The 144,179-nt window shown below is 41.8% G+C and overlaps 5 protein-coding genes across 8 annotated transcripts in view; all 5 read right to left on the reverse strand.

Moving 5' to 3' along the window:
- Positions 1–9,891: 9,891 nt before the first annotated feature.
- Positions 9,892–24,978, reverse strand: LOC137256089 (sushi, von Willebrand factor type A, EGF and pentraxin domain-containing protein 1-like). The gene is made up of 14 exons (XM_067793789.1): positions 24,898–24,978; positions 24,240–24,359; positions 22,706–22,900; positions 21,848–22,021; positions 21,470–21,652; positions 19,350–19,523; positions 18,825–19,004; positions 17,908–18,087; positions 17,114–17,371; positions 16,143–16,301; positions 15,527–15,685; positions 14,571–14,726; positions 13,903–14,070; positions 9,892–10,774 (listed from the first exon to the last, which is right to left on the reverse strand). Exons 3-14 carry the CDS (start codon positions 22,737–22,739, stop codon positions 10,599–10,601), a joined length of 2,001 nt encoding a protein of 666 aa, XP_067649890.1. The 5' UTR covers positions 22,740–22,900; positions 24,240–24,359; positions 24,898–24,978; the 3' UTR covers positions 9,892–10,598.
- A 2,146-nt stretch (positions 24,979–27,124) lies between these two features.
- Positions 27,125–43,609, reverse strand: LOC137255230 (signal peptide, CUB and EGF-like domain-containing protein 2). Of its 3 annotated transcripts, none has more exons than XM_067792664.1 (13): positions 43,482–43,609; positions 43,275–43,379; positions 41,167–41,358; positions 39,283–39,456; positions 38,907–39,089; positions 38,100–38,279; positions 31,304–31,483; positions 30,725–30,982; positions 30,379–30,537; positions 29,788–29,946; positions 29,214–29,369; positions 28,441–28,608; positions 27,125–27,416 (listed from the first exon to the last, which is right to left on the reverse strand). In XM_067792664.1, the coding sequence occupies exons 3-13, from the start codon at positions 41,279–41,281 to the stop codon at positions 27,241–27,243; spliced, it is 1,908 nt and encodes a 635-aa protein (XP_067648765.1). In that variant the 5' UTR covers positions 41,282–41,358; positions 43,275–43,379; positions 43,482–43,609; the 3' UTR covers positions 27,125–27,240. The 3 variants fall into 3 exon arrangements, with proteins under 3 accessions (XP_067648765.1, XP_067648764.1, XP_067648766.1); XM_067792663.1 differs by having other exon boundaries at positions 43,295–43,379; positions 43,482–43,605; XM_067792665.1 differs by lacking the exon at positions 30,725–30,982 and having other exon boundaries at positions 43,295–43,379; positions 43,482–43,585.
- A 2,465-nt stretch (positions 43,610–46,074) lies between these two features.
- On the reverse strand, positions 46,075–50,600 carry LOC137256496 (uncharacterized). The gene is made up of 4 exons (XM_067794332.1): positions 50,558–50,600; positions 49,789–49,936; positions 47,607–47,848; positions 46,075–46,286 (listed from the first exon to the last, which is right to left on the reverse strand). Exons 1-4 carry the CDS (start codon positions 50,598–50,600, stop codon positions 46,075–46,077), a joined length of 645 nt encoding a protein of 214 aa, XP_067650433.1.
- Positions 50,601–55,796: 5,196 nt separating this feature from the next.
- Positions 55,797–109,138, reverse strand: LOC137256312 (NACHT and WD repeat domain-containing protein 2-like). 2 transcript variants are annotated; one of them, XM_067794071.1, is made up of 9 exons: positions 108,587–109,138; positions 97,619–97,707; positions 73,691–73,807; positions 67,655–67,858; positions 66,780–66,924; positions 65,709–66,103; positions 64,330–64,491; positions 61,773–62,956; positions 55,797–60,113 (listed from the first exon to the last, which is right to left on the reverse strand). In XM_067794071.1, the coding sequence occupies exons 1-9, from the start codon at positions 108,741–108,743 to the stop codon at positions 57,527–57,529; spliced, it is 5,040 nt and encodes a 1,679-aa protein (XP_067650172.1). In that variant the 5' UTR covers positions 108,744–109,138; the 3' UTR covers positions 55,797–57,526. The 2 variants fall into 2 exon arrangements, with proteins under 2 accessions (XP_067650172.1, XP_067650173.1); XM_067794072.1 differs by lacking the exons at positions 73,691–73,807; positions 97,619–97,707; positions 108,587–109,138 and having other exon boundaries at positions 67,550–67,663.
- A 31,576-nt stretch (positions 109,139–140,714) lies between these two features.
- The window catches only part of LOC137256498 (RING finger protein nhl-1-like), a 6,985-nt gene continuing 3,520 nt past the window's right edge, over positions 140,715–144,179 (reverse strand). The window contains exon 3 of the mRNA XM_067794334.1: positions 140,715–143,409. Within this exon, the coding sequence (XP_067650435.1) occupies positions 140,788–143,409 (2,622 nt within the window). The 3' untranslated portion in view covers positions 140,715–140,787. The remainder of the gene's footprint in view (positions 143,410–144,179) is intronic.

A 144,179-nucleotide genomic window follows, 5' to 3' on the forward strand; every position in this document is an offset into this window, starting at 1 on the left:
GCCGCAAGACATAATCAGGAACAGACAGGAGATGTAAAGCAACTGGACATTTTCAGGGGTAGATAGGAGACGTGAAACAACAGGACATCATCAGGGGTAGACAGGAGACGTGAAACAACAGGACATCATCATGAGTAGACAGGAGACGTGAAACAACAGGACATCATCGGGGTTAGATGGGAATCGTGAATCATCTAGCCATCATCATGAGTACACAGGAGACGTGAATCATCTGGACATCATCAGGGATAGATAGATATAAGGCGTGAAACAGCATGACGCTGTCAGGTTTAATTTAGATAGGACACGCGACTCAGAGCAACATCAGGCATACAGGGTGTGGGAAGCAACATAACACCGTGAGGTATGAACGGTGAGGCAACAGAATAAGGTAAGAGGTGAAAAAGAGACGGAAGAGAACATAAGACAGTTCGATGTATACACGGGGAACAGCAAGACCAGGAGACGTGACATTACAGAATGTATTTCATGAATAGATAATAGATCAACAAAACAACAATATGTGAAAGAAGTATGCGCCTAATGTCGTAAATATTCAAATGCTCACTTAACCTGTCAGTTGTTTCCCTTAACAGCGACTGGATCCAGGTATAGATGCTCAGAAGCCTAGATTCTCTCTGACTATGCCTCGTGGTCATAATTATTATGATATTCCAAGGATTTTATTCTTGGCGAATGAAAAAAATCGGCAGACGTCTTGGACCAAGCTAACAAACCCTGGAATGACTTGAATACTATTCAAAGCGATACCTTTGTTGTGACGGTCCTGTGCATAGAGCTTAGGTCACAAACAGTTGAAGTTAAGCAACATTTGGCGCCGAGTCTTGGACAGGTGACCGTGTTTGGCAGCGTGACTCCTGGGACTTTAGTCCTGTCCCATAACGGAGCATGTATTATATATATGCTTTCAGCTTAAGCAAGCGAGTTTGTTCAGAATTGTCCCTATTAATCCAGCAGAAAATTGGTAACCAGCGGGATAATTCAAGTGACTAATAGCCTACCATCTCTCAGGCAGGATGGGTTATTCGGGGCAATGTAGTTTAGCGCATCATAAATATTTATTACTCTGAAAGATTGTCCTTACCTAGCATCCATCCAAGGAAGAGAAGCACCGGCTTGACATCCATCTCCGAGAACTCGGCAACATAAGTCTACCGATGAAGCTGTGTGCACCACTGAACGAACCTGAAACTATTTCAGCTAACAGTCTTGATCAGGAGATTACTTGCGAGGCTCCAGCACAGATAAATGTCGGATTCATCTTATGACAGAACCGAGTCAAGGTAGCATCTAGACTGCCTTTCATAAATGTATATTTATTAACGGCGCACTCATAACCATTGCGGGTTTTTTTCTCCATGCCGTAATGCGGTTGTAAATAACAAAAGTCAAAACGATCGGGTGTAAACGATCGGGTGCGTAATAAGACTAACGGTTGTGGAATTATCAAGTTGTCAATAACTGCATAATGTAGAACATGGCATCACAAAGTAATCCATCAACTGTGTGACAAACATAAACGTTGCCTTAAACGGTGGATGAAAATAGGTGAGTGAGTGGGTTTAGTTTTACGCCGCACTCAGCAATATTCCAGCTACATGACGGCGGTCTGTAAATAATCGAGCCTGGACCAGACAATCCAGTGACCAACAACATGAGCATCGATTTGCAACTGGGATCCGATGACATGTGTAAACCAAGTCAGCGAGCCTGACCACCCGATCCTGTTAGTCGCCTCTTACGACAGGCAGAGTCGCCTTTTATGGCAAGTATTGGTTGCTGAAGGTGTATTCTACCCCGGGACCTTCACGGGTCTGAATGATAGTAGGGATGACTAGACACGCTACGCAGTCCTACCTTTTATAGAACTGTGCGTCTGTAATATTTCACAAGAACTCGATAAATCTGGACGAATTTGTTGACATCATGCGTTGAGCTTTTAAAACATTATATCACGTTGTAGACGTAACTCACCCAAGTAAGTCTCGTTGAGCGTTGACGCTGTGGGCGTGAGTCGGCGAGAGGATCCGTTCCGTGTGTAGACCAAGGTAGCAGCAGAGGCGTTTTATTAATTTTGTGCAGCAAAAATAGACTTTCCCCACGAGATGTCTGCAAGGGCGGGGGATGTGGATGTGGAGGAGGGCAACAGATGCGTGCTGGAGAGAAACGTTCGTAGGTGAAATAGAATCTTTTTAGAATCCGTTCGTATGATCATTTTTCATGACCCGGTATTAACTCGTCGACTGTCAGCAGCTTTGACTGAATAGATCAAAGTAACGATCAGTTTTCGAGCTAAGATCGCATTGGAAAAAGGGGCCCGTCAGTAATAGATTGGAACAGCACCGTTGGGTATTAGAATTTGCTTGACTGCGTGAAATGGGTTTGTCAGTAATAGCTTGTTAATAGCATCATTGGGTTGTGGAATTTGCTTGAGATTTTGGAAAATAATGAGACACAGATTACAAGCCAAGTTCATTACACCGGGTTAAATGTTCTCGTCACTATATGCCTGAGATATTGCCGATGTGACGTTAAATATTAACTCACTCACTCATTCACTCATTACAGCGGATGGCATATGGTAATATGTGGTCATTTATGTGAATAAAAAATATTTGATTTGCGATTGCATATGATAACGTGTACCCATATTACATGATGTTTAAGTCTCACCTTTGCATAGTCTAGCAGACGATTCAATTGCAAGTTGTATTGGATTTCACAAATAACATATTGATGATCACTGATCGTATTTTCATGAAACCACTAATGAAACAATTCTGAAACGTTGCCGATCAACCTTGAATCGGTTGGGATGTTTGCGAAAACGCCAACTCGGACGCCGAAGTGAGTCTTCCGCCTTGTTGAATAACGTTTACAAAATTACGTTTCGCGAATGCCGGTATTGAGACACCTGTTACGTCAAGTATATTTCATAGTGAACTGCGACACATGCATCCCTGAATTCTCCATTCAGTTTAAAATCAAATAACAAGTGGCCTTTGTCACCAATACCAATCGTCTGGATGAAATAAAACGAAAGATGTTGGATGTGTAAACGAACGCTGTGTTCGAAAGACTGTACTTGTGTCAAATGTAAACAAAGAGACATTCCGAGTTTACACTGTGTAGAATTTACTGTAATTTTCCGACATCCAGCCGTCTATTCGTTGTTTTGAATGGCTAAATATAGAACATGAATGGAAAAAGTGTTGCAACAAGATGCAAGAAATTAGAAATAGATATAATGCGTTGATTTGATCATTCAAAAGAAATTGTCAAAGTTTCCCCGCAGCGTGACGCCATGACAGACCAAAGTCACGTAGAACGACAACTGTAACAATCATCATTTCTGACTCCCCTTGCCCTACTTACAATGAAAACGGTAAAACCATATAACAATACACATATAGTCAGATTCTTTCTGATTACGTACGTCTCATATTTATGTACAAACGATCCTTGAATCAAGGGAAGAGTCCTGGCAAAATCCCGTTTACCTTTGTCAGCGAAGCCGCCATTGTGTGAGATATCGGTTATAGGTAGTGACGTCGTACGTTACCATTGACGTACATATTAGGCAATTTCTTTGAGGTGAAGGTCGGCTGAACAATAGTAAACACAATCGCCCTATCCTTCCGATTACACGTCTGCTATTATTTCACCATTCTGATGTCTATTTTGCGTATCCCTCATATAGATTTTCATGCAACTAATTTCCGTATCTACATTTACCCTTATCATATGTAGATATTGGACATGCGTTTTCATTCTTTGAAAGATTTGATAGTTTGAATACATTTACCTAGAACATTGACACATTTAGTACAGTATATACTCACTCTTCGTCTTCAAATACAAAAAGGAAGGTCGCCATTTTCGTTTCTCTAATATTTACACTTTGCAAGTGTTTTGATTAATTATGTTATTGCTTTTGAAAACAAATCCACAACTGAAAAGAATCAAATTTTCATTACGACTTGTTTCTGTCTTAATTTGTTTATTTTCTTGTGATTAAGCGCCGTGTAGGAAATACATTGCCTCTACGCAGCGTACGTTCTCATGGAGTGAAGCGGTTGACATTCCAACCACCAATATGATGTATTAATCCGCGTTACATGGTTCTATATGGGAAAGCAAAATACTGCTCTATTTTAACGATATTTTCACTTTTTAGAACGCGGGTAATAAATAGGATACAAAACTACAGCTAAAGCTCGTGACAAAACTCGCTAAAGATCGTGACAAACCAAAATTATTTCACTCGGGACATAAGTTATTTCACAAGGGACATAAACTTGATATAAAGGGGGAACGAGTTTTGTATCGTATTTATTAGGTATCCCTCGTGAAATAATTTATAAAATTATTTCACTCGGACATAAACTTGATATGAAAGGGGAAGCTCGTTTGATATCTTATAATTATTATTTGCCCGTTAAAGATACTGCAGTGTAATATTTTACGGCAATATTGCTCTAGTGTAATACGACAGGACGTATGACGTCAAAATGGTTCAAAGTTGTGACGTCAAAATGCTAATGCCGAAGTCGCAATTTTACTAGCCCTTGCTTGACTCGCGGAAAGCTGAGAGTGATCACACTGTAGGGAATTTCACGGCAGTTTCTGTTAATTTATGTTGGCGAATAATAAACAGAGTACTAAACTCGCTTCCGTGAAATATCATTTTTATTAAACTCTTTAAAGATTTAGTATCGGACTTCCGGTTGCGCATGAAAACGAGTCGGACGTGCGGGTGAACCGCTCTCCCTACCCACGGATGAAATTATCTCTAATATGACAATTTAACACCAGAAATGCCTGAAACTACACGGGAAAAAGAATACAGTGGGTGTGCAGTGCAACCACGTGTTCCTTGCTTTAATATTTTTTGGAATAATTCAATCCCTTCTGAAAACCTCTTCAAGACGAAATAGCGGACTCCACGAGAACAACACGTGCAACAACAAACTTTGAACAAATTGTTCCAAGTTCAGAGAAAAGATTGGCAGCTTTAATCACGGCGAAAACTTCAAACCTACAAGCATCTATTGACTCATTAATGTCCGAATTAACGCAATTGAAAGAAACTGTTACTGGTGTGGAACACGTGGTCGCAAAACACGAGGAGGAGGTGACGCTCCGCAGCGAAAATGCTGAACTAAAAGCGTCAAACTCGCGTCTGGAAAAAATGTTTATTCGCAAGGACATCCATGACCGTAAGACAAATTTATTGTTTTATGGAATCCCCGAGCAACCCAAAGACAATACAGAGCGAGTCCTCAGGAACTATTTTGTTGACATCCTGAAGGTCAGCTGGGACTAAGTAGACTACATCTATTTCAAGACCGTCCACAGGCTTCATAAGTCAGAGTATCAGAGACAACGTTCCATCATCGCTACTTTCATCCACATGGTGGACAGGGACGCTGTTTACGAGGCGCGAACAGAGCTGAAAGGGACCCATGCAAGTATACAAACAGACCTACCCGAAATGATGAAGAAGAAACGCGCTATTCTGGGGCGTCGGGGAACAGCAATCCGCAATGAGCAGAAGCTGTGGACCCGGGTGAGAGTGAACAGAAGTTGTTCTGGAAACCAGGGATCCAAGTATCCCCTCATCGTCCTGGAAGAAGTATGATGAAGAAGTATGATGAAGCAGTACAGACTTCATCAACGAACTGATCGTGTTATTGTTTGTAATGTGCATACATAATATCTACCATACGATAGAGCTCACCCCCATATGACTTGTCAAGCAAGACATTCTTCTTATGTTCTTCTCGTCTTGTTTCTGTGAATATCTTCTATGTTTTCCTTTGCAGTGAACTGAATTATTTTACAATATATTTCACCTGTATTGTTTTGTGCGCCAGCAAAATTGACACCACCAAGACTACTAGTTCTCAGACAACAAGCACGTGAAACCAAGTGCACGTGCTTCACGCACGCACGAGACTCACAGTAGACAGACGTGGTCACGGCAACTCATTCAGTTACTGCGTTGTGTATCAGCTCCGTGTGGTTTCGGGATGCTCAGTTTGTGTTATTTGTGTATTTTCCGTTCTATATGGATTCCTTTGAATTTATTGGAGTTTACGATCTACAGGAACACTAAGAAAGTGAGTAGATAGGTATTTCTTTACCTATCTACTCTAGGACAATCATCTAATCATCCGAGTGTACTCTGGGGTAAGAGTACGTCAGGCCATGACCAGTATGTTTTTATTCTTATCTTATTATTTCAACAATGTACTTCCAAAAAAAACTGTAACATGGTGGTGTAACGTACATTTTTCACCATCGTACATTTTCACGTACCTCACTACGCCATGTTTACGATCTCAAAATGTTTTCTCTCTCTCCCTGATTTACTGAGAAATACCTCTTGTCTTCCAACCGGATGTCAGTATATGTTTAAACCGCAGACAGCTTTTTATATCTGTGTATCTATGTATAACTCTGTTCACTTTTCATTTTCTCATATTTACCAGATATCGACTAGTTTTCTACGGCATGTTGCCCATAAACGACAACTCAAATGACAGCAAATCCCAAAGTGGTATCACAAAATTGAAGAGGACTACAAAACATGATTAAGAGAAAGGAGGTATTTAGTTTTCTTCGTAAAAGAATAAAGAATAAAGTTAATGCTTATTGTTTACAGGATGTTCATTTTACGGTTCAACAAGAACAGGTGATAAAACAAGAATGGGGTTATAATGAGTGTTACTTCAGTTCCTACGAAGGAAATGCACGTGGGTCAGTAGTCTTGTTCAATAATAACTTTGACTTCAAAGTGGTTGGCGAATGTTATGATACAGAAGGAAATTACGTAGCTTTAAAAGTGATGTCGGGTGAAACATCTCACACAATAATGAGCATTTATGCTCCAAATAAAGATGGCCCAGTATTTTTTGAAAATATAGATATCGTGATGAAATTTGATAGTGATGAAATATGTTTATTTGGGGATTGGAACCTAGTTCTCAACCATTACACTAGATACGTATAACTATAAGCATGTAAATCATCCGAAATCAAAAGAAAAGATTATGGAACTAATTGATACTTTCGATCTTAAGGTTCCATGGCGAGAACTGAACTTTGAAGAAAAACGATACACATGGCGACAGCCTACACCACTCAAACAAGCCCGACTGCATTTTTTTTTCATATCTCATAATCTTCTGCCATCTGTCGAAACTTGTGATATTCGACCAAGTATCAACTCTGGCCATTCAGTAATTGAATTAAATCTTAAACTGTCCTCTTTAGCTCCTGGTAAAGGCTTTTGGAAGTTTAACAATTCTTTATTAACAGATCGAAAATACATAAAGCTTGAAAAGGTAACCTTTCACTCTACTTTAGATCAATATGGAACAGATTGTCAGGATGGCATCAGTACCTATTCCATTGACGATCAGTTGTTGTGGGAAACTCTGTTGCTAATGATAAGAGGTAAAACTATTTATTATTCTCTACGCTCAAAAAATGAAGAACAAAATCTACAAAGTAAACTTGAATCCCTTAAAGTAGAATTAGACGATAGCGATGATATTAATGAAAAACAATCAATTCTTAATTCAATCAATGAGACCAAAAGGGAATTAGATGATATATATGATCTGAAAGTTCAAAGCATGATGATTCGATCGCGTGCAAGATGGACTGAAGAAGGAGAAAAGCCAACTAAATATTTTCTGAAACTAGAATCCAGAATTTTTTCTAATAAAGCCATTACAGAATTGGAAAAATGATGGTTCTTTAGTACATACAACATCAGAAATCCTAAACGAGACAAAACGATTCTATGAAAGCTTTATACCAAACAAGATGTTGTTCCATTGATCAAAGTGATCAGTTTAAATATGCTGAAACAACGATACTATCTGATGAAGAAAAATCATCTCTGGAAGGGGATTTAACCAAAAATAGAAATATCCATAGCTTTAAAAAATATGAAAAATGAAAAAAGTCCCGGTCCGGACGGCTTTACAACTGAATTTCTTAAATTCTTCTTGAAAGACTTGGGTGATTTTTTATTAAACTCCTTAAACTCTGGATATCGCAAGGGAAAACTTTCAACAACACAAATTCAAGGCTTGATAACATGTATTCCAAAAGGAAACAAACCAAAGAAATATTTGAAAAATTGGCGTCCTATTTCTCTTTTGAATACATCATACAAAGTAGGAGCTGCTGCCATTGCCAACCGTTTAAAGAGTATTGCCAAATATAATCAATGAAGATCAAAAAGGATTTCTATCAAGCCGCTATATTGGAGAGGTAACAAGACTTATATATGACTTAATGGAACACACTGAAACAATTCAAGTCCCTGGCTTATTGTTGATGATTGATTTCGAAAAGGCATTCGATTCAGTAGATATAAAACATCTTTTGGAGGTTCTACATTTTCTTAAATTTTGGACCAAGTATATCACATTGGATTGAAACTCTTTACAATTATATAGAATCTCGTGAGGTCGTTTATGGCTTTGTATCAGACTCCTTTAAGATTGATCGGGGTTGCCGCCAAGGAGATCCAATAGCCCCTTACTTATTTATAATTTGTGTTGAGGTTCTAGGTATTATGATTAGAAATAACAAAGCTATAAAAGGGATTCGATTGGGCAACATCGAATATCTTCTTGCACAATTCGCAGACGACACAACCTTAACTTTAGATGGAAATGAGAAAAGTTTGTATGCCACTCTTAATACTCTTCAACTCTTTCAAAATACTTTATTGAAATTACTCCTACTTCCAAAATTAAATCATCTATTTTCATCATTGCCAGATCCACCTAAGGTCCAACTCGAAAGCCTTCAGAAAAAATGTTTCAACTTTATATGGAGAGGTAAACCAGATAAGGTAAAAAGATATGACTTGGTTCTTAACCCGGAACATGGAGGCATAAAAGCCCTCAGTATAAGAGAAATAATAATGTCCCAAAAACTGAGATGGATAGGCCGATTGCATAGTGGAAATCTTACGTGGAATATGTTGTTCATCAACAGACTGAGAAATGAAAAATTATTTTGATTAGCAGATAGCAGCTACATAGAAAAAGAAATTATTCCTAATATGACAAATGTTTTTGGAGGGATGTACTTCTGTCATATTCTCAGTTTCTAAGAACCTGTGAAAAGTTAGATATGCAAGAATCCGAACTGCTCAGTCAGTCGATTTGGAATAATGACGAAATTAAAATTGACAATCGACCATTTTTCTACAATACATGGTATAAAGAGGGAATTGTATTTGTAAACGACCTGTTTAGTGAAGAAGGAAGAGCTCTAAGATTTGATGAATTTCAGATGACGTTTAAAGTCAAAATAAATTTTTTGACTTTCGAAAGCGTAAAAAGAGCAGTGTCAGCCTATATAAACAAACTAGAACATAATGAAAAAGAAATAAACGTTCTTTTCTGTCCAATTTACCCTTTCAATTTTTATCATATTGTTAAAAAGTGAAAAATAAACACGTCTATGCAATATTGGTTGATTCAGTTGTCTTGCTACAAAAAATGGGAAATGAACTTTAGGCCTACAATTTTCAGTCTTCAATACCATTGCACAAACATCTATTCGTAGTATTGATCTAAAATGGTTCCAATATAGAATAATTCATCGTATTCTTCCGATTAACAGTTTTAAATTTAAGATAAAGTTATCAGATTCGCCTTTTTGTCGTCTTTGCAATGCAGAAGTAGAGACCATAGAACACCTATTTTGGTACTGCAAAGAAACTGTGGAAATTTGGAAACATCCAGAAATGTGGTTAAAATCAGTTCAAGTAAGTGTAATATTTACGATTTCAAAGATAATGTTTGGTTTAAAAGGAAAACAAGACAATCCTATATGTGCGATAATTGTGTTAGTCAAAAACCTTATTTACAAATTCTCTATTAAAAAGCGAAAACCTGATATTGCTTACATCAAGAACCAGATTAACCAGTTCTATGATTCCACAAAATATTCATACCGGTTATCAGGTGAAGAAGACATGTTTGTTAAATTCTGGTCCTCTCTACATGATTTATTGAGCGCATGATGTCTGTTATTGTTATCAATTATGTCTACTGTACATCAGAAGCTAGTCTTTATAACTTATTGAGAATACATGTATTCGTTTTGTGTGTCTGAATATTGTGAATCATGTCTGTATGTTGAAAATATGAAAATATAAACAAAATAAAAAAAGATTTAGTATCAAAATCGCTTTCGCTCGTTTGATACCAGATCATTAACTCGTTTAATAAAAATGGTATTACACGGAAGGTCGTTTAGTATCATGTCTATACGACACTGGTTGTTTTTCATCATTTTGATAATGAAGTGACATATTTTGAAACTGTTCCCGTATATTTATTACATATTTCCTACACATAGCTATAATAAGGCTTCTTTATGTCTAAATAACAATGACAAACACCAGATAATGTAAATATAGAGAATCTGTGTTCCATTAAATTACGAGTCATGTGTAGCATCCGGATAGCCTTCAACGCGGGTACCGTTAATGACCAACGCCACATTGTATACAAATGATTCTGCATTCCATGTTGTATTCAGACACCAGACGCTGTGCAGTCTGTCGACCCGAGAGCACCCGTGGCGTTGGTAGTGTGACCTTTAGGGCAAAGGTCACAGTTTGTTTGTCCGGTCGAACTCTGATACGATCCTCTCGGACATGGAGTACACGGTTGAAGACCGTCAGATGAAGAAGTTCCGGGCTGACACGGAGCTGTAATAGCAGTGGCATGGACTCAGTTTTGATTCTAAATGGACGGATTCTGAACAAAAGGGATACTGGCCACGTCATGTCAAGTTCCTAAAACAGAGCGACCAGGCTGCCGTTCCACTAGACGACCTTAGCCCTACGGAAAGCGGAAACCGTAATATCACAATATTAGCTTGACGTTACGATCGACATACCGACATACCCAATCGTCAAGTTAAAATCCAAAGTGTAAGCTGCTCATGACTAACTTAGGATCACTAAAGTCAAATGCAGAGAAACCAAATTGTGGCTTTTATATTCTATGTGAAAAAGGAGAGCGAATATTTCACTAGGAGGTTTTTTTCCTCTACGTTTGCAATGAGTCCTTTGGGCCAAATCTACTTCGAATTTCTGTATCACTCGCACGAAGCAGTTTCAATCTAAGCTTTAATTGTATCATAAGATGGAGATCGACTACTACGATCTGTGAGCTTGGATTGTATCACAAGAAGGGGATCGACTACTACGATCTGTGAGCTTGAATTGTATTATAAGATGGAGATCGACTACTACGATCTGTGAGCTTGGATTGTATCACAAGATGGGGATCGACTACTACGATCTGTGCGCTTGAATTGTATTATAAGATGAAGATCGACTACTACGATCTGTGAGCTTGGATTGTATCACAAGATGGGGATCGATTACTACGATCTGTAAACTTGAATTGTATTATAAGATGGAGATGGACTACTACGATCTGTGAGCTTGGATTGTATCATAAGATGGGGATCGATTACTACGATCTGTAAACTTGAATTGTATTATAAGATGGAGATGGACTACTACGATCTGTGAGCTTGGATTGTATCATAAGATGGGGATCGACTACTACGATCTGTGCGCTTGAATTGTATTATAAGATGAAGATCGACTACTACGATCTGTGAGCTTGGATTGTATCACAAGATGGGGATCGATTACTACGATCTGTGAGCTTGGATTGTTTCATAAGATGGGGATCGACTACTACGATCTGTGAGCTTGGACTGTATCATAAGATGGGGATCGACTACTACGATCTGTGAGCTTGGGTTGTATTATAAGCTGGAGATCGACTACTACGATCTGTGAGCTTGGATTGTATCACAAGATGGGGATCGATTACTACGATCTGTAAACTTGAATTGTATTATAAGATGAAGATCGACTACTACGATCTGTGAGCTTGGATTGTATCACAAGATGGGGATCGATTACTACGATCTGTAAACTTGAATTGTATTATAAGATGGAGATGGACTACTACGATCTGTGAGCTTGGATTGTATCATAAGATGGGGATCGACTACTACGATCTGTGAGCTTGGATTGTTTCATAAGATGGGGATCGACTACTACGATCTGTGAGCTTGGATTGTATCATAAGATGGGGATCGACTACTACGATCTGTGAGCTTGGATTGGTTCATAAGATGGGGATCGACTACTACGATCTGTGAGCTTGGATTGTTTCATAAGATGGGGATCGACTACTACGATCTGTGAGCTTGGATTGTTTCATAAGATGGGGATCGACTACTACGATCTGTGAGCTTGGACTGTATCATAAGATGGGGATCGACTACTACGATCTGTGAGCTTGGGTTGTATTATAAGCTGGAGATCGACTACTACGATCTGTGAGCTTGGATTGTATCATAAGATGGGGATCGACTACTACGATCTGTGAGCTTGAATTGTATTATAAGATGGGGATCGACTACTACGATCTGTGAGCTTGGATTGTTTCATAAGATGGGGATCGACTACTACGATCTGTGAGCTTGGATTGTTTCATAAGATGGGGATCGACTACTACGATCTGTGAGCTTGAATTGTATCATAAGATGGGGATCGACTACTACGATTTGTGAGCCTGAATTGTATCATAAGATGGGGATCGACTACTACGATCTGTGAGCTTGAATTGTATCATAAGATGGGGATCGACTACTACGATCTGTGAGCCTGAATTGTATCATAAGATGGGGATCGACTACTACGATCTGTGAGCTTGGATTGTATCATAAGATGGGGATCGACTACTACGATCTGTGAGCTTGGATTGTTTCACAAGATGGGGATCGACTACTACGATATGTGAGCTTGGATTGTTTCATAAGATGGAGATCGACTACTACGATCTGTGAGCTTGGATTGTATCATAAGATGGAGATCGACTACTACGATCTGTGAGCTTGGATTGTATCATAAGATGGGGATCGACTACTACGATCTGTGAGCTTGGATTGTTTCACAAGATGGGGATCGACTACTACGATATGTGAGCTTGGATTGTTTCATAAGATGGAGATCGACTACTACGATCTGTGAGCTTGGATTGTATCACAAGATGGGGATCGACTACTACGATCTGTGAGCTTGAATTGTATTATAAGATGGAGATGGACTTCTACGACCTGTGAGCTTGGATTGTATCATAAGATGGGGATCGACTACTACGATCTGTGAGTGGAACGGGTGTGTCTTTTAGTTATGACGATTATAAAAGTAGCGTAACTTGCTGAGACTGATCACAGGTAGGATCGTATAGTGGAAAGACACCCACGATGCTGTTCAACTAACCGATCTTAGCCCTGTGCCAATCGTAAACACCCAAAATCACAATCGCAGCTTGACGTTACGATCGACATACCGGCCCACTAACCGATCTTACCCAAGTTAAGATCCAAAGCCTAAATTGCTATTGACCATATTAGGATTGCATTAAATCGATCAAAGAGAGACGAAAATGGCGGCTATGTGAAGACGAAGAAAAAGCATAACTGGTAATTATTTAGGAGAACAATTGCTCTTTCGCACTCGAGGTTTCTTCTCCACGTTTTTTCTTGGTTCCAAAACAAATACTGTGCTACACTGTGTAGTGGGAGATTTTCCCAGTTCTGGCACGGTAGAGTCTCCCTATTATCGAGGATCGAATCGTAAAGATCGGAAGCGGCTACGATCCGCCGGTTTATGTAACGGGGGTAACATTTATTAAAGACGATTCTAAAATCGTAAACTGATGATAAATGTCAGAAAATCCTCCATGTTATCGATTTGCATAAAACAATAAAACTATATTTATGATAATGCCGTATATGCCCCACCTTTGCAGTCCGTCTTGGAGCCAGAACCATCTGTAGATGTGGAGAGACCCCATGGACAATACACACACTTATTACTGTCTTCTTGATCTTGGTAGGTTCCTTTAGGACAAGCCACACATTTCGTCAGGAGCAAGACGTCCATCAGGTAATATCCTCTGGGGCATATGCCTGGAAATATACCCATAGCCCTAAGTGACAGAGCAAGGAAAAGCTTGTATAATGCAACACACAGCTTGTGTCTAAACAACTCCTATAACAAAGCTGTGATTTATGTTTTGAGCAGCGTCCTCTGTTTTGAGAGACGATGGCATGCTTTCAGCAGTAAGATGCATAAATGGGTCAATGAGGTTCATCTCACCAAGACCTTGAAGATCCGTGTTAGAATTGGTGTTCAGCAAACCATGCTTGTTGTAAGAGGCGATTGAGGGGATCGGACGATCAGACTCACTGACTTGGTTAATACATGTCATCATATCCCAGTTATGAGCATCGATCCTTATGTTGATAATTTCTGGATTATCTGGTCCAGAATTTACAAACCTACCCCATACAGGAGTGCGACTTTAAACAGCAAGGAAATCAAATCGTCTCTCAAAACGATTAAGGCAGTCACCCATACCAACCAGACAAATTGTAATGAGAATATTGGCACAGTTTATAGAGCGTACAGTCTCCAAGCCTCTTGCCCCCGGGCATCTTCGTCCCCTTTCCCCCAGGACAGGAGTCACACTGTTTGGATCCTGACTGAGTCTGGTATGTTCCTATGGGACACAGGGAGCAGGGTTCAAGGCCATCCGAGGAGAAGCTGCCAGGACCACAGGGACCTGTTGGAGAGCAACAGTTGGCATTTTAAGTGTTAGAAGGTCTCCAGCCTACCTGTAGTGTTGTAGAGCAATGTGTGGCTGTTGTGTGTTGGAAGTTCTCCAGGTTAACTGTACTGCTCTACAAGCAGATTGTCTAATGTAGCATTCTATATGAACCACTAAATCAGTGAACATGTACACATTGTACACGTCTCCAAGTCCACCATGTGCTCGGGCAGTTGCTGCCATAGTTAACCCTCTGGAAACCGACGACATGTTACACATCATTAGTCAGGACAGAGGAACAGGCGGTTTTACGTTGCTTATGATACACAAACTAGTCTTTTTTTCTTATAAAGCGTATTCATCAAAAGCATATCCATAATAAACACCAAATTAACTAATACTATTAGGAACGATATCCTTATGAAATACGGGCAATTGCAAACAGGAGAGCTTGCATACACTATAATTATGATAAACATATCACTTCTTACGTCTACTTATGCTTCCGAACTGGTGATCTGAACATGCAGTCACCACAGTGAGAGAGTGTGTTTAGTTTTACGCCGCTCTCAGCAATATTCCAGCCATATGGGGGCAGTCTGTAACTAATCGAGTCTGGACCAAACAATCCATTGATCAACAGCATGAGCATAAATCTGCACAATTGGGATATGAAGGCATGAGTCAACCAAGTCAGCCAGTCTGACCACCCGATCCCGTTAGTCGCCTCTTACGAAAATCTTGGGTTACGCAAGTCCAATATTCTAACCCGGATCTTCATGGGTCTTTTACTTTAAGATAAATGAAATATGTACCACTGCAGCTGGAAGAGGAGTTGGATCCCTCCGAGACGGTCGTGAACCCGTGTAGACATGATACACATTGTAGACTTCCTTCATGCTCTTGGTATGTTCCCGTAGGACACAGAACACATTTCATCTTTGGCACATCAAGATAGGAGCCTTTTGGACAACCTGTTAAATGCACCGTCCCATACAAACATCAAGATCCTGAATAACTGTGGTGCACACACAAATGCACACCAGTGATTGACAAAGGTTGGATTTAGATGAGCATTGTGAATCTTCATGAGAAATCTCAATAAAACTGAGATCGACTGTAGTATTTGTTCACGAAAAGGTGAGCCACATGCAAAGGGAAGTTAATTATTCAATGAATAAATATTCAGGTATATTGTGGTACAAGTCAAATTATGGACTGGAGCATATCCGTTTCTCTCTATTTATAAAGAGTTTCGAAAACTTTGATTTTTGAAATTCGAAACGTTGAAGATAATTTTGGGACGCTGCATTTGTATCTATGGATGTTACCTGAACACATCCACTTCAAGACAAAACATATAGCCAATTAGACGTCAAGAGATAAAGGACTCCAGACTGTTCATCAATATAAATAAATGACAATGTTTACCTTTACATTTGGATGAGGAATCTGACCCCTCTGACGATGTCGTGAAGCCGATTAGACACGGAACACATGCCACATGCCCTTTATATTCCTGGTATGTTCCAGTAGGACACGGAACACATTTGTCCTTTGACACATCAAGGTAGGAGCCTGGCGGACAAGCTGTAGAATAGCAAATACACTCTTGAATTCTTATTAAGATATTTTCACTTGCCTATCTTGTGATTCCCGGCGGAATCTGTTTCCGAAGATATTCGTTACGAACTGGTCTTGAATTTGCTTAATACCATTCTATCAACATTTGCTATAATACTGTTTTGTTTAAAGCTTTTGCAATATTGACTTTTAATGTAAACATGACGCTACAAAGCAATTGCGATTATCGATTAAGATCTACTGAAAGACATTACTGTCTATGGTAATAGATACATCACGCTCAACAGGTTTTTCCATGTTGTTATTATACTGTTATTATCACAGAACGTTTCTTGAATTTGTGCATGCCTTTGCAAGCATTCTTTATCTCCACTTCACTTTGTTGTGGTTTGGAAATACCAAGTAAATATTAATTCGCTGATGGTTGGGGAAAGAAACGTAACTTGTTGCTACAAAATTGCAAATGTGTCATTTTTCAGTAGAAAAATGTCTAAGATCAGTAGTTCTGTATTACACAGATATTACCATTTAAGACAGTGTTACAGCAATTCGTTTAAGCATCCCGAATATAGTCGTATACTTGGGGCGGTAAATTGGCACCAATCAAAGATACATTTCGCTTTTTGATGTAATATTGTTAAATTATAAAATAGTTAATGGAAAATCTAGCTTTAGATATAGCTACCTTAGGAAGCCAATAATTCCTACAATTAACTGGGCATTTCATTATCTGTTGATGTTTAGACCTTTCGATATCTACGAATCTATCCCAGTACATATTGTCGTCTACAGGACCAATCAGCTCAATACTCTCGTACTCCATATTGACACTGTGAAGGAGCAGGGATGAGCCTTGTTTCCTGACTTATCCATGGTCTCGTAATGTATTGTGTAGTTTCCTGCTGGATAACCACTTCCGGGTTGCAGGAACGAAGTCAAGGTCACATTCAGGAAGTCGCCGTTTGGAGAGTCTATGGCCTTGACCTCTGGCCACGTGATGTTGATGCTTGTTTGGTTTGGTTTCAGGATGTGAGACTGGCTAGAGGGACAATTAATGAAGACCGGAGGAGATGTGTCTGGAATGGAAAACCGGGAAAGTTAAAAACTTACGTTCTTCCTCTGCCCGTTCTTTGTCAGGTAAGTCAGTGGTGCAGCAAGACAGGAGTGACAGAAGGCCACATTTTGGAAACGTAACCTGTTATCATGATATCATGATACAACATAATGAAGGTCCATCGATTTTTCATTCAATACTGACCTTAACAGATTATATTAGCTTGCACAGATTACATTGACCTACACTGATTACATCGATAGGCCGAAATTACACAGACCTAAAGGGGATACAGATCTACACACAATGCTCAGACATATACGGGACACACTGAGCTACACATGTTGCATTTACGTACACAGATTTCAATGCATGCATTACATCGGCATACACAGATTACATTGATCTAAACGGGTTACACTGATCTGCGCGGATTACATTTTCCATCATGAATTACAGTGACATACACGGGTTACACTAACCTACAAATTAACCTACACAGATTACATTGACCTACACGGATGACACTGACCTAGAAGGGTTACAGTTTATACTGACCAACACATGTGACTGATTCCGACCACGTCTCATCCGACCGACAGAGCCTTTCTCGGACCCCAAAGCTGGGCCCGAACCCGGACTCACAAGTCAAGTTACAGGAAGTGCCCGTCTTGACTGAGGGTGTGCTACAGTTGAGGTGCCCATTGTCCACATGTTGGGGGACGTGACACTTCTTTTCTGTGGAATATATTGTTCACTGGTCATGGGGGGGCATGAGTTGATTAACCGTCTATGTTTGTTTATGTTCCCTGAGCCCGAGCACGACACAAACAAAAATAAAGGGTACATCAACTCATGCCCGCCCCCAGCATGACCAGTGAACAAAGCATTTATCTTACGGAACACTTCAATGTTCATTTTGAACTGTTTTATGCACGGATATCGAACATTTCAGCCAACCTGTTTGAATCAAATGATTCGAATTCTTGCATCTTGCTTTTTTTTCTCCGCAGATATTAGTAAAATCACCGTGGTGTAAGCCAATATTTAATATTCACGGGGACTACATTTAACGTTTTGTCAAAATTTATCTATTTATTGGAATGCGAGGCAAATTGTTTTGTAACCACCGCCAGACGACACAAGAAAAAGACTTATCTCCCTTCCATCGATTTGCATTCGCAAAACATAGGTAATTATACTTGATTCAGTGTTATTCGAGATAAAGAAGAGTTACCACGAAGTATTGAATGAGTTGCAGTTGGCAGCGGGGTTACATTGAAAATAAAAGAAGAGGGATTAGCTACTGGCAGTCAGAAAACGACATTTGTTTGTGAGGTAAGATAAAACAGCATAGACGATCCTTTTTCCATGTCCCCTTCAACTTAATTCATTTTAAAATGCGTTGTACTAGAACCAAATGATGTCTCAAAAACACGTAATGTATCGATGTGTATAATATTAAAGTCCCCCACCTATGCACGATCCCGGTGCAGTCCACGTTTCACCATCCAGGCACGTCATCGCCGTCACCCCAGTCGAGGGTTTGTATCCACTGTCACATTGGAGACCACAGACGGTGTCAATATTCATGGTGGCACCAGTGCAGTTGTACCGACCATTGGACACAGCTGGAGGAGGGGGACACACCTGTTCTATACCCAAATAGAAATTAAAACATTTAATTATGAATCATAATTTCACACATAAGTTTCATTTTCCCCAGTTGCCCCCATTAAGTACTACTACTACTACTACCACAACCACAACCACTACCACCACCACCGCCGCCACCACCACCACCACCACTACTACTACCACCACCACCACCACTACTACTACTACCACCACCACCGCCGCCAACGCCATCGTCATCGTCATCGTCATCGCCATCGCCAACGCTAACTCCACTGTGACGACGATGGTGATGACCACTCACTACTGGGATGGAAGAGTAGGCAGGGATCTACAATGTGATTTAAATAAGTTCCTGGACCTACCTACACAGCTGGCATCGGAGCTCCAGATACCACCAGACTGGCAGTTTAGCTTGTGACTGTATCTAGGTCGGAACCCGTAGTTGCAGGTCAGGTTGCAGGAGGCGCCAATGGGAATGTATGCAGGACAGTCAAGCTTTCCATTGAGTGCAGTGGGTGTAGTTGTACAATTGACAGCTAGATCGGCACAATTAAGGACAAACTCTATGGATGAACAATTTCTTATTCAGCGGATGCAACTTTTTTTAATACAGATTCTTGTATCTTTGTAATGTAGGTCAACAATACAAGCATGTGTATCGAAGCGTCGCGTCACCTGAATAAAGAAGTTGTACATCCGTACGTTTTGTCATTATTGGATTCTGTGACAAGTTACAGCGACACAAGGCAAATGTCTGTACACAGACAGACCAGACTTAATGTCCTTTTGACAGTTTCTGAAAACTAAATCTGAAAACTAAAAACTGAAAACTATAAAGTTTCATCCTACCTATCATACGTCGCACTGTATAGATTGATATGACTAATATTTTAAGAATTAAGATTACTTCACAGCTGGATAGCGACCAGGTATCGCCGCGTACCAGTTGTCGCCAAAACCTAGCTGTAGCGCTTGAGAAAAGAGCTTGATTTGTACCTTTATTGTATTTCTTACATTTACACGTCACTAAAGCGACAGAGTACGAGAGTTAAATTGAAACCAAGCTGTCTCCGCAAGAGCTACAGCTAGGTGTTGGCGATAACTGGTCACTGTCCAGTAACGTGTGACAGGCACAAACATACATCTTCCTTCAGAAAGTAACATGTCGCCAGATTAAGTAAGTAATTAGCTGGTAAGCAGTGTTTGTAAGAGTATTTGTCACATTTTGTCACATGTCAACAAAGATGTGTCTGCTACTCAGTTGACTGTGTGTTTCTCTTGAAGGTCACTATATCAAGCAACAGTACATTCAACAATGTTTCATTTGTATCCCAAGTCGTATGTGTGTCGCTTGATGGTGACGTTATCCTGCGTAATTTCCGCGTTATTTGTGCGTATGTCCATTAGTTGTTCTGTGCACTAGATCCATCCCGTGAATGTCACTGTATGGTTTTGAATTTCATGTAGTTTACTTTTAGAAAAAATTCCTTCGATTCAGTTAATTTCATAAGGTGTACCTCGTTTCCGTTGTAGCTCTCCAAGGGATTTAATTCTGTTTGCTTCCATTCAACATGCTGACTCTGACTTCGACATTCAAACATATAAACAGTATGTTATTACTTACAGAGACATTAGATTATCATATTACACATGTCCAGTAATATAAACCTATAGTCATATGCTAGATGTTTAATTGTCTAATTGTTAACGTTTATTTTGCATGTTAGACGTGCAGGACTAGAATGCAACATTGACTGCTGTTAGTGAAATTTAGTTTCCGTCTTATTATTTTTTATGCAGTCAATCTACTAGAATCTAAGACTGTGAACGCGAATGTATAGGTAAATTTTGAAGTTTGAAACCAAGAACCCATCCGTCACATTGCCATAATTAGTTCAAGTCCCAAGCAGTCTGCCATGATCTCTGTCCATGTCAACAAACTTCAATCCTGTCATGTGAAGGTCACGATATCAAGCAACAGTGCAACAGGTTTTCATCTGCATCCAAAGTCGTACGGGCTATGTGTGTCGTTTGATGGCCACATTGTCTTGCATAATTTCCACGTTATTTGAGCGTATCGTATCTCCGTTAGTCGGTCTGTGCACTAGATCTGTATCATGAATGTTACTGCAGAAAATTGAATTTAATCTTTTAGCAAAAAATTCCTTCAGTTCAGTTAATTCCACAAGCTTTTAAGAGGTATGATTTCTCTGTTATAGCTCTCCAAGGGAGTTCATTCTGTTTGCTTCGATACGACATGTTGACCATGACTTCGACACTCAAACATATAAACAGTATGTCATTATTTACAGAGACATAACATTATCATATTACACATGTCCACAAATATAAGCTATATATTCATCTGCTAGATATTTCATTGTCTAACTGTTTAAAAGTATTTTCCATGTTAGACGTGTAGAACTAGAATGCAACATTGACTGACTCAATCAAACACTCATTCACCAAGTCACTAACTCACCAACACAATTTGCAGTAGACCAAGTATCGTCGTCCAAACATTTGATCTCAGAAGAAGAATTCAATTTGTAGCCTGGGTTGCACGTGACATGGCACGTATCATCCAGTTTATAATTATGCAGTATGCTGCTCCCACACCTGAGGAAGCCATTGTTCACAGGAGGTGGTGCAGGACATTTCACTTCTGGAAGATAAAATTGTTCATTTCCATTAATAGGGTAAACGTACAAACTTATTTAAGTGAACAATCTTTGTGAATGAGTTTGTCATGTAAATTCACTAGTGTTTCTCCGTTTCCTCTTACAAATCAAACGGAGCAACATCTCCGGAAGAGATGGCAAGGATCTCCAATGTGATGTAAATAAATACCTGGACCTACCTACACAGCTGGCATCGGAGCTCCATATACCTCCGTGCTGGCAGTTCAGTTTGTCACTGTATCTAGGTCGGAACCCGTAGTTGCAGGTCAGGTTGCAGGAGGCGCCAATGGGAATGTATGCAGGACAGTCAAGCTTTCCATTGAGTGCAGTGGGCGCGGACGTACAATTGGCAACTAGATCGACACAAATAAGGACAAACTTTATTCGTATACAGGCGAGGGGACGTTTTGATACAGATTCTTGTATCGTTGTAATGTAGGCCAACAATACAAGCATCTGTACCGAAACGTCGCATCACCTGAACAAAGAAGTCCATAAATCTTAGCATTATTTTAGAGGAACACAACGCAAACATCTGTACACAGACGGGCCAGATTTCATGTTCATATGTCACTTTTTGAAACGTAACTAATGTAAGTAAGCTTCATCTTATTTTGTGAACGCAGAAGTAATAAGCATGCATCTAACTGCCTAAACTGAAGTAATATAAAATTCACACACGCACACACACACACACACACACACACACACACACACACACACACACACACACCCAAACTCATATATATAATTAAAGAGCAGCACTGACTGCGGTTAATACAGTTTAGCTTCTTTTATTTTATGAACTCGGGTGTATAGGAAGATTCTGAAGTTTGAAGCCAAGAACCCATCAGTCATAATGCCGTGATTATTCCTACAAAAGGTGAATCCGACTCTCATACAGTCTGCCATATTGACTTTTCATTGGTGTCTCATTGGAAACTTCAAACCCCTCATGTGAAAGACGATGGTTCTGTTTACTAATACACACAGGCAAACAGACAGGCACTCAAGGACACAATATATGTTGTATGAACCTTCGCAACCAAATTTGCCGGACCATATTGACATGGAATATCCGTAAGTGCCTTCCCAGCATGTGACGTCGGAGTGTAAAGCTTGGTATCCGGGGTCACAGGACACGTAGCACACGGTGCCAGGCTTGTAGGTCGTTGAAGAACATGTATACGAACCGTGTGTCACTCTATACGGTGGAGGATAGCAGGAATAATCTGTGTCATCAAAAATAATGTACAACTTCATGAATACGAAACGTTCAACTCCAGCCTTTACATCTGTTAAATGATTCATTTATATATTTAAAGAAGTGGGGCAAAAGAAATGACGAGTTCACCTAAATGTATTAAAATGAATCAATGACAAGTCTTTCTGTTTTGAACATCAGTCTGATGTGGTTAGTGAGAATACGTCTTGGGAGAATCTTCTTGACGTTTAAAGAAGTCTGTCACAAAATTACGTTAAGCACTAAACACTGAGTGCAGGGTTTTTGCCTAGCGTGAGTGAGTGAGTTGAGTTTTACACCGCACTCAGAAATATTCAAGTTATATGGCTGCGGACTGTAAATAATCGAGGTCTGGACCAGAGATTCCAGTGATCAACAAATTGATCATCGATCTTCGCAATTGGGAATCGATGACATGAATCCACCAAGTCAGCGATCCTGACCACCCGATCCCATTAGTCGCCACTTAGGACAAGCTGAGTCGGTTTTTATGGCAAGCATGGGTTGCTGAAGGCCTATTCTACCTCGGACCATCACGGCTCTTTTGCCTAGCAATATGTGAGTGGCTATCTAAATTTGAAAAGGTAATTATATGCAATTCCATGCCTTCCGGAATATTTCAGTTCTCCTCTTCACATCAATATCAGAGAGTGTTGATATGTCTCTTTTTGAAGTTTTTGGTCATGGAATGTAAAGATACATTTAATCCAACTGGAGTTAATCTCCAGAACATCTTTGACTACAGACATACTCACACCGACGTCTCCGCAAACCTGTGGGGAAAAAGCAAAGCAACCCGTTTCCACTGACTTCATTTAAACAGTAAGGAGCAGATACGTCAGTCAATAATGTAGCTGAAAACAATCCTTCTGACAAGAGGAACTAGACAAATACTTGTCAAGTAACAAGGGATCTTTCGGTGTTTTACTACAGAGATGAATGATATGTCATCCCATCTACACTGAACTGATAAAAACAACAAAGCAGAACACTCCAGCTATAACTGCTGATTAATGTTATTAGTCACGAACCTTTTGTTCTACCTCATAGCCAATTGGCTTCCTCCATTTGTCACTGCATTATTACCATAATCAACTGAGGTTGTTGCTGTTGTTGTAGTTGTTGTTGTTAAACCCTTTAAGCATACCTGTATGCTGTTTTCACGTAATGGCTGTGGGTGTGTGTAAGTCTCTTCTGTACTTCACACTTGCTTGACAACGGTTAGGAATTTACACTGAATTGTCGCATCATACTTAATAACGAAGTTATATTCCGCACACTTTCTGATTACTCACCAACGGGTATAATAGCAATCAAACAGATAATACAACGATAGTGCCCTACTTACTGCCGCGGTGTGACGATCCTTCAGTGTACACAAACAGTCCGAATGAAAGGACGAGGCTCGCAAGTCTTATCAACATGTTCGACGGTAGTCACGTTGTCAGCTGAAAAGAATCAATCAAGCTGACATAAAAACTTAAGTCAAGTCATACTAAAATATAGGTGACTCACCAACACACAACGCTTTACTGACCTGTAAACTCACAATACTTCGTTGACCTGTAAACACACAATACTTCACTGATCTGTACACACACAATAATTACGTGACCCGTAAACACACAACACTTCACTGTCACTGAATTCTATGCACACAGTAAGTCACAGACCTGCAAACAGACAACGTTTCACTGGCCTGTTAAGACACAATACTTCACTAATCTGTAAACACGTGATACTTCAGTGGCCCCCTAAACACACAATACTTCACTGACATGTAAACACGCAATACTTCACTGACATGCAAACACAAAAAAATTCACTGACCTGTAAACGGACAGTACTTCACTAACCTGTAAACACACAATACTTCACTGACCTGCAAGCGCACAAAACCTCAATGACCTTCACACACACAATACTACATCGACCTTTAAAAACACAATACTTCACTGACCTGCAAACACAAAATATATCACTGACCTGCAAACACGCTATTTCAATTGTCACTTCACTTCCCAACACATATGGCACCACACTAGGGATTGTAAACCGTTCAGCCTCGAGAGGTGATTAAGTGTCACATGTTGTTTCTCATCATCTTACAATGAGTACAGATTGTCTTCAAATGATAAACTCCAACTGAATTCACGTGGCATTATATAGTTGTTCACATCGATGCTGTTTTGTGCAACAACAACTAATGTATCCTGAATACATGCGGTTTGAAATCAACAATCGGTTATGCAACAACTTTCCACTATATGCCGGGTCCAGCAACAAGCATATTGTTAAATGTTTACATTTGCTGGCTGGAATATACGAACTTAACAAACATGGCGATCGGAGATGAACTCACAAAGAGCTTTTCGGAAAAGACTGTTCAACACCCAGTCTTCTGCAGTACTCAGATGGGCTTTGTTTCTAACACCGAACTCGGTACTCCGATGTTACTTGTGACTTTGGGATGTACACATCCAAAGCGCCAACAACAATGTCGAACAACTTAGGTACATAGGAAGGAGGCGTGGCGTGTCGTAAGCTTTCTTGAAAATTCGCCAAGGTTATGTCTGCAGGCTCGTATACATCTGAGACTGTATTCACGTGTGAAACAAAAAATATGATCATTATTTTCATTCAAGCCCTTACCGAATTTTGTGTCGTACAATGAATGGAACTGTGGGTCTGAACCACAAGCATAGCGAAAACAGTAAAAAGTGGGATGAGGTGTCTTATTGTTCGCTCGGACTATTGTTTTACAAAGCGTTCTTAGCTCATCGACTGTTAGTGACTTTGAACAGAACGAAGTTACGATCCCTTTCGAGCTAGGATCACTTTCTGAAATGGGCCCGTCAGTGAAAGATTTGATCAGCACCATTGGATACTTGAATTCGCTTGAATGCGTGAAAAAGTTCTGTCAGTAATAGACTGTCAACATTAGAGTTGGGTAGTGGAATTTGCTTGTGGTTTTGAAATATGCGACTTTGTTATGAGAATCCTTCCTTCCCAGGGGAAATTCTGGGAGTTCAATGCTAGCAGGTACATGACGAGCAAATGCCTAAAACTTGTTTTAATTCAATTCAGATTATAGGCCAACGGCCCATGATGCATCGTTATATACTGGCAGCTTTCAGGCTGCAGAAACGACGATTGTTAGCATAGAATGTCTTAAAACCAGAGAAGCATCGTTACACATAAGTCGGTAAAATGTAGACAAGGTTGAGTGAATGAGTGAAAAACATTGACAGGGATAAAGCGTTTACGTAGATCACCATTACCAGTATACGTAAATATGAAAGAGTCATATTCTACATAGTTACAGAGTTTCAGTTTCACCACGGAGTTGGACACAATTTTTCAGTTTCAGAATGGTGTGAGAGACAATGTTTCAGTTTCATCATGGTGTGAGAGACAATGTTTCAGTTTCACCACGGAGTTGGACACAATTTTTCAGTATCAGAATGGTGTGAGAGACAATGTTTCAGTTTCACCACGGAGTTGGACACAATTTTTCAGTTTCAGAATGGTGCTTCAGAAAATTCTTCTGTTCAGCTACGGTGAACATGTTGTAGACAACGTTTCAGTTTCATCATGGTGTGAGAGACAATGTTTCAGTTTCACCACGGAGTTGGACACAATTTTTCAGTTTCAGAATGGTGCTTCAGAAAATTCTTCTGTTCAGCTACGGTGAACATGTTGTAGACAACGTTTCAGTTTCATCATGGTGTGAGAGACAATGTTTCAGTTTCACCACGGAGTTGGACACAATTTTTCAGTTTCAGAATGGTGCTTCAGAAAATTCTTCTGTTCAGCTACGGTGAACATGTTGTAGACAACGTTTCAGTTTCATCATGGTGTGAGAGACAATGTTTCAGTTTCACCTTCACCATTCAAACAGTTTGAAAATCTACGCTTTGAATGACACGAATCCGTGGACACAAATCAGCCTTTTCAGCTGTCTTTAGATATGATAATTATACAATGTACGCGGCATTATTGTCCATATTTACAGCATATTGCTCGTACAGGAAAATAAATAAGGTCATCACACAGCCAAGTGTTTCATACATCCTATACGGAATACATGTCTGAAATTGTGTATTGCCCAAACAAGACCCACTTGAGAGTAATTATTTCTTTATCATCTATTTTGTTCATGTACTTTTGTGGTTTCTTTTGTGGTGTCCAAATGAAAATGACAAACACCACATTGTATGAATATAGTTAATCTGTATTTCATTAAACATAAGACATACATGTACACCCAGAAAGTAGTAATGATCAACGCCACATTGTATACAAATGATTCTGCATTCCATGTTGTATTCAGACACCAGACGCTGAGCAGTCTGTCGACCCGAGAGCACCCGTGGCGTTGGTAGTGTGACCTTTAGGGCAAAGGTCACAGTTTGTTTGTCCGCTCGAACTCTGATACGATCCTCTCGGACATGGAGTACACGGTTGAAGACCGTCAGATGAAGAAGTTCCGGGCTGACACGGAGCTGTAATAGCAGCGGCATGGACTCAGTTTTGATTCTAAATGGACGGATTCTGAACAAAAGGGATACTGGTCACGCTCTGTTAAGGTCGTAAAACAGAGCTAACAGGGTGCCATTCGACTGACCGGTCAATCGTAGCAAGTTACGCGAACTTTACAATCGTGTTACATAAAAGTTACATCTGTTCTATTAACCGACCTTACGCCTACCGTAGCCGGTTCCAATCTTACGATCCGACCCAAGCTTAAATCGAGACTCTTTCGAGCGAGAGATAAAGACGTCGAGGCACGAGTAATCGCCCTTGTCTAGTCTAGCAGACGATGGAAGTAGTTTTGGAACCAAGCGTATACGTGGGGAAAAAAGCTTCTGGCACATGAAACAGTCTCGATAGGGTCGTAAGATCAAAACCGCCTACGATCGGCATAAGATCGGTTAGTGAAACTTGCGCAACTATAAAGAGTAATGTGAGACACGAGGTATCGCCCTTATCTCCTGCATAGTCTAGCAAATGATGCCAGAATTTTTGGAACCAAGAGTAAACATGGGTACTTTCGATCTTTGCCTAGATCGGATCGTAAAACTGCAACCGACTACGATCGACTAAAGATCGGTTAGTGAAACTGGCGTACGTTTTAGCAAATGCGATTACTTGAAGTTGGCGTAACTTGTGGTCCTAGATATATGGGTTGGTGGAACGACTCCGTAAAACCAAAACTCTAGCAAAGTCATAATTGTTGAGAAGAAATCTCTGATGAGAATTTTGCCAAATTAGAAAAACGGTTCTGTAAATAGTTCCCGTGAAACTCACTTCCTTCGGTGTGTACATTGCTGTGTACATTAGAAGGAAACGTGTACAGATACATACAAACATTGACAAAGGTAACGTGCATGTGTAAAATGAGGATAACTTCTGAAAATCCTCCACGTTATCGATTTGCATAAAACTATACTTATGATAATGTCTAACGTCATCATATCCCGATTTGCATAAAACTACATATTTATGATATTGCCGTATATGCCCCACCTTTGCAGTCCGTCTTGGAGCCAGAACCATCTGTAGATGTGGAGAGACCCCACGGACAATACACGCACTTGTTACTGTCTTCTTGATCTTGGTAGGTTCCTTTAGGACAAGCCACACATTTCGTCAGGAGCAAGACGTCCATCAGGTAATATCCTCTGGGGCATATGCCTGGAAATATACCCATCGCCCTAAGTGACAGAGCAAGGAAAAGCTTGTATAACGCCACGCCCGGCTTGTGTATAACCTACTCCTACAATAACGCTGTTTGGAGCAGCGACCTCTGTAGTTGGGACACGATGGCATGCTTTCATCTCAACCTTGTCATCGAGCCTAACCACACATTCCCTTTCGTCCCCAAGTTCCAAGGTTATTTGGGATTTCCATAAAGTATTAAGTATGAAATCAATTTGCAAACGGGAGCTTGAAGATAAAATCACACCTTTCAACATACGGCATATTAGATGACGCCACTGACACAGCATTACTAGTTATATATACCGATTCAATCGTAGTAAGATGTATAAGTGTGTCTGGGAGGTTTATCCCACCAAGACCCGTGAAGATCCGTTTTTTAGACCTGGTCTTAACGTATACCGTCATCATATCCCAGCTGCGTACATGGATCCTCATGCTGGATCATATGGTCCACACTTTACTGAGAAGTGCGACTTTAAACAACAAAGAAATCAAATCGACTCATCAAAACGATTAAGAGCAATCAACCATACACGTTGCAATGAGAATATGGGCACAGTTTATATAGCAAAGCGTACAGTCTCCAAGCCTCTTGCCCCCGGGCATCTTCGTCCCCTTTCCTCCTGGACAGGCGTCACACTGTTTGGATCCTGACTGAGTCTGGTATGTTCCTATGGGACACAGGGAGCAGGGTTCAAGACCATCCGAGGAGAAGCTGCCAGGACCACAGGGACCTGTTGTAGACAACAGTTGGGATTTTAATTAAGTGTTGGAATTTCTCCATCGTACCTATAATGATGTAAAGCAATGTGAGATTGGCGTTGGAAGGTCTGCAGTGTTGTAGAATAATATTTGGCAGTTGTACTTGTTGGGTGTTTACAAATTAAATATAGTGTTATATAGGAATGTGTGACTGTTCTTTGTGTAGGAAGGCCTGTAGTGTTGTAGTGCTGTAGTGTGTAAAAAATCGAGTCTGGACCTAACAGTCCAGTGATCAGCAGCATGAGCATAGATCTTCACTATTGGGATATCATGACATGTGCCAACCATGTCAGCGAGCCTGACCACCCGATCCCGTTAGTCGCCTCTTACGACAAGCTTTGGTTTGGCAAGGTCAATATTTTTATACTTTAAGACAAATGAAATATGTACCACTGCAGCTGGAGGAGGAGTTGGATCCCTCCGAGACGGTCGTGAAGCCATGTAGACATGGGACACATTGCAGACTTCCTTCATGCTCCTGGTATGTTCCAGTAGGACACGGAACACATTTCATCTTTGACATATCAAGATAGGAACCTTTTGGGCAACCTGTTGAATGCATCGTCCCATAAAAAGCATCAAGATGTTAAATAGCTGCGGTGCACACAGAGATGCACATCTGTGATTGGGTTAAGATGAGCATAACAACTTCAATTAAACTAAGATCGACTGTAGGATTCCCAAAGTATTTCTTCACATGCAAACTGAAATTAATTATTCAATGAATAACCATACAGAAAAGTGTGTGGTACAGGTCAAATTAAGGACAGGAGCATGTCTGTTTCTATCTATTTATAAAGAGTGTCGAAAAATTCGATTTTTTTAAATTCGAAATGTTGACGATAATTTTGGGACGCTGCGTTTGTATATGTGGATGTTACCTGAACACGTCCACTTCAAGACAAAACATATAGCCAATTAGACGTCAAGAGATAAAGGACTCCAGACTGTTCATCAACATAAATAAATGACAATGTTTACCTTTACATTTGGATGAGGAATCTGACCCCTCTGACGATGTCGTGAAGCCGATTAGACACGGAACACATGCCACATGCCCTTTATGTTCCTGGTATGTTCCAGTAGGACACAGAACACATTTGTCCTTTGACACATCAAGGTAGGAGCCTGGCGGACAAGCTGTAGAATAGCACATACATTATTGCATTCTTATTAAGATATTTTCTATTAATGCCTATTTTGTATCTTCTGTTTCTGAAGATATTCGGTGCGAACTGTTAATAATTCCTACAATTAAGTGGGCATCTCATTATCTGTCGATATGTAGACCTTAATATAGATATCTATCTGCTCAATACTCTCGTACTCCATATTGACACTGTGAAGGAGCAGGGATGAGCCTTGTTTCCTGACTTATCCATGGTCTCGTAATGTACTGTGTAGTTCCCTGCTGGATAAGCACTTCCAGGTTGCAGGAACGAGGTCAAGGTCACGTTCAGGAAGTCGCCGTTTGGAGAGTCTATGGCCTTGACCTCTGGCCACGTGATGTTGATGCTTGTTTGGTTTGGTCTCAAGATGTAAGACTGGCTAGAGGGGCAATTAATGAAGACCGGAGGCGATATGTCTGGAACGGAAACCGGCGAAGTTAAAAAGTTATGTCCTTCCTTTGCCCATCCTTTGTCAGGTAAGTCAGTGGTGCAGCAAGACAGGAGTGACAGGAGGCCATATTTTGGAAGCGTAACCTGATATCACGATATCGTGATACAACATGAGGAAAGTCCAGCAATGCTTCATTCAATACTGACCTACACAGATTACATTGTCCTTTACAGATTAAACTGATCGACACAGACTACACAGACCAAACCGGGATATACTGACATAGAAGGGTTACATTGACCTACACGGATACCACTGACCTAGAAGGGTTACAGTTTATACTGACCAACACATGTGACTGATTCCGACCACGTCTCATCCGACTGACAGAGTCTTTCTCGAACACCAAAGCTGGGCCAGAAACCGGACTCACAAGTCAGGTTACAGGAAGTACCCGTCTTGACTGAGGGTGTGCTACAGTTGAGGTGCCCATTGTCCACATGTTGGGGCACGTGACACTTCTTTTCTGTGGAGTATAATGAGGATATTATATGAGTGTCCATGTGATACTATGTTTACCAGTGTTTGCCACTAAACAGTGCCAACACCAGTGCCTAAACGTTGCAATGGTATTTCCCGAGAGAGAGTGATATACCAATATTAAGGCACGAGTGTCGAAATCATAGTATGGCATGGGCACAAACATAATATATTGTTTATTGCCGAAGTCGTCAAATTGAGGAAAATGAACCCAAATCTACTTTGTAATAGACTGGCTACCCGCCGTCTCTGCATGTAGAACGCAACCTCACGGAAGAAACGTGACGTCATAGCATGGTTCATGATGTCACGTCAGCACGACAAAGTGATATTTTGGCCTAGGGCATCAAATGAAAAAGGCACCCGTGGCGAGCCACCTCCTCGTGGTGGGTGCTGGGTAACGCCAAGAGCTCGCCAACACCCCCGTAGTGGACCCGGGGGCATATTTGGTCCACCAACCCGTTTGCCGTGGGTTGCGGCCCTGTGTCGGTGGAGGAGGGGATCCTGGTGGTTGAGGGCATGGGAGCAGGACCAGTGTTCCTAATGCTCAACACACCACTTCGGCCCTGACTTCACCTAGACGGGTGGTAGAATTGCAGTTATTGTACATGTTTGTACATTTTTGACACTGAATATTTGTGTTTGAAATTCTATCGTATATGTCTGCCTAGAGTCCTATGCCAGAAGGCGGTGGCTCATGGGCCAATCTGGAGATGATGACCTCCAAATAATGCATGTCTTTAATTTCTTGGCTTGGGCCGAACCAGTCGGTCATGAAATTTGTAGGCAAATGCAGCTGTTTGTGTCGTTTTCTCTGGAGTATAACATCCCTGTATCCCTAGTGTTGGCATCTTGGATATCCGGTGCTATTTGACACTGTTCTTGTTGACACTCCGTGGTGGGTGGGGAGCAGGGGTGCTGAATATTGTTACTTTCATCATGGCACTTACACCTTCTGGTTCTTCTAGAAACGAAAAAAAGAGCCGCTTGGAGGATTTAGATCTCTCTACTGGAAATGTATGTTCTAACAGTGATTCATGGGCTAGATTTGTTGTTATTGAGTCTTCAGACTTCCTTCCAATTAAACTTAATCCCTTTGCAATCTCGAAGGCCATCTCAGGAATTTGTGGAGAAGTTAAAAATGTTACTCGTCTTCGCAGTGGCTCACTCCTTGTCGAGTGTGCACGGAGACAGCAATCTCTAAATCTTTTATCAATCAAGACATTTGCAAATATAGAGGTTGTTGTATCTGTGCATAGAACCCTTAATTCTTGTCGTGGCATTATCCGTGACAGAGCACGCTGTCTCGCTGATATGTCAGAGGAGGAAATTGCTTCAGAGTTGGCAGATCAAGGTATATCTTCAGTGAAACGTTTTACGATCAAGAAAGAAGGACTGATCGTGAAAACAAACACCTATTTACTGACTTTTGACCGTTCATCTCTTCCAAAGTCTATCAAAGCTGGTTATTTTAACATCGGAGTGGATGTGTATGTCCCCAGTCCTCTCCGTTGTTATAACTGTCAACATTTCGGGCATGGATCGCAATCATGTCGAAACCAATCAGTATGCCACCGCTGTGGTGATCGACATGAGGGTTCCGACTGTGAGCGAGAATATAAGTGTGCAAACTGTAATGGTCCCCATTCTGCTTCATCAAGGTCCTGCCCCATGTATCAGCGGGAATCTCAGATAATGAAAATCAAATGCCTAAACAATATTTCATACCTCGAGGCCAAGAAATTGTTGACTCCATCAACTCAAACTCCGTCAAACCTGAACTACTCGGCTGCAGTCTCTCGCTCTGTAGCAACTTCCTCCGTTTCATGTCAGACTGACGTGACATGGGTAACATCCAATAAACCCATTCCTTCAACTTCAGCCCTTCAGAGTACTCCGCAAGTCACACATTCTACGTCTGCTTCTCAAACAGAAAATCACCATGAGCAACAATCTGAAACGTCTGTTTCTAAACCAGTCAATGACAGTTCAAAACAGAAGAGAGGAAAGAGATTAAACAGAGACAAACAATCTACTGTCCCTTCCTCTCATAACGTTTTAACACAGAATACATTTGCACCTCTAGATATGGAGGTTACTATGTCCTCACAGGACACACGGAGGAATAATCCCTCCTCACATTCACGTGGCCTGACTCCAATTAAGCCACCATGAATCACTTGACAAATCTAATTCAGTGGAATTGCAGAGGACTGAGGAGTAACTTAAGTGAAATACAATTACTCATACACGATCTAAAGCCGTCAGCATTGTGTCTACAAGAGACATATCTAAAAAACACCGATAACTTTAACTTAAGGTGGTATAGTGATTATCACTCTTTTGCCCCTCCAGGTGATAAGGCTGCTGGGGGTGCTTCTATTTTGGTACATCAGAGTGTCATCCATAGCCCTGTTACTCTAACTACGGATCTTCAAGCTGTTGCTGTTCGTCTGACCTTGCACATTGCATTGACATTGTGCAGCTTGTATTTACCTCCTTCTTCTAATATTCAACGATCGGATCTTCAAAATCTGTATGATCAACTTCCGAAGCCTTGTGTCATCATGGGCGATCTTAACGGACACAACCCGCTTTGGGGTAGTCCTCACACAAATACTAAAGGAAAACTACTTGAAGAATTCATTTCAGATAACAATTTGTGCATTTTCAATGACGACTCTACCACTTACCTACACCCAGCTACGGGATCATATTCTTCCCTGGATTTATCACTAACCGATTCCAACTTATATAATGAATTTGAATGGCATGTCCATGATGATCTATGTGGGAGTGATCACTTCCCTACCATTCTCAAAACAATCGACCCTGGTGATGATCCACCTTTATCTAGAAGGAATTTTGCCAAGGCTGATTGGTCATTATATACAACATTATGTACTGATCTTTTAAAACATGATGTTTTTGCGAACAGCGATGATCCAATACAATTATTTTCTGATTTGTTGAATGATATTGCTGACCGAACTATACCCCAGGCCTCTGCAGTTCCACATATTCGTAAGCCATGGCTCAATAACGAATGTAAACAGGTCAGAAAGTGTAGGAAAAAAGCAGAAAAGTATTTTCGCCGACACCCTACCGTACATAATCTAGACAGAGTTAAAATTTCCAATGCCAAAGCTAGACGCACTTTTAAGCAAAATAAGCGGCAGTCTTGGCGACATTATGTTGCTAAAATCAATTCACGCACGCCTGTCTCAAAGGTATGGAACATGATTCAAAGAATAAAGGGCAAAGGTTCTAAATCCACAGTTCACCATCTAAAGGATGGTGAAATTGTCTTAACTAATAAAACTGACATTGCAAATAAACTTGGTGAAACTCTTGCAAAACATTCATCCTCATCCAATTACCTCCCTGAGTTTCAAAAATACCAGAGGCAACAGGAGAAGAAGAGATTAAATTTTACCTCGGACATTGGTGAAGATTATAACGAATTATTTTCGTTACATGAGCTCCAAACTGCCTTTGAGCAAGCTCATGATACAGCAACAGGAGCTGATGATATCCACTATCAGCTCCTGAAGCATTTGCCCGAATCGTGTTTGGAAACACTGCTAAATATATTTGATATGATATGGACTACAGGGAGTTTCCCACCTTCGTGGCGTAATGCCATTGTAGTCCCTATACCAAAACCTGGCCGGGATCATACTGATCCGTCTAACTACAGACCAATCTCTTTAACGAGTTGTGTGTGTAAAACCATGGAACGTATGGTGAATAATAGATTAGTTTGGTATCTTGAAACCAATAACCTAATAACAAATATTCAATGTGGTTTCAGGAAAAATCGCAGTACCATTGATCATTTGGTACGTTTGGAATCCTTCGTTAAAAGTGCTATAGTCAATAAACAACATGCTGTATCAATTTTCTTTGATCTTGAGAAATCTTATGATACGACCTGGAAGCATGGCATTTTAAAGGATTTACATGAGTTTGGTTTGAGAGGCCGTTTGCCTCTTTTTTTATCAGAGTTTTTAAGAGACAGGCAATTTCAAGTCCGTGTGGGATCAACCCTGTCTGACCATTATAATCAGGATCAGGGTGTTCCACAAGGCAGTATTTTGTCTGTAACACTCTTTAGTATCAAGATAAACAGTTTATCCAAGGTTTTAAATGATTCAATCGATGGATCACTTTTCGTGGATGATTTTAATATTTCTTGTCGTGGAAAAAATATGCATACTATTGAACGGCAACTGCAGTTGTGTTTAAACAAAATTAACAAATGGTGTCTAGAAAACGGCTTTAAATTTTCTAAAACGAAAACCAATTGTATACATTTCTGTAGGAAATACAAACCGCATAAAGATCCAGAATTGTTTCTAAATAGTACTCCCATCAAAGTTGTTAAGGAGGCAAAGTTCTTGGGTCTGATTTTCGACTCACATTTAACGTTTCTCCCCCATATCAAGTCCCTAAAAAATAAATGCCTGAAGGCGCTGGATTTATTAAAGGTCGTTTCTAATTCAAAGTGGGGAGGTGATCAAGCTACCCTCCTTCACTTATATAGATCATTGATACGGTCTAAACTTGATTATGGCTCCATCGTTTATGGTGGAGCCTGTAAAAGCAACCTAAAACTTTTAGATTCTGTCCACCACCAAGGTCTAAGACTTTGTCTTGGATCTTTCAGAACTTCACCTGTTGACAGCCTTTATGTCGAGGCTGATGAGCCATCTCTTGAGCAGCGACGTATAAAATTATCTTTACAGTATATCACAAAACTATGTTCCCATGAGTCAAACCCTGCGTATGACTGTGTCGTCAATCCTCTCTGTGAGGATTTATACAATAAGAAATCTTCCCTTGTTCCGCCTCTTGGTTTAAGAATAAAATCACTTATTTCTGCTGCCGGCATTGAGCTGGAAGGTATATCACCTTCCCGTCTTCTTTCTTCTCCTCCTTGGCAATTGGTTAGGCCACAGGTCGACCTAACATTAACTACATTTAAAAAATCAGAAACAAATGAATTACAGTATAAACAAGAATATAATAAATTGAAACATAGATATAGCAATTATAAATCCTTATTTACAGATGGGTCCAAGGATGGTGGCGCAGTGGCCTGTGCCACTGTCATTGGATCCAGAACAATATCTTCTAGATTACCAGATAATAGTTCTATTTTTACAGCAGAAGCTAACGCCATATTGACAGCTCTTAAATATATTCAAAGACACCCTAAACATAAACAGTATATAATCTATTCCGACTCTCTTTCTTGTCTTCAGGCTATTAAAAATATTTCTTGTCAACATCCACTTTTAATTGATATTATTGAATTGTATAATAATACGACATCGTCTTTTGTTGGTTGCCCAGCCACGTGGGCATTTCTGGTAACACAATGGCAGACCTTGCTGCTAAAGCAGCACTCAACAAATCTGTGACACCACTTCTTGTTCCATACGCTGACTATAAAGCTATCATTAGGTCTTACATCCGTGATCTGATGCAGAAGAGGTGGGACACTCAAGTAGGTATCAACAAATTACGTGAAATAAAACCCTACATTGGTTACACCTACTTGGGTTGTCAGTCCAGTTTTGAGGAGGTCATCATTCGACGATGTCGTATTGGCCACACACGATATACTCATGAATATTTGCTTAAAGGTGAAGATCCTCCGTTTTGTATCCCTTGTGATGAAAGAATCACAGTCAAGCATGTCTTGCTTGACTGTGTTGAATATTCCATCACAAGGGATAACTTTTTTTAAATCAAGAACTATGAAGGATCTTTTTAGTAATGTTAGTTATCGTTTAATCATTGCGTTTTTAAAGGAATTAGACCTGTTACATGACTTGTAAATAGATAAATGTTTTATGATTGGAAGTTAAATTAGCAACTAAGATTGTTAGTGGCTGTATCCTCGAAGGGGGTTGAAGTACCGTAAAATTATTTTCCTCCTGAGAGGGTACGTAAGTCCAGAAAAACAGTTGAAGTCAGATTTAATCTTCCACTTTTTTAGTCGTAGAATATGTGTAATTTTAAATTGTGGCTAATCTTGCATACAGTCGCCAGCAGCTGAGGGGATGGTGTAAATCCAGCTGGGGACCATGCAGGTAGCTGAGGTACTGTAAGTCCCCATGGTCCCTAGTATGGTGATTTACCTTCGGTTGTTGGCGATCTATGGCCTGTTTTTATAATGTACTGTCCAAATAGTGATAATATTAGCTTTTAAGTTTCTACGCTAGTTTTAAATACTAACTGTGATAGTCTAGTGGTTTTACTGTCCTTCGTCGACAGGTTCTTCATAATATGCCTATATATTCCTTTTTATGTCACGTATATTCTCGTCACAATACGGCTGCAATATTGCCGACGTGACGTTAAATGATAACTCACTCACTCACTCACTCACTCACTCAAATGAAAAATATGAACCCCAATCTGTTCTAACAAGTCACCAAATCAAAAATAAACCCACACACGATACCTAATGAAATATAAAAAACGTAGACGCTTTTCAGTAACCTTCCCTTTGAACTTCTTTCCTTATATATCACCCTAGAACCAAATGATCTCTGAAAAACACTATATGAATAGGTGTTAAGTCTCCCCACCTATGCAGGATCCCGGTGCAGTCCACGTTTCATCATCCAAGCACGTTATCGCCGTCACCCTAGTCCCGGGTTTGTATCCACTGTCACACTGGAGACCACAGACGGTGCCAATAATGTTGGCGGCACCAGTGCAGTTGTACCGACCATTTGATACAGATGTAGGAGTGGGACACACGTGTTCTATACCCAAACAGAATAACATTTTATTATGAATCATAACGTCACACATGATAAGTTTCATTTTCCCCAAATGATTAGGAGGGACAACTGTCGCGTCACGGTGTTCCGTATAGTCGTACCAGGATTCAGTGTGAAATACTACTACTACTACTACTACTACTACTACCACCGCCACCACCACCGCCAACGCCAACGCCACCGTCACCGTCACTGTGACCTTTCTTGAAGAAGGAAACGTGACTCATCAGTGGAGAGACCCTCCTCCCAATCAAAACTGATCGTCGGTTTGGAAGTCTTGCACGGATGTCGTAGGCGCCAAGACGTAGACGCGGGTGGACACAACAGGGACGGCCTAGACTCGGAATGTTTTTTCTTTTCTTTTTCATGTTCAAACATCGCCCACAAGTGCCAAACAGAGTTTTGTGGTTGATGTTGAATGGATGCGGAACGTAACATGCTGCGAGGGATCAGAATGATGTGCAGCTGTCCATCTGAGAGATCTACTTGTGCAGAGTTGTCCATTTTCACCAACGCACACCGAGCGTGTTAAATTTTGAAGTAAGATCACTCGCTCCCTCCCTCCAGCCTACCCACCGCCCTTACACTCACTCTCATTCACGCACTCACCAACACAAGTTGCAGTAGACCAAGTATCGTCGTCCAAACACTTGATCGCAGAAGAAGAATTCAATCTGTAGCCTGGGTTGCACGTCACATGACACGCATCATCCAGTTTATAGTTATGCGGTGTGTTGCTCCCACACTTGAGGAAGCCATTGTTCACAGGAGGTGGTGCAGGACATTTCACTTCTGGATGATAAAATTGCTAGTTCTCATTAATATTTTACCTTAGAAACTTATACAAGCGAACAATCTTTGTGAATGAGGTTGCCATGTAAATTCATCATTGTTTCTACATTTCCACTTTGAAAAAGCAAATGCAACATCTCCGGAAGAGATGACAAGGATCTACAATGTGACGTACATCAGAGCTTGGACCTACCTACACAGCTGGCATCATAGTTCCATCTTCCTCCGTGCTGGCAGTACTCTTTGTGACTGTATCTAGGTCGGAACCCGTAGTTGCAGGTCAGGTTGCAGGAGGCGCCAATGGGAATGTATGCAGGACAATCAAATCTTCCATTGAGCGTAGTGGGCGTGGATGTACAATTGACAACTGGATGGACACATTTAAGGACAAACTTTATGGATGAACAATTTCTTATTCAGGTGATGCGACGTTTTGATACAGATTCCTGTATCGTTGTAATGTCGCATCGCCTGAATAAAGAAGTTGTTCATCCATACTTTTTTATTTGACGATCTGACAAGTCAGAACAACACAAGGCAAATATCTGTTCGCAGACCAGACTTAATGTCCTTATGTCAGTTTCTGAAAAAATAATAATGCATGAAAAGTTCATCTTACTTGTGAAAGCATCAGTAAAAGCATACATCGAACCGTACAAATTGATGTGACTAATATTCACACAATTAAAACAAGACCAAACACACTAGACACGTATGGATATAGAACACGACGTCTCTGGGCTAATACTTGCCCCTTGATCATGTGAAAGACAGTACAAGAAGCCACAGACACCAGGGTGTCTTCCTTCCTAATGCATTGTGCATTAACCTGATTTTATTGGACTATAGTGTTTTTCTAAACATGCTGTGCATCTGTCTCGCCTACTATTGTACATCCTACTCTCTCTCACTGGCTTCACCTATGGTCATCCGCTATATGTAAACATGTACAGATATTACAAACTTATACTTTGCAAAATAAACTGGGTGGCGCTTAACGTTTTATTCACGGTATACTAGACATACATCTGTACCAACACTTCTGTGGCTTCCTGTACATACTACTGCCCATGACACTGTCATTCACCTGAAGAAGGGGCAAGTATTAGCCCACACCGTGGTGTGTAAGCAATGAAGATGTCCATCTAGTATTACCCTACCAACTTCTATAGTGCCACAGGACACAGGACCAAACATATCTTCCTTCTGAAAGTAACATGCCGCTACATTAAGTTAGTAATTAGCTGGTAAGAAGGGTTTATCAAGGGTATTTGTCATACGTCAACAAAAATGTGTCTGCTAGTCAGCTGACTGGGAGTTTCTCTTGATGGTCACTATATCAAGCAACAGTGTAACAAGTTTTCATCTGCATCTAACGTCGTATAAGCTATGCGTGTCCTCTGATAGTCACATTGTCCTCCATTATTTCCATGTTATTTGAATGTATCTTCTTTAGTCGGTCTGTGGACTAGATCTGTCTCGTGAATGTAACTGTAGGAATTTGAATTTAATCTAGTTTACTTTTAGAAAAAAATCCCTCAGTTCAGTTAATTCCACAATCGGTTTACTTCCTCTGTTATAGCTCTCCAGAGGAGATAATTCTGTTTGGTTCGACTCGACATGCTGACCCTGACTTCGACACACAAACATATAAGCTTTGCTGAGACATTAGATTACCATATTACACATGTCCAGTAACATAAGCTTTAGATTCATGTGCTAGATGTTTAATTGTCTAACTGTGAACGTTTATTTTGCATGCTACACATGTAGAACTAGAATGCAACATTGACTATTGTTAGTGAAATTTAGTTTCTTTTCTTTATTTCTATTCAGTCAATCTACCAGAATCTAGTAGAAAGTCAGACTATGAACGCGACTGTATAGGAAGATTCTGAAGTTTGAAAACAAGAACCCATCTGTCACAATGCCATAATTAGTCCCAAGCGGTCTGCCATGATCTCAGTCCACTGGTGTCAACAAACTTCAGTCCAGTTATGTGAAAGACGTCAGTTCTGATTTCTAACGCACGCACAACCAGACATCTACTCAGGGACACGACATATGTTGTGCAAACCTTCGCAACCAAATCTGCCGGACCATGATGATGTGGTTTCGCCGTATCTGCCTTCCCTGCATTTAATGGGGAAGTCCAAAGGTCTGTACCCATCGTCACAGTACACCCAGCACATGGTGTTGGGGTTGTAGGTCGTTGTATCGCAACTCACTGAACCGTGTGTCACTCTACTCGGGGGATAGCAGGGTCCATCTGTGTCATCAAAAATAATGTACAAATTCATTAATTCGGAAAGTCCAGCTCCAACCTTCACATTCGTATGATGAAAATCTCCACTCAACGTTCTTTTGAACAAAAATAATTATTAAACAAATAAATTATTCAATACGCATATTTATGCTAAATACATAGATTTTCTATTTTTAAAAAAATTAATTAATTTATACATCTAGTGAATGAGTGAGTTTAATTTTACGCCGCACATAGCAATATCCCAGCTATATAGCGGCGGTCTGTAAATAATCGAGTCTAGACCAGACAATCCAGTGATCAACAACATGAGCATCGATCTGCGCAAATTGGGAACCGATGACATATGTCAACAAAGTCAGCATGTCTGACCACCCGATTCCGTTAGTCGCCTCTTAGGACAAGCATTGTCGCCTTTTATGGCAAGCATGGGTTGCTGAAGGCCTATTCTATCCCGGGACCTTCAAGGGGTAATTTATACATCTAAAGAAATGTGGCTGAAGAAATGATGTGTTCGCCCAAATATACTGAAAAGATTGGCTGCAAGTCTCTCGATACTGAGCATCAGCCTTATGCATGATTAGTGGGAATACGCATTGGGAGAATCTTCTTGAAGGCTATCACAAAACTACCGTACCTCCCGTACTACCCCATGCACAAAGTACAGAATACCGTAATTCTCTAGATAACACATTATTGGAATAACACGAATTATATGTACAGGAAGGTCGTTCATTGTAAAGGGCTTTCCTGACTATCAGACTCCACTCTACGCAGGTACACGGTATATGACTGCATGTAACAATATATGATTCAGGTGGCACAAGGATGCAAGGACACTGACGGAGGGGATTTGTCACTTTATGAATACAAAACAGCGATTCGGAAAGTTCCTGCACAGGAATAAGTAGTACAACTAAATCGTGCACGGTTATTTCAGAACAAATGTGAGTGGGTGTCTAATGCTGAAAAGTTAAGTATGTGCAGTCCCATGCATTACGGAATATTTCATTTCTTCTCTTCATATTAATATCGGACTGTGCTGATATGTTCCCTTGAAACTTCGTGGCATGGAATACAAATATACATTTATTCCAGCTGGAGTGTTTCTCCAGAACAGCTTTGACTACTGACATACTCACATCGACGTTTCTGCAAACCTGTGGGGAAAAGCGAAGAAGATCGTTCTTACTGACTTCATTTATAGCGTAAGTATCAGATAAACAAGTCAATCAGTAATGTATCTGAAAACAGCAGAAAGATTACATAACATACATAACATAACTTGGCCTAATTTGTATTTAATACTTGTCAGTGCACAAGGGGATTCCGGTGTGTTACAACAAAGATGAAAGATATGCCATTCCTTCTGCATACATTAAACTGATAAAAACAACAGAGCAGAGCACTCCAGCTATCATTGCTGATTAATTTTATTAGCCAGGTATACTTGGTTCCACTTCAAGGACAGATAGCGTCCTCCTTTTGTCACTGCATTATTACCTCCTACTGTCACTGCATTATTACCTCCTACTGTCACTGCATTATTACCTCCTACTGTCACTGCATTATTACCTCCTACTGTCACTGCATTATTACCTCCTACTGTCACTGCTTTATTACCTCCTACTGTCACTGCATCAGCACTTAATTTTGTCACTGCATTAGTACCTCCTACTGTCACTGTATTATTACCTCCTGTTGTCACTGCATCTTTGACTCCTTTTGTCACTGCGTTATTACCTCCTATTGCCACTGCATTTCTTGTTATTATCCCTTTAAGGCATAGCATCTCTATGTTGTTGTGCATGTACACAAGTCTCTTCTGTATTGTATTCAATTTGTTTCTTGTATTATTATTACTTGTATCATTTCTGAGTACTCACCAACGTGTAAAATTCCAATCAAACAAATAACACAACGACAGTGCTCTACTTACTGGCATGGCGTGGCGATCTTTCAGTGTACACAACCAGTCCAAATAAAAGGACGAGACAGGCGAGTCTTATCATGTTCGTTGTCAGCTGAAAAGCAAGGATCATGCTGACATATGGTCATACTACAATGTAGGTGACTCACAAACACAACATTTTTCACTGACATGCAAACACACATACTTTACTTACCTGTAAACACACAGTACTTCACTGACATGCAAAGACAGTATTCGCTGGCCACTCCACTGGCCAACACATACGGCCACACTCTAAGAATTGTAAACAGTTCATCTGTCTCGATAGATGATTAAGTGTCACATGTTGTTTCTCATCATATCGAAATGCGTACAGAGTGCCTTCAAATGATAAACTCCAACTGAATGAACGTGGTATTTTACATTTGTTCACATCGATGTTGTTTCGTCCGACGTAGCCAACAAATAATGTGTCCTAATAATGTGAAATAATATGCAACAACTTTTCACTTTGTGCCAGGTCAAGCAACACGTATTGTTAAATGAGTGTCATAGCATTGTGACGTCATCTACTTCATGACGTCATAGCATTGTAAGGGCTTTGTACAAAATCTACTATGAAAACGATATCTCCTTGGAGATATCGCCTGATCTCACACAAGCGATATCTCCTGTGGAACACAGTTTTGGATGACAAATGAATTTAGAAAAGATGGTAATCAGACTATCAGACTGTTCACAACGAATGCACATGCTGAGCAGATATCGAATGGGACTTCGTCCAGGAGGCGCTGCTGAGATGAACTCACGAAGAACTTTTCGGAAAAGACTCTTCAGCCCTACAGCTTTCTGCAGTACTCAGTGTTACTCATGGCATTGGGAGGTACCGCATCCAAAGCGCCAACAACAATGTCTGACAACTTAGCCACATAGGATGGAAGCGAGGCATTTCATAAGCTTTCTATAAAATGCGACAAGGTATTGCCTGCAGACTCGTACACACCTGAAACCCGTGAAGGTCCCGGGGTAGAATAGGCACTATTGCTGAGTGCGGCGTAAAACTAAACTCACTCACTCACTCGTATACATCTGAGACTGTATTCAGGCGTATTACGAAACAGATATATCCATAATCTTCATTCGAGCTCTTACCAAAGTCTATGCCCTTCAATAGATGGACCTGTGAGTCAAAACCACAAGCACGGCGAATACAGTAAAGAGTGGGACAAGATATCTTGCATGTGACTAGCGTTTGAAGATAATGTGCTACGCTGGACATCCACGCCGTCTAGTCAGTGTGGTCAGTCCAAATGATTGTAGAGTTTTCAGATGATGTTATAACTTTTTGTCGCTTTTACTTTAACGCGAGCGTTCCACTCTAAAAGCTCAGGGTTTTCTCATGCCTACAATTTTGCCTCATCATTTGTATCTTATTTATGTGGACAGTCTGGAACATAGACTGTTATGTTCTTGTAAGACGTGACAGTTTCAAGCTGTTGCTGTGCAGAGTGAGTGAGTGAGTTTAGTCTTAGTAATACCAGAATTCCAGCTAGATAATCGAGTCTGCAGCAGACAATCCAGTGATCAGCATCATGAGTTTCACTCTACGAAACTGGGATACACTGTGATTACACGATGTCATATAGAAAGTGGTCAAATGCAAGATATGTCATATTGGGGATTTAACTTATCTTAGTAAAGTACAAATTCTAGCACTTGGTTGAGTCCCATCCAGGATTCGAACCCGCACCCTCAGAGTCAGGTACCTAATCGCCAGCACACAAAGTCAGCCGCCTATCTCGCTCAGCCACCGAAGTCGCGGTGGTGGAAGTCGAGGGTGCGGGTTCGAATCCCGGATGGGACTCAACCAAAAGAGTACTAGAATTTGTACTTTAATAAGAAAGTGAAATCCCAAATATAACATATGTTGGGATACACTGGCATGTGTCAGCGAGCCTGACCACCCGATCGCTTTAGTCGCGTCTTTGGACGAAGCATGAGTTATTGAAGATTAATTTTAACGCGGAAATTCCCGTGTCCTTTGAAGAACGGACGTAGTGAAACCAATCAGCAACCAAGTGATACCTCAGGGGTTTTCCACCTGTCGGAGACACAGGCACAGTGTGGGTCGTGTCTGGTGGGGACGTATCACCCGCATCATGGTCCCTTGTCCCTTGTCCCGCGTCACGATGGCGTCTCCACTTTGTCAGAGACGTCATCCGCCCCTTCTGGTAATGGAGGTGACCGTTACCGTACTCAGTTATTAACAGAACTTCCCTGGTAACCTTGATCAAAAAGACTTGTGAGGGGATAGTTCGTAATCATAGGACAGGGTGGGGGTGGGGGGTGGCTAATTGTTAGAACTACGGCAGCTGCAAACAGGGACAACAGAACAGCTTTGTATGGTTATGAAAAGCCTTTATTTTGACACTGATTATGCAGTTAGCCTGTCTGAGAAAACAGGTGTATCCTACTACTAATGGTGTTGTTATTACGATTAAAGTGGCAGCAGAATGCGGGACAAGGGTAACACGATTCGAAAGGTTTGAATATGCAGAAGTTCGAGCAAGGTAGGCCATTGCACGAAGCAGTATTTAATCTATACCACTAACAATGAGATAACGTTTAATAACGTTTCCAACAAACAGTATGTCAATTATGCATCTTATGACTTTGTCGAAAACTATGTTCTAGAAACTATGATACGCCATACAGAGATTCGAACCTACAGTGTTAGGGTTCTGGCACGAGTAAGGGGGACAAATCTGCGCAGTAAAAGTTAATAATATCCATTAATATCCCGCTGATTAGATTCCTATCTTCAGCTGAGTGGTAGAGCACGTGGCGATGTTATAGGAGTAGATGCTACACTGTTGGTCGTTGTAAGTCATTCTGTCACACAAGTCCAATTCCATACACCTCGCAGCGCACTCTATAGGCGAGGCTGCGTCGACGACGGCGAGCAACGTCATGTCGGTGTAGTCGAGGCTGGGGACAACGTCGATGTAGTTTGATATACCTAACAGATTAGAACAAAGCATACCAGCTGAATATTAGTACTGCTCATCAGCACAGGATCCTTCCCCAAGAAAAAGTAAGTCAACTTGACATACTGAATATAGTTGCAATTACAAGCACGACGTCTCGCGCTTATGATTAAACGAATGACGCTGAGCTTCAACAAATCAAAACTAAGACTAACTAAGACATTTAGCGATAACAGAATCGACATTTCATGAGAAGAACGCTCTACAGTTTTTAACGTAATGCATGTACTTCCTATCTCAGAAGGGCTTGTTCTGGTTTAAAAGCATGAGAACATGATTAACACGACTGCTAATTGTATGTGTATGCATGCATGCAGTTTCTAAAGACCACTGACAGGCAAATCACGGATAAATCCCCAGGAACTTTTTTCTAGTATATATAAACTGCAGCACTTAGACAGGTACCTTCCACATGTCTGTATTTTGAGCAATGGTCTGTCTACTGAATACATGTGTTTCTATTAATTTAGCAGGTATCATAACACGAGGGACTATGGCCGTTAATTATCCCAACATTTTTCTATTCTATTCTGCGACGATAACAGACATGATATCAGTTAATCACTTCCTGATAGGTCAGAGTCACTCCTAATGTTTGAAATTGTAATTTATGTAATGCAATTATCAGACATGTTGTAGTTGATAATCAGAGTGAGTGAGTTTAGTTTTACTCTGCACTTAGCGATATTCCAGCTATATGGGGGCGGTCTGTAAATAATCGGGTCTGGACCAGACAACCCAGTGATCAACAGCATCAGCATCGACCTGCGCAACTGGGAACCGATGACAAGCATAGTCGCATTTTATGGCAAGTATGTGTTGCTGAGGGCCTATTCTACCCTGGGACCTTAACGGGTCTAATATTGATAGAACGTCATTACAGAGCATTATTAAAAAAATGCACGGATTTCCGAAAACCTATTCTACCCCGGATCATTAATGTTCGTTTGATAATCAGCAATAGGGGCGACTGGGGGTATGTGCGTGTATGATGGGTTTTGCGGTATTTCCATTATCATCTAGACTATGATCAGGGCACTCTCATCAAATATGTTCAAATATACCTCCGGTGTAATGACTACATATGGTCTTAGTTTCTAACCGTGACGTCATACCATTTTTAGCTCTTAGATGTAACAAATCGTTTAAAAACGAATTTTAAAAAGCTCATTACATCTGATTCACACCCATCATTACGCATTGACTAATTACTGGACCATTCGAACTAAATAAACAGTAAAACACAAAAAAGATGGAATTTGTCTGCGTTCAAGAAGCACGGTAATACGTACATCTTTCGCAAAGTGGAAAGAGGTCATCCGTACACTTAGTCGTTCTCCAGGTGTAGACATTAGTTGGTAACCATGACAACCGAACACAGATCTCACCACCATACATTTGATCCGGTTCATAAGAAACTCCAGTCCAGTCGGTGTAGTCTGCAACATCGCCATTCGGCCACTTAAACTGGCCACTGAAGACGTCGAATTCAAGAGCTATCCACGCATCCGTGTAGTTGCCAGAAACGATGTTGCTGCAATGTAGAACACTTACAGTGAGCTTTTTGCAGGCGCGTATATTCTCATACTCTGAAGCAATATGAACCCTATATATGTAAATCGCACAAAGTTTACAGTATCGAATTTCCTAGAAATCGGCGACACTTTAGACGCAGCCGTATGTTACTCTCATATCAGATTCGTTAAACGTGAGCTATAAGAATCATCCAAGTAAAATGTATGGAGCTTTGATTGTATGATCCCCAAGAAGCTAAGGTAGAAACCCGAGTGCACATTGATCCACTGACGGGGTTAATACTGCAGTGTGTGGAACATATACTATCCCCAAAAAGAAAAGCATAGACGAGAAAAATGTGGTATTTTCAAACATGTATAACTCGTCCACAAATACACTTGAGTTTATGAAATTTTACCCCAGCTTTTAAAAGACGGAAATGTATATACAACCAAGTGGATACTATTAGATATAAGTATTTAATAGGTAATTAATAGATTTGTAAAAATACAAATCGCCTCTGCGTGTCTCTTTTGGGATAGTATACTTTAGAGCGTTGTTCTGGAGTATTACCTGTGCGCAGAACTAATGCGTAGACTGTGGCATGGTGTGTTGTGCATGACGCTCACAATATCAATCACATGTTTGTATAAGCTAAGATACGAGAATTTACGAACCACTGTGATGTTAGTAATTGCGACGTTACACAACAAACAAACGATTATCATGCATTTCAGTATGTTTCGATCAGACTGAATTAATTAATGTCAAAAGTTGACGTTGATGGCCATTTAATTAGATTTTAGATCTAATTCAGAACAGGCATTGCTGTTAACTTCGTTTCGTTTCATTTGGTCCCACTCAAGAAATGACTTGTTGAGATCAGCCAACATCTCCTTATTTATAGTGTGTTCCTCGTCGGTCAGCCGAGGTCTCACTAATAGCCACGTGATTCTGTCAGTAATCATGGCTACTTTGTTTGAGGTTACTTGTTATAGTCACATCCCATTGATCATGTATCCCTTAGTCCCACTAGACATACAGGCCTTGCGGGATTACTTTAAACAACAACACTAACCTGTTGGGCGCAAATGTACATTCGTAACCGGGTTTAACCGGGCTATTCCAAAAGTCATCAAACTGTTACTGACATGAGGCCCTAACACATGTTACATACTGTGTGCGAAATAACTACCGGCCGTCTAGCCCGTGGCTAGAAAAAATCTACCCAGGCTAGTAAATCTCCAAGTCACTGTCTTGGCTAGTCGATGAATTTTCATTTCATTCTCACGCTTGTTAAGTTATTTTTAAACACTTTTATAAAATGCAAAATTTGTGGTCTGATAAACAATGGCATTTTAACTTTTACTCTAAACTGTTTGGCAAACATGTACCTCTATAATCTATTCCAAGGGTCATCAAAAGGTTGCTGATATGAGTCCTTCATGCTGGTAACGCAAGATTCTAAACACTGTTACCTGTAGTGTGCGAAACATATAGCCACTGGTCCCCTAGCCCGTGGCTAGTAAAAATTCCAATAAACCTCCAAGTCACTGGCTGGTGAATTATCATGAGGTCATTCTTTTCAATAAATGACTCTCTCCAGATTGTCAAGTTACTTTTAAGAACTTTATAATAATGTAAGTTTATGGTATGATAAATGTATATATATCCTACATTGAAATCGTGAGCTAGAGAATTATTGTGTGGGCTAGAAACTTTCAGGCATAGCTAACCCAACTTGCAAGCAAAACTTGGAGACTATTTCGCACACTGCTTACCCTGTATCAACTACATCACAATTGAATACCCATTTCGAAGATTGATGTATAGTGTATTTTTATGTTGCCAAAGTGATCTCAAACACAAGCATCTTAATTGTTGTTCAGTCCCTTTCACTAACAATGATGCAAATACGTTTGCCCTAAATGCGCGCGCATACCGAAACCAACCACCTACTCAAGGAGAAAGTCTTCAATAAACCTCATGGTCTCTGCATCTCGGATGGTGGCCAGACGATACCCGGACGTTGCGCACACTGCCTGCGCGGCAGTCTGATTGGTCTGGACATCAGAGACGAAGTAGCTGACTGAAAATGGCTGATGTGCTGAAACATGACCAATATACTCCTTACAGGTAAATCGGTTTTCAGTTTTGACTTTTATGTTTCGGGACGATTGCTAAATCCAGCTTAAGACCATATCCACTCATTGTGTTTCCAAGCAGAGACAGCAGAAACTCAAATAGAAGTAAAAGGTGTATATGTACAGGCACATACAACAAAGTCCACGACAATGTTTGTTAGTTTTTCCCTGACTAATTCCGCATTTTCAGGAGGCAACATTGTATTTTATCAAACCTTCTCGTTTCTAGCTCAACAGACACATTTTCTTTCCATGTAAAACCCCTTTAATTACATGCAGTAGAACGTCTTTCGTCGCATTTCCTGAAACCAAAACATTCACCTTTGGAGAGAAACTCACATCCTCTCCTCAACAATGTAACACATAAACACCACTTCCTTTTCCTCGGCAGTTCTTAGTCTAGAAACCCTGATTCCTATCTGGAACGAAGTCAAGCAAGGGTCCACGACAAATCACTTCATGAGATGATTGGTTGTAAATACAAAAAAGACCCCTAACCTGATGACACATTGATATGGGAGATAGATATCAAAGTTTTTCGATATCACGATTTTTGTATGGTAAGTGAAACAATAAGTCCTTACTGTGAAAAGCTAGCTCTTTCGGGCTGCTGTTAATGACGGTCATGTTATGTTCGCAAACACCTTTTGCCATCACGTATTTCAAGTAATCCACACGAAGAATTTCTTTTACTTTTGCCATGTGTGCCAAAATGTGTTCATTCTCAGGCATTCATGCATTTTATTCTATTTTTTCAGAAACTTTAAGATCAAGTGTATGATGCGTGAATATGTACGTTGTTTCACTACAACTGTAACCGACTAAAGCCTGCATCAAACAGAACAGTCCTCACACATTCAGCTGACACGCCATGATATTAATATAATACTGTCACGAGCACCGTTTGACCCAGTACTCTACACTTCACTCACTACAAGAAGTATCGCAGGAGCTCATGACATTCCAGAGACACTGCACCCGCAGACGTATCTGGTTCCGAACTACATTTCCTGAATATTGGGTGCACGGTATAAAACATTAGCTTTTATCCTTCTTAGGCTATCCTAATATGTTTTAGTCTCTGAATACATTATTCCCCTCTGTTGGAAGTCCTCTAGAAGAATACAATAACTATCATGGACGTGCAGTCAGATTTGCCTGAATACATGCTGCAAACAGACAAATATCACACTTATTAAGAGTATGCACGTGTAGGATACAGCCAGATATCACACTCTTTAAGATACGTACAAGCAGAATACAACCAAAATCACGCTGCCGTGCAGTAATGCAGTAAAAAATCAAATAAAAGCTATTATCTCAAAAAATAAATTTAGACAAATATATCCCGGTGTCTATGGCACAGTTCAAAGTTTTATGGAATGCATATGCTGCCTATAGCCAGAGAACACATATTTTGTGGTGTGCACTTGCAGTGAACAACCAAATATCACACTTTTTATGCTATGCAGTTAATTCACACTCCCGTGAAGTTTTAGCCACTTGCTCGAAGTGTTGTGACGGTGAAACAAATGTTACCTTCAATGTGTTGAAATGTAAATAGACAGAACGTCCATCCCGCAAGCCACATGGTCTCAGCAAAACTCCTTGTCTCAGACCTAGTCCGCCACAAATTGGCTTAGACTTGGTATATATCCACAAAACTATTGCTTGTGGCAACCTATTGATGGCAATACAGAGTATGCCTTTTGTCACCTGTAAAGAGACACCAGCATCCATGTCAACACAAGCCACGTGGATCGGGAACTACCTTCTGCAATTTCTTCACTTTGGATTTACAAGAGGTGAAGAACCTATATTGACAAACGGAAACTTTGTATTGAAATTCCATTGCGGTTCATATCATAGATAATCGATTGCTGATGAAGCATCTTCAGCAGACGCTACTATTCCCAGAAGTATCAATACCTTGGACAGTGACAACTTAAATGAATAAACACGGCCCAGTGTCATACGCTATTTGAAAGGCTAGAATTTATCACAAATTGTCAAGCATTCAATCAATAATACCTATTTCCTTCTACTGCAATATTTTGGCAATGCCACGGGAGATAGCCTATGACAGGGAAAATCCATCTTCAGGAATTCATGTTGAACGTTAGAGAACATATAGGTTATCGAGTGATCCGGCATGGTGGATGCGTGTCATCGTACCCCATGTACACCAATGTTGCTACTGTAAGTGAAAAATATTTAAAGACTGCAATCACAAACTTGAAATGCTGTTAAACAGCAAAAAAATAAATACAACCTTAGACAACACAAGACTCGATGTCACACGTGAACTGTGAATAAAATTCGTAAACGTCGACAAGTTTAGTTTCATATTGCTCTTGTGAAGTGAGAAAACTGTGTTTGAAAGAACAAAATGTACATATTAATCGTAAATATTGTGGTTGGTGTACGACATTAACACCAGATGTCGGTTGGTTGGGGTTTAACGCCATCGCCAAGTCTCGATTTGGTCAGTGGTAATGTCATTGTTTTGAGTAAGGGCCCAACGCAACAATATGGTATTGGGTAACTTCAGTCCAGAATAGTCTCAAAGTTTCATGGATGACTTTCTAACCTCTGATAATAGAATAGTCTACAATAGTCTCATATTAATGGATTTATACCATAGCCATGGACCATTTCAAGTCTCACAGTAATAGATGGTCTCGTAGTCTGAGACATCTTCAATGTTTGATGGTCAAGAACTGTGCCACGGTCATGAATTATCACACGGAAATTAGAGGCATCAATAGTTTCACACTCTTGGATTGAGTCATGATCGATAATATTCACACAGTCATGGGCAATATCATGGTCCAATCTGTTATGCTGGTCTTGATCCTATTACTGGATAATCTCAAATAATTAGTATACATATATTATTGTATTATTGTAGTTGTGTCACAGTCAGTTGATGGCGATGCTGATAGTCACAGGGTCTTGGATATTGTCATTCTGCTATAGACCAAGTACGTGAAAAGTCTCATTTTTTGGACTCTGTCTTGGGGTCTCAAACTTTGGAGTTTCAAATTCTTAAACAATCCAACAGTCATGGACAATCTCAGAGTCTTGGATATGGTCGTATTCTTGCCGATCTTCCTTGATAGTGTCATAATTTGTTTGCTGTGTTCGTGGTCTTGTTGACAAAGCGTCCGTGTTGAAATCAGGAAGAATGTGGGTCGGTACTTGGTGGCGCCATACCATATCTGTTATGTATGTTTGTTTGTTGTTTAAAGCACATTGAGCAATAGTCCATCAATATAACGGAGGCTGATAAAGTACTTCAAGGTAGTGGCTGGCTCACTTATAATTCGTTGGTGTACAGTATCCATGACAATAAGCCGCTGTAGCATAGCTCGCCACTTTTACTATCGTCTCCGTCATGCCTGTGGCTTTGACCTCGAGGTCCATCCATGGTACACCCTGAACATACCCAGGGTGTCCTGGAAATAGATGCTTTCAAACTTCTCTGGAATAAACCAATATACCTGACACGAATTCCAGCCAACAAACCTGATCTTGTCCTTTTTGATAAAACCAATGAAATTATTTATATCATAGAATTTCCTGTCCCTTTTGACAGCAATGTCATTGGCAAGATTCAGGAAAAGCATGGTAAATATGGGGACCTCGCCTTTGAAATGTCTCGCTTGCATCCCAAGGACACTGTCATCTGGCTCCCCATTGTTCTCAGTGCCCTTGGTTTGGTACCTCCTGATCTCTTGGCGCAGATCTGGAGAGTGCCCGGATTGTCCACCGGGGCACAGCCCTTCTAACAATCTGCGTAATGCAGAAGGCTGCTGTTTTGGGGAGCTTTCATTTTCTCCGGAACGTTCTTGGTGGGTTCGACTAGGCAGTGTTTCCTGGGAGAAGCCCCATTCGCTGTCTGGGCTGCGTATAGAGAGAGCGCGGTCCCTGAGCTGATGATGAGCTTTACCAGCCTGACTGTGCCAGGATCACCCAAACGCTCTCTGCTGCATATCTATCTTAATCTGTAAAATATAACATGAAAAACAACAACAACAACAACACACACACACACACACACACACACACACACACACACACACACACACACACACATATATATATATATATATATATATATATACACACTAATGCGTTATTTCCGTATTGAGAGCGACGCTAAACCATTTCCAATGTCTGATGATATGACGAGGAAGACGGATAGCAGAATGGTGAAGTGCGTCGAAAGTGTAGGTTGACTGGTGACTGCCGCCGTGATGATGCGTAAATAGTCAAACAAAACACTGCGGCTGGAACCACAACAATTCAGTCACTCTCTGATAAAGTGGAAGGTTCTTAAATTTGACATTTGGTTTGTCCCATTATCTTGGATAGTCTCCAAGTAGTGGGGATTCTGAAAGACTCGATCATTTCGAGGTCTTTGATACCTATATCTTCACAAATAGTCTCTTAATCTTGATTTGACTTTTATTCTAGTCTACATGCCTTCTAACATAAGGCATACCAGTTGCTAGTAAAGAGACATTAAAGTGAGCAACACAATTGAAGGCTTGACCACACTACTCTAGTGTAATATAGCACACTATCAAAGTTTGTTTGAGACAATCGATAGATGTTCCTTGACCCCAGTCTCTACATAAAAATCACATTGAAAAGGATATTGGCAGAATTGAACTGCACGTGTCTGCTGGTGTGAGCTGTTAATCAATTAGGGTTGATATGTTCGATTAACAATAGCACATAGCAATGCAGTTGAGATACAATATGGCTGCTTCTGAAGTAATGATGCCCGGTGTTAGTAGTCTATCATATTAAATACTACGTATCTACCATGTAACCTTGTAAATTGTTTCCTGTGATATTTTGTGTCTTCTCTATCACACCAAAGGAAGTAACTGGTTTTACTGAGCTTCCAGTTGCGTTTACTATATATGAATATGTAAACAATCATTTATGGTACAGATACCCTTCGGTGTACGAGAGATTCTTGCAACATATGTCATATTTGGGATTTCACTTTCTTAGTAAAGTACAAATTCTAGTACTTTTTTCGGTTGAGTCCCATCCGGGATTCGAACCCGCACCCTCAGAGTCAGGCACCTAATCGCCAGCACACAAAGTCAGCCGCCTAGCCCGCTCAGCCACCGCGACTTCCGCGAGATTCTTAATGTTCCAAGAGTCATTTCCAAAACTCAGTGTCTATTTCTGTTATAGTTCCATGTATGTCTGTCATTGAATGGCCGTCATATGGTCGTGTACGTCCGTCACATCTCCGATAATATCATTCATATTTCAGTGAATGTCTGTTATATCTCTGTGTACGTCTGTCAAATCTTCGAGAATGTCGGTCGTATTTCAGTGAATGTCTGCTATATTTTTGTGAATCTTCGAGAATGTCTGTCAAAATCTCCCGGTATGTCGACCGTATTTCAGTGAATATGTATTATATCTCTGTGTACGTCTGTCAAATCTTCGAGAGTGTCGGTCGTTTGTCAGTGAATGACTGTTATATCTCCGTGTATGTCCGTCAAATCTCCGTGTATGTCGCATCAGTCGTCCGTCGTATCAGTTTGCATGGCCATCGTAGGTCGTCTATGTCGGTTAGTTTCAGTATACATTCCATAGTATTTCGATGCATATCTCCGTATATGTGCCGTATCTACGTGTTTGTCCATGATATCGTGTATTGAGCAAAGCATGACCACCGCTGAAAATGTTCGTATCTTTCTGGATCGTATTCATCATCTGTCTATATCCGTATTTAACACAATTTGCCAACTTCCCCTGCCTCGTCTCTGTATGTGTAAAGAAACAATACCCTTTTCTTTTACATCAGTTTTATTGCCCTGTGATGTGTACATTACCATTTCCTTTAGCATTTAAGCTGAAAATACATTCATAACGATCCTAAGGTAACAACAAATTGAGTATTTGTTCTTCGTATATGTTTCCAATCGTTTTTATAACCATTAGCTACGGCGACCCCAAGAATGGGCTCAGAGATATTGTGCCCACTGTCACAGTAGCATTGATGAAATGCTAATTTCAACTGTGCCCACGCGTCAATGGGTTTCTGGGAAGATCGCACAGTCAAAAGAGGTTTCAAAATAAACATGTTGAGAATCTCTCTTGAAAGCAGTTAACCCTCGATTGAGTGCTGATCCCTAATACGATAATGAATGGTATTACTGAAATGGAGAATATAATGAATCTTCAAGGCTTACACAGACAATAACCTCTTTCGTTGAAGATCATGGATGACTTGAAACGGAGGTAACAACAAGAGAAGTTTGTTCTGTTCCTCAGTTTAGGGCTTGTTTATAGCAGTGACTGAAATAGGTCTTCCAGTAACAGACATCACAGAAGCAGTCGTCCCCCTTGTCTTCTTCTAAGCCCCCCAAATATTGTTTGGTAAACACACATAAAATGGAACAACGTAAAAGAAATGGAGAGCAAATACTCAATTTGTTGACATTGTACCTCTTTTGTAAACTTTACATGACGTGCTGGTTGACAACGGTAAATATGCTACTCAGAAATGTAAATGGTATAAAAATTTCATGTATCCTTGCCAGGGGTTGAGTAGTATATAATGGTGTCTGCTGATAGTACTGGACGTCACCAGGCTGGTCCAACCTTCACGTCATCGTTATAAGAGAAAGAAAAGGAATCAAATATTCCATAAAAGTATAAGTGGTATCTGCCCGCCCGTGACCCCAAGTGTCAATCCATACCTGTTAGTTCGGCAAACCTGATGACTATTTATGTTCTCCTCATTGAGACAGATGTCTCCATTCTGTGAAAATGCTAATACCTCTACACTGATCTAGCTGGTTCCATGCCAAGTCTAATATTTGTGAATGCTAAAATGTGTAACAAAGAACATCCGATATATCGAATACTTCATTCGGAGAATGCTGAAGAATATCATTGTATCCACATCGATAGCTTAACTAAAAGGCTGGATTGATGCGGACTCTACACACATATCTAAATGGCTAACGTCCTCAAACAATGAAGTGAAAATGAAGTTTCACAGAGTTGTGCCTCTTTACTGCCTGGTGACTTCAAAATCCCTTGAAGGCGAGGTTTGGTGCATCTTGACTACAAGATTCAATATGTGGACGGACACAGTACACAAGGTATTAAGGATAGAGCTGCATCTAATCCTCTCAAGGTTAATGTGATGTGTTATTATACACTATCGGCCTTTGAGTGTTTCTGCTGGCAGAGGTTAGGCAGTTCACTACACATTCCATTGGCTTGCCCTCTTAAACATCTAAGTGTAGTGTTATTTTGTTGCTAGTAAATGCACCATGCCCAACAGCCAACACGGTTTGTAGTCAAAGTAAAGAAAGCCTCGAAGGGTGGGGCACCTTTAAGATGATGGTCCTGAACAAAAGTGACTAGATCAAGTAGGACCAAGGAAACAAAAAATGAAAATAATATAAAAGGTATGGACGGAGGCATGGGAATGGTGTGTATGGAGAGTTAGGTGGAAGAAAAATAAACATCTACTGGCCCATTATCCTAGAGATTCCTCCGCTTCCCTAAGAAATGACACATGCTCGTGACTTTTGAGCTCCCCTTGCTTTCGCCACAAACCTTGCTACCTGCAGAGCAGTGCCTATGGTAGTCTTAGCCTGAAACACATCCCCATTTGCAGCTCCTCTGCCGTTGGATGCTTTGTGTAGTTGTCGACTTGGCAGTGATTTGATTAGTTCCTGACTGCTTTCCTCCCCTGGGTCTGCTAGTGTCAGGACAGTCAGACTCCCATCCACAGCACTGATCACAAGACTGGAGCCCATCTCATCCCCAACCATACACTTAACATCAGCAGAAGCCTTAAAATTGGCCACCATCTTGCAATCCGACACTCGGAACACTCTGATTGTTCTTCGTCCAGAATGGTAATAGACTACATGTTTGTCGTTCTTTGTGAACATGACCTTAATTGAAAACACCCCCTCTGCTACTTTAGGGATCATAGTTTTCACGGTCTTTCCTGTCCGCACTTCAATGAGCTGTAAACCACCTCGGGGAGGAGCATAGAGACCAATCTTCCCGTTCTGAGTGGCACATCCGTTCCATCCCTTCACAGATCGAACCAGAGTCTTCTTCTTTAAGTCCAGAATGTTCCCCTTGTCGGGATCAATCACAGCTATCTGGTTCTGATCATGAGGCATTGCCACCAGGTGGGAGTATTCAACGTAATTGTTATATTTCAGCTGCAGATTGTACAGATGTGTTCCAGTTTTAGCATGGTAGGCACCAATCACATCCCCACTCTTGTCACTCGCTGGAACTGCTAGAAATAGTCCATCTTTCGTCAGGACGGGCTGTCTGTACTTTTTGACATTGTATTCAAATTTGTACACATCGTCCACCTCTGGAATTGAAAAACAAGAGCAAACTCCTTTTCCAACTGCGGATTTAGCAACTGCAATAACTCTTGTGTCTTCCTCGTTTAGTTGTACCATCTGAACATCTCCCAACTGAATTGTCTTGAAAGCCTTCTCCTTTTCAACATCCCAGAACACAAGGCTGCCTGATTCCGCTGAAATGATGTAGGCGCCATCATCGGTACACACTGCATGGGTAACTATAGCACTTCTGGAATTGCTGGCAAATGCCTTTACCAGCCGACCAGTCTCGGTGTTCCACACAGCAACCAGATTCCGTGTAGTCGTGACACAGATCCCAGCCTTGGGGCACAGATGTATTGTTTCAATGGGTTTCTCAAGTCTGTCAATGGTATGAACCTCTTCCAGGATCTTGTCAAAGTTCCACACCTTAATGGTTTTATCCATTGAAGATGATATGACAACATTGCACCCAACATGAACAGCCGTCAAGGCGATGATTCGACCAAAATGACCATCCAGGGTTTTTACCAGATTACCCTGTTTCACATCCCATACATAAATGTTCTTCCGCACTCCAGCAACAACGAACTGGTTCCCTTTGGTGAACACGACCATGCTTGTCAGCTGGTTCTTGGTTGGTATGTTTCTTGTTCCTGGGGGCAGTTTGAGTTCTCGGACCTTGTCTGTTTTGAGATCCCATAACTTATATCCAAGAGCCGATGTTGCTATCAAGTAGTTTTCTTCCTCTGTGAGGGTCAAAGCAAACACCTGGTCTGTGTTATCTCCAAGAGTCCTGTCATACTTCCAAACACTTTCCTCACGCTTGTACACAGCAACTGCATTGTCGCTGATCTCGATGCAAGCATAAAGAGTCTTCTTATCCGCAGTTATGGCTATTGCACTGTGAAACTCAAACGGATCAATGGACCTATCCTGAACCTCTAGCGCCATATCATTGTCATCTTCAGTCCCACTTTTAAGGATCAAATAGTTCTTGTCATCTTCGGCAAATGTAACCTTAAGAAGTCTCATCTTCAACTCAGACTCAAACCGTCCAACAAGTTTTCCTTCAATGGTGTAGAGATGCCACTGGTTCTGAATCCAAATTGCAATGTGAGTATTTGACACGGTAGTGCCATCAACAGTCTGTGTGTTATCCCCAGTGACTGGTGTGATGACGGAGAACTCTCCAGTTTTGATGGAACATACAACCACTTGGTTATTGTTTGTGTGGCTAACTGCGTACTTGTCATTGGGAGATATAGATATTGAAGACATGATCCCAGAAACACCAACAGCGATGTTCCGAAACACGACTCCAGTCGACAGGTCCCAGATAATGATCTTGTTGGAAGCAGTGACAAGGTACTTAGCATCTGACGTGACGGCTATTCCGTAAGGTGCGAAGGCGTGCCCTTCCAGTGAGTATTGTAACGGACCACTTGGCGTGTGGAGACAGTGAAACGCAGGTACCAGGGCGCAGTTTGGGAGACCGTCAGTGTCACACTGTTCAATCAGACTTCTGATCTTGGGATTATGTGCATAATAAGGGAGCAGTCTCCCTGTAATCTGAGGGCCCAGCATGCTTGGGTAGTGGTTCAAGATGGAGCTAGACAGTCGAATGGCGTCGGCGATGAGTTTGACGTCTTTGTCGTACACATGCTCCAGAAGGTCCTCAAAGTCTGCCAGAACACTCTGTAGTGGCATGGAGCTCAGTTTGGCGTGGAGCCAGTTGTAGTTGAACAGAACAGTCTCGTACAAATCATCATATCTGCAAATATAGAGCAAACATTCATAAGGTTACAAAGCCAGTACATGTATTGTATTTTCATTCATAAGTCTGACACGTAAGGCCAAAAGGTCACTTTTGAATTTTCAATACTCTTTCTAGAATTTACTGATACAAAAAGCCACAGTGCTACATGGAGCTCATCAGAAGCAATCGTTTGGTAGTGTCACCGCTACTATACGATTACAGTCTGTAGCTTTCATATTCGCGCATCAGACCTAAGGCCTAGGTTTCACTTCTCACATGTTTACAACATATCGTTACCACATGTTGCTGGTATACCATACCACTGGTTTTATATTATTCAACTACAATTTGTTATCAAATGAAAATTATCCTCAAGACCAATCCGCTGTGTTGTGGCCTAAACAACATAGACACAAAATACGGACGTTACTTACTGTACACCGAGACATGTATTTATACGTTATGAGGCTGAGGTGCCAGGTATTGTATTGTACTGGTGATTTTGTGTCACTGAATATATAATATAAAAGGTTGTCAGAATGCTTGAAGCATCAGTAAAATGCCCAAACCCACCCGCTATGTTGGTATAATACGTTCCAACGCAGCTGAATCGTTACGGTGGTACGTGTGAGTGACAGATGCGTGTATGTTTTTACCAGGTGTGAACGAGATGAGAGGTCTGTGTAATGTACTGACAGGTGATTTACTTGCTGTTAAACCATACACATCATATATCATGAAATCTATAAATCTTCCAGACATACAAACACATTTGCTATCAACAAAATGTATGAGAACACCCTAAAATCTGATGGTAGTACATAAACCTAAATGCGGTGAAGTCGTTCATACTGTGTTTTGTCTAAGTTGTTTCAAAGGCATTTAGAAGTTGGAGGAATCAAACTAAAAGTGCTTTATGGTTCAACTTCTTTATTCTACAAGGTCACAACGTTACTTACCCAATGCATGGAACCACCTTATCCTCAGTAACTAATCTTTATCCAAACATCTTTACCTGTAACGCGTTAACCTAATCAACACAAGCCTGCACACCAATCAGTTGAAGCCTGGACATAAATAGAAGCCTGTACATCTATCAATTGAAGCCTGTACATCAATTAATAGAAACCTGTATATCTTGTTACCTATTGTTATCAGTCTACTGTTATGTCTATATATACTGCAACCCTTTAGTTTTACCCTCACTTCACCTGAAGAAGAGACTAGAATCTGTCTCGAAACGTTGTGACCTTGTAGAATAAAGAAGTTGAACCATAAAGCACTTTTAGTTAGTGTGTTTTGTCTGCTTAATGGGCACTTTAAACGACATATTAAAACATGCAGTGAAGTAACTGATTCAGTATTCGATGAAACTGAGAGCAAAAACAAGGGTGCTGACACACACGAGCACCATGTTTCAGTCAAACACTCAAACACAACAGCTTATTTCATGTGGAAGACAGATGAATTGGTACACACATAAGTACAGGTTCTCCTTCAGCGTATTCTCTTATTTGCTTTGTGTAGTTTCTGGAACTTGTCTGATAGCTGGAGGCAAGTAACTACCAACCAATCATTTGTGTGGTTATACAAGGTGGTGCCTTTGAACAGATGAATATTGCTAACCACGGTGTAAAGCAAAGTTCGCTCACTAGATTCTTCTTGACAACTTACCTGTGAGACCTAATCAGATGGAACGGCAGCTCATTAAGTTTTCTAAGATTATATCTTGTCACCTGTCCCTCCTTGTTGTAGAACACAAGTGGCTGCACCGGTACCTTTCTGTCGCTTTCGCCTTTCGTTTCATCCAGGAAGAACCTCTGTCTCTGCAACTCGGAGTATTCGTAAGGCTTCGGCCTTCCCCTTCCCCACGTCCCCAGGAAGTAGTCCGCCATCTCGGAATGCATTGCACTTACAAAGTTGAGGTTCTTGAAATACCTCTCCCTGGCTGCATCGATGAACTGGCGATGGTACCAAAATACAACATTGACACCATCGGCCTCCCGTTCGCTGAGATAGCCGGGTAGGTCGCCTCTGATGCGAGTCCAGAGTAGAGGTGGGATGCGTCGAACTGGGGGCAGATGGTACTGATACACGTCGTTCAGGACTTTATCGTCCAGAGACAACATGTCCTCCAGTTCCGCTTCAGAGAGCCCGCTCTTGGAGGCTGTGATGTACCCAAGAGCGTGGGACACAAGGGTCTTTCCGTGCTGATTCTCGATCTTCTCGTAGAGTTTCATGATGCTTTCGTGAATAGAACTACAGAGAGTTGTGAGTTTCGGATTTGTGTAGCTCTTCCAGCGGCAGATCTCATCAAACACAAGCTTAACGAACAGAGGTAGATTGCACTTTGTGATTGCCGCATTTACGATGCGCCACTGACTCTCTGTGACGGTTCTGTTGATGGTCTTCAACCATGCCTTCAGAATCGTGCTGCTGAGATTCTCACCCAATGGAAGCACGGGCACAAAGTTGTCCTCGTCATCAATCATGATCTTCAGGGTTTCAAGGAGGTTGTAGTAGTTTGGGAGCGTTGACACGATAATTTTAACATGAGGGGGAAGAAGTGCTGGCAGCCAAGTCAACGTGTGGGCACCGTACGCCCCTGACAGCTGGTCCAGCGAGTCGAGGAACATCACTATGGGCCTGTTCTCTGGAGTCAGGGACAGCAGCTTCTTCAGGTGTTGACCAAGGGGAGCTAACTCTTCTGGTATTTCGTCAAGCGGTTCCCCTAGGAGGTATGCCACCTGGTTACACAGGCTATTGAGGAGGGGCATGATGGTGGAACTTCCGGGGGTCGTTCCCAGGAACCGTAGGATCATGATGGGGGACTTGTCTTCGGAGAACCAGCTCTTCACCTGTGACACAACCGAGAAATTACTTACGGCCAAAAAAAAAACGGAAAATGTTACGATGCAGTAAAACGTTGAACCGTGAATTCTTATCTTCTGCACGTGCAACTACAAAGAATAATGTTGTGATTTATACGTTTTTATCTTTGACATGTAAGAGACCAGTTTTGTATCTACTCAGTTTCTGTTAGGATTCTGTCTATATTTAATAGTATATATTGATATATATTGATCTGCGATCAATAACCCAGTTAATCCCATCAAGCACAAACGTGGTGGGTGGGCACTTTCTTCTTTTCTCTTTTAAGACTAGTTATCAGTTCTTTAGTTGGAAGCATTAAATTAGTGACATTGTGACTGTCAGGACAATGAATAGAACAGAATGATGTTAGGTCCCTGCTGCAGCTGGAAAAAATAAGAATATAAATATCAGCATTTATTTTTAGCTGAATGTAATACCCTTTGCTGTGTAAAAACAATATAAAGATGAGTATTTACATTTTACTACTCTACAATATGAAACGTTTAGAACCGATTACGCATCAATGCTGAACAAGTTTCAAAGTTGTTGCCTTCAGATATTCAAGCGTGGTCAAACATTTCAAAGAGGCCGTGGGCAACAAAAGCAGCAACTTTTCCACCCGTCGTGCATTCAAACAACTCTCTGACACCGAAACGCATGCCTATATGTGTCATCGCTTATATGTCTAGGCGATATGTGTCGCATGCCCATGTGTCATCGCCTATATGTCTAGGCGATGTGTGTCGCATGCCTATATGTGTCATCGCCTATATGTTTAGGCGATGTGTCGCATGCCTATATGTGTCATCGCCTATATGTCTAGGCGATATGTGTCGCATGCCCATATGTGTCATCGCCTATATGTCTAGGCGATGTGTCGCATGCCTATATGTGTCATCGCCTATATGTCTAGACGATGTGTGTTGCATGCATATGTGTCATTGCCTATATGCTTAGGCGATGTGTCGCATGCCTATGTGTGTCATCGCCTATATGTCTAGGCGATGTGTCGCATGCCTATATGTGTCATCGCCTATATGTTTAGGCGATGTGTCGCATGCCTATATGTGTCATCGCCTATATGTCTAGGCGATGTGTGTCGCATGCCTATATGTGTCATCGTATGCGTAGACTGATGCTCATGATGTCAGTCACTGGAATGTCTGGTCCAAACTGGACTATTTACAGTCTGCCCCATGTACCAATGCTGAGTATGTCGTGAAACAACAAGCCAACCTAACCGATATTATACATTTGGGGGGGGGGGGGGGGGGGGGGGGGCACTACATTAAGCAGAAATGACATGTGGATCTACTCTTAATCGGAACTTGCGGGTGACCACGTGTTTTACACCCACCTGACTGGCCCCCTTCGCCATAAGGGAGGTCTTGCCACATCCACTCTCCCCACATAGCACCAGGGGCATCTTGGACGGCCCGGTGACGTACTGGTGGATCTTGTCTACGACTTCCTCACGACCTCGGAACACCGTGCAGAACATCCGGCACGCATGCATGTGCTCAAAAAAAACCAAAAACAACTGGTTGTCAGCGAAAGCTTGTTAAGATTCTGATAAAAAAAAGTTGGCTGCATAAATGACAAAAGTAATTTTTGCTCGAGTCTTATTACGTGCGGGCTAGACATACTTGCCTGCGATTAATTATACAATAATTGCAGTTTGATGGCATCAATTGCGTTTTTTTAGAGTTTGTTCAGATTAAATCCTTTTAGGTCACATCTAGCTCGATTTACAGAGAAGTTTAGGGACACAGATCCTCATTGTTGTATGTTTCAACCAATTCTGAAGAGTATTCACAATATGCCTGTGTTTAACTTGTGGTCGTTGAATACAAAATTATGCATGCACTAAGTTTTCAAAATAGGACTTGACCAAATAATTAATGAAAACGTTAAAACTAACATTAAATACACTCGCTAAATCACTGCAGCCGAAAACCCGCAGGTACAAGATATCAAATGCATCATTCGGTTGGGTTTTGTAATCTTAGCAAACCATCAAACATGGGTGTTCCTTTGTCGCCGCACATGAGAATATCCAGGTTAGACCGTCCTTATCATTTTTAGCGACTAACGGTATTGGTGGTGGGCTTGCCTGCCTGTCAGACACATGTCATCGTATTCTAATTGCGTAGATCGGTGCTCATGCTGTTGATCAATGGATTGTTCTTCTCCAGGCTGGTGCTATATAGCTGGAATATTGCTGAGTGCGGCGTAAAAATAAACTCGCTCATTCATCCTTTGTCAATGGTAGTTTGATGGTCTGACGAGGAAAGCCGCGCATGACCATGCTAGTACAGACATACGACAGGAATGGCCTCTCGTTGATCTCACCTGTAAAGACTCAGACCTCCCGTTGATCTCACCTGTAAAGACTCAGACCTCCCGTTGATCTCACCTGTTAAGACTCAGCCCTCCCGTTGATCTCACCGGTAAATACTCAGACCTCATGTTAATCTCACCTGTATAGACTCAGACCTCATGTTGATCTCACCAGTAAAGACTCAGACCTCATGTTGATCTCACCTGTAAAGACTCAGACCTCCTGTTGATCTCACCTGTATAGACTCAGACCTCATGTTGATCTCACCTGTAAAGACTCAGACCTCCTGTTGATCTCACCTGTTATGACTCAGACCTCTTGTTGATCTCACCTGTAAAGACTCAGACGTGATGTTGATCTCACCTGTAAAGAGTCAGACCTCCTGTTGATCTCACCTGTAAAGACTCAGTATAGATGACATCACCAGAGAGCATCTGATGCTTGGACATAGCTTTGTCCACGAGACGGATGATGTTCTCATAGAAGTGGTCAGTAAACTGGTCGAAGTAATCCTTGTGGGTTTCGCTGTCGATGCCGTCCTTCCCACTCCACTCCACCACAAAGCGGGCGATGTTGGACGCCGCCAGGACTTTGGGGATCTTCTCATCACGAAGAATCTTCAGGAACTTCTGGGCTTCGCCGTCTACATTGCGGGAGGCAAAGTCGACAAACTTGCCCGCGATACGGAGAAGGGTGGTGTTGATGTTGGAGATGTCGCGGATGTATGCAAGGCAGTGTTCTTCTACATCTCTCGCCTTAAGAATGCCGCGCTCGATCTCCCTCTCGGTGACTAAAACAGGAGTAATAGTGGTGGAAACTCTCCGCTCTACACGACACCTCGCAGAAACTCCTTATCAGTGGATGAATTACGCCATCTTTAGATATTTTATGATGCTTCAATTGTTTCGTGATTGCACAACTGTAAAGGCACTGATCGATAGCGTGCACATGCAAGAAAGCACACAGATACACAATTATGAATTCATATCAACATAAGCACGTAGCATGTGAAAAGCCATATTATGATCTTCGTCACGAATATGATAACAATGCCATGGAGACACTGAAAAGGACTGCAGCTTTATCTATAATCTTCTTTCCTGGTTCTAAGTATGGTTGTTTATCAATACCAATTGTGCAATCCATCATGTCACGCGTCTATGTCAGGCCTTGTATTGTTCAAAGATATTGTCAAAACAATGCTTAATGGAAACAAGTGGGTTGAATGTAAGGCTGATTTGAACATTGTTTCAGCTTTATCATTATGTTTCAGCCTGAGGTTGGCGGACATTAGTACTGACGCTGGAGTGACGCTTTTACAATTTTACCGACTTCCCCGAAAATGAACATTTTACTGACTAAAACTCAAAATCAGGACGCATGTGGGATCAAAACCTATCGATATCCTGACACAGGTAAGGGGCGTAAATCTGTACAGCAGTACTGATTGTGTGTGCCAGAGTTACCAGACATGAAGTAGTTGTGCATCTGTTCTCGGTCAATCTTCTTGGTGATGAACAGGACCTGGGCTGCTTTCCTGATAATGCGTTGTAGCTTGCCGAACGTCTCCCACCACGTCGACTGGTCCTGCTCCTGTAGTCGGGGATGTCGCTACACACACAAAATGTGGACGTTCATTAAGGCTATGGTGTCGTGTACACATTTACACCTGGTGTCCGGATGATAGTGTTGCCAGTGGCAACAAACTGGCCTTTCCGGTAAAGGGATATTAGTATGTGTCTTCTGGCAGATGTTCTCACCAATATTTGTTGGAACACTCGCTGAGGCTAGCGAACTAACGGGAACTAACGGAGAACAACGAGATTTACCAGGGCTGAAGTGAACTATAATGGAGAAAACGAGGAGTAAAGGGAACTAGCGGAGAATACTGGATGAGCTAACGTGAACTATAGTGGAAAAAACGAGAACTAACGAGAACTAGGCGAGAATAGCGAGATCTACGAAGCCTGAAGTGAGCTGTAATGGAGAAAACGAGGACTAACGGGAACTAGCGGAGAGCAACAAAGGCCAACGAAGGATGAAGGGAACTATAACGGAGATATCGGGATAAAGCGGAAACTATCAAAGATCAGACGGGGTCTATCGCGGAGTCGGGAGATAGTCGGGGGACTGCCACGTTCTGTCGAACATCACTGGTAACAATTCACGAAATACGATATAACAAAATTCGTGAATACTGCAACATTCAAACACATTCATAGAGGAAAAGAAGTACCTCCAACATCAACTAAAATTTCTTTGTTGTAATTCGCATGTTTGCGAGCAACATTATCAACATAATTGTGGCATTAAGGATGTAAACATGGAACTGACTGGATACCTTGTTGTTGAAGTTTGTAAGGATGGAGCTGATTGGCTGAAGTATATACACAGGCGGCACGGAGTTCTCGTCCACCTTGTACCACGTGTCAAACAGCTCGAGCTCGCTCTGCACGTTCTTTGCCACTTCCCGCAGCATGAGAAACTCGCTTGCTGGTATATGGGTCGGAAGGGGGCGGTATCCATACTTTTGGCCGAGGAACACCTGCGGCAGAAAAATACAAATAAAAATAAATTATATTGGTGGGCTTATTAAGTTTACTACCTAACGCTGCAAATCCTAGTATTGTACTTGTAAATGCTCGAATTTTAGTCAGAACAAAACACGGGTAGTTCTAACCATGAACACAGATCCAAGCAAATTGCAAGGTCCCACAGTCAGCCAGGTCGCCAGGTCACAAACTCGTCCAGGTCACACAGTCGGTTAGGTCACACAATCCGTCTGGTCACACAATCGGAGTGGTCACACAATTGCCCAGGTCACCCAGGTCACAAAATCGATCAGGTCACACAATCGCCCACGTCACAAACACGGGCTGGTCACACAATCGGCCAGGGTTTGTAGCAATATATCGGATCACTGGCACTAGTGGATGCCTCCTCCGATCGAGGCGTATTGAGTCCTGATTTGCAAAATGATCTTAAAACATCGTGCTGTTACTTTGCATTGGTGGAATGCATTATGTTCACTTCCTAACAAAGACACATGCCAAATATGAAAGCGGCTTTGTACGTTTAACGCTTTGGTGAAACCAGGTGGCGCTGACAACCGATCGTTTCGCCTCATTCTATGGTCTGTTTGTAATGAAAACCTCCCGATGAATTTCACTCTAAAAACAAAAACATTAATCACCTGCAACGAAATTACGATTGCGAATCCTCGTAACTTTAATGTGCCAGTTGAACATTAAAATTTACGAATTCTATTCGACTTAGGATAAAGGTTGTTTCACAAGCCATCACAGAATCCAATCGCTGTTAATGGGGTATGCACTGTAGCTGAAACAGTGAACAAATGCACGTGAGGTACGTGATGAGCATTAATGTAGACCAATCCTACTTGTTCTCGGTGTTTCATTTAAAATATGCATACCACATTGTAATACAAACAAATAGTAGATATTTCTGAAACAACTTTTATCCTAAAAATTTTTCTCAGGCTGTTTTAGCAATACTGCAGCAATACAATGACAGGGGGCACCAGAAATAAGCTTCACACGTTGTACCTATGTCGGAGTCGAACCTGGATCTTTAACGTGACGAGAGAACGCTTGAACCACTAGGCTACCCCACCGCGCGAGTATACCGAGCGTTGTGCATCGCTGTGGAAATCGTGATGCATGAGCTCGAAGTGGAGGCGATTCATTAAGACTATGTTCTTCACAGAAAGATGCGTAACATTTCTCAATATTTCTTATGAACTTAACATAAAGAAATTCAATTTTCGTTCAGTTACTGCACAAACAAACGCAAATATGACCCACAAAATGATGTTGACAATACGTCCCTCTAGCAATACCAGGAAACTATTGACAACACGTCAGCATGAACACCGAAGCTGTTGACAATGCGTCAACATGAACCTCGTAAAGCTGTTGACAATACGTCAGCAAAGACGTCAAGCAGCTATGGACAATACGTCACCATGACGACGGAAAGTTCTTGACAGTACGTCAGCACAAACGTTCTGACAGCACTGACAATACGTCCGTTTCAACAGTAAAAAGTTGTTAACAATATATGTACGCCAGTATATAAGAGAGATCGTCCTTGGCAATACGTTGGGTTCATGTAACATCATATAGAGTTCATGTAACATGATATAGACTGTGCGTTGAGTTTACTGACTGTTACATGTCCTTCCATGTACAAATGCACGTTCACATTACAAAGACGAGTCATTAACTTCGATATCGCATATCACACTAGTTGTTTCGTTGTCGCCGAAGCTAGGGCAAGAAGCTGACGTGACACTCTGAAAGGTCTTCGTGACAAACGGCCATCTATTCTGCCGGTCACAGATGCCATTCGTTCAGCTCTCATTGTGTCATTTTCATCTACGTCCCGGACCTACGCACCGCACCGGCCTTGTATCAAAACTTCCCCGGGGGAATACAGTATAGAAACGACAAAAAGGTCCAGAGTGATCATGGATTCTCGTAGCCGACGCGGCCATCAGTCAGACATGTCCCTAAGCTATGCAGGTCGTAGGATGCAAGTTAATGCTAGTCATGACTTGTGACTAGGAGTATCACCGTGTCCCCGTTTCCGAGATCGAGACTGTTCGTATTATCAATCAGTGGATTACCAGCTCCAGGTCACAGCAGCCAGGTGTAACACTATAACAGTCTATTTATATTGCGCATTTATCTATGCACTGCATGCTCAAAGCATGAACCCTTGTCAATCTGTTGCCTGCCAGGCGCTCAACGTTCAAATACAGACTATCATGGTATTATGTCAGGTAGCCAATCTTATTGTTGGGTGAACAGGGGCAATTTTGAACAATCTCAGTTGCCTAAGGTGATACCACATGCGACACAGGTGTCTTGTTGTGGGGGCAGGACTGAAGTCCTAAAAACTCTCAGGAGTCAGGCTGCCGAACACAGGACCACACACCACCACTTTAAACAATATTATTACTTGATTGATTGATTGATTGATGACACAAATCAAAATTCATTCAAACAATAAACAGACATTACTCCACACAATGACGGTCATATCTGCCCACCATTACAGAACACGAATATGACACTCGCACAATTAACGCTGAACCAGACAAGCCTTCACATGTTCATAGGTCTCCATTTCTATCCAGCGATGTCGAAAATACGTTAAAACAAGTATCTATTTTCTGTTGAACTGTTTCAAGAGCCTTTATCAAATACACTTAATTGCCTCGCGGGAGACGGTGATATGATTCACAAATGATCGACCAACACTTTCCTACCCCCTGCAGATGAATATAAGCATCTGTATTTTTGTTATTGCGGTCGACCAGTCACTTCCTGGCCATACTCCAATGACTCTAGTCGTGTTCTGTACGACAACCGTTTACGGGTCTTTACACTCACTCTGAAGTCCAAGTGAACTTACTTAATAAAGTTGGTGAGCGTTTGATCACGTTTCACTTAAGCCAATTTCGTTGTTCATAACAACTAATTACTTATTGATTTCCTTATAAGGGCAGTGACAGATATGAACGAAATAAGAATAAGCTAATTACATGTTTTGTTCCCGACTTGTGACTCTGGGTACAATTAGGACAGCATGCAGGTCATTAACGGAGCCGTCAGGGTACACTCTTGAGGAACAATTAAGTTCCGTGGACCTGAAAGCTTATTATTGTTTGTTCTCCCTGTGTGGAGTTTTGACATGCTGATGCAGATCAATAGTCACCGATATGGTACGAGTTAGGGATCGCTTGTCCTGGCATGTGGTGTAGGGTTTCTTTTTAATGTTTCGTGCCTGGTAGGAATGCGAGCCAACTGTTTATAAACTGAATTGATTCCTGTTTGGAACCTGGGCCCCGTTCCTCAAAGCGATCGTATGAATCGCCAAGATGACCGTTACTCCCATACTTTAACATACACGTACGACTGTCGTAAAGCTACGATCGCTCCGAGGAACGGAGCCAAGGCCCTAGATTTGATTTTCGACGTCCTCTTAGCGCTAAGGTAGTCGTAAGTCAATGTTAATGTATTGCTTTTACGACTGTCTTAGCGCTACGAGAGTCTCGAAAATCGAGACCTTGGCTATTTGAGACATTGTGCTAAGGGGCAGACAGTTTCATGCATGGGTTCTTTTACTTGTTCGTTGAGAAATATGGCTATTATGACGTCACTGACTCGAGAAAATGTCAAAGGTTTTAGGATTTGGGGAAGATGTGAATCTCACTACGCACCTTCGATAGGGGTAGCCCGACATGTCGTTGTGCTTTAATATGCGCTTGACATGTCATATGAATCATAATCAGTTTTGGGAGTTCTTCAACGTCTCTGCCTCTATTGCCATTCTATTGTCCTAAACTAAACTGAAGACAAGTTCCTTGTTCTACTCATCTGTGGTAAATATTTTGAAATAAGAAAAATTCCCCCAAGAATCGAAACCTTTCTTCGTAACAACATAAATTATTTAATAATATTAAGTACATTCCTCTTCGCTGTATTTAAACTAAGAAGTAATGGCACCTTACACTTAATTAACCTTGGATTGAATTCGTTATTCTGTTAATGATTCTATACTAACTTCTGCATTTATACACATCATTATATGTGTGCTCTGAATACAGTTTGCTAAAACTCCCACTTGTGTGTCAGTGTACGATATAGCTAAACAATGTAGTTGTTGTTGTTGTTTTTGACAGCATTTCGACATTCACACCACTGCGTTCTAACAATAATTAGTTTTCAGGAACGTATTAATCTGCAGTCCACACAGTATTCTGGATGTTCTAAAACAGCTTAAATCCAATCAAGAATGGTATGAAACTAAAGGGTATTTACTCTATAAAAGACAGCAAGTGCCTGATCCTTTATCAAGGCCAAGGGTTCCTTTCACGAAGCACCCTTTACTAAGGTTAACATTAACCCCGATTCTTTAACATTGCGATCTCCTTAGTGCTTTGTGAAAGGAGGCAAAGACCCCGACTTCTCGAAACAAACTTAAGTCTGTCATGACACCAGTTTGACGCAAATTTGAGAAAACGCAGGAAAGTACATTTCATGGAATAAACTGAAATCGATACTGAAGTCAAAATTAGCAGACAGTTTGAGTTAGGTAGTTAGGTTATATGAGTTATTTAGGCCTTTTAGTGGATAGAATTGAGACTGTATAGATTCAGCTGTTTCAAAATGTCAAACTCAGTTTGAAATTTGAGTAAACCTTAAGTTGTTTCGAAAAATCATGGCCTGAGCTAGTGTCAAAATCGCTCTGGTCAAGATCGTTATTTTCAGCCTGAGTATCAAGAAAAGGCCTTTGTGTACTGGTGTACTGGAGTTCTAATTACTAATGAATAACGTTCACTCATCATGCCTGCTATATCTATTGCATGCATATACATCAAACGAACTTCACCAATCAACCTCATCTGATGTGTAAACACCAATCTATCATAGTTTATACCTCTATAAGCATCAATTATGTACATCATACACTTGATAAAGGTCATTGTATCTACACTGAAAGGTCGCATTCATATATTATAGAAGTGGTATGTCAATAGAAGTATTTCCCCTGTCGACCTTCTACCATTACTGCTACTATTGTATCACATAAAACCACTGAATATAATAGAGTACACTGTTGTGTACTACCATTTTTCAGTGATATGTATTGATTTGTAAGTGAGTACGCCTATAAACAGGATTTCACATGCCATTTGGGATTGTCTGGTAGTTAAGCATTATCTTGAGATCACAAAATTCCATGTTTGATTCCAATCTTGAGTATCAGACTCTGGTGAGGTGAAAACTTATTTTGTTTGCATCTTCAGTGATATTACCATGATTGCTGGAATAGTGGAAGGCCAGGAGGGCATTAAACACACCCATTCATATTTCTTTGACATTTCGTGTGAGTTTAATTTTACGCCACACTCAGCTACAGGTTTGGTATGCTATAATATACTGACAATCAAAAGTTCAGCGCCACCCAGTACATCTGCCAATATAGATTGTATGATAGAAAATCTTTCAGAAAAGACTATAATATTTGGGTGCTGTACTTTTCAATGTAAAAACAAAACCATTATTAGTGTTGTAAATTGCCTTGCTGGAAATGAGTCTTTTTCAGTACATTACACATCCCAGTACTTTGATTACGTTGAGTCCGATCTGATATTCGCACCCACATTCTCGGAGACATGCACCGAATCGACAGCACAGAAAGATGGCGACTTAGCCCACTCAGGTACCGTTAGTGAAAGCCGTTGAGATGCCAGACTCTGTTACCAAAATTTATGTTAAATTTGACCACTTCCTAACTGGCATTATGTATTTATAACCCGATACTACATTTGCAAGTGCATACTCACCACAAAATTGGGGCCCATCGACAGTCTCTGGCAGTTGTCGATTTCTTGCATACACAGGTCAGTGGTCATGTGGTCATCAGTAGCCTCGTCACGGACACCCCATCTCATGTCCACCACCTACAACACACAACGCATCTGGTCACTGACAGAGATATACAGTGACAACGTCAGCCAACAACCAGACACGATTATACGGCGACACATTGACTTGATTTAATTATAACGATTCTATGTAACTCTATTACAATTTCAAAAGGAATCGATCAGTTAAGAAAAGTGAAACGGCAACAGCATTAATAATAATTTGGACAGTTGTATGTGACTAACGAATAAACACTGCTTTGTTTTACGCACTAAAGACTTTAGATAATCACATCCATGAAACGTGCAATACTCATTAAACATTCATTGAAAAGAAAGTGTGTTTAGATGACAAAGCAATAAATGATTTAAAACCATGGAGCTAAATGTGTGTAAGCCATTCTAGAACTGGTCTAGATTACAAAATATTTTCCAGACGACGAGACAAAGTCTGAAACTGCCCGTTGCACAGACCCATACATGCTACTGGGGCCTTAACTGTTTCTAAAGAAAATACATCATAAGCCTCAAGTACAGGACTTCTGAGATAGTTTCATGTACGGTAATACAGTTAAGAGTTGCCTCCGTTAGCATTCAGGATTCGCTGATCGTGAAACCTATGATGATCTAAGTGTGATAGGTTCATTCATATCCTTGTGGGTTTCGGTGAGTTAGTGAGTATGTCTTTACCCCGCTTTTAGCAATATTCCAGCAATATCACTTCATGGGACACCAGAAATGGTCTTCTCACATAATGTAGCCCTGTGGAGAATCAAACACAGGTCTTCGACACGGTGAGCAAATGCAGTAACCATTAGGCGACGCCACCGTCGCTGGATTTAAACGAATGGTGGATCTTAAACGCGTACTGTTCAAAGGTCATTGCCGACATGTCTTTTCGACGTCCTCATATGATAACGGCCAGGACAGAACAAAACATTCACATGAGTCGAAACCGTATCAAAAGATATTGTTCTGGTGGACACTGAAGCATACGTCATAAACATCATATTCCATGCAATTCGATAATTTCACCTCTTGTGTTCCCGTGTTTGTCACAGGTCAACACTTTGCCCTCTCATTGGTTCATGATGGGTGCACCTGGATTGACGGATTATGCGGACACCAGTTATCATTGCTGGTGAATAGTTATACCTGAAAGATTTATGGTAACGGCATTGTCGGAATACTGGCAGAGAGTTTCTTGTCATTATGGAACAGGTTTTATGCACTGACGATAAGGCAAAGAATAGGCAGTGCACAACTATGAGAATACTTTTCATGGCTGCTTTTTGAGAAATAAATCAACAACAAATCTAACACTATAAGCAAAGTTAACTTTTATCAGTACATTTTTTCTTCCAAACTTCGAATAGCTGTGGCACCAAAACATTGCTATTCATAGCCACGTTCAGCAATGGCAGCTGTCGAACACAGGGATCAACTGTGTCTCTGTTTTGCTATGGTTTCTTGGGTACTACATCATGGAAATATGTTTATGTGCACCGAAACCTCTGACATTTTAACATATTACGTTGCCACTGGAATTTGACCGATGTAACTAGGTATTTATCTTAGGTTGCAGTTGATACAAATCGGTTAATATCTCCTACATCTATTAATAATATTTCAATAAAATAATACATATCTCGCATCTATTTAAATGTGGCTATTTACGAACATAACAATAATATATTTGTTTACTGATGAGATGCACAGAACACTAGCCCGAATACCAGTCAGAAGAATACCAAACATTCTGGACATTGCAATACCTTAGCGTTTGTGAACGACATAGGTCCATAGTATTCCGTTTAGTGAGCCTAGATCTATATAAACATACTTTGCTTATCTGCAGATGTTCACCTATATCGCCAAGGGTGTTTAGTTTTAATCACCACGACACCGAGATTTGGTGACGTCTGGCACAAACACCAAGTAAACCCTTGTTTCCGGAGCTGTTGTTGAATGTTTGTAACGGGGTTTTGTCTTATCAGTGGCCGCCAAAACAGGCGTTACTTGGAAATTACTTGGAATTAACTTAACACGCTAGACACACCCTAGATATATAGTAGGTACATGTGACCAAATACCTCGACGTGTTTCAAGTCAGTATTCTTTTACATCGTTATCAGTATTCCAGTTCGTTGGGAGGCGTCAGAAATGAGCTTCCATACTATATGCGGGGAATCGTAAGTTGGTCTTCGTTATGACGACCAAATGCTGCCCCGCTAAACATGTATTTCAAGAATATACAGGACGGGTGAATGAACACGATATTGTAACTAGGTATTGACAGCCTATGAATAGTCGAGTCTGGGTTGAGAACAGCGATTGATAGAATGAGCACCCGGTACATTTATTGTCAGACAATGTGTATGAGTAACCGGTAAGACGAGTGATATTGTTGTCTATTACCTAAAGATCTTACTTGAATACATTTACCCCAAGTTCAAAATAATTTTAATAATAATAATTTAGTACTTTTTCCATACATCATTGAGAAAGTGGAAGGGATCGTAAATCGAGTTGTGTTCTCTAATACCTGTGTAAGAATATCTGCTGGAAACGCGATAAAAAGTTTGACATTAATTAGATAATAAGTTCGTACCACAGTGACGTCTTTCAACGTTGACACACCACCTCAGTTAACCTCAGTGACATACAGCTTACATTAGAATGAGTTCATTGGCACAAAACGTTACAGCGTCAATCCTATGCGAAGACATCTGTGATGAACTGACGGCGGACATGTATTTCAGACATTGTGTATTCATATAATTTCGACACACGTTGTTGAAAAAGCGAAGTATAGCATGCCTAACAGCAATTAAAGAATAAAACAAATTCTTACGTGAGAAACCGACTGGTCGAAACAAAACACATAACAGTAACTAGAGAAGTTTCAAACTCGATACAAGCAATTTAATCTTTTAAACAAGAAGGCTGGTTCGTCCACACTAAAAGCTCTCGTCACGCAAACGAAGGGAGATAGGAAACTGCCTTGGTGCAATTCAAAGGGAGATAATTAGAACTGTAATTGTCACCTTAGTTATTCATTGAGTATTTCCGTTTATCAAAGCAATCTTGACAAGTGCAATAGATGCTGGGTTTACAGCGTGATGGCTGCGTACATGATGACGTGTGGATCTATGTGAGTACTGCGGGGGTTATAAGCTTCGTGACGATCTGGCATCAGATATTTAAACCCGCCAGACGTTCCTGAAGGTAATGAACCTGTTATGTAAGAGATGCTGTGATTCGGTCGTCATTGACGACAAAGATATATCGTGTCGTGGATAGACATTTTCGGCTTTATAGAATCTGTTTGATTTACTTTGAACCTCGTTCATGGGGTTCTTAATGTTGCATGCCGGGTATCACATTTCAAGACATTAATCCTTGAGGAAAGGGGTTGGAGAGATCACTTGCCTACGACGCCGGATTTCGCTGATTCCAGTCTTCTCATTCGTGTTTCACATACCAGACTTTCCTATCCGTACGATCAAACAAAACGTGCGTAGCTACACATGTGCTAAATAGATGGAGGTAGAACGTGTGGCTTGTTCGTTGAATCTCATCTGTACCTCGAAGGGTGGCAGGAGGAGTAACCCAGTGGTTAGACCGTTCGCTCTTCACGCCGAAGACCCGGGTTCGATTCTCCACATGGGTACAACGTATGAAGCGTATATCTGGTGCACCCGGCCGTGATATTGCTGGTATAAAACGGCGAAAGCCCACATCCACTCACTCACTGTACCCTTAAGATAGGTGGGCGGTATGGTAGCCTAGTGGTTAAAGCGTTCTCTCGTCACGCCGAAGACCCAGGTTCGATTCCCCACATGGGTACAATGTGTGAAGCCCATTTTCTGGTGTCCCCCGCCATGGTATTGCTGGAATATTGCTAAAAGCGGCGTAAAACATAACTCACTCACTCACTTAAGATAGGTTCATTATCCTCTTATGACCAGTTAAAATACAGGAACATAACAGGATAACAGGATTAGTACTGGATAGCTATTCTCGAAACGTTCGTAGCCCTCCGAACTCTTAAGCCCATTCTTAAGACATTGGTTACGATGAAAGTTAAGAATTCTTAGGGTTAAGAAAGTTTCGAGAGTAAGGGTCCTGGTCCTTAACATGTTTGCATGTAATAATTGCTTGAAAAAGTGGTCTTAACAGTGCAAAAATGTACGAATTTACAGCTGAAATATCGCTCTGCGGCGTAAAACATCACTCACATAACCATTTCTTCAAACGCCCAACAAACCAACAACCATGACGCGTATATCAATACGCAAATCTGTAGGCACCTCCGACATTTGCACCGGCTAAATGATATATGTACATTTACACAAACAGTGCTTCGCAGGGGGGCCGTTGTGAGTGACATATCGATAATCGATACCGTTTAGTGAGTTCAGTTACGTTTCGAGTACTTAGTAACCAGCTATTCCCCCTTGATTTCCATAATTGATTGTGGCATGATGTCCTGTCTATATGAAGATGGAGACTGTGGCCCGGTCCAGCTGTCAAGCCGTCAAACGGGGAATGAATTATCTTTTGTATCGACGTGCGGGTAAATACCTCACATTGGTCAGCGTCGACAAAGGAACAAATGCGAGTCCTGGTTGACCTTATCGACTGACTGGATGTCCTCAGAATGATGTTATTACTCATAACGACGAACGAGGGGTTATCAGTGATATTGCGTGATTTTCTTGTTAGAATGCCCTGGGTACAATCGGCCAGGCATTAGAAAATGGGTTATGTTATGATTGCTGAAGAAAACTTTTTTCCCTGTAAAAATACTGGCCGAGCTGTTACAGTTTCTTTCTATATCCACGTAGCTAGGGATTGAGATTCTTTGCAGAACAATTAATAAACGTGTAGTTGGCTAGGGATAGACAGCTGGCAATGCTAGGATAATGAAAATTCATAATTTGGTAAAATACAGTTAATTTCACACTTATCTGTCAAATTATAGTACAAGCCATTTCTGTATACATGAAACCCCTTGTTGAAAGATATATTTTCCGATTCGACAATAATATCGTATTCGGTCAGTGAGAAGATTTAACTGTACATAACTTTCTCTATACTTACTAATGTAAATATATTCTATTATCATCAGAAAAAGATGATTGATAAGAATGTTGTCAAGGAGGTCTCCGAGAAGAATCGCCCAGTTAGACATATTAATGTGTTCATTTGTGATAAAATAATACCAGTTACTGAAACAGGTCAAGACTGCCTTTATCACAAAAAATGAGTGAGTGAGTTTGGTCGCTTTTAGCAATATTCCAGCGATATCACGGCGGGGGACACCAGAAAATGGACCTCACGCACTGTACCCATGTGGATCACAAAAAAAGAAAGAAAAGAAAACATCATTCTGTTGTGTCACGTTCAGTCTTACAAAACTGCAAGCGTCAATATCTGTGTGGCCAGTACTGAAAAAGAAACAGTTGGTTGTTATTTTTTTTTGATGAGCTGAACGTCATATTAGATGCGTTAGGCCCTCGTGGGTTAGTGAGTATGTGAAAGGGCGGGTGGTTGGATAATCGTGGGAGCGAGTTTCTTGTTTGTCGTTTAACGCCCCTCTAAGCAATATTCCAGTTACATGACATAAGTCATGGACAGATGCCTGGACCAGACGTTCCAATGACCAACAGCATGAACATCGACCTACATAATTTGGAGATACGATGGCATGACCACCCGATCCCGTTAGTCTCCCTAATGACAGGTAAGGGTAGTTGAAGATCAATTGTAACTCGGTTCTTCACGGGTGGAAGCTTAAATGGATTTAATTTCAACAGAGATCACCCATTTCAATATGGATAGCCCGCACTCTTCAACCTCAATTACAACATGTACGCTAGGTGCATTTAAGCATGATGTATGACATCCAACCAGAATTCGAATAAAATAAAGCTCACTATATCAATCACCGGCTTGTCAAGTCCAGACTCCACTGCGGTCATAAAGCTGGAACGCCGTACCCAACTGTTACCAGGAATCTTTGTGTTTTGAACAAAATGACCACAATTAAAACACTTTAACGACACCATCACTGGTCGATTCGTCTACGGTTTTCACTGTCGCTAACTCATGGTACGGAACAACAGTTTCACTTGATGTGTGTTTACCTCATTCTAAACCCATCAAATCATTCACGTGTTTGTTTTTGTGCTTGGATGGACAACATAATCGGAGAAAACACTCAATAATAAAATGATTTAATACATTTTTTACTGCAAAGGTGTGATTAATATTTTGCAGTAATGCGAATCAATATGTATTTTATTGCTTCATGGGAATACATACACATTTTTACTGAACTGGTTTGGGTTTTTATCGGAAAATAATAAAGTGCGGTTGTGGAAAACATTTTTCTGCTAAATCACTTTGGTAAATTGTCGAGGCAATAGGAAATCATTAACTTAGCATTTGCCTTGCTTTGAGGAGGGTGAAAACAATAAGGTTTTTAATTACACTGTCGCAAACATGCACTTTTCGTCAAGGTTAATCATTGTTACAGGTTATAAATCCCGGGTATTATGAGTGTGTATTTTAACTTTGTTTATTTTTATTATTGATCGTTTTATATGTCTCAGTCAGCTTCTGTCAAGTCCTAATTTATTGTATTGTCTTTCGTTTTACCCAAGTGACTGAGTGAAATCTATCGCTATTGATAATGAGGTAAAGCCAAAATGTCATGTTAGTTTCAAACTTTATTCCGACTGTCTCAAACGTTGACGGTTTCCCCACGAGACGCACGGGCTGTTTAACGAAGCTAGGTCTGTTCTCTCAACACGTCACACCAGGAAACGCATCTAGTGCGTTTGGGCACGTAAAATCTCCTGGCCCCGATTTCTCGAAACAAACTTAAGTTTCCACTCAAATCTCAAACTGAGTTTCACAGTTTGAAATAGCTGAATTTTTAATTGAACTGCATTTTTGACATATAAACCCAAGCAAATTAAGTAGTCTATTCACGAAACTCAAATTGTTTCGTGTAGTTTGAGGTATGTGACGACTTCAGTCCATTCTGAGAAATGTGTTTTTTAAAATTTGAGTAAAAGCTAAGACTTAAGTCAAAACTCAGACCTAAGTTTATTTCGATAAATCGAGGCCTGAACAGCTATATTTCAGCCAAAGAAGGCTTATTACACCTAAGGTGGAACAAAGTCTCGGTCTGTTTGTTTGCTTGTCTGTCTTCGGTAAGAATATATACGTTCAACAGTCTCAGCGAGTCGAGAAAGCATGGAACGTTAGTCATATGAACCGTTGGATTTTCTGTCCCAAAGTAGTGCGGATGAAGAGGCAAAACTGTACACCTCTTATTATGTTTGATTTCAGTTGAACAATTTTTTCATAGGATCACAAGTTATATCAAGGTATATCAAATATATGAACTGGATTCGCGTTCAAGGAATATTTCTACAAGGTTTCATGTTTTAAGTATAATTTGATGTAAAACTTAAAGGTGCTATATCACACGACGCTTCTGGCAACTATACATAATGCATTTTTCTTAATAATACTAACTATCAGTCCTCAGGGAAGCTACTGTATTATTTATTTTAAGAAACACAAAAAATACTTATTTGGAATACGAAATTAATCAAAACGAATGAATTACTGCAATAATTATTCTACCAACAGCATGTGATTGAAACCAGTTCGGCAATCACCGACAACACCGCGTGCGACAGTTTTCGATGTACGGAGCCATTGCTTGAATTCCTTATTTGGTCTTCCCGTTTCGAAAATGTGTGGCATTGCGCTTTTATGGAAAAGACATACAAGTACGTACGATAGACTTAAAACAAAGATTTTCCAGTCTTCATTGAACGAGTAAACCTTTGCATATTATTACTTAGTCATAAATTACCCTCTTCACACTGTTGCAGAAATTGGTGATTGCTAAATAGATATAACATCTTTTGAAAATTCCTCTGAAATTGACATCACTACAAGTTCAAAGTCGTGAAAAATATTTATGATGCCTATAGCTAACCTCTCTATCTCTGTAACGTAGCTAGATAACCTGGTTATGAAAGTTATTCACACTGACACTATCTGTAAAATTAACCAAAAGCAAAAGTAGCAGGGTATCCAAGATTCGAACACACGTGCAACCGGTTCCGGCGATGTATGGCTCATCTGTCACTGAGTTATGTTGCTGAGTGAATATACTGAACACAGAAACGAAGGTCGACCCGTAGAAGATAAAGTAATAATGGTGGTGTATATTACATTGACGTCATAAACGATGACGTCATTATGACAAATAACTATTCACAACTCAGGAATAACCAACAAACGTGCAGTGATATAATCACCATTGAACACACGGAATTAATCACTAGACCACTGCAAATCAGACGATTTTATACAAATTCCATAAGTTGTTAAATCAAATCCCACGGAAATATAACTCACACGAAGAAAAGGGATAATTTCCAAGTATAACGACTATTTCAGACGCCCAGATTTCACTATCGCGCCAGTTATATTTAAACATGATTTCGATCTTCTACCCGAACTGGTTCGGCCAAATGCATCCCTGCAACCAGAAACCCGTAGCAACCATCACAAATTGCCTTTTAACAAAGGGAAACGGACTCTGTGAAATGGGGGCCATAAACAAGGCTTAATACTTGAAAAATTCTACCCGTCAGAGCTTTCACTAAACTTAGATGGGGAGTCGTTTGATCTTGTTTTTTCCCGAATTTATTTCATCGATTATACCAATTTCGTGATGGAATCGATACGCCATTTCCACACCAGCGTTTTCAGCCTCTGAATGAGGGCGTGTTTTCGGAAATTCAACAATTTGGAAGTCTGTTACTGTTGTAGGGAGTGTTTTTGTTTCTCGTACCATTAACATGAGATAGTAATTACACTAACAGCGAAGGAAATCCTGATCATTTACTGCAATGGGATAATGCATAATGAATGTGGCGCCCGTCTTGTACACGATTCCTGCAGGGAACGGAACGGTCTACAGGTATCAGTTCAAGAACTGGATTCTGTTTTGATTGTTGCTAGCGTCGCATTCAGAAATATCCAATTTCGATGACAACGGACTATACATTTTGAAATCTAGAATAGACAGCCCAGTGATTGATATCATGAGAACAGAACTGCGTCGGGGTAGACAACTCGGTTCCTGCAGGGAACAGAACTGTCTGCAAGTATCAGTTCAAGAAGTGGATTATTTTTTTACAACACAGCATTCAGAAGTATCCAATCTCTACGACAACGGGCTGTAACGTATAAATCTAGACAAGACAGTGCAGTGAGTAATATCATGAGCACAATCGGGGTTGACCACTTGGTTCGTCAATCGCTTCCAATTACCAGCTTAAGGTCTTGTTACCATGAATCAACAGTTGTTTAGTTTTGGTTAGTGAGATGAGTGAGTTTAGTTTCACGCCGGTTTATCAATATTCCAGCAACATCACAGCGGGTGACACCAGAATTGGGCTTTCACGGAATGTGGGGAATCAAACTCGGATCATCGGCGTGACGTCCGAACGCTTTGGCCACTAGGCTACTCCCTTGTGGCCAGCGAACTGACCATTGTCACGTCAGTGCTGTATTCATGATACCGCCTTAAAAGAGCACAGCCTACATGTACTAGGTGAAATGACCGAGTCCACCACAGCCTACAAAAAATAACGCATTATACAACAAATTTACGCACCAGTGTTTTTCAACTTTACTGCTTTCAACCTTTCATTAAAGTGGAATGTCCCATTTAAGTATAAACGTTTGCCTTCAGTAAATACACAAAAAAGACTTTCTATGTTCTTGAACCATTTATTCGTCATTCATTAGAGTTCATTTATTTTTGTTTTCATTCATCTTTCGTATGTCAGTTTTGTACACCTATTTCACACTAATGTGCAAATCAATTTTATCTTTATTTTGTACACATTTCTGTACCGAATCAACGGAAACAATTGAATTACTTCAAAACCGTACATGACCGGAAGTTGGTATTTCGGTACTTAAGCTTTAAATATTTATTTGAAAAAGACAAAAGTAAGAAAGAAAAAGGAAATAGATTTACAACATTAAAATATATCAAAGTCGTCATATTTATCTAAACTAGTTTTAATGATAAACACTTACCAATAACATGCATATCACTGATGCAGAAAGTGTTTAATTTCATAAAATTAAAAAAAAAATAAAAATGTCAATATTGTCTCATATTTTCAGTATTGTTTACCTTTCATCAAACAAATACCCAAACCCTTCATGCTGTGGAACCATGACAAACAACCAGAGACACGTCCATGTGTTCTCGGAGTCAACAATAGCTTGTCCACAGACCGAACATCGCAGTAGAAAGATCCAGCGCAACTGAATGGCGTGTTGTCATTCTGCATTCGATTTCAAATCGAAGAATTCAATACTCTTAGATGAGACGTGCTAATATTACGACAGAAAATACATCAATGCATGAAAGACGTGTTTCAACGTACATTTGTATGTCGACATTATCAGCTTGGGGATAAATGATTTTCAAGTGTTTGAGGCAGCTAACAAGTACGTTCTTAACACGTGTAACTCGTCACATGTATTATCGAAAAAACATTAAACAAATTGACGAATTCCCTCTGTATACATATCAAGTAGAAGAGAAAAGTTGTCAAAGGTAAACACATCATATATATTTTCTACTATTATTGGAAATGTTTCTCTAATACATTTTCTTAAGGAGTGTAGATTCTTGCACACGAGAATTGTTATGAACGGACGTCAGCCGTGTAGGGAATCGAATTCACACTGAGGGCATTAACTACTTGACCACCTCATAATTTTGCCAACTAAGATAATGTCATTTATTGCTGCATCTGAGTAATTAAAAACGGTCAAACAGTCGTGTTCAATGATATCCTCAGGCGTGGATTTCTTTGCTTTGGACAAGACTGGACAGTTTCGGTCGCTTTGGGTACTACTATCCTATATAATAGCCCCGGATTGCACATCACTGGATCGCACTAAAGCCTTAGTAACATTGCCAAACATAGGGCAGCATTGGATGATTCGACATAGCATTTGATAGCATCTGAAGAATTTGGCAGGATAGTCTTGTGTATCGGACAGTATTGGGTATCTAAGGATCGCTCAGCAGTATGCTGTCTTTATAGTCTTCTATATCCCCTAGCTCAGAAAATGATCTCCATGAATATGTTTGGGAGTAGCGTAATTCCTTTCGAGTTATTGTATTTTGAGGAGAAAGGGCCGGTGTAGTCTCTACAAGGCGACACAAAGGTGGACATGTTCTGGTTACAATTATTTGGCATAAGAAGTACAGAAGCCAGATATAAACAGATAAAAGATGAAACAAATTGTCAGCTTGTGCACCTTGGGAAAATGTGCATTACAAGAAACCATTGTTCAAGGCGACCAACGGCAGCTTCAATATAGAATAAAAGAGTTGAGTTACAGAACGTTGCAAGTCGGTGGTGGTGATGTGACGGCGGTGGAAACAAAATACTGGCAATATCAGATCTGGGTAATATTCAGAATTAGAAGTGCCGAGGAGTCACAGTTCAGATCCCAGAATCGTATCTGGAGAGTTGCTAAGCCAGTGCTAGAAAAGCTGCTCATTACTTTCCCAAGGACACTGACTCGCTGTGACAAAAATGAAATACTGTTATACCAGTCTCACTCACTAAGCTCTAGTCTCACAGTAAAACTAGATGATTTTCGCACATGTAACAAACGTCCAGTGAGTGAGAGAGTTAATATTTACGCCGCACTCAACAAAATTCCAGCTGTATGGCGGCGGTCTGTAAATAATCCAGTCTGTACCAGAAAATCCACCGATCATCAGCAAGAGTATCGGTGTGCGCAATTGGGAACCAAGTCAGCGAGTCTGGCCACCCGATCCCGTTAGTCGCCTCTTACGCCTCCTGGGTTACTGGAGATTAACATTCTAACCCGGAGCTTCACGGGTGAACAAAGTTTCAGCAATGCGGAACACCGGGCAGTGGAACTGGACTTTACACGTTGCCCCCTTACAGCGATTTGACCCACAGTAATCAGGCTGCAGCTTTAATACACGTTATCCCTCTTACCACACATACCCACATGTACACATTTACTACAGTTGGTTAACGAAATTTACACTTCCTACAGGTAAAGTGCAAGCTATTTGTTTTCTCAATCAAAATAGCTTGAAAAATGAACGCTGAGAAAAGGCAATTGGAAATCTATGAGACCACTCTTCGCGTGGGACATTTGGGGTCTTGCTTATGTCGGAGTGGGAATATCCGATTGTTGGAAACAGAGACGTATTCAGCAGGAACTGTGTTAAGTGGTGGAGTTGTGGTCGTTCCGGGGTGATTCTGGATCTGTGGTAAACAAACATTGGAAGTACATGGATCAGTATGGGAAAAATGTCTCTGTATGGATCTCGGGAACCGAGCTCAGCAAGTCAGGTGCATCATTGTCCGTTGCTATAGACGACGATGACGACGATGACGACGACGACGACGATGATGATGATGATGATGATGATGATGATGATGATTGCCATCACGACATTATCACTTTCTGTAGATAGTGTGTTTATTATATCCTTTATATTTGCATTGTAATGGTGAGACATCCGGGAAATAGGATTCAACCTTGACATTGTGTTTGCGTCAATTATGGCGTCAAAGCTAGACGGAAGCTGTAATAAATTGTCTTGAATGTGCCAAATTGTTGAATGCGCCTGTTTTAATTTCCCCAGTTTTTGTTCCGATGCTCTCCGTATGAATATTCCATAACTCATTGTCTTGTGTGACCACGCAGATTTCACAAAATACAAAAGGTAAATTCTGTAATTTGTTTGGGTTACGCCTCATTGACGTTGTGCGAGCGCGGCGTTCGGATTTACATATTTTTGTTTATTTCACTGAGGCGTTTGATACTGGTGATAAAGGCCAATTGTCATTGTATTTCGAAATGAATGAGGTCTTCAGGGACCCGTGTAATGGAAGTAGGATTTAAATTGCAAGTGATACATAAACACTAAAACATAACTGACGTCCACTTATAAACACTCCGCAATATGGCGGAAAGTTCGCCTCGACTTTCGTGTGTTTGTATTATCCAAAACATCCATAGTGACTCCAGAGTTAATGACAAGTACCTACATCAATCCTGGAAAATGTTACTACATATATACCGTTACACATACTTATATCGATACCGTAACACGTACCTACAACAATATCTTGACACGTACCTCTACCAATACCGTAACGCGTACCTACAACAATATCTTGACACGTACCTCTACCAATACCGTAACACGTACCTACAACAATATCTTGACACGTACCTCTACCAATACCGTAACACTTACCTACAACAATATCTTGACACGTACCTCTACCAATACCGTAACACGTACCTACAACAATATCTTGACATATACCTCTACCAATACCGTAACACGTACCTACAACAATATCTTGACACGTGCCTCTACCAATACCGTAACACGTACCTACAACAATATCTTGACACGTACATCTACCAATATCGTAACACGTACCTACAACAATATCTTGACACGTGCCTCTACCAATACCGTAACACGTACCTACAACAATATCTTGACACGTACCTCTACCAATACCGTAACACGTACCTACAACAATATCTTGACACGTGCCTCTACCAATACCGTAACATGTGCCTACAACAATATCTTGACACGTGCCTCTACCAATACCGTAACACGTACCTACAACAATATCTTGACACGTACCTCTACCAATACCGTAACACGTAACTACAACAATATCTTCACACGTACCTCTACCAATACCGTAACGCGTACCTACAACAATATCTTGACACGTACATCTACCAATATCGTAACACGTACCTACAACAATATCTTGACACGTGCCTCTACCAATACCGTAACATGTGCCTACATTATTTACGTAACACCTACATATAGCAATACCGTAACATGTACCTACATCACTTACGTAACACGTGCATATATCCATATCATCACACTGATCTACATCAAAACCGTAACACGTATATGTATATACCAATGCTGTAAGATGTACCTACATTACTTACGTAACACGTACATATAACAATACCATAACAGGTATCTACATGAAAACCGTAACATATACCTATGTCAATACCGAAAAGCGTACTTGCATCAGCACTGTAACTTCTACTCATATGAATCCCGCAACACGTATTTACTACATAAATACCGTAACAACGCCTTAACACGTACCTACATTATTTCCGTAACACGCGCATACATCAATAGCGTGACACGAACCTGCATGAATCCCATAATATCTACCTACATCAATCCCGTAACACCGTAACACGTACAAGTTAAGTAAATGTGTCGAATCAGGAAGGGTGTCAATTTCTTGGAATATTTAGGAAATTCAAACATTTCCAGATTCATTCAGTAAATGTACACAGTTCCTAAATATTCCAGGACATTTCCAGATTTGCTGATTCGACACATTTACTGTAACATACATACATCAATACCACAACACGTATCTACATCACTACTGTAACGCGTACCTACATCAATGTCGTCATACATAAATATACTAGGCACATAAAGAAACTGTGCATACGAAAAATTAAAATCTAAATTTATCAAACCTGTGTAGACACATCAGGATTTAAACTGAGATAAGTTACATGTATCCAACATGCATGCACGTGCCACGTTCCGTGACGTCAGTGGTTTCGTCCTTGATACGTGCAGTACGTCGATGCCCGTACATTCCGGGAAAGAGAAACAGAGCAAATGATACACACAAATGGCCACACAATACCGTCACTTTGGAAAGCACAGCCCCAGCCCTTGCGATCGTTCTAATAATTAAACTGGTATTGAAACGCATGTATGCCAAGTCTAACGTCTGCACAACGCCATGAGGTCATTGGGATGGTCCGTGGAGGAATGTCACAACGGCAAGTGTCCGCATATTTCCACTGCCTCCGTAACACCATTTCTGCGCTGGAGAGACGTTACCAGAACACAAATGACGAGTACAACGCCAGGACAGGGCAGATGGATAAGGATGACCCATCCTCGCCATCCTTCAGACTGCAGTGACGACTGCCCGGACCATCCCAGGACTTCACCGTATACACCCCAACACAGTTCGACAATGTTTACGTCATCACATCATGACGTCCCGCCATTCCACCTATACTGACACAACGTCATCGACAACCTCGCCTAAAGTGGTGCCAAAATCATGTCCGTAGACCCTTGCTTTGTTGGAGAAATGTTGTTGTACAGATGTGCAGGTTTAACACTTCCCATAGTGATGGACGTGAACGTGCTTATTGACGCGTGGGAGAACGGTATACACAGGCCTGTGTCTTGGAGAGGAATCGTTTTGGAGGTAGTTCCGTGATTATTTGGGGTGGAACAACAGCACGCCAGAGACCTCCTTTGGTGATGGTTCAAGGCAACGTAACTCGGGTGGGCTATAGGGATCAGATTCTTCGACCTGTAGCAATTCCTTTTCTGCAACGTCATGGCCCTGAGTTAACATTCCAAATGGACAATGCCCGTCTTCATGCGGCAAGGGTTGCTATGGATTTCTTGCATCATCACAACACTGACTTACTGCTTTGGTCTGCAAATTCACCGGATCTCTCCCCGATAGAGCATGTTTGGGATGAGATGGATCGACGTATACGCCGCCTTCCTCATCCGCCAGATAACGTCCTTGACCTTACAGCAGAACTTGAGAGAATCGGGCATGACATCCCACAACCTTTCCTTGCACGTTTGATAGGCTCTATGCGTCGTCGATGCACTGCTGATCTCAATGCCGATGGTGGACATACCCCTTATTGAGCTTGTGGCATGGTCTTGTGGACTCGTGATGTCACTGTGATTGACTTTACATTTGCAATTCTCCCGACTTGTTATGGTCTCATGATCGCTCCATTAAAGGTTACCTTTGATATCGTTATCGTACTGGGATAATATTTTGACAATACACAATTTCTTTATGTGGCTAGTAATCCTGTAAAATTAATCCCATATTGCAGTATATCAGTGATGATGCTCATTGATTCTTGAAAGGGTTTTAAACGCCAAATAAATAACTCTTATCAATCTTCAATCAGTTTTATCAGCAGTTAGACCAGGTCAACCTTCCCAAGCTATTACCGTAGCCGTAAATTTTCTGTTGGCGGACGACTTCCCACATTAATACGCGTGATCTTTACAAGAGCGAGATAATGGTGAGTTACTCTTGCACCAAGAGTTCAATCAGCTAAAGTGCAGAAATAATCGATGTATTAGATATGACAGTAGAGAGGTTTGCTTGTCACAATAACATATCTCATTCTACGGTGTTTAAATATTTGATTTATTGTTGCACCTTCTCTGATCAAATTCATAATATTGTGAAATTGAATAACGCATACTTGTCCTCACTTGTCGTCTCACCCATCGATAGCTTTAGTGTTTAAAAAGTGTGGATGACTCAGAGAATGTTTAGTTTCTATTTGTTAATACTATTGACCAGTCCTTGCAAAGAAAAAGATAAAAACAAAGAGCAAACGTTTCTTCATCTTTAGTGCAATTAACTGTTGGGGCCTTGTATTAGGCACTGGGCATTAGTACGGGTAATTTAATATCAAAGCACCAACGCACTGTTTTCGTCCTCTGAATAAAGAACACAACATTTCTGGTTTCACATTGAGAAATTTTAATTTAATGTAAAGTTTATCGATTATAATATACTTTGTGTAAAATGATTTTGAATGGGGAGAGCATTATTTCTTTAAAAGATTAAATTGTTTCACTGAAAACGGAATCGGAACAACCACGCACATCACCACCAGTTGCTCGGAGCGTTGGGGTTGCCTTGTGGTTAAAGCGTTCTCTCGTCACGCCGAAAATCCGGGTTCGATTCCCTATATGGGTTCAGTGTATGAAGTCTGTTTCTACAGTGCCTCAAGCCGTAATATTTCTGGAATGTTTCTAGAAGCGGCATGAAACTAAACTCCCTCACCACTAGCACAACTGACGCCTTAATAAATGCATAGTTCCTGCGCTGAATTTCTACAGAAATGGAAATGGAATAGACAATACATTTTGCCATCAATACCAAGTGTTATGACGTGAGGGAATTCACAGCAAGCACCTTTCATTTGAAGGACACCGAACATTTTGACACCCACTTGTATATCACATACATCCCTTGAAATGTAACTGTTTTGACGAAGTTAAGCTAACGTGTTATCAGTGCGTCTCTCTAGGTGACAACATAACATTAGACAGACAAGGAACCCAGCCTTGTCAATAGCACTTGAATCAGCTTCCCAGTCACCATCAACACAATGCAGAATACCTTTCGGAGGCTGAACTGACTCAAATATTAACATTGATTTTGTGTAGCTTATGTTTATCCCAAGTGAAATGAATATGGGACAACAAGGGGAATGTATGTGTGGCTATTTTGTTTCAGCGAACACAGATAGGAACATAACAGCACGACTGTCTCACCTAGGTTACAAGGCTGCCTGATCCATCGGTCGCCATTTTTATTTTTATTTGCACTGAACTCTAGCGACATTTAGAAACGGTTGGGCGTATTTGCACTTTGACGATGAAGATTTCATTACGGTTTGGAAAATGTCAGTGAGTGTATGTTATATCACAGCGATCTGAAAAAAATGGCCTGGAAAATGAAAGGTCACCCTCAGCGTGGTTGACACGCCATTACCAAGGTCACGAGTCCATCGGATCCTGAAATAGGGCGGCTTTAATAACAACCATATCTTCATGTCACCAAATGGTAACTATGGTAACCGCTTTACCTAGACTGTCATAGTGTTCCAGTTGTCATTAAAACAATTTCTTCTTCACAAAGGCACACCGACACCATGTCACCGTTTCTCCCGCTCGGACAAAACGGTGCACTTAATTACGTATTTATATTATTATCGTAATATTTGAATACCAGTTCAGCTGCTCAAAGGTGCTTTCTTTTTCCCTCATTGGATGTCCATCTCAACAGCACATCATATTTTCAACCTCAACTCCCTGGGGAACATGCAACTCTTACGTAAATCACGGGTACAAAATATATAGGGTAGCGGCAACACATTCGTGGTTAACGTGGTCCGAGTGATCACCGCATTATTACACGCCACGTTGACATCTATAGCAGTGACATAATCCCAACAACAACAATAGCAACATCTGATCACAACTTCAACAGAACTATACCCACACAATAACTCTCATACCATGGCATAAAGAACTCTAGCTCAAAAAGATAGCCTTGCGTAACGCCTGTTGTCCCGCGAACACGATACCACGATTTTGACATATCCTGCTGCCATGTGTGAGGTCTGATTATTATCGGACTAACGGGAAATTACAACCTTGAAGATTGATATCAAGATGAAAGTATAGAATGACGGGCGAGCAGAAACAAGACAAGCTGTTTTACCACCGACAATCCTCATTCCAGTTACATAATGAATTCTGCCTTACAGTCCTGGGCTTACATTTTCGAAGCTCTCTTAGCGCTAAGATAGTCGTAAGTGCCATACATTAACATTAACTTACAACTATCTTAGCCCTAAGAGAACTTCGCAAATACAGGCCCTGGACTGCATATTTTCCCTTCTGCCAAGCCCCTTCTGGAATGCTACGGTCCGAAATGAAGCAAGTTTATGTCAGTTTAGATATCCTCAGGTTCTGAATCTCCCTACTCGCTAAGGCTCCGCTGCAACTGAAAATGAATTGATTCTTTCTATTACACGCTCGTGTGTGTGTGTGTGTACACATATTCAGGGACTAAGCGTTAGTCTACAATAAATGTAGTACTTACAACTCGATGCATTATACACGATCTGTTACCATTAGCAGTGTCTGTGCCAAAAGTTCTTGTATTCGGATTCTTGTTTAACTGTCCTGGCCGTGAAAAAGCTCAGTGTCTCCTGACAGGTACTGCTAAACCTTTTAAAAAAACTTTTAACCTGTGAATCATGGACCAGACAATCCAGTGATAGGCATATAATGTACACTGATCTAACTTCGATGACAATGTGCAAACACGTCACTTTTGACACCATCAATATTTTTTGTTCTTCCGCTTTTGCCCCCAGGTAACCCAAGAGAATTAAAGAGGTGGACCCTTCTTTTAATCATTCATATATGCCAATCAGTTCTGGAGGTCGGGGTTTGACTAATGTGGAGGCTCTTCATGACAGAATTTTATTGTGTACTTTTGCACATATGTATTTAGTATGATCCTCTGGTGATACATGTCAAGACTCACGATGAAAGCAAGGAATTCCACAGCTGTTTTAAGCGTGCCAAGGTTGTTGGACACAATCTGCAATTTGAGGTTGATTTTGTTGATGGCAATGTACTGCTGGACGGTACAGCGATGGGAGTAAACCAGGTGAAGCCCTTTACCAAGTCTGCCCAGAGTCGGTCCTTTGTGGAGAAGCTGTCTGAGAAGCTACTGCATCGTGTGTATATGCAGTGTGTGGAACAGAACAGCAATCCAACCGACCCCTTCGCCTGGATGAAGTCGGCTGGTCTCAAATGTGAGACTGAGGGCTTCCCTTTTGCTCATCAGGACCAGTAACGTCCCACTCGCAATCGTCAAAATGTGATTCTTAATCAAAATGTTAACATGAAATGTCGACTGTGCAATGAATTCACAGAGACTGTCCAACACCTTGTCAGTGGATGCCCTTCCTTGGCACAAACAGCATATCTTAAAAGGCATGATGGCATGGCTTGCTGCTTTTACTATCGTCTCCGCCATGCCTGTGACTTTGACCCCGAGGTCCATCCATGGTACGACCCTGAACATGTCCAGGGCGTCCCGGAAAATGATGCTTTCAAACTTCTCTGGAATAGGCCAATATACACCCTGAGACGAATTCCAGCCAACAAACCGGATCTTGTCCTTTTTGATAAAACCAATGAAATTATTTATATCATTGAATTTTCTGTCCCTTTTGACAGCAATGTGGTTGGCACGATTCAGGAAGAGCATGATAAATATGCGGACCTCGCCTTTGAAATGTCTCGCTTGCATCCCAAGTACACTGTCGTCAGGTTTCCCATTGTTCTCGGTGCCCTTGGTTTGGTACCTCTTGATCTCTTGGCGCAGATCAGGAGAGTGCCCGGGTTCTCCACTGGGAGCACAGCCCTCCTGACAATCTGGGTAATGTAGAAGGCTGCAGTGTTGAAGAGCCTTCATATTCTCCGGAAAGTTTTTGGTGGGTTCGACTAGGCAGCGTTTCCTGGGAGAAGTCCCATTCGCTCTCTGTACTACGTGTAGAGACCTGATAATGTGCTTTACCAGCCTGACTGTGCCAGGATCACCCGAACCCTCTCTGCTGTATTTTAATCTTAATCTGTGAAACATAATAATAGTCAATTTGTCATGCGCGTTACTCGATGCACCATACATGCTAGGTGAACAGAGGCAGTTTTAAACAAACCCACTTGCCTAAGGTGAGACCACATATGTCATGTGTTTCGTTGTGGGTCAGGACTGAAGTCATAGAAACTCTCAGCTGTCAATCTGCCAAACCCGGTCACACATCCAATGGTCATCCGAGCCCAACGTTGCTTAACTTCACCAGATTCACCTGTGATCTGTGCTCCATGGACACAGCCTTGCCCACCTAATTTTATACATCGTGTCTAGTAGAACAAACTCAGATCATCTGACTTCATATATGGTGACACAGGTGAGCATCGTGATGCGTGGGTTTAGTTTCACGTCGCTTTGGGCAATGTTTTAGCAATATTCACGGCGGGGGACATATGAAAATGGGTTTCAAACATTTTACACATGTAAGGAATCGAACCCGCATCTTCAGCGTGACAAGCGAAAGCTTTAACCACTAGGATGCCTCAACGCCATGGGTACCATGGTCTCTTGAATCCACGAATCAATCAAATCAGCTTGAATGACCAACCAGTTCCGTCTTTTAAGACAAAGCCCTGGTAATTCTCGCCTTGATGTTTAAGGGCATATTTCGCATGAACCCGATCTTTCACTGTTATCTGGTGAAACAAGCGGAAACATCTTTTCACTAACCAAAGGAAATCCCTGCTAATACATCCTATTTATGAACTGCTGTTCGAAATGTTAAAGATACCAGGTGTTCTCGGAATGATTAACTTCTCCCGCACTCCAAGTTTCAGGACTAACAAATACACACAAAGACAAATGAAACATTCGGCTATGCACATGACTCTAATGAAGGCTGGGATATTACGGCGAGCGTCCAACTGTCCCCGAAGAGGATGACGACGAACGCCAGGGACAACGTTAGTGAAACCTGGTGGTGCTGACTGTCTTTCGAACCGCAGGATAGACGTCAAGAGGATGTATGCCAACTCGCGAATACATGCATAGCAGTTACCAGTTCTATTAACTATGACACAGTGTAAGTGACCTCAAGGCACAAGATTGCCGGAAGTCATCATGGTAACATGTTCAGAAAGCATTGTGGTTGAACTGATATCGAAATCGCCGATGATAAGATGCATTAGGGCAAACAGGTTTGACTCGCATTACACACAAACAAGGACAGCCAGCAGAAACCAGACAGTCATCGTTTAAAAGAATCAATAATCCAGTTAGATGTCGAATATTCCTTAAACCCGAGGTACTCCTATCATGTAGTCTTTCCTCGTACATTGCGTCAACAACAATATTGATATTTTCGCCAAAAGTCATGATATCAGACTTGCATACTCTCACGCCTTTGGCGTGAGACTCACAGTTTTTAAGCATTTGTCATGCTCTTACGGCAGAATTGATAATCTCGCGCGTTTTTAAAAAAAAATAACGTAAATTAATCTAAGCCACTTTTCACTCATTTTTTGCTTATCAATTCCTCTTTTAGGGTGTTAAAAACACTACTTTTCTTTTTCCCCGAACCCCCACCAGGTCTCCGCTCTGGACCCGGCCGGGGCCTGCAGCCCCTGGACCCCGGATTCTCAATTTTTTTTCTTGGGGGGGATTGGAAGCTCTGTGATATCACATTCCACTTTCACTTTTCCCGGTAGATAAAAACATTCCTCAGTGATGTCATCACTGCAGGTGTAGCTGGTGCACGTTGATATCAACTTTACATATCGATATCTTATTATTCCATCTTTTCAATTGCATATCCAAAGGAGCATTTGAATGATTGATGAGGATACCGTAGACGTGCGCGTGAGGGAAACAATGTATTTGGATAACGCTGCAAAGAAGCAATGTGTACGAAAGGGAGGCCACTTAACATGACTCGGTGATACCCCTGTACATCCGTGTCAGCCAATGCGAGATTCCGCAGATATTATGGTGAGGGTTAATGAGTACATGCACATATAGCCTGATGCTAAGTCACGGGCAAACAACACAGAGACGAAAACATATACTATAACCCCCTTTCACCGCATCCAGATTAATCCGGAAACCCACACATTCCGGATGGATTTCACAAATGACGCTAACCAACAGCGACATTACACTGTAAACACTGTCCGCTTTAATCCTGAAATTCTATAATCCGAAAATGTTTAATCTGGACGATTCTTGTAGAACTTTACTTTAATGGAGCTCAGATGTCGGACATGGCTCGGTACTGTGTTATATGACCTTGACAGCCAGGGGCTGGACTGGAATGTGGTAACGGGTTAGGGTGTTAGTTTAATACTATTCCAGTAATATCACGGCGGGGGACACCAGGGTTCCACACACTGTAGGGAATCGAACTCGTGTCTTCAGCATGATGAGCGGAGGAGCGCCTTAACCACTTTAACCCCAGTGTGCGTCGTTTACTGCCGGACTTGCTTTGTTTTGTGGTTGGCCCTCTGCGCATTTGGATTACGATGACATGTAGCAACCAAGACAGAAACCTGACCACCCGATTCCTTTAGTCAACATTTATGACAAGCATGATATATGAGTTTACGAAAACCTATTCAAACCAAGATTTTCACTTGGTCTGATCGACTTGCTTCCCATGACGCCAGTTCATGGCTCCCTTCGCTGACAGGTTTTTATAATATATAGATGTATGTATTCATAGTATATATTTCGTGACGAAATAGCTGAAATATGCCGATGCGACGTAAAATTTTCACTCACTCTGATGGGTTTTCTTTTCAAATATCTTTCTCCCTTTCAGTGACATGTTTGCAATGGACTTTAAATAATTTAAATTTGCCTTGCATCGAGAAAATCGCTCAAATCTATTTATTGACTATTTCAATCTTCTGCGACAGAATACTCAGAGAATGAGCATTACCTGAAATCTAATCGATGAACATATGTATGCTTGCCTACAAACGCCATTTCACTCAATATATGCGCATTTAGAATGTTAAAAAAATGAGGCACGTCAACCATGGAAAAACTGTTTCACAAAATGTGTGAATTTCTTAAAAGACGATTCTGTAAAAGATTAATATATCCCCAAAAGAAAAAATCTATTTAGAAAATAACAATTTAACAACACAAATGCATCCATTTTACTTAATGTAGCAATGGATCAATCGATTAATACACTTTGGGGGTATTATTGTTGTAACAGAAATCCCCCCAAATTGCTATAAAACCTACGCTCTAGACAAAGCTCTGGCACAATAAATGTTAAATAAATGAGATCTGTTCACAATGCCCCAAAATCAATACTGTCCTTTGACGACATTGATCATTCGTTTTCTCATGCGATTAGCATGCATGACGAGTTGAGCGAAATAACCGGAAGTTCTCCGGGGAAATTGGTAGCATGCGCGCTGATTGGCTGACATACCTGAAACTCCAGTCCGTGGCGTTCCCTGCAGTATTCCTTCAGTTTTGGGTACACCCTTTCCATCAAGCTGTTGCGTTCAAGCGTGGTGTCTGGAAGGAAAACACATAATCACTCAGGACTTCAGCTCACACAGTTTGAACGAAAAAAGTAAATGTGTCGCATCGAGTGAAATATTTCAGAAAATATTAAATATTTAGTGACTGAATTCACCGACAGGGCATTAATGCAGAAATGTCTGGGTTTACGTGACAACTGCGTAGTGCGCAGGATGGACATCATGTCGAGGTACGTACAGGATCTACGACACAGCTTTTACCGGACACCCACCTTTAAAGATATAATCTATTATGTATCAAATTCTCCCAGTCACGATACCTTTCTAAGAACAGATGCCTAAACCGTTCTTGTACGCAGAGATAAAGTAGTTGCATAAGTCTTCATACAAGTTGAAAGAGAGTGCGTGTTATTTCCCTGTCATAAAACAAGAACTGTTTGATCTGCACTCAGTGTCTGAGTGGTATATTTCAAACAAATAAGCACAACCCCAAGACCACAAACGCACACACACACGCGTGCACACGATGTTATTGAAGCGCAACATTCTGACAACACGACATGAAGCTCCATCCCTGCCTCAGATGTATTATCTTTGTGTTGTCAATGAGCAGGTAATCCTGTTGTCTTCGTTCATATAGGTATTTCTTTTTTCCAATAGTTTCCTGGTAACATTTTTAACTGCCCTGTTGCTAAAATTTCTGCGCATGCGTGTCGATAAAGGAAGCTGGTGTTTGACGAAGCATGGACTCGAATGGCGTGAGGACAGGATCTGTACCTACAAGAACTGATATATGGATATACATAATGAAAAACTTTGTTGTTGAACACAACTCTCATATCTATACCACCTGTATATCAGAGTCAGGACCAGACAATTTTGTGACTGATACTGTTTATACAAACGATGAACATAGTTGACACACCGAGATACACTGTAGTCCATATCGGAACTAACGATTTATTTCTGAACTTTGATTGAACTGAACGATTTAATATCAGAAGCCCAAGCTGGCTTTAGGCCTAGTTACTCTACCACTGACAATATATTCACTCTACAAGCATTGATTTCTAAATATCTGTGTAAACCACGTGGTAGGTTTTACTGTGTGTTTCTTGATTTCAAGAAAGCCTTTGACTATGTAGACAGAAACAAGTTATTATTTAAATTGGCTGTCATGGGAAAATGTTTCATTTACTTAAGAATATGTATTCATCAGTTAAATCATGTGTGAGATGAACCAGTAACTTTATTACTTCACCAGGTGTTCGACAAGGATGTGTTCTTAGTCCTATGCTTTTCACCTTTTTCACAAATGAGCTTGTAACGAAAATGTATGATACATGTGATCATGGTATATTTGTCACACAAAATAGTTATAATATAATGCTACTTTTGTTTGCTGATGATGTTACAATGTTCCCTTATACTGTTTCGCAGCTTCAAAAACAATTGAATGACATTGTGCTCCAATCTTTCTGTGAAAGATGGGGGTTCCAAGTCAATTTAGATAAAACTAATGTTATTGTATTCAGAAATGGAGGTATCGTTGCTAAACGTGATAGCTGGGTTCTAAACAACATAACTCTAAACATTACCCCATATTATAACTATCTAGGTATTCTGTTTTCATCAACGTTAAATTGGGCAAAAGCGTGCCAAACGTTAGCAGCTCAAGCATCACGTGCAATGATACCTCTGTACACATTATTTCAAAAAAACACTAGCGTATCCTTCTCTGCAGCCTGTAAAATATTTGATAGCAAAGTTTCACCAATTTAACTGTATTGGTCCGAAATATTGGGGACAAAATACTTTCAAGTTATAGAAAAAGTTAACAGCCAGTATTTAAAACGTTTTTTACATGTTGGCAAATTTGCATCCAATAAGGCTATACTTGGTGAAACGGGGCGACACACGATGTATGTTTCAACAAAGACAAGGATTATAAGATACTGGATAAAAATACTTCATATGAATGGTACTAAATATCCATACCAATGCTATATAATGTTAAAAAAATTAGATGATGCTGGAAAGCAAAACTGGGTGTCAAATCTCTGAAACTTACTGTTTTACACAGGCTTTTCACACGTGTAGGTGATTCTATCATGTTTACAAATATATTCCCAACAACGGTTGAAAGATATTGATTTCCAAAATTGGCATAGTTTTATCTCATCGTCACACTATTTAAGTAATTATAGTTACTGTAGCATAAGTCCCTGTTGCAGCCTGAAAAATATTTACTGTGTCTCTCTGATAGGTCTTTGATAAGGGCCTTATGTAAGTTTAGAATATCTCTTTATGATTTTAATATTAACAACATACGTAGAAACAAAAATGAGCAGGTTTATAAATCACTCTGTTTACAATGTGATCTCAACGTTTTGGAGGACGAGTTTCACGTCCTGTTTATTTGTGAAAAGTATCATGATCTGAGATTAACATATCTCCCAAGCCTATCCAATGTAAAGCGCTATTGAATGAAACTCTTGCGCAATAATGAGGAGACCTTACGAGCTCTCGCCATTTTTCCTAAAAATGTCTTTATATTGAGGTATCAATGGAAATAGAAATATTGCTGTATTGTTCACCTCGTGACATGTGTTCTGTCAAATATTATTGTTTTCTAGGCTATGACGCCGAATTACTGAATAAATGTAGATCAGTAATTAATTTCTGTGCCTTCGGGGATGGTCTGCATTGGTGTGGATCATTTCTAAAACTTAACCCACAAGGTGTAACAGACAACGAGTTTGTGACGTCACGATATTTCATCTGTTCAATTCCGCTGGATTTCCATAGAGTGAGTGAGTGAGTGAGGTTTGTGGCATACTCAGTAATATTCCAGCCATATGGCAGCGGCTGTAAACAGTCGAGTCTGGACCAGACAATCAAAAACATGACAATCGATCGACGCAACGTTAAACCAATGACATGTGTCAACCAAGGCAGCAAGCCGGACCACACGATCCCGTTAGTCGCCTCTCAGGACAAGCATGGGTTACTGAAGATCAATTCTTCACTGGTCGGTGAGTGGGTTATTTGGGTTTAGGGTGACTCTAACCAGTATTTCTGTTATATGAACTTATATCACAGCTATAAGGCTACTGGACGGGCTTGGTCAAACGGATTGTGTGTCATCATTACCCGACGAAGTAAATCGTTATATATAATATCGATCACTGGTTTGTCTCGTCCAGACATATATAATTACTACCATTCCGTCTGGATACCGATACAATACTGCTGAATGTGGCATAAAACACAGAATCAGCATTTAACCCTCTCTACCCCATTCTCTCCCTTCTCTATTTCAGTCTCCTTCCTCTCTGTCCCTCTCATGCATCTTCTCTCTCCCTTTTTCTGTCTCTCTCTCTCTGTCTCATCTTCACCCTTCTCTTTCTCTCACTTTTCAACCCTTTTCCTCTTTATCTCTCTCCCTCCCCTGCATCTTAACGTTCCATTCTCTGTCTCCGACTTCTCTCTCTCTCACTCTCATTCTCTCTGTGTCCTCCTTCTTCTTCTCTCTCTCTCTCCGCGTATCAGTGATCAGGCTGGCAGATTAGTGGCACTGGGTCAAGTAACGGATATGTTCACCGCATTGCAGCCACGATAACAACAGGAGACTGCAAGATAATGGCCTTCTTACAGACGCACCCGCTAGACCAGGGCAATCGAGCAGATTTCCTGGCACAAATACTGAACTTAACATTGCAACAGTTGGTGATCGTTCAGCTGGTTAGAATGTTAAGCCCGAACGAACACAAAGTCCAGTCGGTCAAGGTGGACATCATGTAACGACATCGCCAGCACACCCGGGCAACAAGCTTCGTTCCAGGAATGTCCAATAGTTCGAGCTACATGTGGCGATGTTGGGTGACCCACATTCTACATGGCTGCCCGGAGATACGGCTGAATCAAGAAATGTGCACAGTTTTGTGTCCGGTTCATCCTGGTTTGTCCGCAAAGTAATAAATGGCTGGTTTCATACCACACAGTCTTTGTCGAGTACATCGTGCATTTATTACTATGCCACATATTAGGCGATCACAGAGGGCACGATATTTATTTTTCTTGCATTCGTCCTGGTTATTATAGGATAGGATAGGATATCTATATTGCGCAAATATCCCCGCATGCTAAAGGTGCTGGTGTATTTTCCCTCGATCACTGGATGTCAGTATCAACTGTAAATCTGATAAGCAATCTCAGTTCCCTGGGAATCAGGCGCTCCGAGTCATAGCAGCTTTCCCATCTTTTCATGAGGTACCCGTTCCCAGCTGGGTGGACTGGGACACGTAGTCACAGCTAGTACTTTGTCCAAGTTTACTGCATGGTGTTGTGCAACTACGACTTCTGCACGTATTCATTTGGCCACCATCAGGTCATTTACCAACGGATACGTGGGTTCTTGTAAGTTGATGGAGTTGTGTACTGTACACGAGGGGTTGTGACAACACTGAAAGAATTTGCCCTCAAAGTTGATTCCAATGGTTTTACTTCCGGTCCCAGGTGGGCTCGATGCCGACACCTCAAGTTCGCCGGATCACTCGCCTGGCACCTTAGTGACGTCAAAGTTAAACTGGAGCAGTCTGGCATAGGGTATATGTCTTAATCCGTACCATTATGATGACGTCAGGGCATTACTTTTCTTGATGATCCTCATCCGGATTTTTGCAGGCAGAACTAATGTATCTTAAGTCGATAATGTAATATTATAGCGAAATTGTGAATTATTTCTAGTGACGGTCAATGTAGGTATTGGTATTGGTGTCATGGCGATTAACTCTGTGCACATTTTAGATGCGGATGCAATCCGGTAATGGTGTCATGGCGATTGACCCAGTACGTATGTTAGAGGGCGGATGTAATCAGGTATTGTGCCATGGCGACTGGCACCGTGCACATTTTGGATGGCGGATGCAATGCAGGTATTTCGAAACCGAAACATCATGTGCTTTCCGGAAATAACAGCAGTTGAGACACATTGGTGAAGGCATCTGAGATGCAGCGACTGACACTCCACCGATGCGATATGGCCCTGGGTGTGGTTACCTCATTCAAAAGTCTTAAGGAGGCAATATGGTTACATTAATTATTTTAACGACACAGTAATCGAAATATTGAAAAAGAATCGAAACATAATGGGTGTTTTTAAACAAACTGGAATTCACGAAAAGTAATCGAAATTACGAAAATATAATTAATCGAAGTAACGAGAGAAAACACGAACATCGAAACATATCAACAAATGGTTGACAATGAGAAATTTTGGCTGACAAATATTGCGATATAAAAGTGGCACTTCGTACAATCTCAAACTGATAATTAGTTCCGTTCCGAAAACACATCTCCCATGCCTGCTCCGTTCATGACAACCCCGCCACTCCCAACTCTCTTTGACCAACACAGACTCCCTCTTCCCCAGTCCGAACGCCATCACCACCTTCCCACAATCCTCAGTTCAAACAATGGTTGTCAAAAAAGCCATAAAGGACACAGTCATTTATTTAGCATTTCACCATAACATGTAATTGTCGTTGGCAGGGTGATTAGAGAGAGACTAGCACGCGCGTCAATCATGAAATCAAACTAAAGACTGATAATTTGACAAAAACTGGTCAATGTCTTATGCTTTAAACAATTATATAATCATAATATGCTATCGCAATACTTGCTAACGGGAGTTAACAAAACTGTATCGCCGTGAGGTCTGCGTGACCGCGCTGTGATGGCCAATGGCACAGTCAGATGGAGAAAATTCCAATCGTGGGCTGATAAAGACGCCAGCAGTTATAAAACCCCGTCAGTCGTCGACGGCTTTGATAGCCGAAATGTTACGATTAAGAGGGCCCAGATGGGAGTGCAGGGTGAACGTTTATTTTATGTGTGATGGCTTCAAATGTAATAATGTAAATATTTACGGTTATTTCAGCATTTCATAACACCTAGGTCCCGATCCACAAGTATTCGTTCCGCTACCTCATTCGTAAGAGTATGGTAAACGACAGACGTACGACAAGTCGTAACTTAACGAACGCTTTGTGATTGGGACCCTGTTCTTTTGTGATACACATGCTCCACGTTGTCTTCGGGCGTTATTTGACGCGCAAGTGATTACAAACATCTGGAGACATATTACGTGTTACGTGGTACATGTACATCGAGCTGCGTATTAATTATGAAACATTTAACAGAAAAGAATAAATGAAAAGAAAAGAAGAAAACGAGAACACCCATGGGTGTCATCGTTTCATCATTCAAGCCTAGACTGGGCTTATGCGTAATCCTTTGAATTTTCTCTTAGCTTTTAAGTCTCTTCCAGACAAGTCACCTATCCAGTAATCTATTTCCCGCTCACTCACTCACTCACTCACACCTGCTGACACAGTCCGGGATTTCATTGACCTCGTGTGGCAACGCTATCGCACATTCTACATTCTCCATCACTCGGGTGAAAGGACCCCCACCTGGAGCCTCATCCTATATCGATTACGGGTGGAATTATTATATGGTCTCAATAGGACGGGAGCCATTTCATGCGCTCCAAAATCACTTGCTTGGATCCACAACTGGGATAGAAATAATGGAGAGTGATTTGCTTTATCAAAGTTCATAAACGTGGGTGATAAAATCCGCCATTATGAACGAGCGCGTCCATACCACACAAAATCGGCAAAAGCCACAGCCAGAAGTAGATACAGATTTGAAAGTCGACGACTCAAAATCTCTTGGTCATATTTATCTCGGCTTTCAATAATCCATTAACGACGGAATGGGGTAATTCATGTGACCTTACTGAACTTTATACTGGCTATTTCTTGGTTCATGGCAGTGTGTCGCTCAGAGAGTGGTTTGGTAATGGTACATGGTATTTTGTATCGACGTTAGAGGGTTCAACATTTCAAATCCAAACGTATTCCCAACACAGTGCTTTAGATTAATCGCCAATTTATTTCAGTAATTCATGGTCTGAAAATTTTAGAAACAATTTTACGATTCTATATTCACCACAAGTTTCGAGTTGGAAGAGGATATGCACATTTGGAAAATGTCTAAAGTTATCGATTCATAGGTACCTTATCGACATTTTCAACCATACGGAGAGCTAAAAAGCGTTCCTGCTTGAAGAATATGCTTAATGTAATATTTATTTGTTTGATATTTCTGCAAAATGCATAGAAACTTATCAATAAGCAGTGGCGTTCTAATCCCCTTACTGGGGCAACTGAAAATATAATCGTTATTGAAAAAAGTCGACAGGTGAAACAGAAAACGCAGTAAAACCTATTTCACTTCCATGTGGTCGCTACAATTATTATCAAGGAAGACTGATATATGATCGAATTCCCCTTTCAGCCAGTGCCTCGAGGTTCAGGCACACGGTGGGTGAGTGAGTGTGGTTTTACGACGCTTTTAGCAATAGTCCAGCAGTATCACGGCGGTGGACACAATATATGAGCTCCACACATTACACCCATATTGAGAATCGAACCCGGACCTTCGGCGTGACGCAAAGCTTTAACCACTCGGCTACCCCATCACAGACGGGTCGACTAGATTTATATTTGACTGATGTCAAAATACACTTATCACGTTCTAATATAATCTAATTATATCACGGTGGCATCTCTACCATAAATAAAAACTCTCAATGATCCGGATTGAGGCGTTATGAGTGCAGATGTACGCATTAAGACATGACGGATTAAGGAATCACTGTTACGCCACAAATCCCGTAGTGCGCCTGATGATGGGTGTTACTTACATAAATCCTACGCCAGAAATATCTCGTGCTCATGAACGCGTGAACATCTGGGTTAAAATGGGTCATCATTTACCCAGGATTCTCGTAAGAGGCGACTAAGTTAGTTGAGACATGTCATTTTTGTATCCCAATGAAGTAGATCGCTGCTCATGCTGTTGATCATTGGATTGTCTGGTTCAGACTCGATTAATTACAGATCGCGACCATTTAGCTCGAAAATTGCTTTGCGGCGTTAAACAGAAAACCAACCAACCGATTCAAACCATCCCGAGCTCAGGTGTAACGGGTATCACGTCCATGGATGCCTAGAGTGAGTGAGTGAGTGAGTGAGTTTCAGCACTATCTCATCCGAACAGCGACGAGACCAAGTTTTAAAACATGAACCAAATTGAGTGAGCCAGTTTAGTTTACCTTAAGCCACGTTTAGCATTATTCCATCAATATCACGTCCGAGAGACTTGATTAATTGATCATTTAAAGTTAAAAAGTGTTCGGCCAACTGGGTCCATTTACATCTTGCCAATCAAGAAGGTTTGCTAAGTTTCTAAAACTTTATAAAGTAGCAAAGCTGTCACATGCCTTAACATAGGCAAGAATAGTGCTTGAACATAATAGTCTGGCCAATATACTGAAATGGGGAGTCGAACCTGGGTTTTCGGCGTGAACGGACGCGTTAACCACAAGGCTACCACACCGCCCTACCTACAACTGGTAATGAAAAACCTCAGCTTACACCAGTATACTTTCTCTAATTACATGTCTGTAAGTTGGCAGTAAATGACAAATTCTTTGTCCGGATTACTACAGCCGAGTGTGTAGGAAAGACATTTGCAGCCCGGCACAGTTTACCATAACCGCACATCAATGTCTCCCGGGGTTTGACGGCGTAGGAAAGCAACGGAGTATTTCATGCGTCTTTTCTCTCTCTGTGGCATTTACTAGCTGTCCCGGGAGGGATCCGGTCTCGTGTTACTAAATACGAGATCGCGTGGAAATGGGCATCAGGTGATCATGTTGTGTTTTAAGGAAGCATGGCTACGTGTGCATAAACAACGTCAAACCTTTGTCCACGACGATAAAAGTAATTTGAGAATCTCAGAAGTAGTGTCTGTTTCATGGCTGAAAGTGGTATAAAGAACCATTGTTGTTTTTTTATACAAGGTAGTAAGTTAAATTGTTAGTGATGTGACGCAAAGGAGGGTGAGTGAGTGAGTGAAGATATAAAATCACATCGGCAAATTTCAGCCATACCGTGACTGAAAAACGTTATAATTTCATAATAAATCATAGTCAGTTATGAAAACCTGTCGACGAAGGGCAGGAAAAAGAGCTAGAATATTACAAACATAATTGTAAAATTAGTATGTAAATATAAAACATCTCAATAATGAAAGACAAATGTAAACCGTGCTATAGTTTGCCAACAACTGAAGGTAGATCACCATACCAGGGTCCATGGGGACTTACAGTACCTTTGCTGCCTGCATGGACCCTTGCTGGATTCACACCATCCCTTCAGCCAATGGCGAATGTTGTCAGATTTAGCCATAATTTACAATTACACAATTACAAAAATGCTGCGTTTGAATAATCTGGCAAGTTTAACTTTACTGAATGTTTTCGGGATTAACGTATTCTCTAAGGAGGGGTGGTGTGTGTGTATGTGTGTGTGTGTGTGTGTGTGTGTGTGTGTGTGTGTGTGTGTGTGTCGGGGGGCGGGGGGGGGATAATACTTGTGATTTCGTTGCCAATATGCCAGATTGAAGTCGTGTCCCTTAAAACCACAGACCTTGTTAGTTGAATGATGTTTAGGTCCGTTTTCTTTAAAGAAATTAATAATCAATTAGTGATCATGAAACATTATTTGTGGGCTGTGTGAGTTAATCATTTGTATGATAATTCGCCATTAAACAGTGATATGATTCTTGTAATCTACTTATGAAGTAGACACGCGGCTCTTCTTTGGGAAAAAAAACTACATAACTAACATATGCTTTCGGATAACCCACAAGGCAATAATGCTTTGATTCATATATGCTCAGTACTGCAGAAGCAAGATAATGTTGGGCTAATTCTCTCTTGCTCGACAAAGCTACAAGGAACTCACAGAAACATCTCATAACAGAAAACCGAATATGTCATCCAAAAGACATGTTGCCTTCACTGGTCTTTACCAACGTCCAAATGGCAATCAAGGTGATTGATACTTTATGAGAAAAATATCTAAATTGATTATTGTGAAATAGAACAAAGGAAAATTGTTTTCCCTTATACAACAATTAAATGGGAAATTAAGGCTGCCCATTATCATTACGAAAGCACGCACAGAGAAATAACATGTGGGTTTATGGGGCACTGAACCAAAACTATCCACGGTAAATACCATTAGTGGTAGTGAAATGGATAGTCGCCTTTTCCTCGGTGTCCATAAGCTTGGGAGAACTACGTGTCGGTTCAACTGTGGCAGTTAGATTGTGTACATAATGATAGTTTGGTGATAGCATCAACGGACCCCCGCAAAGTCTGGCTGAGTCACTCAGTTCCCAAATCACAGCCGCGACATGACCGAATCGTTATCAGTAGGCAAACAATAGATTCAGCGCCGAAGTTCAACAAATATTCAAGCTCTGGTGTAAACGGATGTTAAAACCTCACTAACACGAGAACACAATTGCACCATACCAACCACAGAGTTTGTAGAGATAGCCGACTTTCCTATACACCACGAGTTGACTCCATGAGTGCACCCAATCGCGTCTGGTTACACAATGTCAGAAAGTAGGAAAATATCAACAGTTTCCGACCTTGTCTCAAAACCATCCTCTTCAAACATGCATTCGAAGAAGCAGGGATCTGGATATGTAGCGCTATACAAATGTCGGATTTGATTCATTTATTTCTTTACATCTATCTGAGATAGAAGTATGATATAGATATATATAATATCTATGATAATAATATGATTATATATATTATTATATTAAATCATTCATATCATTACTATTCGCATATTATGTTATATATGATTTTACAATAAGCACACACACACACACAAACTGTCCTACATTGTACAATAGCTATCTCGAGTGAGACGTGTGGAGGACGTTGTTTACTGAATGAAGTGCATTTTATGACTTACCTGTGAATGTGGAACTTGTGAATATCCGAACAATCTTGGAACTGAGGGCTGGTAAATCATCCAAACAACCCACAAGAACCCGGTCCTTTTTTTCTTGTATTTCATCGGGAATTTCAGACAGAGGAGTTCCCTCTTGCAGGTCGTGTTGTTCCGCCATGGTGGGTAATCAACTTGTCTCCGTCTCCAAGTTCACTTAACCGAATTGTTAGCCATGATCATCCCATTGTAAAAGAAACTCCGAATCTAAAAAAAAAATTCGCAAATTCTTCCGGGAGTTAAACAGACTGCATACCTCTCTCTCGACGTCAAGTGACCGACTCGCGATAGCCGGATCGGTAGCGAACCTCCCGTCCCAGTAAAGGGGTGATTATCCGATTAGAGTATTAACGTAAGATTGTTGGTGGTAGTCTGTGCTACAGTTAGAGAAACAATAGGGTTTAGGAACGAGGCGTTAAAAGGAGGTGTAGAAGAGGGCTTTACCACACCCTCCTAGTGGCGTTTCCTCTGTCAGACCGCTTCAACGTAATGGATGAAGGCAGACTTGTTAATTAAGCAAACTACCCGGCCGCGTTTCAGGGACCCGTTGCTCACTTGCATTTAACCGTGTTTGTGTTCTCGCCTCTCTCATAGCGTCGATGGTGTGTATAATTACGATGAATCAATATCTTGGTTGTTATACCAACACAATTTACATTCGTCGCCAAAACGGTTCAATCCCTGCGCGGGTGTCGGGGACATTAAGAAATCACGTGAATTTTCCCCCGGGGTGCTGCCAGCCATTGGCGGTGGTTGCGTTGTGAATGAGGAATATTTAAATGGTTGCTGATGTGAGTGTGTCGAGGATGTTACGAGGCATTTGATTACACCTGCCTTCATAATAAATACATCAACACTAATAAGCTTATTGATAATAGTAACCGCAACTGATGTATACCTTTTTGATTGGAATATCACCATTCTTCTGAAAATTGGTCACTTGGTGACGGTGTTGTGGAAGGGATTCGGCTGTGACTGGAGCTCTCGTGTGGGTGTGAATGTGAGGGAATGGGTGGGTGTTGAGAGTGTGGATGCGAGGAAGTGAATATGTGTGTGCGTGCGTGTGTTGGGGTGGTGTTAAGGGATGGGTAGGGGTGGCTGTTCATGGTGTGGGTGTGGATACGAGGAAGTAGGTGGGGGTTAAAGGTGTGGGTGTGGATGCTAGGGAGTAGGTAGAGCTTGAAGTTGTGGGTGTGGATGCAAAGAATTTGGGAGGGGGGTTGGGGTGGAGGTGTGGGTACGAGGAAGTAGTGGGGTGTGGTGTGGTGGGGTGGGGGGTTGGGGAGGGGAGGGGAAGGTGTGGATGCGGATACGAGGGAGTAGGTGCTGGTGGAAGTTGTGGATACGAGCAAGTAGATAGGTCTTGAAGGTGTGGGTGTGGATACGAGGGTGTAGGTGCTGGTGGAAGTTGTGGATACGAGCAAGTAGATAGGTCTTGAAGGTGTGGGTGTGGATACGAGGGAGTAGGTGCTGGTGGAAGTTGTGGGTACGAGCAAGTAGATAGGTCTTGAAGGTGTGGGTGTGGATACGAGGGTGTAGGTGCTGGTGGAAGTTGTGGATACGAGCAAGTAGATAGGTCTTGAAGGTGTGGGTGTGGATACGAGGGAGTAGGTGCTGGTGGAAGTTGTGGGTACGAGCAAGTAGATAGGTCTTGAAGGTGTGGGTGTGGATACGAGGGTGTAGGTGCTGGTGGAAGTTGTGGGTACGAGCAAGTAGATAGGTCTTGAAGGTGTGGGTGTGGATACGAGGGAGTAGGTGCTGGTGGAAGTTGTGGGTACGAGCATGTAGATAGGTCTTGAAGGTGTGGGTGTGGATACGAGGGAGTAGGTGCTGGTGGAAGTTGTGGGTACGAGCAAGTAGATAGGTCTTGAAGGTGTGGGTGTGGATACGAGGGAGTAGGTGCTGGTGGAAGTTGTGGGTACGAGCAAGTAGATAGGTCTTGAAGGTGTGGGTGTGGATACGAGGGTGTAGGTGCTGGTGGAAGTTGTGGGTACGAGCAAGTAGATAGGTCTTGAAGGTGTGGGTGTGGATACGAGGGAGTAGGTGCTGGTGGAAGTTGTGGGTACGAGCAAGTAGATAGGTCTTGAAGGTGTGGGTGTGGATACGAGGGAGTAGGTGCTGGTGGAAGTTGTGGGTACGAGCAAGTAGATAGGTCTTGAAGGTGTGGGTGTGGATACGAGGGTGTAGGTGCTGGTGGAAGTTGTGGATACGAGCAAGTAGATAGGTCTTGAAGGTGTGGGTGTGGATACGAGGGAGTAGGTGCTGGTGGAAGTTGTGGGTACGAGCAAGTAGATAGGTCTTGAAGGTGTGGGTGTGGATACGAGGGTGTAGGTGCTGGTGGAAGTTGTGGATACGAGCAAGTAGATAGGTCTTGAAGGTGTGGGTGCGGATACGAGGGAGTAGGTGCTGGTGGAAGTTGTGGGTACGAGCAAGTAGATAGGTCTTGAAGGTGTGGGTGTGGATACGAGGGAGTAGGTGCTGGTGGAAGTTGTGGGTACGAGCAAGTAGATAGGTCTTGAAGGTGTGGGTGCGGATACGAGGGAGTAGGTGCTGGTGGAAGTTGTGGGTACGAGCAAGTAGATAGGTCTTGAAGGTGTGGGTGTGGATACGAGGGAGTAGGTGCTGGTGGAAGTTGTGGGTACGAGCAAGTAGATAGGTCTTGAAGGTGTGGGTGTGGATACGAGGGTGTAGGTGCTGGTGGAAGTTGTGGATACGAGCAAGTAGATAGGTCTTGAAGGTGTGGGTGTGGATACGAGGGAGTAGGTGCTGGTGGAAGTTGTGGGTACGAGCAAGTAGATAGGTCTTGAAGGTGTGGGTGTGGATACGAGGGAGTAGGTGCTGGTGGAAGTTGTGGGTACGAGCAAGTAGATAGGTCTTGAAGGTGTGGGTGTGGATACGAGGGTGTAGGTGCTGGTGGAAGTTGTGGATACGAGCAAGTAGATAGGTCTTGAAGGTGTGGGTGTGGATACGAGGGTGTAGGTGCCGGTAGAAGTTGTGGGTACGAGCAAGTAGATAGGTCTTGAAGGTGTGGGTGTGGATACGAGGGTGTAGGTGCTGGTAGAAGTTGTGGGTACGAGCAAGTAGATAGGTCTTGAAGGTGAGGGTGTGGATACGAGGGTGTAGGTGCTGGTAGAAGTTGTGGGTACGAGCAAGTAGATAGGTCTTGAAGGTGTGGGTGTGGATACGAGTGTGTAGGTGCTGGTAGAAGTTGTGGGTACGAGGAAGTAGATAGGTCTTGAAGGTGTGGGTATGGATACGAGTGTGTAGGTGCTGGTGGAAGTTGTGGATACGAGCAAGTAGATAGGTCTTGAAGGTGTGGGTGTGGATACGAGGGTGTAGGTGCTGGTAGAAGTTGTGGGTACGAGCAAGTAGATAGGTCTTGAAGGTGTGGGTGTGGATACGAGGGTGTAGGTGCTGGTAGAAGTTGTGGGTACGAGCAAGTAGATAGGTCTTGAAGGTGTGGGTGTGGATACGAGTGTGTAGGTGCTGGTGGAAGTTGTGGGTACGAGCAAGTAGATAGGTCTTGAAGGTGTGGGTGTGGATACGAGTGTGTAGGTGCTGATGGAAGTTGTAGGTACGAGCAAGTAGATAGGTCTTGAAGGTGAGGGTGTGGATACGAGGGAGTAGGTGGGGGTAGAAGGTGTGGATGTGGATGCAAGGGAGTAGGTGGGGTTTGGAGGCGTGGGTGTGGATATGAGGAAGTATGTAGGGGTTGAAAGTTGAGTTGAGTGTGGCTGGGGGCCTGAGGATGTGTGTGAATGCGAGTGTGTGTGGCGGATGTGGCGGATGAATACGAGGGTAATGTGTGAGTGTTGAGGAAGTGTTTGTGCGAGAGTGTGGGTGCGCGCGTGCGCGCGCGTGTGTGTATGTGTGTGCGAAGGGGGAGGGGGGAGGGGAGCGAGGAGATGTTGAGTGACTGGATGAAGGTGTGGTTTAAGGTATGATGTGGGTATGTGAACCTATATTTTGATTTTTGTATACGTATAATCCAGCCTAAGTAAACTTATCCTCAGTACTTTTCGTAACACTCCAACACTGAGTCTAACAAAACCTTATGGGAGGTCGCGTCAGGGTAACTTTTGAGATTGACCAATCAGAACACAGCTTACCAAATCGGTTACCAGCTTACCGAAAGTGCACATTCGCACATCCCTTTTGAACTTTTTATCTCGAAAAGGTTCGTACCCGAACGATTCCGAATGCTATTTAGCGTACGATCGCTCCCGGGTGATGCACACGGCGTACGTACAGCCGTGACAACAGTGAGTAAACAGTCGCTGAAAATAGTGTTTTTGACAATATTCAAGGATGTTATCCTGCGGAAATATTAGCTAATGGTAACCATGCCAACAGAAACCCCAAATCGTATATACTGCAGGTCAAATAACTGTGTTATATGCTGATTTGTGTTTGTGGAGAGATCTGTGTCGGTGACCTGAATATTTTGAAAGTCCCTCCGATCCCTAAATAGTAGCCGTTGTCTGATTGGTTAAATCTGTTTAACCGTCTCGCATTTGATTGGACTGTCATTGGTTGCTCAAAGGTTACCTGACACGCCCTTCTACTAAGTTTTGTTAGAGTCAGTGGTGGAGTGAAACGAAATACACTGAGACAAAGTTTACTTAGACTGAAGTATAATTATACCTGTTTTTGTAGCTTGGATGGGGTACCCCATGGCGTTTGGGCAATCCCCTGGAACTCGGTCTCGATTTCTGTCACAGCTATCAGATACAATTTACAATCTGTTAGACTCTCCCTGCGACTATAGACTACCACAGACGTTCATATCAGCTAAACTTTCAAATGCCAGCATGTAAGGGACTTTCAGTTCAAAGCAACATTTTACCTTTGCACCGATATCGTTTTCATGAATATTTGATTTAACAGGGATCTCCTGCGATGAGAGGGAATCCATTTTCCTTGACTCAGCCCACCCAGTTCTTTATTCAAGAGAATAAAAAAAGCCCGGCCAAAGTGTATTGATTACGTTAGCAAAGAAGGCAGTGGGGCGGATCCTGCTGTAAGGGACGTTGTCGAACATAGACTGGGAAGCCCCCAGCAGGTATCGCGTATCTTTCTACGTGGACGATCTAGTCTCGGGCTGACTTATAATATCACAATGGTATCGTACCGGAGAAACCCGCGAGACGCTCTAGTGAACAGATTGTCCCTTCTGATAAGCTTAAATAGTGCTTATATAGATTACGGGATCTTAAGTAATGTATAGTGTAGATGTTAAACACGTAATTGGAAAGTCTAGGAACGCCATATGCTGTATTGCAAACAGGTGATTTATGTCTGAAAGGCTCAATCATAGTCGTCAATGAAGTGAGTTTAGCTTTACTCCGCTTGTAGAAATATTCAAGAAATATCACGACACGAGAAGGGTGGCTTTAAATAAAACATAGTACCCATGTGGGGAATACAACCTAGGTTGGACAAGCGCGAGACTAGTACCCTACCGACCTTCATAGTCGTCAAGCAAGGACTGACAACTGACACGGGTAAGTCTGACTATAACAAGTCGCCGCTGTGCGGAGTTGCTTCCCTTACCGGTAGCAGGGTCGTTGATTTACATGACAGATTCAAAATCATATTGAAACAAGTAAGGACATCTGATCGGTGTCGTCTTTGCTGTATCCGACCAAAAAGAAAATTGTTTGAAAAACTGGGCTGTCTTGAATGATCCTGTCCATCCGCTTTGATCTGTCTCGGATTCGTCTCGCTCTCGGGCTTCCATGAGTGACGATTAGGTGGCTGAATCGATCCAGCTGACAGACTCTCTGGCTTAGTGTTCGTTGTACTATGCAGTTTGTCATGACGAAAAAAATAACAACAACATAACAAAACAAAAAAAACCCACAGATTTGTGATCCAAACTCAATCGGAGAATGTTCTGTTATCTGCCTGGAATATTTCTGGGTACCGCGACATCGGACTCCCGTGAAGATCCATGTTAGAATTGATCTTCAGTAACCCATGCTTATTGTAACAGGCGAATAACGGGATCGGATGGTCAGGCTTGCTGATTTGGCTGACACGTGTCATTGACCATAGGTCCCGAATATTGCTGAATGCGCCAAAAACCTAAACTCACTCACTCACCAGAGTGGATTACCTGTGCTCTATTTTAACAAGATCCATCTGGTAGGCTGACGCTGTTTCCTTGTCGTGCATGTGGAAATTTCATCATATTTTGACAATGGCACCATCCCTGTACTTCCTCAAGAAAACACAGCAGTCGAGTGTGTGTTCATTAGATCCTCCGCCTTTCACACACTCGTGCTCCCAGACATGTTTTGCTTGCTGAGCGAGTGATTTTAAGTTACTTCAGGCACTCTGGAAATACTCAGTGCTCGATAAACAAGTTACAAACCAGCCTGTCTGACAATCGAAAGAAAAACATCTGTCGGACCCAAGGATTGGTATAACATTTCACAAACAAACACTTATAGTGAGCGACTATTTCAAGTACATCTAAGCGCGCCTGCTTAGCACGAAATGTCTCACGCTTTTACCACGATTACAATTAAGAAAAAGGTGAATGGATCCAGTTTAACACCGCACTCAACAATATTCCAGCTATGGTCTGTAAATAATCGAGTCTGCACCAGACAATCCAATGATCAACATCATGAGCGTGAATCTACCCAAATGGAAACCACTGACCTGTCTCAGCTAAGTCAACGAGGATGACCACCCGATCCCGTTAGTCGCGCGCCTCTTACGACAAACGTAATTTTCTACTGCGTGAATATTTAATCATGACACAATGATATACGGGAACATATACATACATAAACCTTCAAGCTGTCATAAGTAACTTAAGGTAGATCGGGAGAGATAACAGGCAGGCACGGGAATTCTTTGTTAAGAGTTGTGTCCGATGGGCTTGCCAGAATTCTGTGATCGAGGGCTCAAATCCGATTTCCCATGATTTTGTGTCTTGTTTCTTTTTCGGGTAACCAGTGAAGGTCCGGGTTAGACCATGAGCCTTCAGTAACTTGTGCTTGTCGTAAGAGGCGACTAATGGGATCGAGTGGTCAGACTCGCTGACTTGTTTCACATATGTCATCAGTTCCCAATTGTGCAGGTCGATGCTCATGCTGTTGATGACTGGATTGTGTGGTCCAGACTCGATTATTTACAGACCGTACCATATAGCTGGAATATTGCTGAGTGCGGCGTAAAACTACATTCACTCTCTTTTCGGGGACACGTGGGTTTCACCAAAGCGATGCAAGTCTGAGATCAGCATTCGTCGGTTCCCTCCGACATCTAGTGGACAAGCATTAAATGTAATCGAAACATAGGTCAGAGCGGCGTCAGGCCCAAATCACTCACTCAAATAAACTCAATACCTACGACATCGCCGATTTCAATAATCCACTCTCACTCAATGCACATAGTTTATATCACAGGGACTTGTATCGCTTAGAAACAGCGCTCGAAAGACATATATGTGTATAGACCCTACCCTAGTACTATATAAAAGGATTATAGTACTAGGGTAGGGTCTATACACATATATGTCTTTCGAGCGCTGTTTCTAAGCGATACAAGTCCCTGTGGTTTATATTCATACATTTGTATCAACGGTGGACACATTTGCCCTTAGGTCGGTTGCGATTGGGTAGCTCCGGGTTTCATTCCCAAAATGGGCACAGTGTGTGAAGACACTGGTGTCCCTCATTGTGATATTGCTGGAATATTGCTAAACGTGGGGTAAAAGTAAACTTATTCTCGTTCCCTTAACTTATTCAACTCACTACTACTCTTTCCACTTCCAGCTTTTAGACGATTTGGATCTGTGTTCAATAAACTGCAAAACATCATTACAAAACTGCAGAATTAAACGCTCAATACACCTATACGGTGCGGGTCTGTAAATAATCGAGTCTGGACCAAACAATTCAGTGGTCAACGGCATGAGCATCGATCTGCGCAAATGGCAACCGATGACATATGTTAATAACGCCCGATCCCGTTATAGTCGCCTCTTACGACAAGCATAGTCGCCTTTTATGGCAAGAACAGGTTGCTGAAGGCCTGTTCTATCCCGGACCTTCACGGGTTTCTTTGTGATTGTAAAAGAAACATCATGTAATGGACTATCAAAATGTTTTTGAACGATGGACTTTGAAGGGAAACATTTAGTATTCTATTAGCTCACGGGTGAGTCTGTTAATGGATTTTCTTCCAAATGGATTTTAGCGATTATAACCTGAGCCATGCTAAGAGAAAGTTTAGTAATCAGGGAACATGTTAGTCCCATGAATGCTTTGCTTAAAATAAAATTAATTATGAAAAACTGAGTCTGCTAACAACAATCCCCTTTCCCATGCATAAGTTGTTTTTTTTCTGCGGTATGACTTTGGACGTCGCATTTTGTTTTGCTGTGCGCAATTTCTATCAACCAGACGATCAGTCACCGTTAGTGATTCACGTGTTGCACGTGCACCTAGATCCATGAGCGAGTCAAGATCCGATGACACCTGTTTGGAAACGAGAAGTAGGTCGTTCCCAGTGCTGTCCGTGCACGCATACCACGATAAGGTTCACATACCTCGTGCAAGTCGTCACCTGGCTTTATGCCAACAACTGCCTGTCGTCCCCTTTTCAGATAAGTAGCACCAGACCTCTCACGTGGAACTAGGTTTTCGTGCTCTACAATACTATGTAATCATCCGTATTTATTGTTGTGAAATGGGATAAAATTCAGTTTTTAAGAAAGGTTTCTTGACAATTCGAAGTGGATAACATCATTTGGTTTGAATTGTGCAGCGGCAATGTTACCACAGAGTGAGTGAGTCAGTTTTGTTTTACGTCGCACTCACCAATATTCCAGCCATATGGCAGTGATATGTAAATAATCGAGTCTGAACCAGAAAACCCAGTGATCAACAGTACGAGCATCGATCTGCGCAATTGGGAACCGATGACATGTGTCAACCAAGTCAGGGAGCCTGACCACCCGATCCCGTTAGTCGCCTCTTACGGGTGAGTGAGTTTAGTTTTACGCCGCACTCAGCAATATTCCAGCTACATTGCGGCGGTCTGTAAGTAATCAAGTCTGTACCAGACAATCCAGTGATCAACAACATGAGCATCGATCTGCGCAAATGGGAACCGATGACATGTGTCAACCAAGTAGACGAGCCTGAACTCCCGATCCCGTTAGTCGTCTCTTACGACAAGCAAAGCTTAGGACCAGAAGGTAACGACTTAAACTGGATGTACAGGCTGGCGAAGGCAGCGCAACCGCGTGGTCATACTTCCACGGGACACGCTCACTGACTTTACCTGTCTGACGTCTTTAAAACTTTTGTACCTGTGAGTATAGTTTTACGCCCCTTTTAACAATATTCCCACATCACGGCAGGAGAACACCAGAAATGAACTTCACAGGCCGTTCGAATACCGGGAATCGAGCTCGAGTCTTCAGCGTGACGAACGGGCGCTTTAACCACAGGGTGCCTATCGCCAGAGTAATATATACCTGTGATCATACTCTGATGTTTTGGAATTTAGTAGTATAGGGAATGATAGTTCTGGACCACTTTCAAGAAATGTCTCTACAAAGCCTTATTTACTAAATAAGGCTTTGGTTGGGTCATTAGCTCTTGCTACTATTACCCCTACTACAAAAAAGTTGGCGGTAATTACTGTGCCTTGGTAGGAGGTAACACTGTGCCGTACGGTACGATCAATAATTCTTCTCTTACAAATCCCCTACCCGGCCCATCCCTCAAGTAGTATAAGTTAGGTTCGTCGGCTTTCATATCCACTTTATCTATGTTGTAAGTTTTGACTGACCATATAGGATCGGTGGCTCGCTTACGGCTATCGCCCTCGTGTTCCCCTATGTTATGTTTATATCGATGAAACAGTTTAACGTGAACCGCCTACGATCTCTTTGGTGTTCATAATAAAGGCTTGCTGGGCTTTTTGTATTCCCTGTTCTATGTACTTTTTTTTTCTCGTCCTCGCTGATAGCAGACTTACGAGACTTGGATCGAATATCTTGTTTCATTCCGTTATATTTTTTGAGTTCAGATAGGATTGAACGAAACTCCTCTTCTGAGATCTTACTGTCAGAGAGTGCCGTGGAAATTCGCTCACTCACTGTGTTCAGCTTTGCTTCGGCCAGAACCCTGATCTCGTCGTGTTTCAATGCCTTACGATTAAGTCTGCGTGATACTAACTTAAGCGCCAACCCTACCAACCCTGTCACCCCAGCCGTTATTTCAATACCTAGCACTATAGGTGCAGCCACGATGGTAGCCAACAACCCAACGCCTGCCGCCCCTAGTCCCATGCTGGTTGCCATAAGGGTAGTGTCAGCCCCGTCCACGATATTGAAAGCTCTATTGTACTTTTTACATAGTGCTTTCCGCGTGTCACGGTCTTGTTCTAGTTGACGTTTCACATCACATAACTGCCTCAAGCGGAACCCATCTACGGTTTCCAACGTCTTCGCTACTTCCTCTACGACTGGGTACAGACCCATCCTATAATATATATTATGAAAGATATTTTAATTGGGTTTCAGTTAATAGTCTATAAATGAATTTGAAGTCTACAAGATCTATCTTATCAGTCAGGGTAATAGGTGAGAGGCTAATATACCTTTCTGTTGTAATAAAAACCCTACTGAGGTTTATTAAGCGGTTTATAGGGCCCCCGTAGGAATCCTGTTGTATAACAATACGACAATATTGACCATGGTGTTCATCAAACCAGTGTATTGACACCCCGGGTAAAATTTGGTGTACTCGTGAGGTGTTTTCATCGTCTGAATGCAAGAAGACTTCTATGATGAGTGTGAAAGGGGCTGATATGCTAGGAAGATATCTGCTATAACCACTATTGCTAAATGTTAATTTATTTTTTCCTACAGACTTTAACTTATGTTTTTCGATACCAACAGTTATCATGTATGATTTACTCTCTGGAATGAAATCCCCGGGCCAGATACCGTTGTTCCTAATCTTAGAGATCAATACATCTTCGCTTAATGTGATATAAGGTGAGGTGAGTGTTAAGTTGATCAGCCATTTGGGCTCTTTAAAATCTAATAACAACACCCGTCTGTACACGTTGTCTTTGAAGTGCAGGATGTATAATTCATCTTCCTCACCAGGCTGATCGAATCCCTCCGTATCTCCCAGGTCGTTAAGTGTAGTGTTGGGATGATGACTGGTCATTATTATAATATTACGATATAATTTCCAACTGTTTTTCTGATAATAATTCAGGGGTTAACTTCATACCCATGAAGTGTATGTTGTCAGGTAGAAAGATATTGGTTAGTGATATCTTATTTTCCACGATCACGTTGACCCCCTGCAGACTGGTCTTGGGGTCGACACCCCCCCGCACGTAAACATTGCAAACTTGAAACTGATGTCGTTTCACCCACCCGAGTTTGATCCCCTTCACGATCTCGATATTATTCCCCGATGGTTCCCCTAGGTAGACTTTGATGATCAGTGTTCCGTTTATCGTTAGATCCTCTAGTATACTAACCACGCCTTCGAATTCAGACACCAACTGCAATTTCACGTTTTGTATGGCCGGTTTACTCGATAGCATGTGGGCTGCTATATAGTTGACTGGGCTGACGACTACGCTACGTCTCTGAGTTGGGACGTAAGCCACGAGCAGGGTTCCATTGTTCACGACTTTGTTTAGGTGGTTGTCTTTGTTATCCGTGAACACGTAAGGGGAGACGAGTCTAATATTGAGAAACCAGTCGTCTTTATCGGGTAACAACACCCACTTGTCATCTTCGGTGAAGACGAGCATATATGGCTTGTTTCGGGCGACGGTAGTGCTCTCAACATCGTCTAAGTCGAACAGTTTACCACCGAACGATGGGTATATTACCCAATTATTATTACCGGTGTTAACAAGGGAGTACTTAGTGTTTACTGTTGCTCTTGTGGTATCTATCATATCACTTAGGGCTCCACCGGAGGGGATTTCAACGCGTTTGTAAATGTTGTTTTTCAGTTGCAAGGCGTACGATTTACCATCTACTCCGGGAGCGTCGAAACCGCTCGTGTCTCCAAGGTCGGAGATCCCGATATTGACTCCGGGCCCTTGTGCGCTGGTCATTTTACATGAAGCGTTAAGCTGAGGTATCCTATATTTACAGGATTATGATTTATATCTAACACCGATATTGTCAGCTCAGGTATGTTGCCCTGGGTTAATCTCTTATACTGCCGTGGTGAAAACGACTCGGTTCTACCGTCGTTGAATTTCTCAGTTTTCACCGGCACTGCTCTCAGTATAGTGGAAGGGTGACCTCCTTGAATGTTATACGTTGTGCTCACCTGACCGAGATGAATGTACAGCTCTCAGTACGGTACTAGGTCGGGTAACTTCGTGCCTGTGACGGTTGTTGTTGGTTTTATCTCGTCAGGAGACATACCGAGTATCCTCGCTAATGGTCGGCCAAGCCTCAAGGAGGTTCTTCCGTTGTGGATTAACACCACTGTACCGTTTGAGTCGTTCATCTTGAGTTCGGCTCCCAGGGGTTTGAAGACCTCGTCGTTTAGAGAGCACACGCTGTAGTAGCCGTCAGTTATCTGGCTGCGAGCCCCACTGACGAACAGCTTATTGTTGCTGATATTGATGTTAGTCCATTGCGGTAGGTAGGTGATATCGCAGAGTGCGACTTCGAGTTGACCTGACGTGTTATCGATCGCGTGCGTCAGCTGAACGGCCTCACCACTCGTTATTCCTGGAAGTGTTATGTACATATTACATATATATTTATTATATAATAGTTTTAAAATGTATTCCCCTGGTGTGTTTTACCCTAAACTGGACGTAGATTTCTCCCCCATGAAGATCGTGGTTGCTCCTGAGTTGTATTTCAATGCCCAGCTTTTAGATGTGTTCGATAAGTATAAGCTTTCAGTGACTAACATCAAGGCAGTCCACGCTTGGTTCAACAACCCTATGCAGTTCTGGCAGAATCAATTCAACTTTGCCGTGTGGTGCGCTACAACGGGGTGTGGTGTGGCATTGGCCGACACTCAGCGTGGACCGCTGAGTCAGTCTGTGTTCAAGTTCCACGTGTACTACCAGGTCAGACGTATCCTTAAAGAGATCAGTGCCCCCCTCCCACAGGACAAAGCGTGGGACGCAACAAACAACCCGTACGATAGACGGGCCTACGAACGTATTTGCAATGAATTCGAAATAAACCCGAAGACGGATTGGCGTTTGCAGGGGCCGAACCACGGGTTGGGTATTCCTTATGATGGCGCGCGACCAGTGAAAGAAGTCAGTGATGATTTACTGAAACGAGATATACTACGCCAGGACTTTGCTTTGTCGAGTAATGAATGGAGGGATGATCGTATGAACTTTAAAGGTGGTGTTGCTTTCACAGTCCAGAAAGTGGAGCAGTCAACCGCAGACGGGTGGAAAATGTTCATGCTGGACACGACGAAAGGATTCACTCGTGCCGGGGTAGTCAGGTTGAACGACTCGATTCGAACGTACGTGTGGGCGCTGTTGGGTGCGCAGTCGATGACGCGTTCCAACATCCTCGGTAAGGGAACTGCTTACGACGCTCAGAAACAGTTCGTTTCTAATGTTGAGGATGCTATCAATTCTCCAGTTGATCTCCCGCGGGCCATCGAACGCTACCAAAACGTGTTAGAATACGCCAGATCGAAAGTCAATTACGTGTTCGGTGTGGGGCTGTACATGGCTCCGAGTGATATGCAACTGAGAGTAAAAAAAGTGGTGGGTTATAACAACAAAATAGTCATAGCCACGAAGGATCAAAAGTTGGGTATCAACCCCGATATTAACACCCCCTATATCCCACACATCCCACCACGTGAAAAGGGTATAGTGGCGCCACCTCCGGAGCCTAAAGTTCATGTGGGGGTACCCCACACACACCCCCATATTCAGGCCTCCAATCATATTGATAATAAAACAGCCCTAGTGGTTGGTGGGGTAACTTTGGGACTTATTTGGTTAAAGATTTCTTAGCCGCTACGTACACCAGACCCGCCACGGCGACGATGGCTGCCCACAGGTTTTGACTGAGCCACATGGCAGTTTTAGACAGAGCGCTCAACAACCACGAGACGATGCTACCCAGGATGCCGGGAAGGGCTTCGGCGGCTTTACCAGCCAGTTTAGCTAGGCCTTCCCCGAGTTTTTTTATCCAGTCTTTAACACCACCACCGCCTGGGGGTGTGGGGGTAACTCCCCCCACAGGGGTTCCCCCTGTCAGTGACACCACCAGGGTTGATATGATGAAACCCAATGCAGTTAGAATGCTGGCGATGGTGATCCCTTGCTCCCGGAACAATATCCGAATCCTGTTGGCTAAAGTTGTATCCTCATTCAGTATTCTATCGATTGTTTCCCGAATGCGACTGATCTGGGATCGAAGCTGTTCACGATTCGAGGAAGCGGCTTCCAATCGTGTACGTCTCTCGTCTTCTAAATCACGTAGTCGTTCATTGATACGACGCTTCATATCATCGTTTTCAGTTTCGTTGAGTTTGGTTTTTTCCCTAGCGATGTGCTCGTCGATTTCGTTCAGTTTCCCCATGTTGTTCACGAGTTCTCCACGCACGCGTTTCACGGCTTCGTCTAAGCCGCGCAGTTCCCTTACCGGAAAGTCAAACCCCGGTAACGGTTTGTCCCAGTAGGTGCTCAACAGTTTTTCTATGCTGTCCGAGGCTTCTGTAGCACGCTGTGGTGTTATTTCATCTCTAGTGGTGAGGTGGGATCTGGTAGCTTGCAGATCTTCTTTAACGGCCTTAGGTATTGCACCACCGTAATCATTCATGTTTAGATTTTTACGGATAAATTCGACACCATGGCGGCTGGCTAGAGTTGACAAGGCCAGTGGTTTTTTACTGCTCTTGTTAAAGAGGTCAACCCCTGGGTCAGACTTAAGGCGTAGAACACCCTTTGTATCAATAAAAAAATTCTTATGGTATCGACCCTGTGGTTCAACGTAGTTTTTATCTCTTCTTAAACTTTCGTAATAATCATTTACCGTTGTTTCCAAGAGTTCTTGGTTCAATGGTGAACTAGTAAATGAGGTCTCCTGCTCATCATCGAATGCCTGGGCACTAGCGCCCGGCATCTCCGTCATATCTATGTCTTCATCCATTAGTATTAAAAATATATTTCTTTTATATAACAATGTACGGCAGAAAATTAGATCCTTTCAGAAAATTGAGAGAGCCATTAGGAGCCAGAGCCGTGCGACAGTCGGTGACCATCACCAACAATCCCAGCAAGATAGACCAGAATCAAACTCTGCTGGTTAGATTTCCAAACCTTGGTGAGAATGACCTAATTGTACCAGGCACTGTTCGACTGGCGTTCAATATCACGTTGACCTCCGACAACGACAAACGCGAGCTAGTGCGGAACGTGGGTCGAGCCATCATCAAGAAAACGACCGTCAAGATCAGCGGTAACGAGGTGCTGAGCATCGACGACAGCGACGTGTTTCACTGCTACAAGGATCTCTGGAAAAGCGAGAGAGAACGAGTCAATGATGTGTACCAGGGCATCAGCAAATCAACCCGGGCGCGCATAGGATACGTCTTCACGACAGACCAGCAAGACAAGCTATCGGACGGTGAAAAGGCCATCGCTCTAGCATACGGGAATCGATTCTGCGTGCCGCTCGACTTCGAGTTGCTCACGGGACACGCGCCGTTTTACCAGGCCGCGCTGGGTGATAGACTCGAATACGAGCTCACGTTTAACGACTATAGCAAAGTAGTGCGTACGCCGAACGGTGATGAGGCCAGTTATGCCATAGACAACATCTCTCTGGAGTTCGACATGGTCACTAGCCCGGAGCTGGCCAGGCAGGTTCGAAACCAGTACTCTGGGAAGATGGCTATCCTGTACGATCGCGTACTGAGGCATAGATCAGTCGTGCGAGATAAGAGCGACACTGTGTGGAATATCAACCTGAACGTGCCGGCGCGATCGATGAAAGGTATCCTGGTCGTCCCCGTGGAGGATTACGATCCATTCCGGAGGGACAGCGAGAAGTTTTTCAACCCCGAGATTGAAAAGGTGGAAGTTACCATCGAGGGCGTGCCCAACCAGCTGTTCAGTCATGGTATGAGACCACACCAGCAGTGGGATGAGATAAAAAAGCTACCAGTGGGGGATTATATAACAAAGGACCTGGACCTCGGCTCCGTGCAGATCGGTGAATACCTGACCACCAAGTACGCCCTATGGTTGGACATGCGATCCACGGATGATGATAAACTGCACGGTAGCGGGCGCCGTATAGATAACGGCAGCGAAGGGATAACCATCCAGATTACTAAGAAGGCTCAAACCGCTGGTAAGTTGAAATTATATCTGTACGTTATTATGGACGCGCAACTTAATATAGACAATGGGAGATTCGTGCAAGCCATCTACTGATGGGGGGTACCCCCACCTCCCCACTGACCCACACTGCGCCATAGTGTGCGGGCAGACTGGCTGTGGGAAGACCGTTTTCGTGTTGGATATGTTGGAGGGTTACTACAAGGATGTGTTCGATAACATCGTTATCATGTGCCCTACTCTGAGCATGAATAAAACGTACGCGCGACCTTGGGTGATGACGGATCCGGACGTACACAAAATCGACCCTGGAACACGCCTGCAGGACTGGTTGAAAGCTCTTCACGAGAAATTTAAAGGGGAACCGACGCTGTTTATACTGGACGACTGCAGCGCTAATCGCGAGATAACAAAAAAGAGAGACATGCTATCGTACCTGGCCTTCTCCGGCCGGCATGCAAATCACAGCGTCTGGGTGCTAACGCAGAAGTTCAACTCGGTGTTGAAAGACCTCAGGGAGCAGACGCGATGGGTGGCCTTATTTCACTGCAAGGACAGGGATTCGTTTGAGGAGTGTTTGAGAGAGAACGATGTGATGAGCAAATTAGAACGGGAACGGGTGAAGAAACAGCTCGCTGAAACTAAACACGCTAAACTCGTTCTAAAAACCGACCAACCAGTAGCATATATAGTATGCTAAGCAAAGCTAAGCAAAGCTAAGCAAAGCTAAGCAAAGCTAAGCAAAGCTAAGTATATAGCTATGATATTTGAAGTATTTATCGTGTGCAACTTAACCTTCATTTCTCTGTGTTTTGCCTGCATCGGGTATTATATAGTTAAAACTAAATCTTACTTGTTATATTATAAGATGGAGTGTGAGGAATTGCTCGAACAATTGTCTGTGGAGGGTTCCCCCACGCCGCCGGCAGGCCCCACTGATGACAAGCGAGAGAAACTGGTGGCGTTGGCTGTTGGCGGCAAAGCCAAACATTACTTTGGAGACTACACTCCGGATAAAATTAACAAAATGCCAGCCGAAGAAATCGATAAGCTGTACGCTAGATACGAGTCCCGGCTCGGAGCAGAAATGACAAAGACAATAGGATCGGCTATGACCCAGATATACACCGGTATTGTGTCACACTTCCTTCCCATTCCACCAGAGCGCCGACTTTACCTGTGGGAGGACCTAGATAAAGACCCTTTTATCGAACACGCTGTGAGCTCTATCAGCTGCGGGCTGTACCACAAATATGGTATGTTGTTGGCTCCAGTGACGGCGGCGATTATCACGGCAAAGCATTGTCAATTTGAGAGAAAAAATAATAATAATAGTATAGATGGATGCTGCTCCCGAGGTGATACCCCCCACAGTGAGGGAAACCCCTCCCGAGGTGACGGTGGAGACCCCTTCAGTGGGGGTACCCCCAACAGTAACCAGACAGAAGAATCCTAAGAGAGTAGCTGCCGGTAAAAAACGGTGGTGTAACCAACATAAAGTGGCCAACCCAACCCGACTGTTGTTGGTTGTAGGCGTAACTGCTGCCGTGGTTATAACATGGTTATACGTGGGGGTACCCTCCCACAGTGAGCCCCCACCCAATAGTGAGCCCCCCACCCCCACTGTCGACCCGCATATCATGTTATAATTTAAAATATTTTTATATATACATAATGTCTGAGGGGAAAACGTTCGTCAACGACCCATACCACGCCACAGTGGTAGCCAGTCTAGCAGTAGGGTACGCTCGGTTGACTAAAATGGTGCTTAAACAACCAACTATCAAGCTAGATTTCAACCTGCAGGATATGGGTATGCTCATAATGAACCTTGGTATGGCGATGGCCACAAAAGACATCCTAGTAAAACAAGGAATAATACCTGATAATATAATGAAATAAATATAGGGATGGCCACGATAGCTATGATGGTCGGTGGGGCGTTAGTGAATGCCCTGGCATTTTCCGGGAGTAATTTCCTCTTCTCGAAACTACGAGATGATCACGCGGCTGAAATACAGGAAGAAAGGAAGCGGCACGATCTCGCTACTGAGAACTTACAAAGAGCACAGGACGAGTACGTTAAAAAACGCCTCCAGAGGATCGATTTTATTAACGAACAACTCCAGCGTGAAAACCATGCCATTAAAACATTCAACGATGTCGATGAAGCAATGAAAGAATACTATCTACTAACTGGTAAACAATTGGAACCGCTCAATAAACCCACACTCGCTCAGTACTACACACCATCCAAGGGACAAATGAATCGTGAACTGGGCTTCATAGTGTTGGGTATAGCAGCTACTGCGTTGGTTGCGAAGCAATTAAATTAAAATACCTATATAAGTAAACATGAGACCCGCTCCATACCGATGCGAATATATACTTATGGGGAAGACCGAGGCCTGTGGTAGGAAATGCAGGAATCAGGGGTTCTGTTGTTTCCATATGGGAAGTCCTAACTACACGTGTTCTGTGTGTGGTATCGGGGTTAAAGGACATTACTGTCTATGTAAAGCTCACGGAGCGAACGTAGTCAGACATCAACTCATCTACGAGAATAAAAAAGGCTACATAAAAGAACGTAGGCGACTGCTCAAGATAGCCACTTAAGGGTTACCTCCCCTTACTGTGAACCAATTAGACATTGGTTCTCTTAGGTGTAAACACGATGTCTACTGTAAGCGAGCTCAAGCGGGTCGCAAAACAGAGAGGTGTCATCGGGTATTCTCGAATGCGGAAGTCAGCATTGTTGAGATTACTAGGTTTAGAAGCCCCTCCTACGGTAAAACAATTAAAAGCTCAAGCAAAACAGCTTGGACACACGGGTTATTCAAACCTGGGGAGAGCCGGGTTAACCGCATTGTTATCACATGCCCCCGTAGCAAAACCTCTCACTGTAAAACAACTGAAAACCGAGGCACACGATTTGGGTTTAGGCGGGTATTCCCGTATGAGAAAACCACAGCTTGTAGAATTATTATGACAGAATAGAGCTATTGACCTACAGTTCGTGCGCACTGAGCACGCCGTAGGCAATTATTTGAGAGGTTGGCGCATGCGCGTTGATAGAAACATAGACATTACAGATATCAAGCCTCTGATAGCTGATAAGGTCAACCAGGAACTAAATAACCTAGGAAGTATCAAGTTTCAGATCACAGTGAAAATGTCGCTCGATAAGCAGGTTGTGAGTACCACTGAGTATGTTCAGCCTTACTTCCGAGGTAAACAAGAGGTCGTCACACATGCAGAGACCATTGACGCATCAATCGATACAAGTTTTCAGCAGATACGAGAATACCTAGAACGCTACACACACTTAGGGTCCGGGTGGGTTGTAGATAAAATCGATAATGTCTATCTAGACATAGCTAACTACGTGCCGTTCAGAGGCGGGTCATACCTAGCCTTGCCTCCCTACTATAGAAACAAACATGCCATAGTAAACGTTAAGAATAGAGGAAACGATTGCCTGAGGTTAGCTATCAGGTCAGCCTTATTTCCAGCTGGCACTCATTCAGATAGGCTTTCTAGCTATCCCCAAGACGATGGGCTCAACTGGGATGGTATAGATGAACCCACCCCCATATCCCAGATCACTAAAATAGAAAAACAGAATAATCTGGCTATAAATGTCTTTGGGCACGAAGGTAACACAACAATAGTACACAGGGTCAGCCCGGTGAAGGATTGCCAAGTTATCAATATATTCATGATCCAGCGAGGTGAAAAGTATCACTACACGTGGATAAAACATCTCAGCCGGTTGTTGCACGACCAGTCGAAACACGTTGGGGAAAAACACTTTTGTGTACGATGCCTACACGGTTTCAGTCGAGCTGATTTATTAGAATCCCACCGGGATGATTGTCAAGGTGTGGGGCAGACGGCCATACGAGTCGACATGCCTAAGGAAGGTGAAAATATCCTAAAATTCAGTAACCACAAGAACCAAATGTCTGTGCCTTATATTATATATGCCGACTTCGAAGCCTTAGTTGTGGGGGAATCCCCCACACACCCCAGTGGTGGTAGCTTCACCCACAAGACACAAGAGCATAAAGCCTGTTCATTTGGATACATTGTCGTCCGTTGTGACGGGGAAACGAAAGCTCCGGTAGTGTATAGGGGCCCTGACGCGGCTGAAAGGTTTCTAAAGTGTTTGCAGGAGGAAGAAAAAATTATTAGGAATGCATTGTATAGAATCGCTCCCATGCGTATGACCCAAGTCGACAGGCTAGCTCACGCTAGTAGCACTAACTGTCACGTGTGCGACTCACCACTTAACGGTGATTCGGTGAGAGATCACTGCCACATAACTGGTAAGTATAGAGGCGCCGCTCACAGCGCGTGCAACCTCAAGCTTAAAATCAACCCTAGGACAATAAACATCCCCGTTGTCTTTCACAACTTGAGAGGGTACGACTCACACTTGATCATGCAGGCCATCGCGAAAATCGATGGTAATATAACGTGCATCCCCAACAACATGGAGAGATACATCTCCTTCAGCTTAAATGGACTTAGGTTCATTGACTCGTTTCAGTTCCTCCTGTCGTCACTCGACAGTCTGGTCAAGGCCAACAATACCTTCCCTATCACCGATCGATACACAGACGCCGAGACTAGACCCCTGCTTATGAGGAAGGGTGTGTACCCCTATGAGTACATGGATAGTTGGGTCAAGTTCACCGAGACCAGACTACCCCCTATTGACTGCTTTTATAGCAAGCTGAATGAGGCGTCCGTCTCACGAGATGATTACTCGCACGCGACTAACGTATGGAATAAACTGGGTTGTAAGAACCTGGGTGATTATCACGATCTGTACTTGAGGACAGATGTACTGCTGTTAGCCGACGTGTTTGAGACGTTTAGGAAGACATGTTTAAAGCAGTATAAACTCGATCCCGCATGGTATTACACCAGCCCAGGTCTGTCGTGGGACGCCTTGCTTAAAAAGACCGGAGTTAATTTGGAATTGCTAACAGATTACGACATGCACCTATTCATTGAGAAAGGCTTGCGAGGTGGGATTTCCATGGCATCCAAACGATACGCGAAAGCAAATAATCAATACGTGAAAGGTTACGATCCTAACAAACCAACCAATCACATTCTCTACCTCGACGCAAACAACCTGTACGGCTGGGCCATGAGTCAGTATCTACCTACAGGGGGATTCGAATGGGTACCCCACGTTGATGTTATAGAGGTTGCACCAGATTCGAACAAAGGGTATATCCTCGAGGTTGACTTAGAGTATCCCAAGGAATTACACACATCGCACAACAGCTACCCCCTGGCCCCCGAACGTATGAGGGTTAACACAGACTGGATGTCTGAGTACCAACATAACTTGTCAGGTGGTCGTGTGACAGACGTTGAAAAACTCGTGCCTAACTTAATGAATAAGACCAAGTACATCGTTCACTATCGCAACCTACAGCTGTACCTGTCGTTGGGTATGAGGCTGACCAAAATACACAGGGTGCTCATGTTCGACCAGAGCCCATGGATGGAGCCCTACATCAGAATGAACACAGACCTACGAAAAAAAGCCACCAGTGATTTTGAGAAAAATCTCTACAAGCTCATGAACAACTCGGTGTTTGGTAAGACTATGGAGAACCTGAGGAAACGCGTGACCGTGAAGCTGGTTAGATCTAGTGAGGAAGACAAGCTCAGGAAATTGATAGCCAGTCCGGCATTCAACCATAATAAAATATTTACAGACAACCTGGTTGCCATACACATGAAGAAAAGCCACATAAAATTCAACCGGCCTGTTTACGTGGGGATGAGCATCCTCGATTTATCCAAACACCTGATGTACGACTTTTACTACAACGAGCTCAAGAAACAGTACGGCGACAGGTGTGAAGTACTGTACACTGACACGGATTCCCTGCTGATGGAGATTCGAACCGAGGACGTGTACGAGGACATGAAAAAACACCTCGATTTATACGACACCAGCGACTACCCTAAGACCCATACCCTACACAGTACGGTAAATAAAAAGGTCCTAGGTAAGATGAAGGACGAGTGTGCTGGCACGCCCATAGCCGAGTACATAGGTTTGAGACCTAAGATGTACTCCATACTGAAAGCCGACAATAGTGAGATCCGGAAGGCTAAGGGGGTTAAGAAGTATGTGGTGAAACAACACATCAAACACGCCAGATTCAAGGAAGCCCTGTTCAAGACCCGTACCTTTAGGCATAAAATGAACACACTTAGAAGTGATGGACATAAGATATACGGACTGACTATAAACAAGACGTCCCTGTCGCCTATGGACACGAAACGTTGGATAGCTATTGATGGGATAAACACATATGCATATGGACATGAAAAAATTTGAGGCTATTTACTACAGCCCGCGTGGGTACTGGAAAGGAGCTAACGCAGTAGATAAGCTAGCTAAACTAGCACGAGTACCCCCGGAGGAAGCCAAAGCGTGGCTTGAAAAACAAGCCCTGTGGCAGATCTATTTGCCGGCACCACGCTACGTGCCTAGAAGGAGGTTCGGTATTAACATACCTAATAGCATTCACCAGGCAGACCTACTGTTCCTACCCCACGATAAGAGGTACAAGTATGCCTTAACCGTAGTGGATGTAGCCAGTCGTTACAAGGAAGCCGAACCCTTGACCACGAAAGATTCGGCCCAGGTAGCCAGAGGATTTGAACGCATATACAAACGCAGCCCACTGACGTGGCCAACAGAGCTGCAAGTTGACCCCGGACGGGAGTTCATGGGTGCCGTGTCACAACTGCTAGCCAAACACGATACAAAGGTCAGGCGTGGCACGGCCGGAGCCCATCGCAGCCAAGCCATAGTTGAGAGATTTAATAGGACTTTGGCTGAGCGCTTGTTCGGCTATCAGTATGCTAGGGAGATGACCACCCCTGGAAAACGATCGACTGAATGGGTCACGAGGTTACCCAAGGTGGTGTCGGCAATCAACCATGAAGTCACCCGTCTCACCGGTAAGAAACCGGCAGACGCTATCAAACTAAAATCAATAGTTGCAGAGTCGGCCGCTCCATTGCGTGGGAAGGAGAAACAGATACCAGATAGGGCCCTAGTGAGGTATCTATACCAGCCGGGGGAACACGAGGGCGATAGCCGTAAGCGAGCCACCGATCCTGTATGGTCAGTCAAAACTTACAACATAGATAAAGTGGATATGAAAGCCGACGAACCTAACTTATACTACTTGAGGGATGGGCCGGGTAGGGGATTTGTAAGAGAAGAATTATTGATCGTACCGTACGGCACAGTGTTACCTCCTACCAAGGCACAGTAATTACCGCCAACTTTTTTGTAGTAGGGGTAATAGTAGCAAGAGCTAATGACCCAACCAAAGCCTTATTTACTAAATAAGGCTTTGTAGAGACATTTCTTGAAAGTGGTCCAGAACTATCATTCCCTATACTACTAATTTTAATATGAAGAAAATTTTGGCCCCTCATCAGACATTTAACCATGACTGATAGCTTTTACTGTTTTTAACCAACATCATGAAAGGGTTGAACATGTCACGCTGACCGAAATATATATGCCACTTACATTCCCTGATGCTCGTGCTGTTGATCACTGGATTGCATGGTCCAGAATCGATTATTTACAATACAGCAGGAATATTGCTCACTCACTCACTTACAACCAAATCTGTATTATAAAAACATTGCTCCAGCTTATGTCCATCGTTAACTAACATGTTTAAATTGAAAAAAAACCGAACATACATGGCTTATATGAAGCCTCCGTGAATGGCATGAGAGCTGGCCTCTGGACGGTTCTGTGTATGCTAAAAAAATGTACCCCTGATATCCATGGACTATAACCTAGATCATTCAAGGTAGTCAAGGGAGTGCACATACATTAAGACTATGATACAGGGACTTATTCAGTCAGCGTCGGTATGTACAATGGCATGGGATGTTATGCATCGTCAGGTCAGTGCAATGCCACTCACAGGAAACAAACAAATCTACTTTCTACTCCGTCCAAGACCCTCACCGAGGCAGTTACTTTATATTATACGACCGCTTCTCTGGGATGAAGCAGTGACGTAAGCAATTTATAATTCCCAGGAATGAAGTCACAACTGAGGGGCGGATACGACTTTTTGAGAACGTTTTGAGAAAGGGGCTCCACTGTTGATTTTCAACCTTTTCCATGCAGGTTTCAATGGTCATTCAATAAACCTGCAGGACAAAAGGGTGGGTGCCCAGACCTGCATCTCCACCCCCTCCCCTCACTGGATCCACCTGTGCAGCTACTTAAATTAATCGCGTAAATAGGTTTCTGGCTTGTTTCATGATCTGGATCTTGGTCTTGCATGATTATCACAAAACACCAACATGGCGCCTGGTTGTTCTGACAATAATGTGAGTCGTTCGTGCAGAGTCTGCTTGTTGACTGGAGGCCTTTGGCAGACTGACATCAACCTGACTAACACAAACCCTGACTCACTTCCAAAACAATACTATGACTAATTCAGACTTAAAGCCATTACACAACCCTGTAGTGTTTGTTTACATGACAATATACTAGTACATGTAATTTGTGAATACATGTCTTGTTTGTTTGTTTCATTGTTCTTATTCACATATAAAACGTTAATAGTTTTCATCATTTACATTTCTCAGCAACATATGTATGATTATACATTTTGTCATTACTTCTAAATTGTTATCAACACTGTATGCTGATACAGTATCCATTTCTTCACAAAGATGAACTGTTGTTTCATGTTGTTCTTCAGCACAAATGTAGGTGACTATGCTTGTGGTAAGAGGTGACTAACGGGATCGGGTGGTCAATGACTTGGTTGACACATGTCATCAGTTCCCAATTGCGCAGATCGATGCTCATGTTGTTGATCACTGAATTGTCTGGTCCAGACTTGATTATTTACAGACCGCCGCCATATAGCTGGAATATTGCTGAGTGCGGCATAAAACTAAACTCATTCATTCAGCACAAATGTAAAATTTCCAGCACAACTTCAATCAACTTTTACCTCTCAAAAGTAGTGTAAGAAGACTCAGGTTTGTTTCATGACTGTATCACAGTATTCTTCGGATCGGGGTCAGGTGGTCAGACTCACTCGTTTGGCTGGCACATTATCATATCCCAACAAAGATCAATGCTTTTAATGTTGATCACTAGACTGTCTGGCCCAGACTCAATTTTTCACGGACTGAGTCCATATAGCTGGAATATTGCTGAGGAAACAAGCAACCAATCAATCAGTGCCAGTGGGTTCAGCAACACCCCAAGGTGAGTCTTCCTAAACCTCATTAAAGCAGAATATATACTTCTCTTCAAAAGTTTAGACTCATTTAAAACACTAACTATATGTTATCTATAGATATATGGTCACACTGAAGACTGAATTCTCCTCTTGCTTGGGGAACCTACTGCAAACATTATACAGATGAACTGCTTGAGGATCATGCAAATTGCTACAAGCATGTGGAAACATTGTGCATATGAACACCTGCGATTTGTTTCAAGTTTTGTTAAGAATTCAACAATTTTCACTGATTTTGATCATTATTGAATTCATGAGAATAATCTTGTAAATGTTACAAATTTGTTTTACAATGTATCAGTTCATGTGTAAACAGCACCGTTAAACAGTATGGAATATTTTTGCAAAATTTAGCTAGAACAGTTGCCTGAAGTAAGTGGCTATATTTACACTAGTGAATCCAAACTGTTTGATGAGAAGTACATAACATAATCACACATCAACATTATGAAGAAAAAACAAAAAACTATATATACCCATGTTTATATTGCCTAAACAGCTTTCTTAATGTTCTATTACGTAATGTACATGAAGGCTTTCAGTTTGCATCAATACTGTTTGAATGCAACCACTCAATATTCTTGTAAGTACATATGCACATATAAGGCAAGCGTGATGTAGACAATAGCACCAATTATATATATGAATAATAAAGGACATTTACTCATTTGTGGACGGAGGTAAAATGGACTAGTGTAACCATGATAATGGCAAAATATCTACACACACAACCATTTGGGAATGTCAAACCTCAGGTGACTACACCACTAGCTATTGTCAGGGGCCATGAATAGTTCAGTCACAGGAATTTGAAGTTTTGATCAAAACAATGACATTGTCAGGTTTTACTTGAAGCAATAGAGCAGACACATGCACACAGACAGAGTCAGTGAGTATGGTTTTATGCTGATGTTTAGCAATATTCCAGAAAGATCATGGCTGGCGACACCAAAAATGGGCTTCACACACTGTTCCCACCTGGGGAATTGAATCCAGGTCCCTGATCCCAAGATCAAGAGTGAGAGAGAGAGAGACAGATTGAGAGAGAGAGCTCTAAATCGAGAAAGCTCTAGATTGAGAGAGAGAGATTGAGACAGAGCTCTAGATCGAGAGTGAGAGCTGTTTTAAATTTTCTAAATATGTGTATATTCATGTTTTTATAGAAAGAGATGGGGATGTTTAACAGTTACACAGCCTTACACTGTGTACATCGTTTTAATCAGAACTTCAAAGTTTCTCTGATTCACATCGTATCTATATACACAGGAACATGTCATTGCTAAAACAGGATACATGACTTCTGCAACAAACTGAGTTCATCACTTTTGAAAGCTCCAGGTAAATATAGTCAACACCATTGTGCACAAGCTGAGCAAGCTCTAGCCACTCTGTCTAATACACAAACCTCAACAAACCATCAAAAACACAAACAACTCATCTTTATCCATCATTCACAAGATGGTAAACATCATATTTAACAGATATTTCTCAACAGTGACAGATAATGCATAGATGTTAAAACTGTCACAAATTCAAAAACAAATTAAAAAACACTGAATTTGCAAGATCTCTTCCTCAGTGGAGTAATGAGATGTTTACAATAATACTCTCATCGGTGGCTTCTCAATATCAGACACAAAAGCTTTTTCTCATCCACATAGAGCATCTTCAACAGGTGATTTAATGACCAGATTCTGTGCAGAATGCTGAGATACTATAATATTTCACTTAGTTTATAAATTCATAAATATATGACAGGGGTTACAACCTGTGTCAACATTGCATTGTCCTTCAACCACTGCCAGTTACATCTCAAAGGGAGTCATTTCCATACAGAAGTGTCAATTTGTTCAATGCATTTTAATAATACTAAGAATGTTTCTTTTAAAGGTTTCTTATAAATAAATAAAGATTCAATGGCAGCCTCTCTGATGTTGCAATGACCACTTGTAAAGTTTTACATGTATCCATAATTACTGGTATAGTATCAATTGTATCCATGACAACAACTAAACTTTGACATGTATCCATGACACCTGATGTATCATTTGTTGCCATGACTACTGGTAGAGTTTGGCATATATGGCAAAGTATGGCATGTCTATGACTACTGATGAAGTATCACTTGCATCCATGACACCTGATGTTTTATCGTTTGTAACCATGGCAACTGATAAAGTGTAACATGCATTCACCTTTTGGGGGTAAAGTTTCAAATGTATCCATGACAACCAGTAGTAAATGAATATGTATGAATGACAATCTGTAAAGTGTCACATGATCACCTTTTCTTATTCTGGTCACAGATTGATAAATTGATATTTTCTTCGTTTGAGACCAACCCAAGAAAAGTTGTCAGCAAAATGCCAATGAACAATATGATTGGAGTCTACATCAGTTCATTGTCAGTGGATCTTAGAGTTACTGTATTGACTGTTATGACCTGAGTTTATGATCAGAACTCACGAAGATTGTCAGGATGACATCAAATGATGGTCCGTGTGATCACGGATATAAAGTACACCTGACCCTTGTCGACTGATGGTGTTGGGATGGGACGGGGAAAACGGGCGTCCAACCTCATATAAGTAGGAACAACACTCCAAGGATGGTATTGAGGAAAGTAGGTCATTCAGTCCGGGAAAACGTCCATGATAGGGTGAAACAACAATGACTTACAGTCGTGCGTACCGGTACAGAGATGGTACACAATGGATTGCAGTGGTGCACAGTGTTACAGAGATGACACAAAATGAATTGTTGTGATACATACTGATACAGATGATACACAATGGATTGTTGTGGTACATACTGGTACAATGATGCTACACATTAATGTGCTAGTACAGACCCTTCATACACCAGTCTGAGTAATGTGACCACTTAACTGGTAAACCCCAGTTCACTTTGAGATAGACATAATGTACTCATGAATTCAACTGAAGTTATCAGCAGATTTTGCGCTACTAAACTCAACTGATTTGCCTTAGCCTAAATGTGGTACATTGTACCATCTTCACAAAAACATTTGATGTGCATTTGACTCCAATAACTGATTCCTTTCAGTGTAACGGGTTACATATTTTAATTATGTTATTAGTCAATAATTATCGTAATAATTATCCTCTAAATGTAAGTGGTTTAGTCAAGAATCCTCCACACACAGCCGATGCTATAATAGGCAAGCATGGTTGAAACATTGTTTGGGCTGAATAGTTGGCTTGCATCAAGACCTGATGTATGTTTCTCATCTATTTCCATCTAGTTTATCTCAGCACATGTAATGGAACTCCTGTTGCACCACCACTGGGGCATGCCTGATTTACTCAGGGGGAGGTAAGGGTGAGTGGAGTGGGGAGAGCCTGCATGAGATGATGATGGATCATCAACCAAGCTCTCCTTAATATCTATGCCGAAATTCTCCCAGAAATGAATTAGAGTTAGGAGTAGATTTCACACCAACTTTAGTAATATTCCAGCTATATGATGGTGGAAAAGACCAGCAATGAGCTCTGCACACTGTGCTCATGTGGGGGATCAAACCCAGGTGATCAGCGTGATGATTGAATGCTTTAACCACCAGGCTACCCACCCCACTAAGCCCAAGATGATCCCTTCTTGCTGCGGTTCCTTTTTAAATCATGTGCAAAATCAATGACCCCCACCACACACACACACACCTCCCCCTTTCCATCATTTTAAGTATACTCACTAAATGTTAACAACCACCCACCACCCACCATCACCATCACCACCACTGCCATATGTTTACAAAAATTGATGCCCTCCCCCTACCTCCCCAGAATGAAATGGGTGACCCCTTAAAATGAACATCACCACCAAAGCCATTAATTATGCATTATTCCAAGGAACAGGCGAACAAAACCATTATTCTGATTCTGGTAGAACTACAAGAATTAAATTTCAATTTTCAGTGTGAAATACATCTACCATGGAAAATTTAATTAAGAATGATGAGCTCATATGTTCAAGGTTATCAAAAGCTGATGTTCTGGACATGGTATCAGACAGTGGCAGTATAGTACTGGTTCTTTCCATCAGTGTTACTCTCCAACCTTGTCTGTGATGTATTAGATGGAATTCACTAGCAGCAGGTGCCCTCCCTGTGGTTGTGGGAGTGGGGTGGTTCCTGTACTATGTGGCAATATTCCAGCAATGTCACTATGATGGACAACAGACATGAGCTTCACACACTGCATACATGTTGTGAGTTGAAACTGGGCCTAGAGAGTGTCAGACTGAACCTTTAAATACTGGGCTGCTGTTCTCCCCTGAAATGTTATTATTTTACACCAGCCTGGAGATAAACTGTTAATCTACTAGAACAGACCAGTGGGGTCTACTAGCCCTTAAAGGTCAACACAAGTGGTGGTCTTAATTGAAATGACTGAACAAGCATTCGATCATGTTTTTCTCATAACTGAACACAAATAATTCCAGAACACTTTTTGCATTAACAATAATTTTCACAAGGTTGAATTTCTGTGTCATATCATGAGCACTACAATATTGTTCCATGTCATAACTGAATTTTTCTTGAAGACTCCAAGACATTTATGTCCCTAGCATACTTGTCATCCTTTAAAAAATGTCCAATTTGGAAAGATACACCCAAAGAACTACATGTTTTTCTTTCTTTGTGTTTTGGTGCAGTAACAAAAATAACCAGAAAATTTCATAAATGATGCTAAGGCCAGACCAATTTTGTTGTTGATCACTGGATTGTCTGCTCCAGACTCGATTATTTACAGACCGCCGCCATATAGCTGGAATATTGCTGAGTGCGGCATAAACTAAACTCACTCGCTCAAGTTGGTTTTTGAGATTTTGTTCTGTGCAGTCGCATCATGTACATGGGGCTAAAATGAAACAATCTTTTAGATACACAGAGATGATCAATTTCATTCAGATGTTCTAAAATATTTTTCAGAAATTGAAAAACATGATGACACTAGTTTGGTCATTTGTTACAGATGGACCAACATTTGCGGTCAGTAGTGTGGATAACGAAAAGTTGATGTATGAAAGAGCACTGAGAGATACTTCGGAAGACTTATCAAAGCATAGACAGTACATGATAATGCTTATTATTCACTTAATAATATACATAATTATACTTATTATACCTTCATCCATTGAAGATATCACCATTTAATATATCTAGAATGTTATTTCACGTTGTGTAATAACATCACATGATGCCAGACGTATGACATCATAACAATTTCCACTTATGACATCACAATGCTAATTCCTCTGTGACAATGATATTAGACCTTGCCTGACTTCCAGAAAGCCAAGAGTCATCACACTGTAAGCAGTTTCTATCAATTTACGTTGGAGAGTAATAAACAGCATATGAAACTCCCTTCTGTGAAATACCATTTTTATAACACTCATGAAAGATATAAACTCACTTTTGGTCATTTCATACTCAAAACGTTACTAAACGGAAGGTCATGTAGTATCCTCTGTATACCTGGCACACCACAAGACTGATATCATATCTACAATATTAATGAGATAACAAACAATACTGACACGATTACACAATGCCATTCAGAAAGCGGTGAAATGTAACATATGTCATATTTGGGATTGTACTTTCCTAGTAAACAGATTCTGTAATTTTCTCTGTCACTGACATGATATAAAACAATACTGACATGATATAAAACAATACTGACATGATGTAAAACAATACTGAGGGGTTGTATATGAAATGTGGTACGGAACACATGTTCTCACACATGGCACATTGGTAATGTATAGTGATTTTGGCCAAAGGAAGGGACATCTCAACAAGAAATACTAAGAACTCTGACTGTCAATGTGGTAGAAAGTTTTGATACATACATTTAAACCATGCTAAAAGAATAAGTAAGTCGTTTTAACTTCTCATTCCAAAAGTAGAGCTGACGAAGTGTGTCAACCATAGAATCCAAGAAAGTTGCAACGTCACATATACTCTCTCCTTAGTAACATTAGAATATCAGATCTAAACTCCTCAGAAGAAAAAACCAAAAAAACCTGACTTTTCCATGTTGATCTGCTGTCATCTAATCACAGCAATCATAGTTGTATGAAAGAATAAGTCTAATTTCAGCTCCTTTCAGTACCACAGAATCTATGTGAATCAATTACCGATCATGTTTAAACAAAATGAAATATGAAAAAAATATATATAAATATATATAGTATGTATGATAAATGAAATTTTAACGTAAGACCTGACAAATATGTCTTTTACATATCTGATGACATCAACAAACGAATGTGATAAAATTTTCTCATGCTCCATTTTCTGACACCAAAAGCCACAGACTTGATAATACTGATAAGAGGATTAAAACACCAATAGACCTGATAACGTGAATCACCTCTTGTATCACGATGTGATTTGGCAGTAATGTTAGCATGTACATAAACACTGTTAATCAATACATACGTTCAGAACACTTGGATTCTGTGATTTTCTCTGTCACTGACAATAACATTTCCGTTACATTGTATTGCAATTCCCTCAAGCCCTTTGAACTGACCGTTCTCGTTTCCCCAGCTTCCGAACATGGTGTAAAACCTTCCATCCGCTCGAAATATCTGAATTCGATTATTCCCGCTGTCAGCTACCACTACAAATCCTTGGCTGTCGATAGCAATACCACGGGGAAATTTCAGCTGGCCTCTTTGAGTTCCATTGGATCCGAAAACGAAGAGGAAGTCACCGTAAATGTTGAAGACCTGGATTCTGTGATTGCTGCTGTCACTGACATAAACCTTGTTATCATTGCTCACAGCCACATAGTGTGGGTTCTCAAGCTGACCAGGAGCCTGCCCGAACCGGCCAAACTTTCTCACAAAGGTACCGTTGGACTGAAAGACTTGTATGCGATGGTTTTCCTTGTCGCAGACGTAGATGAATCCCATATTGTCACAGGCAATACCCCATGGGTAATTCAACTGACCATCACCTGTGCCCTCTGTTCCAAAAACATTTTGACACTGACCACGTCGGTCAAAGATCTGAATACGATGATTGTATCGGTCTGATACAATTACCTGGTTCAGACCATTAACAGCAATTCCGGCAAGACAGTCAAACTCACCCTCGTTCTGACCATATGAGCCGAAAGTCTTAAGAAACCTTCCATCTGCTGCAAACACCTGGACCCTATGATTCGAACTGTCTGCAACATAGATATTGTCGTCTAAACGTGACACAGCCACACCACGTGGCCAGGTAAACTTCCCTGTTTCATTTCCACGTTCACCAAACCTGAGAACAGCATGGCCCTTCTGATTGTACTTGTTCCTTGGGGAAGACACATACATGCTGGGACTTGCGTTAGCCCGACTGAAAGAATAGTTCCCATTAGATTCACCATTTGACTGATCATCTGACTGATTCATGGCTACATCAAACCGAACCGCTGGTCGAACGGAACCTCGATTCCATGCCCCATCTGGTGCTTGGTTTGTAGCATTGCGAACTGGGGAGTCACGGACATATGTTTGTTCTCGGACAAATCTTGGAGGCGAATCAGATTCTGCTGAATTTCCATCCAGAGATTCTTCATCAGGAGTAGGCAGAGCACCGATACTTCTGTGTCTTGCTCTGTTCCGCTCCATAATGGACAGACCGTCACCTCCAGAGAGAAGTCCAGCAATACGTGTATCTGAGTGGTGCTCCCTCCGCGGTCTCCGTCGAACTTCAACAAGTGGGGATGAGGGGAGAGACCGATTTCCCAACATTCTCCTCTCACCATCATCTTCTACATTCTGGTCCTCAAATGAAACTCGTGAGAGTCTAGTTTCTCTGGCAACAGCTCCTCGCCTTTCAAGATTAGGGGACACTGAGGGTGATCTTGTTTCAGCAACCCTTAAGGAATAGTCCATGGACCCTGGAATCTGCCACGTTGCTCTACCTTCTCTTCTCTCCGCACCTTCATCACTCTCTTCCCTTGCTCCTCCAGATGTAGCCGTGTGGTCTTGCGATCTCTGAGAAGCTGCCGGAGCACTCCGTGATAAACCACTTGTAACAATGACTTCACCAAAATTGTCAATAGTATTGGACAGGTACTGTCCTTCCATCTCAATCTGGAGATGACGCAAAACTGGAGGTCTCACCCTTCCTGAGTCGATACTTCGAAGTGACTCGAGATGTTCCAGACACTGCTGTTTCACCTCCATAATGTGAGCCTCTGGGGTGCTGGATCTGTTCATGCTTGCTTCTGAAGAGTCACAAAAACTTGCAATACTTGCAATTTCAACCTCAACATTTTCCTGATGTGTTCGAAGAGAACGTAATTCTCCAAGAATAAAGCTATCGATTTCACCTAACAACGCCCTATGCCTATTTCTCAACTCTCGTATATGCTTCTCAATAGCTTCTGTCAGTTCCTCCTTTGCTGCCTCACATCTTTGCTGAAGCTGGGACCCCTGGCTGCTGATGCCATTCAATGACTCGGACAAGTTTGGCAGGCTGCGACGGATCTGACTTATGAGACGAGTCACATCACTCTTATAACGATCAAAATGTCCTCTCTTGCAGCTATCACAAAGCAAGTCATTGCAATGAGCACACCGAGATATATTCCGCTCACGTAAACACTCGGAACATGTGGTGGCTCCACCTGTAATTGTGGATGTAGAAGTGGAAGTGGCTCCACTGGACGACGCTCCAGTCCCGCCCACAGCTCCAGCACCCTGAGGTACAATAGCCGCTGTGACATCAGACCCAATCGCCTGGATCTCCTCAAACTGTATCCCCGTGGATCTTCTCTGCCCGGCCAACTCCAAGAAGCTGATGATGGTGAGGTTGTTGGGGAAGTTGGCTGTTCCTCCTCGGGGAACGATGTGGTCGGCTCGACATTCTGGGCATCGTATTGTCCGGAGACGGTGGTCAACCAGACCTTCAAGACATGGCTGGTGGCAGAACGTGTGTTGGCATGGCAACAGTTTAGGGGTTTTGTATCTGTCAAGGCATACTGAACATTGAAGCAGCTGCTCGATCTGGTCGGAAGAGTAAGTCAGTTCACCCTCATTCATGCTCAACACACAGGCAGAGATGGTCTGAAACAACAGAACAAAATAATAATGGTGAAGAGTGACTGAGATAACACAACAGTGCTATACAACACACAGATATTTGGGCAACACACACATTTGGGGAATCAGACCTTTAGAGTGACAAGTAAACACTTTAACCACTGGGTGAAACACCTCATTATGAAAACAATACGATTGAGTTCATTGTCACATGAGGTGATGGGGTAGCCTAGTAGAGCATCTGCTCATTACTCCGATGGCCCAGGTTCGATTCCTCGCATGGGTACAATGTGTGAAGCTTATTTGTGGTGTCCTCTGCCGTGATCTTGCTTTAATATTGATAGCAAACAGCATAAAACCATACTCACTCACTCACGGTGACATAACTGCAATGACGGAAGGTCACCTTCAGTCAGTGCCATACACTGAGTGATTAGAAATGTTCTAAATAAGCAACTTTGTCTCATGCCAGATATGCCAACACTATTACAAAATGGGTCTTTGTGACATTTCACAACCAGGGATTTACAGGACTCAAATTCCTGCATCTTATACGCAGAAAAATTGACGATGGACCCAACAAAATAGACTACAATAATAGTGACTCAATTGCAACAGTATTAAAACATAGTACATGTATTAATAATAATATGGAAGTGTATGGGACTCCCATTTTTAGTCCAGGACCCCTGAATAAGAGCATGAGTCTCAGGGACCCTCAAGGTAATTCCCTGAGTAACATGGCACATTCAAGCAAATGATCTATAATTTGCATTATGCCAGATATATAGCAG

Source organism: Haliotis asinina, chromosome 11 (assembly GCF_037392515.1).
Source record: "Haliotis asinina isolate JCU_RB_2024 chromosome 11, JCU_Hal_asi_v2, whole genome shotgun sequence".
NCBI classification, from domain to species: domain Eukaryota; kingdom Metazoa; phylum Mollusca; class Gastropoda; order Lepetellida; family Haliotidae; genus Haliotis; species Haliotis asinina.

What these genes read in the sequence shown, in the direction of transcription:
- LOC137256089 (XM_067793789.1), bottom strand. Translation starts at nt 22,739, where the DNA reads ATGTCAATATGGTCCGGCAAATTTGGTTGCGAAG. An exon ending in CTCCGATGCCAGCTGTGTAG is followed by an intron (nt 19,005 to 19,349) that starts GTAGGTCCAGGA and finishes ATTTGGGTATAG; the next exon opens with AACAGGTGTGTCCCCCTCCT. An exon ending in GGAATCAGTCACATGTGTTG is followed by an intron (nt 17,372 to 17,907) that starts GTCAGTATAAAC and finishes TTTCCATTCCAG; the next exon opens with ACACATCTCCTCCGGTCTTC.
- LOC137255230 (XM_067792663.1), bottom strand. Translation starts at nt 43,367, where the DNA reads ATGATAAGACTCGCCTGTCTCGTCCTTTTATTTGGACTGGTTGTGTAC. An exon ending in AAGATCGCCACGCCATGCCA is followed by an intron (nt 41,359 to 43,294) that starts GTAAGTAGAGCA and finishes TTGATGACACAG; the next exon opens with ATGGACCCTGCTATCCCCCG. An exon ending in CTATGATGCCAGCTGTGTAG is followed by an intron (nt 39,090 to 39,282) that starts GTAGGTCCAAGC and finishes TTTATCATCCAG; the next exon opens with AAGTGAAATGTCCTGCACCA.
- LOC137256496 (XM_067794332.1), bottom strand. Translation starts at nt 50,600, where the DNA reads ATGACCGTCATTAACAGCAGCCCGAAAGAGCTAGCTTTTCACA. An exon ending in ATTGAAGACTTTCTCCTTGA is followed by an intron (nt 47,849 to 49,788) that starts GTAGGTGGTTGG and finishes TCTACATTGCAG; the next exon opens with CAACATCGTTTCTGGCAACT. An exon ending in CTTTCCACTTTGCGAAAGAT is followed by an intron (nt 46,287 to 47,606) that starts GTACGTATTACC and finishes CTAATCTGTTAG; the next exon opens with GTATATCAAACTACATCGAC.
- LOC137256312 (XM_067794071.1), bottom strand. Translation starts at nt 108,743, where the DNA reads ATGGCGGAACAACACGACCTGCAAGAGGGAACTCCTCTGTCTGAAATT. An exon ending in TCTATACTGAGTCTTTACAG is followed by an intron (nt 64,492 to 65,708) that starts GTGAGATCAACA and finishes GTTTTTTTTGAG; the next exon opens with CACATGCATGCGTGCCGGAT. An exon ending in CATCTGATTAGGTCTCACAG is followed by an intron (nt 60,114 to 61,772) that starts GTAAGTTGTCAA and finishes CTATATTTGCAG; the next exon opens with ATATGATGATTTGTACGAGA.